This window comes from Ceratotherium simum, chromosome 34, assembly GCF_057802395.1.
Source record: "Ceratotherium simum simum isolate JZ-2026a chromosome 34, ASM5780239v1, whole genome shotgun sequence".
In the NCBI taxonomy this organism is placed as follows: Eukaryota; Metazoa; Chordata; class Mammalia; order Perissodactyla; family Rhinocerotidae; genus Ceratotherium; species Ceratotherium simum.
The window spans coordinates 10,427,454-10,550,252 of NC_141933.1; the positions used below are offsets into that span (position 1 = coordinate 10,427,454).

The following is a 122,799-nucleotide window of genomic DNA, read 5'->3' on the forward strand; positions in this document are numbered from 1 at the left end:
TTGTAACTTTACCAACATCCTCCCAGTTCTTGACAAACAGCTTCAGGTGGCTGGGTGCAGGAATATGGGTGGGATATGGGAATGCTCTTTCATTATTTAGCTTCAGTTTTAATTCATCTTTCTGCTCAGCATTGTGTCAGCGAAGAGCTTACTCAGCAGACACCACATACTGCAGCATTTCCTAGTGAGGGAAAACCCTGGGTTGTGCTACTACAAAATGCTTCACTTCCATTTCCTCACCTGGGCAGTTCTCTGTTTAAAATTTTGTGCTGAGATTGGATCTCTCTCCCTCTCCCCCCGTTACTGCCATACAGCCCTTCGCTAGGTGCAGACCCTCGTCCTGGCCCTGTAGTCGCCCCTGTCTGTGACATACCCTTCTGCTCCACAAGTACCTCTGACCCCAAGGCTTGAATGAGGGGGCTGGTGGGGAATACATTTGCTTGCCCGTAGTGATGTCCTTTCTCTGGGCTCCTGCTTTCCTGTGGTGCCGTCAAATGGATTTGTGCGTGGCAGTGGGTGAAGTGATTGCATGAACTTTTTTGTAACCCACTAACTTTTTATTATTAAGGGAGTTTGAGAAAGCTTTGCTCATAGTGTCAGGACAAGGAGGTAAAAACTGGAGTCCAAAGAAATTCCCTTAGGGCAAGATTATGTTATAATAGAACATTGACCTTGAGGCAGAAGCTGCCACCCCTTTGCAAATGTTTAGTCCTGCAGCGAATAGCATCTTTTTATTGTCTATGACTCGGTTTGGGGATGCTAGGCCCTCGGGGCCAGGGGGACAAAGCTTAAGCCGCTTTGGGTTTTTTTGTGGGGAGGGAGGGTTGGGGGAGGTATTTGCTGTTAATTTTTGACACTAGAAAGTCATCTTTTTTAAAAAGCTGTTTTGCTAGGTGGGTGGAGAGTGAAACTGCCAGTCCTTGTTGGTTTGGTCCAAGAGATCACTCACAGTGACAGTAGATGTCTGGGTTTTGTTTCTGTCTGTCTTTTTATTATGAAAAAAACAATGTTAAGGGGGAAAAGGTGGATTAACAGGAGGGATCCCTAGCCTTGTTTTCCTTAGAAGACTTGTTTAGTGTTTTATCAGACGTCTGTTGTAGTTGTTGTAGATGGAAAAGCTTGTGAGAAAAACAAACACCACATGGAGCCTGTAAATGTTTTTGCACAACCTGTAAAGCATTCTTGGAAGTGGCCAGTAAAAAAGGGTTTTACCATTTTAAAAAAAAATGTAACTGTGTCATTGTTTACATCTGTAACCTTTTCCTCCCCTGTTCTCATTACAACATTCTGGCAAAAATGTAGGCACAGTAGCTTCCAGTTTTAGAATAAATAACCATTTGGATTGAATTCACTCTATCTCCTGTGGCTGCACTGACTGGGGCCGAGTGTGTCATTGGGGGATTTATTTATTTTGGATGCTGCTTCCTCAAGTTGCGCTGGGTCCAACCAAGGATGGCTTTCCTCTTGCATGGCTGTTACTCCCTTCCTAATCTACTATGCCTTCACTTGGGAGCCAGCCATTCCTTCACTCGGGGGTCCTTGGCCGTGCTTGTTTATGCTAAGAGCTTGAGCCATTGGAGTAGATGGAAATAAATTATAACTCATGACCTCTGTGTATTTGGCCAATCCTAAAACCAGTTGGATGCTTGACTTTAAATGTAAGGTTCCATTTAGGAGCCAAATAAGTTTATTCCTAAGTAATTACTTCCTAAGTAATTACCACTTAGGAGAAAAAGCCTACTCATTCAACAGATGATGTTTGATGGGTCTTATTTTCTGGTGAATTTGGAGAATGAGAACGTAGCTTTAATTAACAAAATCACTACTGCATTGCTAGCACCAAACTGATCCTAATTGTATTTCTACCAAATGGTCAGGGACTTATTAAGGCTGGGGTGCCACAGGCTCATGGCATCCAGTGTTTTGACAGAGTAGTGATATAGATGGAGATACTGCTCTCACTCCTCCCTCTGTATGAAACACAAATTCAAACACTTACAGGGCCTTACAGCTTTGTACCCTAATGGCTACCCTAGATTTCAGTGTTTGCCTATGCTCTAGGATATTTACAGTTACTCAGTGTTAGAGCTAATCAATCATTTAAAATGGTTATTTATAGCTCATGCCTTGTCTCTAGTAACCTTTAAGCCCACTTTTTCCCCCAACTGGGGCTGCTGCCATTCACCCCACATCTGATGAGTATGAAAATTGAGCAGAGCCTTTTAAAAAAAACAAAGCTAATATCAAGATTACATTTATTGAACACTTCTGGCTTTTTACCAAATCTGAGCTATGGGAATTTTCACTTATCTGCCCTGGAATTTGCCCAACACTGATGCAGGAGGAAAAGAGAAAGGTTCTTCTTAAGAAGTGCCTGCTTGCCATTTAAGTGTGTATAGTACAATCCATTTCTTAGGTATTTGAATGCCTGCTATGTGCCAGACACTGTCAAGATGCAGGGATTAAAATAGACTTGATCTGGGGCCGGCCGGGTGGAGCAAGCGGTTAGGTGTGCGTGCTCTGCTGCGGCGGCCCGGGGTTCACCAGTTCGGATCCTGGGCGCACACTGACGCACCACTTGGCAAGCCATGCTGTGGCGGCGTCCCATATAAAGTGGAGGAAGATGGGCATGGATGTTAGCCCAGGGCCAGTCTTCCTCAGCAAAAAGAGAAGGATTGGCAGATGTTAGCTCAGGGCCGATCTTCCTCAAAAAAATAAAAAAATAAATAAAATAGACTTGATCCTTCCAGGAGTTTTCACAAACACTAAGAAGGACCTAAGCCAGCTCCTGAACAGAATAGGGGTGGGTCCCCATTTCAGGAGGGCAGCCAGATCACTTTCCCTGTTTCTTCATCTCTAGGATCAGGGAATTAATTAAGTGATCTCCAGGACCTGTTAGGGCTCAGAAGTTCATCAACAGCTGGAAAGCTGCTATTTCTGAAGGTGCCGCAAGTTCACTGGGTACCCCTGGAGCCTGGGGAGACATCCATAGGAGACTTAAGTGCAGTTCCTGGTAGAACACTCTATTCCCTTGGTTTCCTCTCCCCTCGCTGACTTCCTTTGTGAAGGTGTGGGGAAGCAGGAGGTGATGGGCTATCCCTAATACAGGTCACCCCCCTACTACTGCAGGGCAACCCCGCCCCACCAAGGGTATCCAGGCACAAAACATGACCAGGCCTAGGCTCCCCCCGAGAGGGATGTATCCTGAGTTTGGGGGGATCTTGACAATCCCTGAGGAGACATCCTGGGACTCGCATCTTTGCCTTATCCCTGGTTCCATCTTCGTATGTTCACCTTGGAAGGAAAAGGCATTTGGGAAGGCATTCTGGGGTTTATGAACCACCAAGTTTGAATCTGGGAGGCGTTCATGAGACGTTAAACCTAGGTTTGGCCTCTGGCCAGGCAGCATGCTGGACCACTATGAGGGGTGGCAGGCACACCAGGGGCGGGGACATTGCTTCTGGCGGATATGACAGAATGAGCCTGAAGGGGAAATGGGAGCACAGCAAGCCCCAGTTCTACCACGAAACCGAAATTGAACAATTTCGGGTTTATCCAATTCCTAGGGAAACCAGGAGGCGATTAAAGAACGGCGCCCCGAGGCGAACGGCGCCGGGCACTGACCGCACACTTGGGTTTCCGCTCCAAAGGGAGCCTCTACTTAGCAAGCTGTAGAAACCTACATACCCTTGCAAGATGCACGCGACCAGCTCCTGCTACGCGGTGCTTGCTGGGGTCCCCTTGTCCCGTGATCCTGGGCTCGAGCCGCCCGTGTGCCTTCACCTGGATCGGGGGACGTCGACTTTCCGATTCCGGGGTGGGTAGGAGTGGGTATCAAGTTGGCGAGGACAGGGGCAGCCATTTTGAGACCAGACGAGCACGGGAGAGACCATATTGAGAACTGTGGATGCCTGGGCCCGCCATTTTAAGGATGGGGCTGTCGGAGAAACCCTGTACGGGAAACGCAGTGACGTGGGGCCGCCATATTGGCGCGGTCCCATGGCGGCGGCCATCTTGGACGGGACCCGCCCTGGGCGCGGCCATCTTAGAAGTGAAACCGGCCCCTTCCCGGGAACTGGAGCCGAGCTCCTCCCCTCCGTTACTGGGTTCCTCCTGTCTGCGGCTCCCCTCCGGAATCCCTCCCTACGTCCAACTTGTTCGGTCTGTTTTCATTTTCACTTCATCGCCCTCTTGTGTGTGTGCGTGAATGCTCTCCGCAGCCTCTGAGGGTCTGTTGTAACTTAGTTCTTCCACTTCAGACGCTCTCTCGCGCCCGCCATCCCCCAGCCCCGCCGATCTCCGATCCTAGACAATGTCTAACCTGCTTTGACTGGCCCTGTTCCCTGGGTATGGCAGGCCTTTCACCTGCCGCACCCACCCCTAAATCCATTGACTATGATCCTCTCCCCAAAGAACGCTAACACAGGAGCTGTCCTCTGAGAGTCTGGATGACTTTATTCTTCAAATGGCTTTACCCTCCCAATAGCTCCAGGTGAGACTGAGAGCAAGCGCCCGGCCCATCCCTCTCTCCATTGTCTCAGCAGGTCACAGAGGGAAGGGGGCAGGACGCTGGCAGAGTCTGACGGCCCTTCTGTGGGTGGAGCAAAGGGTGCCCCGAGTCACGTCGGCCACAGTGGGTGAGGAAATGGGGTCAACAGACAGGTGAGGGAGGGCCTTGTGCTTCAGATAACCTCACAGGGTTGGACAAGGGCTAGGAATGTGATGCAGGAATCCTTAGGGGCTCACGACAGTTACTGACCTAAGAAAGGGCCCAGGAGAGGGAAAGATGATGCGTTGTGAGGAAGAACAGGGCAGCTCAGAGGAGGGCACAGAAGAACTTCTTCTCCCGGAAAGGGTTCTCCGAAGTGGGCACGGGGGTGATGAGAGGATCCTCACAGGCATGGGCATCACAGTAAGTCATCAGGTCTGCGGCTGCCTTGGACACCTGGGGCACAGCCAGGAGGGGAACTGTTAGCCAGAACCCCTGAAAGGGACTGCAGCCTCCCTCCTCAAATGGGTTATCTTTTGCCATCTCTAGGGCTCCTTAAGACAGTCTTCTTTTCCCTCATCCCCCATAGAAGACTGAGGACAGCTCTGCTTACAGGGCCTGATCTCAGGGAGTCAAGGAAAGAAAACATCTCTTATCCTGAGGTTTGAGAACCTACAGCACAACCTGGCCAACTAATGGGTTCCAGGGTTCCACCCACCTTTATCCGGCACAAGCTGGCTTCAATCTTAAGCTGTTCCACCATCTTGCGGGCTTGCCCAATACTCATAGTGCTGTTCACAGGGGTCTCCCCTTTCATCCTGGAGAAAAGAGAGGTACAGCTGAGAGCATGATAGGGGACCTGCACAATCTCAGCTGAAGGCTGCCCTCCATGCTCACTCCTTACCAACCTTTGCAAGTCTGGGGTCATGTGCCCCCATGTTTTGTTCCGCTCTTATCCTCATCCACCAGTGGCCTTGCCCATCCCTGTCTTCCTCAGCTGAGGAAATGGAGAGGGTGGGATGAGATGTTCCCCAAACTCCCACATGGCCTGGGCCACAGATCATTACATATATGAAAGACCTAAGGCTTTTCAGCCCTTCAAGCCATGTGTTCCCAGCTCTGAAAGCCTCAACCAGAAAAAGCCCCACCCTAATGAGGAGGGCACATAACCCCCTCCTGCCCCCTTGAGCCCCAATGGGAGAAAAGCAGGATGCTCCCTACTCACCTGAGGCCACAGGCAGCGGCAGCCCTGGGGAGTAGCGTCAGTGGGGTGCACCAAAACCTGCTTGAGATGGGTGCCCCACCTTGCAGGGAGTTACAGCTGAAACTATCTGATGCAGCAGCGGAAGCAGCTAATACAGAGAAGGGTACTGGAGAGGGTCAGGTCAGAGGTCTGTGGAGGGCTGGTCCCAGTTTCTGCAGCTCAAGCACTGCCCAGATGGCTGGTACCTGAAGGATGCAGGATGCTGGAAGGAGCTGCTAACATCCTGGAGCATACCAACTGCCTGGCCAGTGGGGGAGCCTGGCTGCTGCCTGCAGCCCCTGTGCTCACCCCCACTGTTGCTGTCTCACCACCTGCCCCTCCCCATTGCAGGCATCCTGAGTCTGGGCTAGAGCCCTCCCGAAAGGAGCTGGAAGGAGCTGAGGCCCAGGCAGACTCCCCCCTCAAATGACGTGGTCTGGACCCATGACAGCCCCTGCAGTGGAGTCTGTACTGGCTGCGGGGGACCCTGCTCATTTGAAAATCTGACATCAGCCGGGCAGTCACCCCACCCCCTCCTACTCTGACACAGCATTTACCACTTGAATCTTCATTTCTCTCCCAGGGACCCTCCATTCCCCATATCCAGGAAAATGTGATGAGCCACAGGTATCAGCTTCTAGATCACCACTTCATGTTCTAGCCACAAGTGACTTGTTGGAGGATCCAGGGGCAGCGAGGTACGTCAAGAAGATATCTAAAGAAATGGCAGACCAAGGAGAAAAAGGAGAAGCTGGGGGAAAAGAGGCGTGCAGAGACCAGATCAAACAATCGGACAAAGAAGAGGTAGGGGGCATTGTGGGGACAGTCAGTAGGTGTTCCTGGAAATAGGTGGGATTCCTGGGTGGAGGTGGGGGTATTGGTTTGAGAGTATCTCCCACGCTTGCAGTGTTGTACTTGGTGCTGCGAGGAATGCAAAATGTACACAACACTGACCTTACCCTCTGAGGGATCTTATTGGGGGTGAATAGACATTAAATATAGGAGGTGCCGTCTGCCACGATAATGCGCTGTGGGGACTCTGAGCGAGAGTCTAGTTAGGGTCAGAGGAGGTCGGTCACGCATCGTAAAAGATGGAGATAGAACACGAAGGTGAAATGCTACCACTCTTGTGAATAGGGGACAGCCAGCGCGCCGTGCAACGCGCAAGATGCACAGGGTCCCACAGACTGCAGCGTTCTCTGAGCGAACGCTCTCTGCGCTGCACGCCTGCAGGTCCAAGGAGCCATGGCCGATAAAAACCAGCGCTGGCTGATTGCCGCCTCTCTCCCCTTTTCCGGGGGTTAAATGGCCGGTGGTGACAGTGTGGGCGGAGGGCTGTGATTGCGGCCTCGAGTGGCGGGCTGAGGGGATGGTGCTGACTCATAGATGCTCTGGGACTTATCACGGGGCCTGGAGGGAGGCGCCTGTCCTCTTTGGTCACGGTAACCGGAAGGTAACGAACCGCAGAAATGGACAGCGCGAAGCGCGCGGACGTGGGAACCCCGCAACCCGGACAGGCCCCGCCCCCTGCACCGGGCCCCGCCCCTGGGAGAGGCCCCGCCCCCACGGCGGCCGGCGGGAGTGGGCGGGGCGCCCCGGGGAGTCGGAAGTTCCCTCTCGCAGCTGCTCCGGCAGCGCTCCAGGCTGGTGAGTCTGCCGAGCTCCGGCGGCGGCGGGCTGGTTTCCATGGTGGCGTGGTTAGCGGGGGGTCCGGTCGCCGCGCCCACCGCCGATCCGGAGGGGGCTGGCCAGGAGCGGCCATTGGCTGCGGGACGCCCTCCCCGTCGGGGAGCCAGCGCAGCACGAGGCGGAGGGGAGAAGCTGGGGAGGCAATTGTGACTGCGCTTAGGCTGCTGGCTTTGAGTCGGGCCGTGCGACCTTAGGCAAGCGGTGCATTCTCTCCGTGCAGCCACCTTGCAGTGTGGATTCACTGTCACCTTGTGTGTAAAAGCGCCTTGTAAGAATTTCAGCGTGCTCATCCTCTGTATGTTATATATTGCTATGAATGAGTGTCAAGGTGGCCTGTCCCAGAATCAGGTTGCTGGAGGACGAGTTCACCTGAGGAGCTCTGGCGCTGGGGGCGAAGAGAGCCCAGTGGAGGAAAGGAAGGGATAATTGGCTGAGAAACAGTCATTCGGAGAAAGGCCATATGAAACAAAGACTTTGCTACGTCCTGTTATCTCTGGTTCTTCAAAGCCAGTCCAGTAACTCCTTTTTGTCCCTACCTTCCCCCAGGAAAGGAGCCATTCTTTTCCCTTTTCTGTTTTTTTTTCCAGGAACCACCAGCTGCTTCATCCCATGGCCAGGGGTGGCGTCCAGGTGGCAGAGCAGCTAGGAACTCAAGGCCTGAACTGGGGGCCAGACCCTCTGCGCTCTCCACCATGGTCAATGACCCACCAGTACCTACCTTACTATGGGCCCAGGAGGTGGGCCACTGCTTGGCAGGCCGTGCCCGCAAGCTGCTGCTGCAGTTTGGGGTGCTGTTCTGTACCATCCTCCTCCTGCTCTGGGTGTCTGTCTTCCTCTACGGCTCCTTCTACTATTCGTACATGCCGACAGTCAGCCACCTCAGCCCCGTGCATTTCCATTACAGGTGAGAAAGGTCTTCTGTCAGAGTAGAGGAATCCTGTGAGAGAATCGCTGCAAGGACCCTTCGAGCTTATTCAGTTCATCCCTCCCATTTACAGAGGGGGAAACTTGAGCCCAGTGTGCTTGTATGACTTCTTACCTTTTACAGTCCAAGGCTGGAGCACGTCTGGGCTGGTAGGGCTCCAGGGTCCTAGTTCTACCTCTGGTTACTGAAATCTGGTTAAAAAGAGAGAAAAAAAAACCCTGTTCTAGACTGTCATTGTTAGGGTCAGTTCTATTTGGGTTGGATCAGTCCTTTCTCAGGGCCACTGTAGACTTCTGAGACAACCCAACCCCTTAGGTCATCTCGGAACTAACGTGGCCTTCAGCAGAGGAGACATTAGGAAAGCAGCAATTTGCCTTTTATATTACTTTCTCCCACGCCCAAGAGTCTGCCATGTAATAATGATTATGGAAACACAAGGTGACTGGGTACATAAATTCCCAGAATCCTGCTTTCTTACCTGGGGTCTCAGTTCCTTCCCATTTTACAGATCCTACCAAATTGTCTCCCTTTCTCTTAACAAAGGCTATAGGACCAGTCGAGAGATGCTGATAAGGACATTATTATCAATAGTCCAAAGTCCTTTTTTTTTTTTGTTTCCTGCCCTGAGTCCTTTGTCATGAGCTGTAATTTCTAAGGCAGAGGTGTTTAAATTTTTAGGAGGCATGGATCTTATGAAAGCTATGGCTCTCTCTGCCATAAAAATGTATATACACGCCCATGCATATGCTGCACACACGCTCCCATATGCAGTTTGCCTACAATTTGAGGGGGTTCATGAGCCTCTTGAAGACCATCTGTGGATCCCTTTGGAGGAGTTTTCTCAAGCTAGACCCCAGATCAGAACTACTGAATCAGAATCTGGGGGTGGGACCTGGGAATCTACATTTTTATCAAGCTCCCCGAGTGAGTTTTAGAAACACTTAAGTCTGAAACCATTCAACTAAGTGTCCATAGATTCCCGTTTAAGAATATCTGCTCTAGGGCCGGCCCGGTGGCGGTTAAGTGCGCGCGCTCCGCTGCTGGCGGCCCGGGTTCAGATCCCGGGCACGCACCGCTTGTCAAGCCGTGCTGTGGCGGCGTCCCATATAAAGTTGAGGAAGATGGGCTTGGATGTTAGCCCAGGGCCGGTCTTCCTCAGCAAAAAGAGGAGGATTGGCAGATGTTAGCTGAGGGCTGATCTTCCTCACACACACACAAAAAGAATGTCTGCTCTAATGAGAGGAAGTAAGCTGAGATAGCAGGAAGAGAATGAAAGAAATGTTCTGGTGTCTTGAATCTCCTGGCTGCATTTCTTCTCCGTCTCTCTCTGTAACAAAGAGAAAGGTACCTGTTCTGGGACAAGGGGTGGGGGACAGGAGGGAGCCTTAGGGGACCAACGAGGGTGCGGACAGGTAAGGCAGACTCTATAGCTTAGCAGAGTATCATCCCCATTCTCATTTAGGACCGACTGTGATTCCTCTGCCTCCTTACTCTGCTCCTTCCCTGTTGCCAATGTCTCGCTGGCTAAGGGTGGACGTGATCGGGTGAGTATGGGAGCTGAAGAGAGGTTTCGTTAGAGCTTTGATGACTTGAAATAAGAAGTCTTGGGAAAGACCTGTAGAGCAGGGATTGAGTCATAGAGACTAATAGCAAGGCTCTTAAGGAAAGAGAGGTTAAAGAAAATTAAATTCTAAATGAATTGTGTGGATTATTCTTTCCTACAGTAGATGTTAGTAATGTTCTCCTTTTCAAATTGTTTCAGCCAGGCCACATCTACTAGATAAGGCATATTTTAGATCTAAATGAACCTAAATTAACAAATCAGCTATTTCATTGGACTAAGATGGAATCGACCCAAGAGTTTTGAAAGCTTGTATGTAAAATTATGAAACTATTGATAAATATATGTAATATGTAACCTGTCATTATAAAGGGTACTGTGCCAGAGGACTGGCCAGATGCCAGTATGACTTCAACAAACCTGGAAACCCCGAGAAATGCAGAATGGGAATGCCTCCTTATAGATTAGGCAAGCTGGTGGAGGCTCTGAAAAAGGGTAGGATCCCTGAACACTTCAAAAGGACCTTGGAGGATCAACATCATTTCTGATCACCAGAGTTTTTTGAGTTGTCAGTGAGCAACATAATTACTAATCAGTGAGCAACATCATTAGTAATCAGTGGTCAGGCTTACTAAGAATTTAAAAATAATTTGAAAATTATTTTTCAAAAGTGGTACTTGGGAGGACACTGACTTAAAGATAGAAAACACAGGATAGGAATAAATGGTCACTCTGAAGGGAAGGTTGTAAGCTGTGGAGTCAGGTTCCCTGGGATTGGTGTGCAGACTGGCCTTATTTGACTGTGTACCCTGTGACATCTTCCAGTTTACCACCAGGTAGCCACACCCTATCAAGAAAACTTACCAGGTCAGATGAGTGGGCCCCAAATGGAAGATTTCAAAGTAATGAGGTGTGGAACGTTGGCTGTTGCAAGACAGATTTGTCATTGTAGTCCTGCTACTCAGCAAAGGAACTTGGAGATTATTATAGAGTGTTCTGTGAAGACATTGGTTCAGTGTGCTTCTGTCGCTACAAATAATAATGATAATAAATGGAATATACTGAGAGAGGATTAGAAACAAAGCCACAGTACATCTGCACCTGGGTTGGTACATAACAGTTGTGTGGCTGCCCATTATAGAGATCATAATGGTGATGCAGGGATCCTAAAACAATCGGGTTTGAGGCAGCTAGATGAGGAAGGAAGGGAAAGATGGAGGGTGAGGGGAGATCCAGCCCAAGTCCCTGATAATTAAAGCAGGTTGATCATTTCGTTCATTTACAGTGAGCATTTTGAATGAGTGGATGGATGGATGGATGGATGGATGAATGAAATAATGTGTCTACTCCATGTGCAACACCTTGCCGGAAGTAGAAGATATGGTCCTGCTTTCAAGGAGCTCACAGGATTGGTGGAAATCTATACATTGCATTAAGTAGCCAAGTATAAGATGCAGATTCTGCATTTCAGAAGAATTTGTGAAGAATTTAGAGAGATCAGTGTGAGACTGGAGATGGTGAGGCTCCAAGTGGACCTTTTAAGGAAGGGTGAATACTGTGGGAATGAGGGAGGGGGGAGAATCTGCCCATCAGGCAGACACAAGTGAACAAAGGCGTGGAGTCATTCACAAGATTCTGGTATTAGAGTCTGTGGATCCCCTTGGAGGAGATGACATTTATTTAGACAGAATTACTAGTTTTAAAAATATATATATGTGTGTGTGTGTGTATAAATACATATGTATATACATATATATAAAACAGCTTTAGTTCTTTTTTTTTTTTTTTATTGTGAGGAAGATCAGCCCTGAGCTAACATCCGTGCTAATCCTCCTCTTTTTGCTGAGGAAGACTGGCTCTGAGCTAACATCTATTGCCAATCCTCCTCCTTTTTTTCCCCAAAGCCCCAGTAGATAGTTGTATGTCATAGTTGCACATCCTTCTAGTTGCTGTATGTGGGACGCGGCCTCAACATGGCCAGAGAAGCAGTGCGTCGGTGCGCGCCCGGGTTCCGAACCCCGGACCGCCAGTAGCGGAGCGCGCACACTTAACCACTAAGCCACGGGGCCAGCCCTAAAACAGCTTTATTGAGATATAATTCACATACCACACAATGCACTCATTTAAAATGTACAGCTCAGTCATTTTTAGTATATTCACAGAGTCGGGCAACCATCACCACAATTTTAGAACATTTTCATTACCCCAAAAAGAAACCCATGCCCATTAGCCAGCAGTTACTCCCCATTTCCCTCCAACCCACCCAGAGAACGACCTATTTTAATGTTTCAAAGAATTCAGTGAAGCAACTGGCTTAGGTTCATCTGCCCTCTCCAGGGGGGTAGGAATCTCATGGAATCCATTTTTTTCAAGAGAGAATTCAGACTGAAAATAAGAATTGGTACAAAGAAAGTCTTCAATCAGTGGTTTTCCACCTTTTACCCTAGGGATAAAAAGCCCAAAGCACCCTCATAACTATATCCGGATTTTAGAGCTGGTTCACTATGGGTTAGGGCAATATTTTTCAACTTTTCTTTTTTTACTCCATTCCCTCCTTGGTTAAAAACAAAAGCTTTACCATCACCCCTGTGATTCTTATATAGCACCCTGAGGGGGTCATGCTGCAGGATAAGAATGCTGAATATAGGATTAGAGGAATATAGGAATGATCAAGAAAAACTAGGGTATGTCTGGTGGCAAATCTTTAACCTTTTGAGGTTAATCCCAGTGAAGAAGCCTTTCTGGGGCCGGCCCCATGGCCTAGTGGTTAAGTGCGCGTGCTCTGCTGCTGGAGGCCCGAGTTCAGGTCCCGGGCATGCACCGATGCACTGCTTGTCAAGCCATGCTGTGGAGGTGTCCCATATAAAGTGGAGGAAGATGGGCATGGATGTTAGCCCAGGGCCAGTCTTCCTCAGCAAAAAGAGGAGGATTGGCTCAGGGCTGATCTTCCTCACCAAAAAAAAAAAAGAAAAGAAGCTTTTCTATTATGAGTCTCAGGGTTCTACCAGCAGAAACAAGATAAGGAAGGGACCCAGAATGACATAAAGGTGATCTGGGGGCCGGCCCGGTGGCATAAGCAGTTAAGTGCACGTGCTCCGCTGCGGTGGCCCAGGGTTCGCCAGTTCGAATCCTGGGTGCGCACCGACACACTGTTTGGCAAACCATGCTGTGGCAGCGTCCCATATAAAGTGGAGGAAGATGGGCACGGATGTTAGCCCAGGGCCAGTCTTCCTCAGCACAAAAAGAGGAGGATTGGCAGATGTTGGCACAGGGCTGATCTTCCCCACAGGGGGAAAAAAAAAAAAAGGTGATCTGGAGCTACAGTGTGCGAGAGCCGCCTAGGGAGATGGTGAGCCCTTCTGGCACTTGGTTAATTAATAACATAAGTGAAGGCAGGCTGGGCCGGAGGGGATGGCCCCACGGGGCCAGGCCTGAGTCACAGATGGCCCAGTTGACAACATGACGGTTCACTGTTGGAAGAGAAATGGGACACAGCCCTTGTCAGAGCAGAGCCACTGGAGTCTGATTCAGAAGAGCCAACAGGATACCAGAGATCAAAAGTGGGAGGGACCCAGCTACCAGAAGGGGGCAGCACCTTCTCAGGATGAAATCGATTGAGAGGCCGGTTGTGCTGACCAAGGGGGTCAAGGCAGAGTATTTGGAGGGGGTTGGGGGAGGTGGAACAGGGACAGTACGATTAAGAAATATGATTTTTTGAAGAGATGGGGCTCCCTTGGGCAGGTGCTGATGTATGGACAGCCGTACCGCGTTACCTTAGAGCTTGAGCTGCCAGAGTCCCGTGTCAATCAAGAGCTGGGCATGTTCTTGGTCACCATTTCATGCTACACCAGAGGTGGCCGAGTCATTTCCACTTCCTCACGCTCCGTAAGTATTCATGGCCCATCTGGGAGGATGTGGACGATGATGACGGACGTCAGACTATCTGGGTGGGGCTTCAGAAAAAACGTCCTGGATCTGAAGTCACAGACCCGTCAGGATAGGGAAGAGGAGTCAGTTTACCAAACCAGACAAACACCCCCAGATATCTGATGGGCACGTCCACCTTTGGGGTAAAATCTAAAGCCTGGAGCCGCTCTGAAGAGAGGGGCTTCTTTAGAGCCAGACAGACCTGAGCTCAAATCCTCACCCAGAAACAGACTAGCTGAGGGGCAACTAACTTAACCCCTTGGTTGTAAGATATTATAAACAGTTATAATAGTAACTCCTCATAGCAAGACTAATTTGGGTTCGGTGAGGAAATGTGAAGTGCTTATTATAGCACGTAGTGGGTGTTCAATAAATGTTAGACTCCATTTTTTTTTTTTTAAAGATTTTATTTATTCATTTTTTTCCCCCCAAAGCCCCAGTAGATAGCTGTATGTCATAGGTTCACATCCTTCTAGTTGCTGCACGTGGGACTCGGCCTCGCGTTGGACGGAGAAGCGGTGCCCTGGGGCGCGCCCGGGATCCGAACCCGGGCCGCCAGCATCAGAGCGCGCGCACTTAACCGCTAAGCCACGGAGCCGGCCCTAGACTCCATTCTTAATTGTCAGCAGAACCAACAAAAAAATCATGAAGCAAATTCCTGAATGTCTACATGGGGAAAAAAGTTTCAGATGGTCACTGGGACTTAGTCTGTTCTGGATTCTAGAACTATTTGGGGGAAAGGTAGATCAGAGACAGAGTTGGGCTTAACCACAGGAACGTTTCTTAGAAGAGGGGCCTTTGTTGTCCTGAATAGAGACATGTGGTAGGGCAGGGCAGGGCAGGGATGTCACTCCAGCATTTGGAATGGGGGGGTGTGGCAGGAAGTGAAAGTGAGGGCAGGGAACCTGAGGAAGCAGCAGCCTTCGTAGACTGCACAGGGGTGATTGAGGGCTGAGTTGGGCCGTAGGAACCTAGGGCTCCCCAACCTCTCCCTCCTGGCCCTGACAGGTGATGCTGCATTACCGCTCAGACCTGCTTCAGATACTTGACACGCTGGTCTTCTCTAGCCTCCTGCTGTTTGGCTTTGCAGAGCAGAAGCAGGTCCTGGAGGTGGAGCTATACCCGGAATACAGAGAGAACTCGGTAAGGGGGGTGAAGGAGGACTAGGAGACCGCCCTCCCCATAAGCCCAGAATTCTACCTGAGGAGCCTCTGGGCTCGGTCAGGAGGTACAGCAACAGAAGCTGGAAGTGGGCCTCAGATTGCGCTGGTAAGAGTGACAGCAGCAGGATCCTGGCCTGACACTGCTACCACCCCACCCCACCCCCGCAGTATGTACCGACCACCGGAGCAATTATCGAGATCCACAGCAAGCGCATCCAGATGTACGGAGCCTATCTCCGCATTCATGCCCACTTCACTGGGCTCAGGTGAGGAACCCCTGAAGTGGGCCTCAGCAGCTCTCATGGGTCCTTAAGTGAAGAGGGTTCTAAGCAGAGGGAACAGGTTTTACATAGGCCACAGGTTCTCAACCCTGGCTGCACATTAGCATATAGTTCTCTGGGGAACTTTTAAAAAATACCAGAGCCTGGGCCCCACCCCCAGACCAGCTGAACCAGAATTTGTTAGGTTCATATCTGGTCATCAGACTTTTTAAAAGCACCCTAGGGAAGGCTGATGTGCAGCCAAAGTTGAGAACTATTGTCTTGAATCATTGGCTCAGCCAGCGGGAGGCAGAGGAGGTGGAGGCCGACTCTAGCCAAATTCATTTGAATTGCCCTAGAATTTATTTCTGGGAAATGAAAAGGCTAGTGCTCTCCAGAAACTGCTACTCCCTTCCTGTCCCTACTTCCTGCCTCAGGTACCTGTTGTACAACTTCCCGATGACCTGCGCCTTCATAGGTGTCGCCAGCAACTTCACCTTCCTCAGCGTCATCGTGCTCTTCAGCTACATGCAGTGGGTGTGGGGGGGCATCTGGCCCCGACACCGCTTCTCTTTGCAGGTTGAAAAGGACCCCCTCCCCTTCGTGATCCTTCTTTGACTGTGGAGAGGGCCGGGGCATGTTGGGGACAGGGTGTAAGGGCCCTGATCACTGGTGAGGGAAGTCAGTCCTTGCCGCTCAGTAGTTTCTCCTCCCCAGGTAAACATCCGAAAAAGAGATGGTTCCCGAAAGGAAGTCCAGCGAAGGATCTCTGCCCATCAGCCAGGTAAAGGTGATGGTTGAGGGCTGAGTGAGAAGGAGCTCCTGCATCTCCAGTATGAGGCTTAAGGCACTCATCACTGAGCTGAGGGTCAAAGGAAAAGCTAGAGGAGGTGGAGTTGGCACTACCATCCCGGCACAGCCACCCTAGCCCTGTCCTGTCCTCTACCCCCTTTGGAGGCACAGGGTCCCAAGACCAGGAGGAGTCAACCCAGCTGTCGGATATTACAGAGGACGGTGAGAGCCCTGAAGATCACGCAGGGGCAGGTATGGTACCTCAGCCCTCCCTCCCTTCAGACTCCTCCTAGCTCTCCCCGCCAGCCTCTTCCAGTCTGACCTCTGTATTCCCCCTGTGGCTGCAGAGGGCCAGCTGTCTGATGGGGAGAAACCAGATCAGCAGCCCCTGCGTGGAGAGGAGGAGCTAGAGCCGGAGGCCAGTGATGGTGAGGGACACCCTGCACCAGTACCCATGCAGGGTGGGGGTGGCATGTGGGTAGGGAGGAGGCCACATCGCGCGGTGGGGCTAGTTATCTAATTTCCCATTTGGGATTTTGTTTTTCCCTCCCCTGGCCCAGGTTCAGGCTCCTGGGAAGATGCAGCTCTGCTGACGGAGGCCAACCTGCCTGCTCCTGCTGCTGCCCTTGCCCCAGAGACTCTGGGCAGCTCCGAACACTCTGTGGGCACTCTCCGGCAGCGCCCCACCTGCTCTAGTTCCTAAAGAGAACAGGGCAGAGTCCCTACATCCAGCCCTTTCCCACCTGACCCCTTTCCTGTGACTCCCCCAATAAACTATTTTTGTGTCAGCTGCTTCCCTGACTCTTTGAAATGGATTCAGGGCCATTTGAAAACCTTGTGTAGGGGCCGGCCGGGTGGCATAGTGGTTAAGTTTGCGCTCTCCGCTTCTGCAGCCCAGGGCTGGGTTCGGATCCCAGGTGCAGACCTATGCACGGGTGGTCAAGCCACACTGTGGCAGTGTCCCATGTACAAAATAGAGGAAGACTGGCATGGATGTTAGCTCAGGGCCAATCTTCATCAAGCAAAAAGAGGAGGAAGATTGGTAACAGATGTTAGCTCAGGGCCAATCTTCCTCACCAAAAAAAAAAGATGAAAACCTTGTGTTCCCTGGGCATCCCCCACCACCGATTGGAGGAGGTTGTCTTACCAGGGGCTACCACTTGCTGGGGAAGGCCTCCAGCCCCTGGACTATTTTAGGCACAGCTGTTTCCATTCATAAGCCTAGGAAGTACAAGGAGAGAAAACCTATCCTGCCTACTCCATGTGACTCTCATCTCCCCCTGGGGAGGGGGATAGTGTAGGGCGGGTCTGGAGAGCTGGGATACATCATTCTGGCCTCTGCACCCCTCCCTTTCTCTGTTTGTTGGGAGGCACAAAACAGGAAATGACTGCCATGGATGTGGTATGATTTGTACCGACACAGCGTTTTGCGGCCCAGGCCCCATGCTGTCCACAGCTGTTTTCCTCTCTGATACCAGCCAGGTGCTCCCTCCCCTCTGCTCCCCTCCTCATCCCTTCACATGACTTCAGTCTTTGGATTCTCAGTTCCTGGCTGCTTTCCACATTCCACTCCCCTTTCAGAACCCAGGCATCCCGGCCTCCAGCCGAAACCGCTGCATGTGGCTTCCCCCATCCCTGGCCCCGTGACTCAGGCCCTCTGAAGGGAGCAGCCCTGTTCTTGGCATTCACGGGGGAAGGGGGGGCTAGGTGGTGACATCACGGTTGAAGGGTATAAAAGCTTCGAGCCAAAACAGAATTGAAATCGAAGACACCGACGAAACCTGACTGCGCAGCCTGTGCTCCTGGGGACCCCTCGGCCTGATACCCACCGACGTCTGGTCACAGATTCCCGCTGCATCGAGGCCTACCCACTGGTGAGGGGCTGCTGCGGGCCAGGGAGGAGTGGGGGGAGGTGGGACAGGCCGGGATGAGGCCTTCTTCGACAGGTGGGGAGTGAGGTTTCCAGGCTCCTTACTTCCCCCTTCTGTTCATCTCTTCTTCTTTCTCACTAAAGCCTCGTTTCTGGGTTTCTGCGTGTGTCGCTGGCTGATCCTTGTTTCACTCCCATCTTTTCTCTGGGTGGCAGCTGCCAATTATTCCACCTTTCTTCCCCAGGCTCAGTAAACCATTTCCTCCTCTTCTGCCTCCCACACCGTGTTTATTCATTAACTGTTACTAGTGCTTCTTACGTTGCTGGTTACATATCTGTCTCTCTCGCCTCAAACCATATTTGACTCTTTTTTGCCCCAAACCAAAAACATAGGCTGTTCAGAAGTCCATTGACAGGGCCGGCCCCATGGCATAGCGGTTAAGTGCTCGCGCTCCGCTGCTGGCGGCCTGGGCTCGGATCCGGGGCGCGCACCAACGCACTGCTTCTCAGAGCATGCTGTGGCAGCGTCCCGCATAAAGTGGAGGAAGATGGGCACGGATGTTAGCTCAGGGACGGTCTTCCTCAACAAAAAGAGGAGGATTGGCATGGATGTTAGCTCAGGGCTGATCTTCCTCACAAAAAAAAAAAAAAAAAGTTGGTTGACAAATGAGTGTGTCTGTCTCATTCCCTCCTCTCTCCTCTTCTCCTCCTGGTCCGCAGTTGTTTCCCTGGCCCCAAGGAGTTTTGTTAAGGGTGGGGGCCTGGAAGGCCTAGGGACAAAAAAGCCTTCACCTAGCCGCTTCCTCCTCTTCCAGACTCCATGCTGGGCTCTCCCGGCCTTCTGTGGCTCCTGGCTGTCAGCTTCTCCTTGGTTCCCAGAGCGCAGCCCTTCACCCCTCAAGTCTCTGAGGAAGAGGAGGAAGATGAGACAGTGTGGCCACCTTTGCCGGCTGTCCCCTGTGACTACGACCGCTGCCGCCACCTGCAGGTGCCGTGCCAGGAGCTGCAGAGGGCCAGCCCAACGGCCTGCCTGTGCCCCGGCCTCTCCAGCCCGGCCCAGCCGCCCGACCCGCCACGCCTGGGCGAAGTGCGCGTGGTGGCCGAGGCCGGCCTCGCGGTGGTGCACTGGTGTGCCCCCTCTTCCCCGGTCCACCAGTACTGGCTGCTGCTTCGGGAAGGCAGCGGGGCACCCCAGAAGGGTCCCCCCCTCAACTCAACCGTCCGCAGGGCAGAACTGAAGGGACTGAAGCCTGGGGGCGCTTATGTCGTTTGCGTGGTGGCCGCTAACGGGGCAGGAGAGAGCAGCGTGCCCAAGGCGGGCGGTGAGGGCCTCAAGGGCCCTGCCTTTGGGCCCTGCGGCCGCCTGGCCGTGCCCCCCAGCCCCCAGACACTGGTCCACGCAGCCGTGGGCGTGGGCACGGCGCTGGCCCTGCTCAGCTGCGCCGCCCTGGTCTGGCACTTCTGCCTGCGCCAGCGCTGGGGCTGTCCCCGCCGCACGGCCACCCGACCCGCCGCGGGGCTCTGAGCAGCCTCGGAGCATCTCCCGCCAAGCCCAGCCCCTGCCCGAGAGTTTAGCACAGGCTCCGGGGAGGAGGTGGCGGCCCATTGCTGCCCCGCGCAGCCCGGACGGGAGCGAAGGCAGGTGCTGGGCCCCGGCTGAGTCTCATGCTTGTTCAGGTCCAGACTTTCCGCTCTGCTCCTGGCTGAGGTTTAGGAAGGAGTAGAGAGGGTCAGCAGATTTTTTTCTTAAGAGACCAGATAGTAACTTAGGATACCAGGTGATAGTAACTTAAGAGACCAAATAGTAACTTAGATAGTAATTTGGGCTTTGTGTTCCAGAGGATGAAATCAAAGATATTATGAAGGTACTTATATAACCATGTAACCATTTAAAAATGCAAAAACCATTCTTAGCTCATGGGCCTTACAAATCAGGCCTGGAGGGGGTTGGCTGTAGTTAGCTGACCCCTGTCATACATACTCAAAAGGGCTCTGCCACTATGGGCAACTTCAGAGGGATTTGCAGAATATGCTGCTGTATGATAGGAGTTTGGAGCTGTAAACCGCTCCTTCTCCTTCTGCCTTTTGTTCAGATATTGAGGATGGGCACACGTGAGTCAGAGGCCACCTGTGTTTGAGGCACGTGGAAATAAATGTCTGAAGGGTGGAGAAAAGAGGGATTGCCCTAGCTGCTGTCTGGGAGAAGCTTGCATTGTTGCTAGTAAAACAAGAATAATAATACAGTAATACTGAGGGATTCTCCCCCAGTCTCCCCTAGTTTGTGTTTATTATATATCCACTGTCACACTAAAGGAAATACAAAAGGAAGGCATTTTCATTTTTCACGATCCTTTTCAATTTCCTGTCCACACACCTATTTTTTAAACAGTTTTACTGAGATATAATTCACATACAATGAATTTACCCATTTATGTATACAATTCAATGTTTTTTAGTAAGAATTGTGCAACCATCACCACAATCAATTTTAGAATGTTTTCATCAGCCGGAAAAGAAACCTCATACGCATTAGTAGTTACTCCCCATTTCCACCCAAGCTTCCCCACTTGGGGAAGTAGTCATCCATGAATCTACTTTCCGTCTTAATAAATTTGCCTATCCTGGACATTTAATGTAAATAGAACCACACAATATGTGGCCTTTTGTGTCTGGCTGTTTTCATTTAACAGAATGTTTTCAAGTTTTATCTATGTTGTAGTATGTATCCGTGTGTCATTTCTGTTTATGGCCAAATAGTCAATTATATGAATACACCACATTTTGTTTATCCATTCATCGGTTGGTGGACATTTCAGTTGTTTCCATTTTTTTAGCTATTAAAATAATACTGCTATGACATTTACATACAAATTTTTGTGTGGACATATGTTTTCATTTCTCTCCGATAGGTATGTGCCTAGGAGTGGAATTGCTAGGTCATTTGGTAACTCTATGTTTAACATTTCAAGGAAGTGTTTTCCAAAGTGGCTCCACTATTTTACAGCCCCACCAGCAATGTATGAGGGTTCCGATTTCTCCACAGCCTCACCAAAATTTGTTATTGTCTCTCTTTTTTATTTTAGCCATCCTAATGGGTGTGAATTGGTATCTCCTTGTAGTTTTGATTTGCATTTTCCTCATGACTGATGAGCATTTTTTCATCTGCTTATTGGCCCTTTGTATATCTTCTTTGGATAAATTTCTCTTCAAATCTTGTGCCCAGTTTTTTTTTTTAATTGATGCTTTAATAGTTTATAACATTGTGAAATTTTTGAGTTGTACATTTTTGTTTGTCCATCACCATATACATGTCTCCCTTCACCCCTTGTGCCCACCCCCTACCCCCATTGCCCCTGGTAACCACAGTACAGTTTTCTCTGTCCATGTGTTGGTTTATATTCCACATATGAGTGAGATCATACAGTGTTTGTCTTTCTCTTTCTGGCTTATTTCGCTTAACATAATACCCTCCAGGCCCATCCATGTTGTTGCAAATGGGACGATTTTGTCTTTTTTTATGGTTGAGTAGTATTCCATTGTATATATATATCACATCTTTTTTTTTTTTTTTTTAAAGATTTTATTTATTTATTTTTCCCCCCAAAGCCCCAGTAGATAGTTGTGTGTCATAGCTGCACATCCTTCTAGTTGCTGTATGTGGGACGCGGCCTCAGCATGGCCGGAGAAGCAGCGCGTCGGTGCGAGCCCGGGATCCGAACCCGGGTCGCCAGCAGTGGAGCGCGCTCACTTAACCACCAAGCCACCGGGCCGGCCCTATCACATCTTCTTGATCCAATCATCAGTCGAGGGACGTTTAGGTTGCTTCCACTTCTTGGCTATAGTGAATAATGCTGCAATGAACATAGGGGTGCATAAGCCTCTTTGGATTTTTTTTTTTTAATTTTTTAAATTTATTTATTTTTCCCCCCAAAGCCCCAGTAGATAGTTGTATGTCATAGTTGCACATCCTTCTAGTTGCTGTATGTGGGACTCTGCCTCAGCATGGCCGGAGAAGTGGTGCGTCAGTGCGCGCCCGGGGTCCGAACCCAGGCTGCCAGCAGCAGAGCGCGCACACTTAACTGCTAAGCCACAGGGCCGGCTCACCTCTTTGAAGATTTTATTTATTTATTTATTTTCCCCCCAATGCCCCAGTAGATAGTTGTATGTCATAGCTGCACATCCTTCTAGTTGCTGTGTGTGGGACGCAGCCTCAGCATGGCCGGAGAAGCGGTGCGTCGGTGCTTGCCCGGGATCCAAACCTGGGCCGCCAGCAGTGGAGCACGCGCACTTAACTCCTAAGCCACGGGGCCGGCCTGCCTCTTTGGATTGTTGATTTCAGGTTCGTTGGATAGATTCCCAGTAGTGAGATGGCTGGATCCTAGGGTATTTCTATTTTTAATTCTTTGAGGAGCCTCCATACCGTTTTCCATAGAGGTGCACCAGTTTGCATTCCCACCAGCTGTGTATGAGGGTTCCTGTTTCTCCAGATCCTCTCCAACATTTGTTGTTTTTTGTTTTGGTGATTATAGCCATTCTAACGGGCGTGAGGTGATATCTTAGTGTTGTTCTGATTTGCATTTCCCTGATGATTAGTGATGTTGAACATCTTTTCATGTGCCTATTGGCCATCTGTATACCTTCTTTGGAGAAGTGTCTGTTCATTTCCTCTTTGTGCCCACTTTTTAATTAGGTTATTTGTGGTTTTTCTTTGTTTGATTTATGGGTTTTTAAAAAATTTTATTGAGATCATAATAGTTTATAACATTGTGAAATTTCAGTTGTACATTATTATTTGTCAGTTACCATACAAATGTGCCCCTTCACCCCTTATGCCCACCCCCCAACTCCCTTTCCCTCTGGTAACCACTAATCTGTTCTCTTTGTCCATGTGTTAGTTTATCTTCCACATACGAATGAAATCATATGGTGTTTGTCTTTCTCTGTCTGGCTTATTTCGCTTAACATAATACCCTCAAGGTCCACCCATGTTGTTGTGAATGTGACGATTTTGTCTTTTTTTTTTTTTTTAATTTTTGTGAGGAAGATCAGCCCTGAGCTAACATCTATTGCCAATCCTCCTCCTTTTTTTTTTATTCCCCAAATCCCCAGTAGATAGTTGTATGTCATAGTTGCACATCCTTCTAGTTGCTGTATGTGGGACGCGGCCTCAGCATGGCCGGAGAAGCGGTAGCGTCGGTGCGCACCCGGATCCGAACCCGGGCTGCCAGTAGCAGAGCGCACGCACTTAACCGCTAAGCTATGAGGCCGGCCCCGATTTTGTCTTTTTTTATGGCTGAGTAGTACCCATTGTATATACATACCACATCTTCTTTATCTAATCATCAGTCAATGGGCACTTGGGTTGCTTCCACTTCTTGGCTATTGTGAATAATGCTGCAATGAACAGAGGGGTGCATAAATCTCTTTGAATTGTTAATTTCAAGTTCTTTGGATAAACACCCAATAGTGGGATAGCTGGGTTGTATGGTATTTCTATTTTTAATTTTTTGAGAAATCTCTATACCATTTTCCATAGTGGCTGCACCAGTTTGCATTCCCACCAGCAGTGTATAAGGGTTCCCTTTTCTCCACATCCTCTCCAACATTTGTTATTTTTTGTCTTGGTGATTATAGCCATTCTAACAGGTGTAAGGTGATATCTTAGTATAGTTTTGACTTGCATTTCCCTGATGATTAGTGATGTTGAACATCTTCATGTGCCTATTGGCCATCTGTATGTCTTTGGAAAAATGTCTGTTCATGTCCTCTGCCCATTTTTTGATCAGGTTTTTTGTTGTTGTTGTTGAGTTGTGTGAGTTCTTTATATATTTTGGAGATTAACCCCTTGTGGGATATATGATTTGCAAATATTTTCTCCCAGTTGGTGGGCTGTCTTTTCGTTTTGTTCCCAGTTTCCTTTGCCTTGCAGAAGTCTGATGAAGTCCCACTTGTTTATTTTTTCTTTTTTCCCTTTACTGAGTAGACATGGAATTTGAAAAGATCCTTCTAAGACCAATGTCAAAGACACACACCTATTTTTCAGAGTAGTATACACACTTTTGAATTCATTTTTAAATTAAATGGATGTAGAAAAGTCTAATTTACTACAGAGTATAATCCTCACTTTTACTGGTCTTATAACTTTTTTTTAAATTATAAAAGTAATATTTACACTAATGTCAAGTAACACTGAAGAGTATGAAGTGAAAGTTTCCCTCCTCCTCAGGAGGCAATTGCCTGTCGCAGAGCAGATCTTTCTCTATGCAATGCAAATATTTTCCTTTTGCACTCATTATGGACAGTATTCCATGTTGGTAAATCAGAGCCTCCTTAGTTATGTTAAAGGCTGCATAACTTTCCATAGGAAGATGCTCTGGAACTGACAGTAGCCATTGCTCTTTGTTGGAACATGTTTCGTTTCATGGAGCAAAAATTATGCTCAGAGACTGAGACTGTCTTTGCCAATATTTTATTTAACACAGGTTCACTGCAGGAATTACAATAGTTTCACAAGCCAATAGCAAACAGGACAATGTCTCTTAATAAGCCAATAAAGAAATAACATAACCTATTCGAAACCAATGAGAGATTAATCACACTATTGTTCCAGGCAAGGGGAGATGAAAGGAATAAAGTCCAAATTTAGTTTGAGGTGTACCTTTTTTATACTCCGGCACTTGGGAGAGATGGCGAGTCCCCTGTTGCTAGAGCAGGTTGATAGGGAACAACAGGGCTGGTGTTGGCAGGCAGGCTGATCTCCTTCACTGGGTTGCTGAGAGGTTCATCACCGCTACTGATAAGTGAGTCGCCCTTACCAGGGTAGGAGCTAATGCCCCAAGGTCTTCAGAGAGTTTATTTAGGTCAGCCCGGACTGAAACTCTCGGATATTCCTCACACTCTGGGTATGAATAGTCTAAATGTCCCCTTGCCATAGTTGCCTCTCCATATATTCTTATCATAAGCCCCTAGCAGGGCCCTTCAGCAGCTGGGCTACTGAGTTCTTATCAACGACAACAGATGAGATGATGACATCCTGACACAACTTACTTCATTCTTACATCAAAACAACTATTTTTGTCTTTGTCATACAGTGGATTTGAAATCATATCAAATCTACACACAACAGAACATTTAAGTTGTCTCTGGTGTTTGCTGTGGACACCCTTGTTTGTTTGTGTATCTTCATGTTTGTGTATTTCTATAGGGTACTTACCTGGAAGTAGATGAAAGAGGCAGCACTATACAATTCAAGCATTCTTTTATGATGGGACTTCTAGAATAAATTCAGAATACATTTGTTATCTATTATACACTTATCACACTGCAGTAAATACTTTGTGCCTTTTTTATTTGATCCCTGCATTTCCCCAGCATTTATTCATTTACAAATAATGAGGGCCTACTATCTCCTTTTTTTTTTTTTGGTGAGGAAGATTCGCCCTGAGCCGACATTGGTGCCAATCTTCCTCTATTTTTTAGTATGTAGGGCACCAGCACAGCATGGCCGCTAACAGAGCAGTGTAGGTCTGTGCCCAGGAACCGAAAGAGGGCAGCAGAAGTGGAGCGTGCTGAACTTAACCACTAGGCCACTGGGGCTGGCCCCCTACTACCTCCTTATTAAAGACATGCTTTACATGCATTTTCACTTAATCTACACCACAATCATTCCAAGAGATGGTATCACCTTTTCACAGACGAGAAATTTAAGGTTCTAAATGGCTTGAAGCTACAAGTAAGGAGCTGAGTCAGGATTTGTTCCCAAGCTGCCTAACTCCAAAGCTAATGCTTTTCACTCCACCGTGGAGAGGCAACACAGCAGAGTGGTTTTACACACACTGCATAGATTTCAATCCTAGCTCTGCTACTTACCAGCTTTGTGAACTTAGGTAAATTATTTCATTTTTCTGTGTCTGTTTTTTGTGACTAATAATAGGACCTACATCATATGGATTGTTGTGATGATTAAATAGGCATTAATCATATAAAAGTCTCTAGCACATATATTATCAATGTCAGTACCTTATTACTCCGCCTCCAAATAAACATTTAAAGTGAGCTTTACCTTTAGGGATCTAACAACCTAAGTAGTGGTGAGGGCTAAGTAATCAACAATGACTACACAGCAGGTGGATAAATGCTGAAGGGAGGGGTAAATACTAGAGCTGAGAAGTGGAGAGTGGGTGGTCAAAGCAGGCCTCTCTTATTTTGTGTGTGAGGAAGATCAGCCCTGAGCTAACATCTGTGGCCAATCCTCCTCTTTTTGCTGAGGAAGACTGGCTCTGAGCTAACATCGGTGCCCATCTGCCTCCACTTTTTATATGGGATGCCGCCACAGCATGGCTTGACAAGCAGTGCGTCGGGGCGTGCCTGGGATCCAAACCCCAGGCCGTTGCAGCTGAGTGCGGGCACTTAACCGCTACGCCACCAGGCCACCAGGCCGACCTCAAAGCATGCTTCTCTTAAAAAGCAAACTCCAGGAGCCAGCCCAATGGCGTAGTGGTTAAGTTCGCTGCTACCCCTGGCAACCTGGGGTTTGCAGGCAGGATCCCAGGCAGGGACCTTTGCACCGTTCATCGAGCCATGCTGCGGCAGGCATCCCACATATAAAGTAGAGGAGGATGGGCATGGATGTTAGCCCAGGGCCAATCTTCCCTAGCAAAAAGAGGAGGATTGGCAACAGAAATTAGCTCAGGGCTAATCTGCCTCACCAAAAAAAAAAAAAGCAAACCCCAAAGCCCAGTCTGAAAAATGACTCAGAGTTAACCAAGCCCACAGAAGAGAAAGGACATCCCAGGTAGAGGGACTGGTATGTGCAAAGGCCAGGAGGAGGGAGAGGGCCTGTTTTGCAATATGCACAAGTTACCATCAGGTAGTGGGAGATGAAACTGCAAACGACCAACATTTACACAGTACAGTCTTGCCGGGCACCTAAGGTAAGTGCTATTGTTATTCTCACTTTACACAAAGGGCTTTAACAAGAAAAAGGGAAGAAGGAAGCCAGACTACCAGCATTTAGTTTTCATCCTAGATGACTGGTGTCATGGAGAATTTTTAAGCAGGGAGGTGACAGGATCAGATATCGTGTTTTGAAAGACCACTTTGGCAGGCGGTGGAGGATGGCTCAATTCCCCGGAGAGGCTAAGCGGGTCAAAGAGTATGCACATTTCTATGGCTCCTGATACATTGCCAAATAACTTTTCAACTAGTTGCACTAAGGGACTATATCGGGAGCTGGCTTCATTTGCCCATGGTTTTCAGGGCCGCACTACCCGCCCCCACCGCTGCGGGGCGCCCCGGATTGGAAGGTCGCGGACCTATCCGAGGCGCTGCCTGTCCCCGCCCCCGCCGGGTCCCGGCAGCAGGTCCAGACCTGCGTTTTCTGGCCCTCTGCGGCACCCGTCCACGTCCGCCGCCACGTGACCCAAACAGATTCGAGCACTTCCGCTTTCCCTCGGCTTTCTTCTCGGCGGTGTCCGCGGCCGGTCCAGAGCCGGGTGAGTGAGCGAACGGCCGGCCGAGGCTGTCGGGGGCCGGGTTGTGCGCGGGCCAGGGGCGCCCCGCGCTGACCCCCTCTGCCCTCCCTCTCGCCCTCCCAGGTCCCCGCGGAAGCGGCGGTGGCGGCGCCATGGCGGAGCTGACGGCTCTGGAGAGTCTCATAGAGATGGGCTTCCCCACGGGACGCGCGTAAGGGAGCCCCCTAACCCCGGCCTGCGGGGGTCGCGGACCTGTCCGTGCCTTTACCCCGGCCTGGCCTCAGGCTCTCCGCCCCAGCCCGACCATCACCATGGCTCGTGGGCGCTATTCACGGTGTTTCTGCCCCCAGGGAGAAGGCTCTGGCCCTCACAGGGAACCAGGGCATCGAGGCTGCGATGGACTGGTGAGTGCTCAGACCTGGCGGTAGGGGACTGGGGACTGCTGGGAGGGTCAGCCTCAGTGTTAACCCCCTTCCCGACTTTCCCTGCCAGGTTGATGGAGCACGAAGACGACCCCGATGTGGACGAGCCGCTAGCGACTCCCCTTGGACATATCCTGGGACGGGAACCCACCCCCTCGGAGCAGGGTGGCTCTGAAGGTCCTGACTAAGGGACAGGGTGTGATTATTCAGGAGGGCCCGGGGAGGATCTGAACCGGTAATAATATTCACTGCTTGTTTGTAGGATCTGGGTCTGCTGCGGGAGAAGGCAAGCCCCCTTTGAGTGAAGAAGAAAGACAGGAACAGACCAAGAGGTATAGTAAGGAACATTTCTGAGTGTCACCTTGTCCACCTCTCCCCAGTACCCAAGTCTGGTCAGAGAACCTCGAACTTTCCACATTCTCTTTGTCGTCTCTTGGTCTTTTCCTTTCTGTTTTTTCATCTGTCTTGGGACACATGTTCCCTGATTTTGTTTTCTGAGTTCCTTGTTGTAAACTCACCTTCCCAATCCGTGTCCATTTCTGTTGAGCTCTTTCCCTTCTGCAACACAGGATGTTGGAGCTGGTGGCTCAGAAGCAGCGGGAGCGTGAAGAAAGAGAGGAGCGGGAGGCATTGGAACGGGAACGGCAGCGCAGGAAACAAGGGCAAGAATTGTCTGCTGCCCGGCAGCGGCTACAGGAAGATGAGATGCGCCGGGCTGCTGAGGAGCGGAGGAGGGAAAAGGCTGAAGAGTTAGCAGCCAGGTCTGCTGGGGTTATCAGATAAGAGATGAGAAAGTAATCAAGATTTGCTGTGTCAACATCTGACCTACTTTCTTCCTGTCTGCATTCCAGACAAAGAGTCCGAGAAAAGATCGAAAGGGACAAAGCAGAGAGAGCCAAGAAGGTAGGTTATTGGGAAGACAGAGGGTAATGAAGTAGGTGGGCTAGTAGTAAATCCTCTTTTTTAGCTTCAGAGGGAAGCGGTGGGCTTATACAATGTTTCTCCTGGGGGTGGGTGAGTGCCTGATCAAATGTTTTACTTTGTCCTTCAGTATGGTGGTGGTGTGGGTTCTCAGCCATCCCCACCAACAACAGAGCCAGGTCCTGTCCCCTCCTCTCCCAGCCAGGAGCCTCCCACCAAGCGGGAATATGACCAGTGTCGCATACAGGTACTGATTCTGATTTCCTGGGACCCCTTTGTTGGCCTATAAGGCACCCAGCCCAGAGGTTTTTTCAGTTGTGTTCCCTTTGCCAAATTTCTCCCTTCTTTGTAAATGACTTTTGAAATCCTACCTCCTCTACTCTTAGGAAGGATATCAAATTGCACTTGCCCAGTCATTTAAATCCATACCTTCCTCTTACTCAGCAGTTACTTTTTTACTTGTTCATAATGTTTTCATTTGGTTTATTACAGACCTGTTTGCATAATGTGATACTTATCCGGATATTTTTGTATAATCGTGTCCTTGTCTTTCTTAAATTGTGAGGGATCTGGGAGACTCTCTTCACTGCTTAGTAAAGCAGAATATAAGTGGTTGTTCACTAGGTACTTTAAATAGTAATTATGCTGGTTCAATCTAAGAGGAAGGAGCCAACTTTGCTCTTCTTTTCCTTACTTGGGCACCTCATTCAGTTTTGACGCTCACAATACTGTCTCTTTCCCTTGCCCTCTAGGTCAGGCTGCCAGATGGGACCTCACTGACCCAGACGTTCCGGGCACGGGAACAGCTGGCAGCCGTGAGGCTCTATGTGGAGCTCCACCGTGGGGAGGAACCTGGAGGGGGCCAAGATCCAGTGCAGTTGCTCAGTGGCTTCCCCCGGCGGGCCTTCTCAGAGGCTGACATGGAGAGACCCCTGCAGGACCTGGGTATGACGTGTGGGACCTGAAAAAGGACTTATGGGGGGATAGGAGGCATCCCTGAGGAAGGAAGGGATGCAAAGAGAAGCGACTTTGTGGAGATGGTGTGATGCCAGGAATTTTGGGGGCCAAAAGCAGGTATCTTGGTGGTTCAAACCTGTTTTCTTCCATCTTCAGGACTTGTGCCTTCTGCTGTCCTCATTGTGGCCAAGAAATGTCCCAGCTGAGAGGCCTTTATCCTGCTATTCGTCTCTGACCTCTTCATCTTTGATAAAGCACTGACATCTTCCTAATAAATAGACCTTCTGAGTTCTGTATGTTCCTGACTCCTTCCTGCATGGCTGGGAGGGACAAAACTGAGGCAGAGGAAGAAGCTAAAGGGAAAGCTTTTAGAGTAGACCCAATTCCTCATCTTAAGTTTCCAACAAGAGACTTGTTTCTGATCTCTGGGTCCTGATCAGTTGCTTGGGAGGTTGAGTGGGGAGAGGTGCTGGGGGTACTTATGCACCTTTTGCTCCTGTGGGTGTAAGGCAGTCGATAAGCCTGAAATCCTTACTAGCTACATGCCTGAACTTCTTTAAGCCTAATTTCTTCTCTAGTAAAATAGCTAATAGTACCTATTAATTGGGGTTGTGGGGATTACATAATGCTGATACACGGTGCTTTAGCACAAGGCCTGGCACCTAGTAAGTCCCCATTAAGTATTAGCTACTGAAAGGGTAATTTTTTATGTGGTCATTCACAAACATTGACAGCATTACAGTGACTTGCACCACTACATCTCTTCTGTGCTAAAATGTATTGAGTACTTAATATGTACCACACAGTTTTAAGTGCTTTATATGTATTAACTGAGATATGAAGGCATTATTATCTAGGTGTAGGTACAATTATCCCATTTTAAAGATTGAGACACCAAAACACATGACTTGCCAAAACTGATACAGGCAGAAGTAGTAGAACCTGGACACACACCTGGGGAGCCCAACTCTAGGGCTCAGGCTCTCAACTGCCCAGCTCCTTCGTGGTAGCCCTTGTCTCTACTGCTGATAACTCACCCTAGTGCTCCCTCAAATAGCTGCTGATCTCTTTCCTCTCATTCCCTGGCTAGGAAAGAGGCACAATGAAACTGTAAAGATCACACATGACAAATGTATTCAGCTTATGACTTCACCATCCAGCAGCTAAAAACAGCACCAATGCTCACATCCGAGTTTACACCTCAGCAGTACCAGCTTTATTTAGTGTTCTGGCTTTAATAAAAGCAGCCTTTTTTTCCATTGCAATCTTGCTTGGAACCACAGGATATAAAATAGTCAAAAGGGAAGTGAATTGGTTGACTTGGTTGTGGGGCTGCAACCCCACTAACAGCTTTTTCTCATCCCTTCAGTGGCATCTCCAATAGATCCTCTGACTGGATTCAGAGATTGAAAAGACTACAGTGTAAACCTTGAGGAGGAAAAACGCCACTACATTTACTGAGAGGCTGCTCTGTGCTAGGCACTGCACTTGACATTTCTAAGTTAATCTTTTTACAACAACCTTCAACATAATTATCACCTTTTATAGAACAGGACTGAGGCTCAGCGAGGTTTTGTAACATGCAGGAGTTGAATCAAGATCTGTCTGATTCAGGGGCCAGCCCTGTGGTGTAGCGGTTAAGTGAGCACGCTCCGCTGCTAGAGGCCCGGATTCAGATCCCTGGCGCACACTGATGCACCGCTTGTCAGGCCATGCTGGGGCAGGGTCCCATATAAAGTGGAGGAAGATGGGCACGGATGCTAGCCCAGGGCTGGTCTTCCTCACCAAAAAGAGGAGGAGTGGCGTGGGATGTTAGCCCAAGGCTGATTTTCCTCTCACACACACAAAAAATCTAATTTAAAGCTAGCTCCTAGCAATTCAGCCTCCAAAGGTTAAATAATGGCTAAGCATGTGTTAAGTTCTAGAAGCCCCTCTCCAAGCTTGAGGGACAGGAGCCCAAAGTGTCCTCTCTGGGCATCTATTGCTACGCGATTTTCCAAGATAGTTCTGATTTCAAGAATGTCACTTGGGGGCCAGCCCTGTGGCTTAGCGGTTAGGTGCACCTGCTCCACTACTGGCGGCCTGGATTCGGAACCCCAGGAGCACACTAACGCACCACTTCTCCAGCCATGCTGAGGCCGCATCCCACATACAGCAACTAGAAGGACACATTAGCTCAGGGCTGATCTTCCTCACACACACAAAAAATGTCACTTGGTTATCCCCAGAAGTACGCTCAAACAGACCACGTGACCTGTGTTTTGAAAACGTGGTGGCTATGCCTATGGGGCTTCAGCTTCACGTGGGGCGGGGCAGGCGGGAGCCACGGTCATCCCCGCCCGCAGCACCGACCCCCCAGAAAACTCTACGTATTTATAGGCGTCTGACCCCGGGGCTCACGGAAGAACGTGATTTATTGGTTCCTTCAGTTCGCTACATCCGATGCCCCCGCCCGCGATGTGAGCGTTAAAGCGCAGTCAGTGCTGGGTTCCGGGGGAACGTGCTCCCCCGGCCCCAGCTCCCCAGGCCGCGCGTGGCATCCTGGGTCCGGACTCCCCGCCCGGCCCACGGAGGTGAAAGGTTGCCTCGGACTCCTGCGGGAGTCCGAGCGCCCACGGGGGCAGGTCCCGGGTCACCCTGACCTCCCGCCGCCGCCGTCATTCCAGTTCTTCCTCCAGGCCACGTTCTCCTGCGTGGTCGCTGCCTCCTGCAGAGTGGCCAGCACTAACTGCTTGGTCTTGGCCGCCTCCTCCCGGCGCCGAGGGTCCTGCTCTGGCATCGCCTGCGGGCAGCAAGGAAGGTTCATAGTCCGGGCCCCCAGCCCGGGGCTCTCCGCCCGCCCACCCCACCTCGGACTCCCAGTTGCTCCCACCTTCAGCATCGCCTGCTTCTGCTCCTCTCCCGGGGTCACGAGGACAAAGAGCGCGGAGCCCACACCGGCCCCAGCGCCCAACACTGCGCCCACGAGCAGCGCTTTGCGCGCGGCCCCCATGGCCGACCGCGCGACCAGCGAGGCGCCCTCTGGAGTCCTCCGCAGCCTAGATAGGTAACCCAGACGTGTCGCTGCCCCGTGCGCGGGCTAGAGCGACCCACGGATAAAACCATAGAGAAGGGGCCGGGCTAGAGAGGGCCTCATCAGCGAAACGTTTAGAATCTAGAGCGCCGAGGTTTTCAGGTTACATTTGAGGTGAGAAGGTTGAGCGTGTCGAAAGTGTTGACGCCGAGGGCCGAGCGCGGGTCCCATTGTCGTGAAACCTGGAGTGGCATTGTTAAGGGGAGAGGGTGTGTCTTCATGGTTGCTGTGGGTTTTACAATTGTCCAGCTCTGAAATTTCCTGACCAATAGAGGGCTAGGACTGTGCTCTGTGATTTCTTAAAACAATTTGTGCTTTTTCAATACAGCACATAGTGGACATCCAAATACTTATACACATCAGCCTGTTGACCCCCTTCAGTCCCTTCAACTCCTGAACAAAAACTCAAAGCCAAGTGTACTGACTGAGTGGGGAAACTTTATCTTGCTTGTTAAATAAACTTGCTAAAAGTAAACTTGTTACTTTTCTTGTCATGGTATATACCCTTGGCTTTTTTTTTTTAACCATGGGAAGACTCTGGATTTTGTGTAACGTACCAAATTCTAGTTTAGAGAAGTGTGACTCTGGGCTAGTCATTTAAGTTCTTTGTGCCCTGGTTGCTGTATCAGAAAATGGGGCTAAATAATGGTATCTATCTCGTAGTTTTAGGAAAATTAACTGAGTTTATATGTAAAGCATTTAAAAATCGTTCCTGGCAAATAGTAAACATCATATAAATATTCATTAAATAAGATACAAAGAAATGTGTCGGGGCGGCCTGTGGCTTAAGTTAAGTGCGCGCGCTCCACTACTGGCAGCGCAGCTTCGGATCCCGTGTGCACACCAATGCACTGCTTCTCCAGCCATGCTGAGGCCGTGTCCCACATACAGCAACTAGAAGGATGTGCAACTATGACATACAACTATCTACTGGGGCTTTGGGGGAAAAAAAGGAGGAGGATTGGCAATAGATGTTAGCCTAGAGCTGGTCTTCCTCAGCAAAAGGAGGAGGATTAGCACGGATGTTAGCTCAGGGCTGATCTTCCTCACAAAAGAAAAAGAAAAAGAAATGTGTCAACTTGGGAGACCCAGGAAGCAAAGGAATCAGGAAATTCCAAGTTTGTTATCAAAGCTCTTCCCTCACAGGGCTTTACCCCAGATGCCCTTGTTGATGCCTACCCCACTCTTGCCTTTCCCATTGTCACCAGGGAGTCAGTACAAATAAAGCTCCTATCCCACCTCTTGGGATTTTCCCCTCCCCTGGAAGGCCCATAATCTCCTAGCACGTCATCCTCCTCTCTTCAAAGTGATTAAGGGGTCAGGCTCCAAAGAAGATTAAAGGAGCAGTCTGTGGGGTACACTGGGCAGAGGTACTCTACTCTGAGCTCAACCACCCTGCACTCTAAGAATCAGCATCCATGGCCCTTGTGCCAGGGAGCAGCGAGGATGGGCATTGGCCTAGAGATAGCCCAGGCTCCTCCCAGCATCCACAAAGTCCTAGGCTGACCAACCCTCTCTGGAAGGACAGAGGGGAAATTGGCAGGGTTGAAGGTCACCAGGATGTTCAGGTTAGTACTTCTCCACCCTGTGTCCTCCTGCGGGCTCATCCTCCAATTTGGCCCAAGCCCCATGCTGTCCAAATTCAGGTTGTCTCTCAAAAGCCCCGTCTGCCCTCCATTGTGGTGGAGGCCTCTGAAGTGAGTGAAGAGAGTGGGGAGCTCCGGTGGCCTCATGAGGAGCTGCTGCTGCTCACTGATGATGAGGAAGAGGAGACAGAGGTCTTCTTCCAGGACCAAAGTGAAGAGCCAGGTGAGGGAGGTGACTGGTTCAATGGGGCCGTTATGACCTGGATGTTCTGTGCAGGACCAAGATGGAAAACTCAGCTGTGTCCCCTGCATTAAGCAGTACCAGGCTCACAGTAGGTGCTCAGTAAATGTAGAGGTGGGAGAGAAATGTTATGGGGGTTGGCAAAGTTGATGATCTTTATTTATTTTTTTAACGTTTTATTTTTTATTTTATTTTTATTTACTTATTTTTTTTCCCCCAAAGTCCCAGTAGATAGTTGTATGTCATAGCTGCACATCCTTCTAGTTGCTGTATGTGGGACGCGGCCTCAGCATGGCCAGAGAAGCCGTGCGTCGGTGCGCGCCTGGGATCCGAACCCGGGCCCACCAGCAGCGGAGCGCGTGCACTTAACCGCTAAACCACGGGGCCGGCCCCAAGTTGATGAACTTTAGAGGGCAGTTCTGATGTCAGATGGGTGACACCTTCTAATATGTATTTTTAATATTTTAAAATATTCACATTGTTGGGGGGCGGGAAGAGATAATAAAATTACCCCAAATCCGACTACCCAGAGATAGATAGTTAACATTTTGGATGTCTTCTCTTCCAGACTTTTCCCCATGTCTGTATACTGTTAGGTTCTTCATTATAATTACTGTATTACTTTTTTATAAGGAAAAAAATTGCACAAATTCATTTTATCTCTAAAAAATTCCATAATATATCAGGAATATTTTTCATTGCTAATGGGCTCTTTAACTCGCCTCACCCTCAGGCTGGACTTGGAGCCCACTGGACCCCAGATCTCCCTTAAGAACCTTGAACCCTGAACTCAGCTGGGGGCAGGAACAGGTAGAGCAAGACGCCTCCTGGAGTCCTGAGGACACAGAGGGTCAGGAAGGCCCCAATCCCTGTCCTCTTTGGGACCCAGCAACAGGCTCCCGTGTCTGTAGAAGGCGCTTTGTGGAATATTCCCATCTCTTGCCTCCTGGGGGCTTTGAGGGTAAGTATTGCTCTCTCTCCCTCGAATTCACCCAGGCTTGTTTATGAAGCCCTTCCACCTATCCTTTCACAATCTTTCCCTTTTACAGGTGAGAGAAATAAGACGTAGAGGTCAGGCCACTGGGTCACACAAGTTAGTCAATGCTGGGATTTGGATTAAGAATTCTTATCTATGTTTTCAGGAGTTTCAGTTAGTTGGGGGCGGGGAATGATCCACTTGTACTTTCTCTGTTTAGCACTCGTCTAGTGCCTGGCACTGCTAAATGTTTCTCCTATTGTTGTATGTAATCCCCATAACTCCAGGTATTTTTCCCACCTTGCACATGAGTAAACTGGGGCACAGAACCATTCAATACTGTGTGCACCCAGCTAGTAAATGTGGAAGCCAGGACTCAAATTCTCGTTTTCCAGCCATCTTGCAAGACAAAGCTCTCTCCACCTCTCTCCTCACCCAACAGAAACACTAAGGTCAGGACTAAAAGGTCTTTAATCAGAGCCTTGAACCAAGTAAGCAAAGTAGGTGATGCCCCTGAAAGGACCTAGCTCCTGCACAGTCACAGTCCAGCCTTGGGACCCTTGCTCCAGACAGGGCAGCCGCACATCAGGGTCCTCATCTGAGAACTGAATCAGTGTCCCCTGGGGGCTTAGGACCCTCAGGCATTCTGACAGCAGCTGGTAAGCCCCAGGCAGACCACCCCTGGCAACAGCATCCCAGGTGCCCTTGTCTAGCACTAGCTGGAAGGACCCTGAGGAAGCCACTGGCTCCAGGTTCTGGGCATCAGCCTGCATGAAGTGGAGGTGGGAGGCAGGGTGTCCAGGGCACAGGGGTTTTTGGCCCTGGCCACCTTCCAGGAGGCTGTTCATGTGGGCCACAGCCACAGGAGAGAAGTCTACCCCCAGCACATCCACGGGGTGCGGGCATTTGGTGTAGAGGCCTGTACACAGGCTTGAGGTGCCACAGCCCACGTCCAACACCCGCAGTGGACAGGTAGCCTGTGCCTCCTGCAGCAGCGGCAGTAGGAGCCCCTGGGCTTCGTCGTATCCAAAGAACCAGTCGAAGGTGGGGACGCTGCCCACACGGGGCTGGGCATGGACCTTATCCCAGAGGCAGCGGTCCGCCAGGCAGCTACCAGCCAGGGAGCCTGTGGACACGAGCGAAGGACAAGTGTCACCCAGCGCCCGAGTTCTCTCAAACCGCTGCAAAAAATGGTGCAATGTACCCTGGGGTTTTAAGGGCCACATTTTCAGGGACTAGACTCCCGACTCACGAAGAACCCACCTTGCCCGCCCACTCTGTCCACCTTCCCTACCCGCCAAGGCGCGGCGCGCCCCCGCCGCTAGGGTCGCCACGTGGAAGGTTCGGCGCAGCGCCGCCATCTGGAGGTGCCGGCAACGTCGGCCAGAGAACGTTCTGCGAAATGTCGAAGATTTGCAAAATCGGCTTTGCGGAATCACGCATATAGCCTCCCTAACTCTGCCAGTCGGAGAAACGAACGGGGACACACACCCACTCCGGTACGAATGGCCTTTATTGGTTGCAACGGAAAGTGGAAGAGAGGAGGGGATACGCCAGCTCCGGCTCCTATGGCGGCTCCATAGACCTGAAATCAAAGGAGAAGGCGTGAGCACCCCGGGGAAGCGCCGCTGCGCCTCGATGCTGCCCTGCTCCTTGGAGCCCGGTGTCCCGGCGCTTGAGGATAGAACCGGCGGACTGGAAGCCGCCGGCACCGAAGACATGACGCCGAGGGGGCCGGAGCCCTTTCCCTCTGCCTCCGTACATTACGGGGACCGGGACCGCACGCCCGATCTCCGCCAAGAAAAGGAGGGTCCCCAGGCCCGGCCCGGAACCCCTTCCCCGCGTCGGTGGCCCGCAGAACCCCCACTTACTGGGTCGCCGCTGTCGGAAAGGAGTGCAACCCGGAGGAGCTCCTTTATATAGCCAAGGCCCCGCCCCCGAGCTGCGATTGGCTTGCGGAGGGCTGAGGGGCGGGGCCCACACGGACCCTGCTCCTAGCGGAAACTTGGACCCGGAACCGGCATCGCGGCGCAGCCATGGGCGCTCCCGGGGGAAGGATCAACCGGCCCCGAACGGTGACTGTGTGGGAGCCCCGACTCTGTTTCCCAAGCGCCCTAGAGCCCTCTCGTCTCGCCCGAGATGAGCTCGATGGGCCAGAGTCGCCTGTGCGGGAGTCCTGGGTCGCGGTGCGCGGCCTCCGTCTGATTAGCATCTTCCTCCCTCTCAGGAGCTGAAGAAGAAGCTGTTCAAGCGGCGGCGGGTGTTGAGCAGGGAGCGGCGACTGAAGCACCGGGTGGTCGGGGCTGTGATAGACGAAGGGCTGATCACGCGGCACCACCTCAAGAAGCGGGCGTGAGTGCTAGACCTTCTTCCCCTTGATCCTCCCCACCGAGTCTCCTTCCCTCCTCCCTGCCGAGCTCCCGAGCAGCTAACGTCTCTCTGCTTTCCATGTGCACTCACGCTTCTGCAAGCGACGTTTGTCGGCTGTTTGTGCCTAAACTCTGCTAGCCTCTCACGATACCGGTAGCTCACAACCTTTCTTTGGGTCTTCGACCCCATTGAGAATCTAAGGGGAGCTATCGACTCCCCCACCTCCCCAAGTAACGTCGTACATTCACATAGGTTATTATAACTAAATATAAATGCGCACACGTAAATGTGCGAACAACTCGATGAATTTTCACAAAGGCACATGTGGGATTTTGCATGTAAGTTTCAAGGCCCCCTGAGTCTTGGGGAAGAGTTCCCATCCTTTAATTAACTTCTTGATTATAAATATTTACAGAGTTTTATGGTACAATAAGAAATATACTCGGTCTTTGTCCCTGGTTCTTGGCACACAGCTTCTAAAACCGTTGGAATTTCTTCAGTGATTGGAGTGTCTTATTTCATAAGGAGCCCCTTTTGATCACACCTAAGTTTATGCTAATGAGTGACTTAGGGTGGGACTGATCCCCAGAAAGATCAAGTGATTAGAGGATTGGAGATTTAAGCCCCACCCACCGACCTCTGGGAAGGGTGGGGGTGCTGGAGATTCAGCTCTGTAAAAACTGTTGAACAAGGGAGATTTGGTGAGCTTCCTGGTTGGTGAACAGGTGGAGGTGTTGAAAGGTTGCCTCACCTGGGAAGGGCATGGAAACTCCTGGCCCCTTCCTGGTACCTTGCCCTAGGCATCTCTTCCATCTGGCTATTCCTAGGTTGTATCCTTTTATAATAAATCAGTAAATGCAAGTAAATGTTTCCCTGAGTTCTGTAGCTGTTCTAGCAAATTATCAAGTCTGAGAAGGGGATCATGAGGACCCTGAGTTATAGCTGGTCAATCAGAAGTACAGGTGACAACCTGGACATGTGATTGGTGTCTGAAGTGGGGGAAGCCTTGTGAGACTGAGCCCTTAAACTGTGGCATCTGATGCTATCTCCAGGTAGATGGGGTCAGACTTGAGTAAAATTTGTAGGACACTCAGTTCATGTCCACTGAGAATTGGAGAATTGCTTATTGTGGGAAATACCCACATTTGATGTCAGAATTATCGAGAATAGAAGAGAAAAAGAGTTTTCTCTTACAAGTTTCTACTGTATACTAAATTTTAACATTTAATGTTAAGTACTTTAGGTATGTGTTGAGATCAGTATTATGTAAATACTATGTTAATATATTAAATATTATTATGTAAATATTATGTATGTTAGTGTCTACGTATTGGAGAGATTTAACTCACTACCTTAGAGCCCAGGTTTTCAAACAGTTCTTTGACTTGGATCCAAAGGCCTTGTCAATAGCCAGAACTGCTTGTGTGGCCTATGTTGATTCAGGTTAACCTGGATATCTATGGTTCTACCAACCCTACAGGTCCAGTGCACGTGCCAACATTACTCTGTCTGGGAAGAAGCGCAGAAAACTCCTCCAGCAGATCCGGCTTGCCCAGAAAGAGAAAGCAGCCATGGAAGGTGAGGCTGGGGCACAGAGGTGGGGTGAGGGGACAGCCTGGATCATTTGGGGTCTTTAATGCTTCCTCTTTTCCTTTGCTCAGTGGAAGCCCTCCCAAAGCCAGCCAGGACTGGTGAACTACAGTCCAAATCGAAAAAGAAGACAAAAGCCCCCCAGGATGTAGACATGGAGGACCTTGAAGATAAGAGCTAAATCTCTCACTTCTTCCACCAGAAGATTCTCAGCTGGAGCCAGGAGGACTCAGTGGTTCTTTCAGAGGACTGCAGTGCTCCTTTTTGCTCTCTCAGATTCCTCTTCCATAATGGCCTAGTGACTTACCCTGGAGGGATGTGTTGAAAGGAAGAGGATGGAGAGGAGGCTCTTTAGCAATCAACCCAGCCTGTAATAAAGCCCTAGAGTTCTCACTGAGATGTGTGTGATTAAATGTAGGAACGGGGGTGGACCCCATGAAAAGGGGTCTGTGAGTATAGAAACAAGACAATTGGGAAACAGGACCCTCAGAGCTTACTTGAGCAAAGGCAACAAGAAGCCAGCCTGGGGCTGGCCCCGTGGCCTAGTAGTTAAGTTCTGTGCATATCACTTTGGCGGCCCAGGTTCGGTTCCTGGGCGTGGGCCTACACCACTCATTGGCAGCCATGCTGTGGCGGCAACCCACATACAAAATAGAGGAAGATGGGCAATAGATGTTAGCCTAGGGCGAATCTTCCTCAGCACAAAGAAAAAAAGAAGCCAGCCTATGTGATGACCCTGTCTCCCTAGTGAGTGACACTCCAACTTTCCATTTTTGACAAAAACATAGGTTATTGTAGAGATAGCAGAGGAGGTAAGGGTCCTGATACCAACCCTGCCACTGCCTCTGTGTGACCAGGGTGGGCAAGTCACTACATTATATTTGTCTCTATGTTCTTTGCTGGATTATATTTTTAATACAGTGAAGATCAAACATTATTTTTCCCTTTTAACATTCAGAAATTCTGTTTGTTGGAAGCCAGGTCTGGGTGTTTAATTAAAATGAAAAGCTGCCTGTGTGGAGGTGTGTTCGACAGGGGAAATCATATTCTGCCTGCCCTATTTAATCAGGACAGGCTTCCTGGAAGGGGAAGGCTTTGGGCCCAGTGTTGCAGCCCCTTCCCCAACTTTATGTTTTGAACAATTTCAAACCTTCAATAAAGTTAAGAGATTAGAACAATGAACCCTCCTATGTGCACTCTACCTAGATTTATCAATTTTAACATTTTGCTACACTTGTTTTATTTCTACACACTTGCAAATGTGCATGTGTGTGAGTATGTATCTTTGTTGTCTTTGCTGACTCATTTGAAAGTCAATTGCAGATGAGATTTTATCCCCAAGGACATCCTTCTATAGTCAAAATACTATTATCACACCTAAGACGTTTAACATTGGTGAAATAGCTAATATTCCGTTTTTCATGTTCAAATTTCCTCAGTTGTTCCACTATTATTCTTTTTTTTTTTTTTTTTTTTAAGATTTTATTTATTCATTTTTTTCCCCCCAAAGCCCCAGCAGATAGTTGTATGTCATAGGTTCACATCCTTCTAGTTGTTGTACATGGGACTCGGCCTCGCGCTGGACGGAGAAGTGGTGCCTTGGGGCGCGCCCGGGATCCGAACCCGGGCCGCCAGCATCAGAGCGCGTGCACTTAACCGCTAAGCCACGGAGCCGGCCCGACTATTATTCTTTATAGTTATTTTTTCCCCTCAATGTGGGGGCCAAACAAGGATCACATATTACATTTAATTGTCATATCTCTTTAGTCTCCTTCAGTCCAGAATAGGACCCTTACCTTGTCTTAGATAACTTGATGTTTTTGAAGAGTCCAGCCTAATCTTATTTATTTAAGATTATCCTACAACCTGGGTTTGTCTGACTGTTTCCATATGTTTCCTCATAATTAGATTTAGGTTAAGCATTTGTTGGGGAAAAATTCTATGCAGATGATACTGTGTACTTCCCATTGCTTACGTCAGGAAGTATGGAATATCACTTTGTCTCATTGTTGGTGATTCCAAGTGTAGAAACTTGGTTAAGTGGGTGTCATATTTCTCCACTGTTAAGGTATCCTTTCCTTTTGTAATTAATGAGTAATCTATGAAGTGATACTTTAAGACTGTATGAATACCCTATTCCTCAAAGATCTTACACCCAACGGTTTTAGCATCCATGATGGTCTTTTTGTGTGTGTGTGAGGAAGATCAGCCCTAAGCTAACATCTAATGCCCATCATCTTTTGGCCAAGGGAGATTGGCCCTGGGCTACCATCTGTGCCCATCTTCCTCTACTTTATATGAGGCGCTGCCACAGCATGGCTTGACAAATGGTGTGTCGGGTTCTGCACCTACGAACCCTTGGGCCGCCGCAGCGGAGCGCACTCTTAACCACTACGCCACCGGGCTGGCCCCCGTGATGATCTTTACCTGAATTAGTTATTACTGCAAAATGGTGATTTTTCTAATTCTATCATTGATTCATTTTATTCATTTGACATAGTCTGTAAAGAAAACCCCTCCCTCCTTTTTTTAGTATCACTAAGGATTTAGATTGTTTTTCAGTGTGTTATAATCCATTACTGTCGCTTTTTCATGCTCAAAATCATACCACGTTTGGCCAGCAGGAGCCTTTTCAAGGTGGTCCCTGTGACCTTTTGACATAAAACCATCAGTATTTGAACATTTCTTTGCTTCTGGCACAATGATATGTTCCAGGCTCACCTGTGACTTCCCCTGGCCTAAAACTTGGAATTGGCCATTTTTCCAGGGAAGCAACATATGTCCAGTTTTGAACACAGAAAGGGCATGTACTTGTTTGAAATGGAACTGTATGCATATGCAGTATGGAGAGAGAGGAGGAAACAGTAGGGAGAAGGAAAGACATTTTCGACATTTTGGTATACCCATCCTTCATAATTTTTTTCTTACCCCCCTGCCTGTCCCTCCCACCCCCCAGTGCCTAAGGCAGGAAGGAGTTGGATGTTTTCAAAAAAGAAGAGTTTCTGTATCTGGCATCATGCTAAGTCCTTAACATAAATGATCTCAAGTGATCTTTGCCAAAAATCTGTGAGATACAAGACATCATGACCATTTTACGGATGAGGAAATGGGCTCCAAACAGCTGGGTCACTTGCACAGGGTTACGTAGCTAGCAAATAGCAGACATGAATCCATGTCTGTTCAACTCCAAAACGAGCACCCTTAGATCGTGAATCCCTTAAGGGCAAGGACCACATAATAGTCTCATAGCTAGAAGAAATTATCTGGTTCAAAAGCCTCCTTTTACAGATCAAAAGTTGAAGCCCAGAGAAGGGAAGTGGTGGATCCAAGTTTGAGGCAGAGCTAGGAGCAGACATTGTCTCACATTTACTGTTCTAGAACAGTTTTTGCTAGTAGGTAATATACACACTTTGTAAGTGATTGAACTTGTAAAATTTTTTTTTTAAAGTACTTTCTTTTTTTTTTTATATTTTATATTTTATTTTTATTTATTTTTCCCCCAAAGCCTCAGTAGATAGTTGTATGTCATAGCTGAACATCCTTATAGTTGCTGTACGTGGGACGCGGCCTCAGCATGGCCAGAGAAGCGGTGCAACGGTGCGCGCCCGGTCCGAACCCCAGGCTGCCAGTAACAGAGCGCGAGCACTTAACCGCTAAGCCACGGGCCGGCCCTGAACTTGTAAAATTTAAAAACAAATAAAGAACTATAGCCGTCCAGCTTTTAAAACACAATCACTTCAAAAGTATCTCTAGGACCCACCATCTGGTGTTAAAATAACTCACACTTCCACGGAGAGCAGTAAGCCCTCTGGTTAATACAGGCCTCAGAACCTACTTCCCTTTCATTCATTCAACCAACATGTTTATTAAGAACCTACTACTCTTGTCCAAGAGTTTATTTTCTGGAGTTCATTTAACAAATATAATTAAAAATAGCTAATGTTTACGTAGTGCTCACTTACTGTTGCAGGCACTAAGTGTTATACAGTGAACAGATTATCTGGTTTCAATTTTCATAACAACCCTGTGAGGTAGTTGTTCCATGACCGACCATCCTCATTTCCATTTCAAACAAGCATAGAGAGGTTGGGTAATATACACAGCCAGTAAGTGGAATAGCTGGAACATGATCTACATAGACTGCCTAGAGTGGGGGCTCTGGAACAGGTGTAGTAGCTCCGCATATAGTTACCAAGGTCCTTCCCTGCAGGTGTGGGATGTGAGGTAGACTGAGGTCCCTGCGCTGGGAGGCTGGGGAGAGAGAAAAGTCTAAACAATGGAGACTCTAGAAGGATGCTAGTGCCCACCAACGACTGGGAGGCCACCTCCAGCCCAGCCAGCCCAATTTATGTCAGGCTTCCTCTCCCTCCCTCTCTTTCCTTTTCTTCTCTTCATCTTTTACGAATTTTCTCTTTTTTTCCCGTCTCTTTTTCGCTTTCCCCCTTCCTTTCTCTCCTTTAACTGCTTTTTACATTGTCACTGTTACTTGATTCAAATGTTTCCTAGTGCTTCATTTTTTAAAACCTCGTGAATTGAACATTTTGTAATGTTGGCTTTAGGAAAAATAGTTAAATCTGTCAATGGCCGCAGCTAGCTTTAGTCTGTATGTCAAGGGTCCTTTGGAGGAAAAAAAAAAGGTTGCGTTGAGCGCGGGTCGGGCTCCCGCTGTCATCGTCCCGCAGTCCTCGACACGAGGCGGAACCAACGTGTGAGGGTGGTAGACGTTGCCGGACTGGTTTTCCTGAGAGGCCTTGGCGCTGGTTCCTTTCGCGTTTGCCGTCAGCGCGCATGCGCTGCCTGCGCTCCGCCGCTCCCGCCTCGGGCTCGGGCTCGGGCTCCGGGATGTCCGCGTTGTGCGACCCTCCCGGGGCCCCAGGGCCTCCCGGGCCTGCCCCGGCCACCCACGGTCCCGCGCCGCTCAGGTAGTCAGAGCCCCTGGCATCTTCTCGCACCGCGCGGTCCCGCGCCGATCCCCAGCCTTCTCGGCAGAAACCCGGATCCTACCTCGAGAGCTCGCTTCAGGGTTCTCAGAGGTTCCTGGTTGGGTCTTCCCAGAACTCAGGGACCTCACGAAAACTCTGGGCTCCAGTGCCCGCACTCCCAAGATCTCGGGACTGCCTCCCTCTAAACCCCAAGGCCTAGTTACCCCAGGTCCCAGCCTTCTTGTCCCAAGAGTTGGGGATATCAGAACTCTTGGGAACCCAGCTGCCCTGCCCCTTTTAGACCCGAGGGCACCCGGGGTCCCCTAACTTCATGGAGACTCCCTGGGAACCCAGGCCCAGAAACCCAGAGATTGCTTCCTTCTAGCCTTTCCCTTGCCCTCCAACGGAGACACTCCCCTCACTTTAGGGTGGTTTGTTTTTTTTTTGGAAGAACCAGAGGAATGGCACAGTCAGAACCCTATCAGCCCCTAGAGGATGCCGTCTGTGGCAGAAAAGGCAGTAAGAGGAAGAGGATTTTGCCTCTTCCTGTAACACTGGCTTCTGAACCTCTAAGACTGAACCCATATGTTTCGGGGGGGAAGGGTTGAAAGGCTTGTCTTGTCTGTGCTCTGGGACACCCTGATTCCTAGGCACACTGAGTGTGCTGGAAAGGTGGTGGTTGTTGATGTGGTGGAGTCCAAGTGGTGGGTGGTGAGGATGCTTGCAGAATATGGGAAGAAACAGGTACTGGGAGGAAGAGTCCTTAATAAGGGCAAGCTTGCACTTAGGATCTTCTTTCCATTAAGAGCAAAATCCAGGGTGCTTGTGTTGGGTGTGTGTGTGTGAAGGGAATGCAGTAAAGCTGGAAAGGTGTTTTTAAAGCAGATGTTATAGGAACAAAAAATATACTTACTCAACAAACATTTATTGAGTGTTTCCCATATACCAGGCACCTCAATAGAAGGGGTTCAGTGTTGAAGAGCACAGAAATGTTTGCTACCCTCTTGGAGCTTATAGTCTGATTACTTAACCTTGCTTCGTTATCTGTACATTGGGATCATAATAGTACCTACCTTACTGAACTGTTGTTGGATTGAAATATTACATGTAAAGTACTTAAAAGAGTACCTGACATTCTGAGTTATCTAATATAGATATTATTGTTACTGTTGAAAGGAAAATAGCTAGCATTTATTGAGTGATTAGTGTGAAATAGATATGGTGCTTAAGTGTTTTATGAATATCATGTTATGAAGGAGGTACAGTCATTCCTATTTTCCTTAGAAAGAAACTGAAGCTCAAAGAGGGAATGTAACTTGCGCAACATCTCCCAACACTCTAAGTCTGTGCTTCTCTTGCTTCCTTACAGTGCTCAGGAGCTGTCCCAGGAAATCAAGGCTTTTCTGACTGGCGTAGACCCTATTCTGGGCCACCAACTCTCGGCCCGGGAACATGCTCGCTGTGGTCTTCTCCTGCTACGCTCTCTGCCACCTGCTCGGGCTGCCGTGCTTGACCACTTGCGAGGCGTCTTTGATGAGAGTGTCCGGGCCCACCTGGCTGCCTTGGATGAAAGCCCTGTGGCTGGCCCACCTCACCTCCGTCCACCCCCACCCTCCCATGTCCCTGCTGGGGGACCTGGTCTAGAAGATGTGGTGCAGGAAGTGCAGCAGGTTCTGTCTGAGTTCATCCGGGCCAACCCAAAGGCCTGGGCTCCTGTGATTAGTGCGTGGTCCATAGACCTCATGGGGCAACTGAGCAGCACATACTCGGGCCAGCACCAGCGTGTGCCCCACGCCACTGGCTCTCTCAACGAATTGCTGCAGCTGTGGATGGGCTGTCGAGCCACACGCACATTAATGGACATCTACGTTCAGTGCCTCTCAGCTCTCATTGGTAGTTGCCCAGATGCCTGTGTGGATGCCTTGCTGGATACCTCTGTCCAGCATTCCCCACACTTTGACTGGGTTGTGGCCCATATTGGCTCCTCTTTTCCTGGCACCATCATCTCCCGAGTTCTCTCCTGTGGCCTTAAGGACTTCTGTGTTCATGGTGGGGCTGGAGGTGGAGCTGGTGGCAGTGGTGGAAGCTCTTCTCAGACCTCCTCTACAGACCCCTTCCCTGTATCTCCTGCTATCCCTGGGGAGAAGCGGGTGCCCAAGATTGCCTCAGTTGTGGGCATCCTAGGACACCTGGCCTCCCGCCACGGAGACAGCATCCGACGGGAGCTCCTGCGAATGTTCCATGATAGCCTGGCAGGGGGCACTGGGGGCCGGAGTGGGGACCCCTCGCTCCAGGCCACAGTTCCCTTCCTGCTGCAGTTGGCGGTCATGTCACCAGCTCTGCTGGGCACAGTCTCTGGAGAGCTGGTGGATTGCCTTAAGCCCCCAGCTGTGCTGAGCCAGCTGCAGCAACACCTGCAGGGGTTCCCCCGAGAGGAGCTGGACAACATGCTGAACCTGGCTGTGCACCTGGTGAGCCAGGCCTCTGGGGCAGGTGCCTACCGCCTCTTGCAGTTCCTGGTGGACACAGCCATGCCTGCCTCAGTCATTACCACCCAGGGCCTGGCTGTGCCAGACACCGTGCGTGAAGCCTGTGACCGACTGATCCAGCTGCTGCTGCTGCACCTGCAAAAACTGGTTCATCACCGGGGTGGGTCTCCTGGGGAAGGGGTGCTGGGCCCACCCCCTCCCCCCCGCCCTGTGCCCTTTCTAGATGCGCTAAGAAACCATGTTGGAGAGCTGTGTGGAGAGACATTACGATTGGAACGGAAGCGCTTCCTCTGGCAACACCAGCTCCTGGGCCTGCTCTCTGTCTATACCCGGCCTAGCTGTGGACCTGAGGCCTTGGGCCATCTCCTGAGCCGGGCCCGAAGCCCTGAAGAGTTGAGTCTGGCCACCCAGTTATATGCAGGGCTAGCGGTCAGTCTCTCTGGCCTCCTGCCCCTGGCCTTCCGAAGCTGTCTGGCTCGGGTGCATGCAGGGACTTTGCAGCCTCCCTTCACAGCCCGGTTCCTACGGAACTTGACACTGCTAGTGGGTTGGGAACAGCAAGGCGGTGAGGGCCCTGCAGCCCTAGGGGCCCGGTTTGGGGAGTCTGCCTCAGCCCATCTGTCTGACTTGGCTCCTCTCCTGCTACATCCTGAGGAGGAAGTAGCTGAAGCTGCTGCCTCCCTTCTGGCCATTTGTCCCTTTCCTCCAGAAGCCCTGTCCCCCTCCCAACTCCTGGGACTGGTGAGAGCTGGAGTGCATCGCTTCTTTGCCTCTCTGAGGCTGCATGGCCCCCCAGGCGTGGCTTCGGCCTCCCAGCTTCTTACCCGCCTCTCTCAGACCTCCCCGGCTGGGCTCAAGGCTGTCCTGCAGCTGCTAGTAGAGGGAGCCTTACATCGGGGCAACACAGAACTGTTTGGAGGGGAAGTGGATGGGGACAACGAGACTCTTTCAGTTGTGTCTGCTCCTTTGGCTTCTGCTTCCTTGTTGGACACAAACCGGCGGCACACTGCAGCTGTCCCAGGTCCTGGAGGGATTTGGTCTGTTTTCCACGCTGGAGTCATCGGCCATGGCCTAAAGCCACCCAAGTTTGTCCAGTCACGCAATCAGCAGGAAGTAATCTATAACTCCCAGAGCCTCCTCAGCCTCCTGGTGCACTGCTGCAGTGCCCTTGGGGGCACTGAATGTGGGGGAAGCTGGGCGGCTCCCACCCTGAGCCCGGAGGCAGCCAAAGCAGTGGCAGTGACCTTGGTGGAGAGTGTGTGTCCTGATGCTGCTGGGGCTGAACTAGCCTGGCCCCCTGAGGAGCACGCCCGAGCCACCGTGGAGCGGGATCTCCGCATTGGCCGGCGCTTCCGGGAACAGCCCCTGCTCTTTGAGCTGTTAAAGCTGGTAGCAGCTGCTCCTCCAGCCCTGTGCTACTGCTCCGTGCTGCTGCGGGGGCTGCTGGCCGCCCTCTTGGGCCATTGGGAAGCCTCTCGCCACCCTGACACAACCCACTCCCCCTGGCACCTGGAGGCATCCTGCACTCTGGTGGCTGTCATGGCTGAGGGAAGCCTCCTGCCACCAGCCCTGGGTAATATGCACGAGGTATTTAGCCAATTGGCACCTTTTGAAGTGCGTCTGCTGCTGCTCAGTGTCTGGGGATTTCTCCGGGAGCATGGGCCCTTGCCCCAGAAGTTCATCTTCCAGTCAGAGCGCGGCCGCTTCATCCGGGACTTCTCCAGGGAGGGTGGGGGTGAGGGTGGACCCCATCTGGTTGTGCTTCACAGCGTCCTCCACCGCAACATTGACCGCCTGGGTCTTTTCTCTGGCCGTTTCCAGGCACCTTCACCGTCCGCTCTCCTCCGGCAGGGGACATAGCCTTTTCCATGCTCCGGAAGCCCAAGGAGGGTGAGCAATGAGAGAGGCCCAGCGGCCCCCAGTGAAAAGGGGGCTAAGGTGTTGCAGAAAGGTGGAGGTTTCTCTTCTAAGACCTTGGCCTAAAGAGCGCTGTCACTTTTTTCATCCCCCACCTTTTTTTCTAAATAAAATTCGCCGAGTTGAGAAAAACAGAGTCCAGTGCCTCTGTCTGATGCTTAGAGTGGGCACAGTCGGACAGCTCCTGGCTCTAGAGAAGCCCGCCCCGTCCTCGAGCCGCGCCCCTGGCTCCGCCCCGCTCCGAGTATTTATAGGGCGCGCTCCGCCAATGGGACCGCCGCCCGGCCGCTCCCGGGCCAGGCCAATCAGAAGGCCGGAAGGGGCGGGCGCTAAGATACGTGGCTCAACGCGCTCGGGGGGAGGGGGAGGCTCGGGGTCAAGGAGCAAACCCGGCACAAGATGGCGGCGGTAGCGGCAGTGGCGGCGCGTAGGAGGCGGTGAGGAGCCCGGAACCCGGGGGCGCTCCCGGGACGCCCCCAGGTCCCCCACGTCCCATATCGCTCATTCCTGTATGTCCTCTCGAGACTCTGCCACCCCCGGCCTCTGGAGGACCCTTTGCCTCTCTGGAGGCGGCCTCAGGCGCCCACAGCCTCCTCGCGATAGATCCGCGCGGCGTTGGGGGACTTTGCGTCTGGGGTTCCCCGTGCGGCCCGGCGCCTCAGGAAGGCCGCAGCGGTGCGATCTTGTTGGCCTTGGCCGGGCTCAGCCGCTGCTCTCCTCTGGCGGCTCGCGGCGGCTAACGCTGCTGCCTCCTTCTTGCAGTGCACGGGGCGGCGGGGCGGGGGACGAGACGCGGCCCGGCCTCCGCGAGCCTGCTGCCCTGTGGCCCCTCGGCCGGGCTGGGAGCTCCGCGGCCCGCACTCCCGCCTGCATTACCCCTCTTGTGCTCCCCGCAGAGCCCTGGACCCTGCCCTGCCCTGTCCTTGTCTTCACTTGGACACCAACCCTGGTTTGTTCGGTGTTCACGGTTGCTGGGCACGGCTGGGGCAGGATCCAGTAAGTTCACAGTTTGCTGTTGCTCAAACACCACATGTAGTCGAAAGATTTGGTCTGCGCTCTCGAGTTTATATTACCGAAAAAACGCTTCGAAACAATCACCAGCGCCACAATGCGTTTAGTACCGAGACCTAACGGATGTACCGGGGTGGGAGAGGCGTGTACTGTCGGCAGCAGTGAAAAAAGCGTGGATCGTAAACTCAACTCGGGAGGTCTGTGATCTGAAACAGTAAACGGGTGCAACTTGCCCTGCGGCTCTTTCTTGACTTTGGCTTGTGATCACCCGTTACCCCTTGCTCAGGAGCGTTCAAGGCATCCCTGGGTTCCTAGGGTCTTCCAACAGATCACATCTGAAAGATCTTTTAGAAATCCTATCCCCATTGGCATTTCTCCAAACCCATTTTATAGATTGTGCAGATAGGACTCCAGAGGGTAGTTAACTCACTGTGCTTCTGATTACTGCTGCTTTGGGCAGACGGATATGGGGTCAGTGTCTCAGGGTGCTTGTGGCAGTCACTCCTCAGGACCTAGGCCACAGGACTTGCTGTTGAGTTTTCTGATAGCATCTCTTCTGCTTGTTTTGCTGCTGCTATTTATTCCTGCTTGGCCTATTAAACCACAGTGCATGATGTTTTCATCGCCTTTGGCCAGCCTGGCTTGCTTTGCACATTCTTCTGGAACTGGAGGGCTTACTGTGTTCTCTGATCTTTCTGGTGATTTTCTTTACCTTTAGCTTTCATGCAGATGCTGAGGCTAATGCTGGATACAATGTGGAGTAGGCCCTACCCTTTAGACCCCCTTTTGGCAGGTTGCAAAGTTTTGTTGCTTGGAAGAATCTTGTGTTTTTGTTTTTTTTCTCCGCTATTTGGAACTCTTTCTCAGTGTGGTCCTGGACTCCTTATATCAGTCACTGGGAGAGCATGTTTAAAATGCAGATTCCTGGAGCTCGGGAATCTTTGTTTAATAGGCACTGCAGGTGATTCTTAACAGACCCTAAAGATTGAGAACCCCTGTTTAGGATTTACTCAGAATGGATGAATATATCCTTTAAACTAATTTGTTTAAAGATTTTATTTATTTATTTATTTTCCCCCCCAAAGCCCCAGTAGATAGTTGTATGTTATAGCTGCACATCCTTCTAGTTGCTGTATGTGGGACTCGGCCTCAGCATGGCCGGAGAAGCGGTGCGTTGGTGCGCGCCCGGGGTCCGAACCCCGGGCCGCCAGCAGCGGAGCGTGCACACTTAACCACTAAGCCACGGGGCGGCCCTAAACTAATTTGTTTAAATAAGCCTGTTAGTCCCTTCTCTATCATTTGAAAGCATGTTGAGGGGGTGACAGTTTGTGGTAACTTTGAGGTGATGGTCCTCAATGAGGCAGGCCCTGCTGGTGGTAGGGTGCTGTATTGTGCATCAGGAAGTACATGGGCCCCAGAGTCAGGCAGAGCTGAGTTCAATCCCGGTTTCACACACCCTTACTAGCTGTTCAATCCTGGATGAATTATTGAACCTTTTGTGCATCAATTTTCCCATTTGGGGAAAACACCAACCCTACATTCACCCAGAAAATGAAAGAAAGGGAAAAGAGGTAGAGCGTGTAAAGAAGTGGTTCTCAATCGTGGTTGCCCATTAGAGTTGTTTAGGGAGCTTTGGAAAAAAGTCTGTTGCCCAGGCCACACTTCAAGCCAATTAGATCAGAATCTGAGAGTGAGACCTGGGCATTGACACTTTTAAAAACTGCAGGCAGAGTTGAAAACTGGGGATATAAAACAGTTAGCCAGGCCCCGGGGGTACATTAGGACTCAATAAATGTAAGCTGTTGTTATTCTTTTCAGGCTTAGGTAGCGTTAGTGATGACTTCTTTTAAAGATACAGGAGTGGAGATCAGAGGAGCAGGATGCCTAGGGTGCTAGGGATGCTAGGACCTGAGGAACTGGCCAGTAGACTAGCTGAGGGTACATCTTTAACTTTTTCACTGTAGCTCCACCCAGTGCTTTGCCCATGGAAAGGCATGGCTTACTTTGTTTCTCTGTTCCACATACGGTACCAACACTTCTCCTGGGACTGGCTGTTACTGCTCCTTTCCTCTGAGAGGCTGATGTAACCAAAGTCAATACTAGGGCCTCTGAAGGCCAAAGATCCTTTGACCACTTCTTCTGCCTTTTGAAGGGAAAGTGTGAGTGAGCCAGCTCCTCAGACCTGACGTTTCACCCCATGTCCACTCTGCCTTCTTTTCCATTTAATGGGATTCCATCTTTCTCCCCTCTTTCCTGAGGTGTCATTTAGGGTTGTAGCAGGAAGAGGCCCTTACCTCAGAAGGTGGGGCTCTTTCTGACCCCTGTGCTGATTGTTCCCTCTTTGTCCTTTTTCTCCTTAGGTCTTGGACAGGTTTGGTACTGGCTTGTTTAGGGGTCCTCCTGGGAATTACCCTTGCTGTGGATAGAAGCAACTTTAAGACCTGTGAAGAGAGTTCCTTCTGCAAGTATGATATTTCTGGGAGAGTGGGATGGAAAGTTGGGTAATGTGCGAGGTCTCTGTGGCAGATGGGGTAGCCTGGGGACACTGCAGGTGATAGAGGGACCTAGGGACATCAGGGCCCTCCCACATTCTTAACCATTTCACTTGGCAGGCGACAGCGAAGCATACGGCCAGGCCTTTCTCCATATCGAGCCTTGTTGGACTCTCTGCAGCTTGGTCCTGATGGCCTTACAGTCCATCTGATGAACGAGGTCACCAAGGTCAGGGGAGAAGAGGAAGAGTCTGGTGGGGGTGGGGAAGTGGCTAAGGGATAATTGGGAAGGGGGAACCTGCAGCCACCATCAAGTCCTAGCCTAATCTTGGGACTTTTACTTTGGGAGGAATTCAGATCTCAGGCCCCTTAAGCAAAGAGCTAGAAGGAGACCCCTCAGGAGGGAATGGGTTCAGAGGGCATTCCATGGTGTAGCCCTCTGCTTTCTCCAGATCCAAACCTCTGCCTTCATAGGTGTTGCTGGTGCTGGAGCTCCAGGGGCTTCAAAAGAACATGACTCGGATCAGGATTGATGAACTGGAGCCCCGGCGTCCCCGATACCGTGTGCCAGATGTGTTGGTGGCTGATCCCCCGACAGCTCGGTAAAGTTTTCCTGAGAAACATATCCATCTCTATGGCCCCTTTTTCCTTCCCGGAGAACCTTTATTTGGCAGCTGACTTTCTCTCCCGCATTAGGATAATGGCTAACTAGCACCTCGCCACTCGCAACCTCTCCCATCTCTTCCTCTGTTTCACTTATTTTCTCTTTCACTCTTTAGTTTCGTTCATTCAGCAGATGCTGCTTCCTCTTGTGTGCCAGGGCTGGGTGCTAGCAATACAATAGGAAATAAACAAGGCACAGACCTTGTCCTTCAGGAATACGGTGTCTCTGTGGTTGGTTCCTTCCTTCCTGCCTTCCCCCAAATTTGTTTTTTTCTTCCTTCTTTCCTTCCTTTTTTTCTTTTCTTTTTCCTCAGATATTCAGGATAGGATTACTCAAATTCTTAGGTCATGACACACTGTCGTCATTGTTCCATGCATGGCTCTCTATTAAGTACTTAATTTAGAAAATGAAATAAACCCTCTACTCAGCCCAGCCATACACTTCTCACTATCCTGTACCCCTGATTTCCCCAGAGATGATTGTTATTCTAAAGTTTATCATTCCCTTGGGTTTTTGTTTTTACAGTTGTATCATGTGTGTATGTATATAAACACATATACGTACATGTGAATATGTGCCTAAGCAATAAATTAATGTGGTTTTGTTTGTTTTTGAGCTTTATAGGGAAAGTATCTCAGTGAATGTCTTCTGGGCTTTCCTTTTTTCATATAACTTGAACTGTCGCATGTAGCTGTAGTAATTCATTTTTACTGCTGTATAATGTTGTATGAATATATCCCAGCTTATTCATTTCCATGTTGATGAGCACTTGGGTTGTTTCCAGTATTTTTCTGTTCAAAGTGTTGGCATAGGGGCCGGCCCAGTGGCGCAAGCGGTCAAGTGCTTGCGCTCTGCTGCGGCGGCCCCGGGTTCGCCGGTTCAGATCCCGGGCACCCACTGACGCACCGCTTGGCAAGCGACGCTGTGGCGGCATCCCATATAAAGTAGAGGAAGATGGGCACGGATGTTAGCCCAGGGCCAGTCTTCCTCAGCAAAACAAAAAGGAGTATTGGCAGATGTTAGCACGGGGCTGATCTCCTCACAAAAAACAAAACAAAACAAACAAACAAACAAAAAAAAGTGTTGGCATAAACATTCTTCTCCATGTCTCCTGTGTCCCTGTGCGAGAGTTCCTCTTTGGGATATAGCTAGGAGAGGAACTGCACAGTTGTAGCATATGGGAATTATCAACTTTCCAAGATAAAGCCAAAGTGGCTTACCAGTTTACACTCCACCAGCAGTATATATGAGTCCTCATTGATCCACATCCTCCCCAACCCTCAGTACTGTTGGACTTAATTTTTGTCAGTAGGATGGGTGTAGAATGATGCCATGTGGTGGTCTTGGCTTGGCTATCTTTCTCAGTTTATTAATGAGATTGAACATCTCTTCATATGGTTATTGTCATTCTGGCTTACTGTTCTGTGAAATGGTAGTTCACAGCTATGCTCATTTTCCTTTTATGTTTTTTGTCCTTAATGATTTGTAGAAATTCATTAGTCTTGATACTAATTCTTTATCATGTATGGGTATTGCAGCTATCTTTTCCCAGGTTGTGGCTTATTTCTTTATTTTCCTAAAGGTGCCTTGAAAAAAAGACTTTATTTTATAATAGTTTTAGATTTATAGGAAAGTTGAAAGAATATTATGAGAGTTCCTGTATACCCTGCACTTCTATTTTCCCCTGTTGTTAACATGACTGTGGGACATTTGTCATACCTAATGAATTTATATCATTATTATTAGCTAGAGTCCATATTGTATTCAGATTTCCTTAGTTTTTACCTAAAGTCCTTTTTCTGTCCAGGATACCATTCAGGACACCATATTATATTTAGTTGTCTTGTCTCCTTAGGCTCCTCTAGACTGAGACAGTTTCTCAGACTTTTCTTGTTTTTGATGACCCTAAAGATGTCTTTCAATAAATAGAAATTCTGAATTTTCATGTTTTCAAATGTATCAGTCTTTTATTTTCTGGTGTTAGCGTTTTCTAAGTTGTGTTTAAATAATCCCTCTCTACCTCAAGATCAGAAAAATACTTGTTTGTATTTTCTTCTAAAGATTTTACTTTTAAATTTTGAGTCATAATCTGTCTGGGTTTGATATTTGTATCTGGTATGAGGTAGGAATATGATACCATTTTTTCCCTAAAATCTGTTTTTCTTCTCCATGAGTGAATAGTCTTCCTGACCTCACTGAACTGCTATGCCACCTCTGTTACATTGCAGCATTCGGAGTGAGTTTGGCTCTGTCTCCAGGCTCTTTATTTGGTTCCTTTGGTCAATTTCTCTATCCCTGCACTATTACCACACTGCTTATGGTTATAAGCAGGTCACCTCTTCTTCTGAAATGTTGTGACTACTCTTGGCCGTTTGCTCTTCCTTATATCCCTTTCGATCTCTTTCCCAGGCTTTCTGTCTCTGGCCGTGACGACAACAGTGTAGAGCTAACTGTGGCTGAGGGACCCTATAAAATCATCTTGACGGCACGGCCATTCCGCCTTGACCTGCTAGAGGACCGCAGCCTTCTGCTCAGTGTCAATGCCCGAGGACTCTTAGATTTTGAGCACCAGAGGGCCCCCAGGGTCTCGTGAGTACAGGGGTCACGACTGAAGGGGACCTTCCGTGTGAAAGAGCCTATGGGTGTTGGGTCTGGCACTGGTTCCTGGGAGGAGACAGGGTGGCAGGACAGCCAGGTAGGGGCTAGGGACTGGGAGAAGCTGTTTATCAGAGAGGGTAGGAAGCAGACCTGGGTCTCAGTGTTCTCCATTTCCTATACAGACCAGGAGACAATTACTTTTGTCCATGAACTGTACCCTGGGCACCTCCTCAGGGAGGCCTGCCTGGGTCTGCCTTTCCCTCTTCCCGTTCTCACACCATCACATTTCCCAGATTTATTTTCTTCCTTTTTTTTTTTTTTTTAATTTCTTTTCTCCCCCATCTCTGGAAGTTTGTCAACTGAAACTCACTTTTATGTTTCTGTTTTTGTGTTGGTTTTGTGCCTCCTTTTCCCCTTCCCTACCCATCTCCTCCTGCCCCAGTTTCTCGGATAAAGTTAGTCTCACGCTCGGTAGCATATGGGATAAGATCAAGAACCTTTTCTCTAGGTAAATCCATGGCCACTGGTACTGTATCTGTTCCTCTGCCCCTACCCGCCCTTTACTCTGGCCCCCAGGGGAAGGTGCCCAAGACCCTTCCAGGCCCTGCCCTTCACTCACCCCTCTTTCCCCAGCTGTGTGGTATTTCCCCATTCCCTTGGCTGGGAGCCCCCTGGGAGAAGGAAGATGAAATATTGGAAGTCCTTAAGGAATGTAGGGAGCTTCTTGCTTTGCCAAGGGGTGGAGAGAGGCTGCCTGTTGCTGGGGTTCTTGGCTCTCTGCTGGGGTGCACTAAGGCTCTGGGCAGAGCTGCTTGCCAGCTGCCCTTGAAAGCATTTTTTGGCAGAACCTCTTGTTTGAGTCCCTGCATATATCTGTAGAGGCTTGACTGTGATATGACCCACTTGCTTTTGCAAAACCGTTCTGTCAGGCCAAGAGGCTGAGACCCAGTGAGGGCAGTTGGGGCCAGTCTCTTGGTGGAGGCAGCAGAGCCAGGACTGGCATTCTGAACCTAGGCCCTTGAACTTGCCTTTCTCTTCTGGAATGCTGGCAGAGGCTAGTGATTTGGGCCTGTGTGTGGAAGGCAGCTCCTGGTGGCATTTACTGCTCATTTCCCTTTCTCATTTCTCTCTCCATCCTTTGCACACTTACCTGCTCACTGGGGGTCACTCTCCAAGCTTTAACATTCAGTCCCTTCCTCCAATGCCTTCGTTCCTTTGGACCCTTGGCTCTCTATTCCCTCACCCCTCCTTCCACTAGCCCCTCTTCCCTGCCCCCTCTGGATTGGAGCAGACAGCTCTCCTACCTTCCAGGCAAGGATCAAAAGACCCAGCTGAGGGCGATGGGGCCCAGCCCGAGGAAACACCTGGGGATGGTGATAAGGCAAGTCGGTGGGGGTGGGTGGTGGAGCACAGAGCTGGCTGGGAGGTTGTGGGGGAAAGGCCCACACGAAACTTGAGCTTAGTCTTGCCATGAGGGATGGGATTTAGAAAAGGAGTGAGAGGGGGCGGCCCAGTGGCGCAGCGGTTAAGTGTGTGCGCTCCGCTGTGGCAGCCCGCGGTTTGCAGTTTCGGATCCCAGGTGCACACAGACGCACCGCTTGTTAAGCCATGCTGTGGCGGCGTCCCATATAAAGTAGAGGAAGATGGGCACGGATGTTAGCCCAGGGCCAGTCTTCCTCAAGAAAAAAGGGGAGGATTGGCATCGGATGTTAACTCAGGGCTAGTCCTCCTCACAAAAAAAAAAAGAAAAGGGGTGAGGGAAGAGGGAGAACTGATATGTGATCGGGTAGTGGTCTGTGTTCTTCCTTACAGCCAGAGGAGACCCAGGGGAAGGCAGAGAAAGATGAGCCAGGAGCCTGGGAGGAGACATTCAAAACTCACTCTGACAGCAAGCCGTATGGTGAGGGATGGGGAGAGCCTTGCGGGGGCGGGGCGCGCGCGCCCTTGCCAAGCAGAAGCTCTGGGACTCATCTTCTGCTTCCCTTCCAGGCCCCACGTCTGTGGGTTTGGACTTCTCTCTGCCAGGCATGGAGCATGTGTATGGGATCCCTGAGCACGCAGACAACCTGAGGCTGAAGGTCACTGAGTGAGTCATATGGTGACATGAGGATATCGGGGGAGAGGGGTAGGAAGTCAGGGCTGTGGGGAGATTTGCATGCAGACTGGGTACTGTAGCTGAGCATGGATCACTTCCTGTGCCCAGATCACCTTTGGTGATTGGAAAATTCTTTGAGAAGGGGCAGAGGAGCCAGTTCTTATCCCTCACCTGTGTCTATGGCATGGAGGTTGTGTGTGCCACAGCCTGGGGCCAGTCTGTCTGTCTGCCTGCAGGGGTGGGGAGCCATATCGCCTCTACAATTTGGATGTGTTCCAGTATGAGCTGTACAACCCCATGGCCCTGTATGGGTCTGTGCCTGTGCTCCTGGCACACAGCCCTCATCGGGACCTGGGCATCTTCTGGCTCAATGTCGCAGAGACCTGGGTTGACATATCCTCCAACACTGCAGGGAAGGTGAGAGCATAGGCACAGAGCAATAAGGGAATGAGTCTTCAGGCTTGGAGACATGTGGGTATGCTAGGGGCCTTAGCTTTGAACAGGCTGCTGGGATAGCCTTTTTGGGTACCTGTTTAGGGATTGTGTGAGAGAAGGGGCCCTGAGCCTTGTGAGTAGCGTTTGACTTCCACAGTCACTCGCAGAAGACATGCTCGTGGGGCAGGTATCACCCTTTTTGCATTTATTATCAGTATATTTGTTACTGAGTACACATTATGTGCTAGACGCCTTTCTAGGCGCTGGGGATATATTGCTCATTGAGGTAGGAAAGGTCTTCACTCTCAGGGAAGAAGACAGACGTTAAACAGGTAACCAAGAAGGCAAGATGAGTTCCGTGGTGGTAAGGGCTAAGAAAGAAATGCCATCTATGGTCACACAGTGGGGATGGGGGCAGTGCTGCTTATGATGTGGGGGCCAGGAAAGCCTTACTGAGGAGGTGACATTTAATCTCAGCCAGGAGTGACTCATTAGGAGCCAGCTGTGTGAGCACTTTGAGGAGAACATTGCTGCTTTGTATTTGGGTTGGGGAATGAGAGGGCGGGTGTCAGACATCTCTCTGGTCCTCTCTCCAGACCCTGTTTGGGAAGATGCTGGACTACCTGCAGGGCTCTGGGGAGACCCCACAGACGGATGTTCGCTGGATGTCAGAGAGTGGCATCATCGATGTCTTCCTGATGCTTGGGCCCTCTGTCTTTGATGTCTTCCGGCAGTACGCTAGTCTCACAGGTACATGGCCTCCCCACTGTGTCGGCCGGCAGCTTCCTTTTCCGGCCCTTGTCTTGAGAGAAGTGACTGCATTTTCAGAAGTCTGGGCCTAAGCGTGTTCTTTAGCCCTGTACCCTTCACCCTCCCTCTAGTTTATAAGCCTCCCTCAATTTCTGGGTGTCCCCATTGGCCCCAGGTTGGGCCTGACCCCATTGTGACCCCTCTCCCTCACTGCACCTACAGGGACCCAGGCATTGCCCCCGCTCTTCTCCCTTGGCTATCACCAGAGCCGCTGGAACTACCGAGATGAGGCTGATGTGCTGGAAGTCGATCAGGGCTTTGATGATCACAACATGCCCTGCGATTTCATCTGGCTAGACATTGAGCACGCTGATGGCAAGCGCTACTTCACCTGGGACCCCAGCCGTTTCCCCCAGCCCCTCACCATGCTTGAGCACTTGGCTTCTAAGAGGCGGAAGGTAAGAGGACTGTACCCGTCATCAGTCTTCTCAGGCATCATAGCCTTGGAGAGCTCTGACCACCCATGTTCTTTGCCCCCAGCTGGTGGCCATTGTGGACCCCCACATCAAGGTGGCCTCTGGCTACCGCGTACATGAGGAGTTGCAGAAGCGGGGTCTGTATGTTAAAACCCGGGATGGCTCTGACTACGAGGGCTGGTGCTGGCCAGGTAGGTTGGACCAGAATTGAGGGAGAGGCTATTCGGAGACCAAGGAGGTAGAATGGTGGCCCTTTTGCCCCTTAGGGGTTGAAAGCCACCCTTAACTTCTCCTAGGCGCAGCTAGTTACCCTGACTTCACCAATCCCACTATGAGGGCCTGGTGGGCTAACATGTTCAGCTTTGAGAATTATGAGGTATGGCAGCCCCTCCCCTGACCCATACCTGTCTTTCCCACCCTGTTCCTTGAATCAGTCATTCTCTGCTTGCCAACCTTGCTATGGTTGGTTGCCTATAATGTATGAGGGGGACTTGATGCCTTGGTAATCCTGAGAAATACATTTTTCTGTATTCCTGTGAGCTCTCTGCTCTGACACCGTTTGTTGTCTTCCTCCCTTCTGTCCTCTGTTTGCGTTTTCTGACTTGTGTTCTCAGGGCTCAGCTCCCAACCTTTATGTCTGGAATGACATGAACGAACCATCTGTGTTCAATGGTCCTGAGGTCACCATGCTCAAAGATGCCCAGCATTATGGGGGCTGGGAACACCGGGACGTGCATAACATCTATGGCTTCTATGTGGTAAGGCACTAAGAGAGGAGAGACTGAGGGCCGGGGAACTTGCACCAGATGACAGGTGGCTTTTGCTCCTCACTACCCCTCCTCTCTCCTTTCCCCACCCAGCATATGGCGACTGCTGATGGGCTGGTGCAGCGCTCCGGGGGCGTAGAACGCCCCTTTGTCCTGAGCAGGGCTTTCTTTGCTGGCTCCCAGCGCTTTGGTAAGATTTGGAGAATAGTGCCATGGCAGAAGGTGTGAAGGCAAGATGGGAGGAGCCATGGACCTGGGCCTGGTTCTTGGAAAAATCGCTTCGTGCAGCTGTCCTCTGAGAGTCGCACACTGCATCCTCTGAGCTATGCATTCCAAGGGGATCCAGGGAGTGGGAAGTCTGTTCATGTGCTCTTGTGAACCCTGCCATCTTCAGCAGGACCTGGGGGCCCCAGAGCAGATGTGGCAGGTCAGAGAGGTCAGCTATATAAAAAAGGCTGAGCCCCTTCACTGTTTACAAGTTCCTTTCCTCTTGTCTTCCTCAGGAGCTGTGTGGACTGGGGACAACACTGCTGAATGGGACCATTTGAAGATCTCTATCCCTATGTGTCTCAGCTTCGGGCTGGTGGGACTTTCCTTCTGTGGAGGTGAGAGGGGGAGGAATTTGGGGTCTTGGTTTGGTGAGAGGGGGCAAGGTAGAGGGCACAGGACCTGGACATGAACAAACAGAGCTGTGAATCCAGGGTGGGGCCTTGGGAAGCTCCTTAGGCAGCAGCCCTCCTTCACTCTCTTTTCCAACCTGTTTCCTCCTTCTCCTCTCCCAGCGGATGTGGGCGGCTTCTTCAAAAATCCAGAGCCAGAGCTGCTTCTGCGTTGGTACCAGATGGGTGCCTACCAGCCATTCTACCGGGCACATGCCCACTTGGACACTGGACGGCGAGAGCCATGGCTTTTACCATCTCAGTACCATGACATGGTCCGAGATGCCTTGAACCAGCGGTATTCCTTGCTGCCTTTCTGGTACACCCTCTTCTATCAGGCCCATCGTGAAGGGATTCCTGTCATGAGGTGAGGCATTCAGCTGCGTCTGTGTAGAGTAGGCTGAGGTAGCTGGGGGACAGTGGGGAATGGGCTCCATCTCTGGGCCTCTGTTTCACTCTCCAGGGCCTCGTAAAGGAGGGAAATCTGATTTCATGGTCAAGAGTAAGAAGAGACTAATGGAGGTGGATAACAGTAAACAGGATTGAGGGCTTATGACATGCTAGGCATTTTTCATCACTATCCCCAGAGCCTGAAACAAGGCAGACAAGTGTCCTACCCTTGTGGAACTTACATTCTTGGGAGGAAGTCAGACATGTAAACAAGTACATAAATAAGAAAATTGCCAACATTGACAAGTTCCTTGACAAAAATAGAACAGGGTCATAGAATTAGTTTCCACAAATGACCTTTTTGAGAAGAAGGCCGTGTGAGATGAGGCCTGACTGAGGAGTAAGACTTTTGTGACCTAGAGGAAGAATGTTCCAAGCAGACTGCAAGTGCAAAAATTCTAAAGTGGAGGCGGCTGGCCCGGTGGCGTAGCGGTTAAGTGCGTGCATTCCACTGCAGCGGCCCGGGTTCAGATCCTGGGCGCGCACAACACACTGCTTGTCAAACCATGCTGTGGCGGTGTCCCATATAAAGTGGAGGAAGATGGGCATGGATGTTAGCCCAGGGCCAGTCTTCCTCAGCAAAAAGAGGAGGATTGGCAGATGTTAGCTCAGGGCTGATCTTCCTCACCAAAAAAAAAAAAAAAAAAAATTCTAAAGTGGCAATGAGTTTCTTGTGTTGCAGGAGTAGAAAAAACCAGTGTCTCTCTGGGGTAAGGAACCAGAGGGAGAGCTAGGAGATGAGGTGAGAGAGGAAAATGCCACCTGATCCTGGAGGGCCTTTCAGCTCAGAGTAACGAAGTGGCCACTAGAAGGGGGCTGTGCAGGACAGTTTCAAGAGGGGCCAGGGAGGAGGAGGCAGGGATATGGGTTAGGAAGTTAAATGACTAGACCAAGGTTAGGTTGCTTAGCTGAGGCCTGAAGTCCGCCCGGTTGGGCTGTCTGGCTACAAGCTCCTGGGTCCTACCCCTGTGCTATTCTTATTACCGGTTCCTGGGGTAGCATCTTTGACTTCTGCCAAAACAGCAAGTGTCTTCCTTTCTTGTCTTGCTTCCTTCTTAGGCCCCTGTGGGTGAATTTTCCTCAGGATGTGACCACCTTCAGTATAGATGATCAGTTCCTACTTGGTGAGAAATGGGGAGGACAGTTGGTGGCGGGTTGGGATAGGGCTGAGAAGAAGTAAGCACTTGTGGGCAATACGTCTGTGGGTGCACAGGGAGGAAGGAGCGAGTGAGGCTGGCAGTGCAAGGGGAGCAGGTGCTTGGGTGCTTCTTGGCTAGGAACTAATCTCCTCAGTTCAGAGCTGATTCTGGTATGTTCTAGGGGATGCATTGCTGGTTCACCCTGTATCAGACTCTGGGGCTCGTGGTGTGCAGGTCTATCTGCCTGGCCAAGGGGAGGTGAGTTAAGGAAGGGCATGGTGGGGAAAGATGGTGGAGGCCAAAGAGGATAAATAGGATGGGGGCCCTGTACAGTGAGTGACCGAGTATATCGCCTACCGCCCACAGGTGTGGTATGACATTCACAGCTACCAGAAGCATCATGGTCCCCAGACCTTGTACCTACCTGTAACTCTAAGCAGTGTGAGTATGCCTGGCCCAGCTGCCAGCTCCATCTGGCTGTAGGTTCCCAGAACGGGAGGGAGAGTGTCCTTTGGGGTCCAGTACCTAAATGGGCACAGATGGACAAGAGTGAAAGATGCCACAGGACACAAGGTTGGACAGCCGGGCAACTTCATCCAAGCACTGCTCTTGCCCCAGATCCCCGTGTTCCAGCGTGGTGGGACGATCGTGCCTCGATGGATGCGAGTGCGGCGTTCTTCAGAATGTATGAAGGACGACCCCATCACTCTTTTTGTTGCACTCAGCCTCCAGGTAAGTGCATAGGCAGGAAGTCGCCTCAACTATCTGCCTATCTTCCTAGGATTCTGTCCTCTGGGGATGTGCTCCTCACTCCCTCTTGGGCTCAGACTCTCACCTGTCCCACTTCCTGCTCAGGGTACGGCCCAAGGAGAGCTCTTTCTGGATGATGGGCACACGTTCAGCTATCAGACTCGAAATGAGTTCCTGCTGCGTCGATTCTCATTCTCTGGCAACACCCTTGTCTCCAGGTAATGAGGTACCCATTTTTCCTTGGGAGCCTCTGGAGGAGGCTTGGCCTCCGGGATGCTCACAGCTCACTGTGCTCTTTTCTTGTATCGTGACCTTGCTCTGGGTCTCATCCTTTCCTCTGCTCTGACACCTTTCTCCCTGACGGGCATCCATTTTTGCTTCCTCCAGCTCAGCAGACCCCAAAGGCCACTTTGAGACACCAATCTGGATTGAGCGGGTGGTGATAATAGGGGCTGGAAAGCCAGCAGCCGTGGTACTTCAGACAAAAGGTGAATGAATGATCTGGCCCCCAGGGTGGGGAAAGAGGGGAACCAGGGGCAGAGCTGAGGACGCCTTGCCGGTAGGAAAGTAGTTGTCATGCTATATAGCCTGTTGCTATGACTGGCACTCTTTCTTCTTCCTCCATCAGGATCTCCTGAAACCCGCCTGTCCTTCCAGCATGACCCTGAGACCTCTGTGTTGATCCTGCGCAAGCCTGGTGTCAATGTAGCATCTGACTGGAGTATTCATCTACAATAACCCAAAGGATGTTGTGGGGGTGGGGGTGGGGGTGATGAGAGTTACTCTTCCTTCTGCCTTGGAGTTTGACCCTCCCAAGACTTCACCTTTCCTATCCCAAGACTCAGATTCTGTCAACATCTGGGCAGGATGAGAGGGCTGTCCCTGGGCTCTGAATTCCTCTGTCATCTCCTGACCTCTCCCACCCCTTTGACACCAAGTCTCCTTTCCTCCCCCAACACTCTGTCACTCTAACTGGAGCACATTCACCTGTGAAGACCTGAGGACCATAGGGCCCTTGCTTTCCCTTCTTTCCCTTCTTTTGGGGGCTCTGAGTCTCCTCCAGATCTTCTCCATTCATGCCTCTTGTGTGTTGATGCCATTTCTTGGAAGAAGATGAAGGCGGTGAGCTTTAGGGCTCCTTTTCTCCTTCCCCTTCCCTCCCCACCAAACTGCTTTCCCTCCTTTCATTTCTTCCTCCTGGCTCTTCTCTGCCAGCACTCCCCTTTTGTGCCCCACTTATACACTGGGACCACCCCTTACCTGATAAGGGGTGAATGGATCAAAGGAGTGAGGTTGCTGGAGAACATCCTCTTCCCTCTTGTCCCAACCTTTCTTCTCCCCAATTCCTTCTAGAGCTGCTGCAGTTCTAACAGGGGCAGTTCTACCTACCCTGTCCCTTGGGGGAAAGAAGTTTCCATTCCTCCTTAAGAGGGGATAGCCATTAAACTTCTTTTGCCCCCTTTTTGTCCCCTTGAGGGGCATTCAAGATGGAGAAATCACTTGTGGTTTCACTGAATCACGGTCACCTGTATTTATTGCTGGGAGAAGGCTGAGGGTGGGGGGAGATCATCATATGTGCCCAGGGTTGGCTTGAAGCCCTGGGTGGGGGGTTGGGGGAGGATTAACTGGGAACCAGGGGGAATATTCATGGGAATTTTTTTAACTTCCTCTTGGCCCCCAGCTGTGACAGGTTTTGATAAGAGGAGAAACAATAAAGATAAATAAATAACTGTCGGTGTCTGGATGCTAGTTCTGGCCTGAGGCTTAGACCCTAGAAGCCTGTGGGCCTGACATTTTCATTTAGCTTCAGTGTAAGCCTCCTCAGTTGGGCAATATGAGTGCAAGCTTTCCTCAGCTTGCTAGATGCCAGTATTTTCATAGAGGAGCCCAGCAAGGTTATCAGATTTTAGTAGGCCTAGTCGATAGTGGTGACCAGAGCTGATGGGGTCTCACTTAAATAGAAATAGCTATGTGGTCAGATGTTCTCACGCTGAAAGGCGCTTCCCGTTAGCTAACAGCGCTTTAAAAAATTTCCCATTGTTTTAGTGACAGGAAATAGTTTTCTCCATTTTGGAGACTGACCACAAGTCTTAATGATTGTAAGAAACAAGTTTTTTTGTTTTTCTTTTTTTAGGGAAAGTGACTGCTCGGGATGGCTTGTGCCTTTGAGGAGGTAGGGGATGTGTTCATGGAATTCCTCAGCCCGAGAAATACTTCTAGTCACTTTCCTGGGAGATAGTGCACTGCTTTGGCATCCCACCCATGCCCCTGCCCCTGCCCCTGCCCCATTGTCATCTGTTAAAAAAAATGTGGGCCAGAGGAAACAGTACAGATGCTGGAGGAGTCAGGTATCTAGAAGGGACAAAGGAGAAAATTGCACAATAGCAATTACATAATTTTTGTCAACCTTCCACTTTAAAATTGGGGCAGTACCGTCTATCTCAAAGGTTTGTGGTGAGGATTGTATGACACCCAGAGCACAGGCCTGGCACATGATAGGCCCTAGATTTCATTCATTTGTGTAACAAGTATTTGTTGAGCTTTTACTGAATGCTGTGACTGATGGGTGAATGAATGAATGACTGTAAGGAGAAAATTGACAGGCACTGGAGTTAAAGGCAAAGGTCTCCAAGTTGCTCCCACGTGCTCTCACCGGGCTTTGACTGCCGGCCACGCGCGCTTGACATGCCGGATATGACGTCACCCACTCCCGTGGTTCCGAGAACTAAGCGGTGGGACCGGAAATTAACCTGGGGGGGGGTGTACAGGCTGACCGGAAGTGGGTGCCGCGGCGCCGCCAGCCCCAGCTCCTGGGAGGGAGCCGGTGGAGAAGAGCGCGAGGAAGGCGGGACACGGGGCGGGGCCGCTGCAGGGGCGGGGCCTGCGGGCTGGCGGGCGGGGGGCGGGGACCCCTCGTCCCTGCCGGACCCCGCCTGCCCCGGCGCCGGCGGCGGCACGGCCATGAAGCTGAAGCTGAAGAACGTGTTTCTCGCCTACTTCCTGGTGTCGATCGCCGGCCTCCTCTACGCGCTGGTGCAGCTCGGTGAGCGGGGCGGGGCGGGGGTGCGGCGGGCCGGCCCGAGGGCGCCCGCCGCCGTGCATCCCGCCCTGGGGATGAACCCCCGCGCAGACACCATTCATCCGCTCGGCCCTCCGGACAGCCCTCTGCGGCCGCCGCGCGCGCGCCCCTCTTTAGAACGCGCCGCGGCTCCCGCCGCACCTCGGATGAAATCCAGACTCCTTCCCAGAGCCTGCAAGGCCCCGCATGATCCTGCCGCCGTCTGCCTCTCCAACCCCATTTCCTTCCCCATTCCCTCTCTCTCTCTCTCTCTGCTCCGGCCACACTTGCTTCATGACAGTTTCTCGAAAATCCTACGCTCATTGCTCTCTCAAGCTCTTAACCCGTTCCTTCTGCTTGCGGTGCTTTTCTCCCAGCTGCCTCTTTCTCATCCTTCAGGTCTCAGCTCAAATGTCACCGCCTCAGAGAGGCCTTCCTTGACCACCTTAGCAAAAGTAACTCTTCATTTTCTGGATTCTCTTCTCTGTCCTCTTTGTTTCCTTCATGGCCCTTATCACAATTTGTAATGGTTTTATTAATTTGTTTCTTTGCTCGGTGTCTGCCTCCTTCACTCAACTGAACGCTCCATGAGGCCAGGGACCATGTCTGTTTTGTTCCCCGCAGCATCCCAGCACCTAAGGCAGTGCCTCCCAGGAGGAGCATTCAATAAATATTTATCCATTGATGGAATCAATGAATTTAATGAGTCTTTGGTCACACAGCCAAGGGAACAGATTGAACCCTACCTCTTATGCAGGGATTTAGAGACAGCCACTGCGTGATCCTCAGGTATTTGAAAGACTAATGTTTTAGGAGATCAACTTGTTCTCTATGGCTCCAGAAGGCGAAATCAGGACCAGCAGCTAGAAAGGATGGAGGCAGATAATCAGCTCAGTGTGCAAATGAAAATTGTAACAGATGGAATTTATTAAAGTTGGAGACTTTAATTGAGGCAGTGAGTACCCCACCGCCAGAGGTATAGAAAAGGCTGTTATCAAAGTTGTAAGGAGATTCCTGCATTGGTTAGGAGTTGAACGAGAAGGTATGGCCCTTTGGGATGCTGAACATGCTGTGGTTCTCTGCCTCCATCCCTGCTTCCTGGGACCAGGCCAGCCATGTGACTGCCTCCCTCCCCTGCGGGCCGCAGCAGAGCAGCTTCGGCAGAAGGATCTGAGGATTTCCCAGCTGCAAGCCGATCTCCGTCGCCCACCCCCTGCCCCTGCCCAGCCCCCTGAACCTGAAGCCCTGCCTACTATCTATGTTGTTACCCCCACCTATGCCAGGTATGGGCTTTGGTGTACTCAGGAGGCCTGCATGGACCAAGAAGTTGGGGTGGATGATAAGGAGTTTGGGGAGGTACTAGGCCAGGAGATGTTCCTCAAACTAGGGCATGCCAAACAACAGGATAAAAGCAATACATCTTTACTCAAAGACTTGGGGGGAAATGGTGGTGGTTCTATTAAAATGGACGGGGGTGTACCATGAAGTAGAATACAAAATTCCTGCAAAATTTTAAGATAGAACAATAAAGTTGCAAAGAAATTCTGAGCTTGCCAATGAGTTCACTCTCTCTCCTTAGGAATCCTGTGGTGAGAAAGTTTCAGAACCCCTGACTAAATTGAAGTAGAAAAGGGCTTGACCCTACAGTCATACCAGGGTCTAGAAATAGTTAAACCAGCTATTGTTTACAGTGTGTTTACTCTCTGCTACGCACTGTGCTAAGTGCTTTCCTTTTTTTTTTTGATTAAAATGTAGCTTTATTACTGATACAGACCAACTGGGGAATATAGTTTTGGATCTGTAGCCAAAGGGCCTGCTAACATCTCCCTGGAATCAAATGCTGACCCATCTAGGCACAGGCAGCTCTAGACCCTCTTCCCCTGCGCACACACACCATCAACCCTGGGGCAGGCAGGCCCATCTGAAGGATGTAGAAGCTTTAAAGATACTGGGCTACACCTTCCCAGTTTCTTGTCTAAACTCAGATAAATCTTCCCCTAGAGAGGAATGAGCCAAGGGGCTCCTATAATTCTTCTACCTGGAAACCCAAAAACAGGAGGAACACCTACTGGTGTTCTAGAAAGGTCTAGGTCTAAAACACCTACTGGTGTTTTAGAAAGTCATTATCTTATTTAATCTTTAAAACAAAATTGTTGTAAAGTACTGTTATTCCCATTTTATAGTCAAGGAAACTGAGACTTGGGGCGATTGAGCCATTTTCCCCAGATGTCTCACCTAATAAGTTACAAAGCTGGCATTCAAACCCAGATCTGACTCCAAAGCCCGTGCCCTTAACGTATAGTCTCCCACAGTCAGAGCCCTGGGGTTGAGGTGAGTGACAGACATGGACTGGAAGAATGGCAGGTGAGTGTCAGGGTTGACAGGCAAGAAAGGGAATTTGGGGATTGGTTGGGGAAAGGTCATGGGGGATGCTAGAAGCGGCCCAGGAGAAGCTACGTATACTGGCTGGAGTGGGCAAATGGTGCCTGCCCCTCTCCCTCCTGCTGCCTCTCTCCCCCTGCAGGCTGGTGCAGAAGGCAGAGCTGGTGCGGCTGTCCCAGACACTGAGCTTGGTACCGCGACTGCATTGGCTACTGGTAGAGGACGCTGAGGGCCCCACCCCATTGGTCTCAGGGCTGCTGGCTGCCTCTGGCCTCCTCTTCACACACCTGGCTGTCCTCACCCCCAAGGCCCAGCGGCTCCGGGAGGGCGAGCCAGGCTGGGTTCGGCCCCGTGGTGTCGAGCAGCGGAACAGGGCCCTGGATTGGCTCCGAGGTGGAGGGAGAGCCGTGGGGGGAGAAAAGGATCCACCCCCACCAGGGACCCGGGGAGTCGTGTACTTTGCTGACGATGACAACACCTACAGCCGGGAACTCTTTGAGGAGGTGAGCACCAGGATGAGGATGGGGAAAGAGGCCAAGTGGGGCCAGCTTCATCTGTTGCCTTGGTTACCAGTGTTGCTCCAGGCTACTGGGTGAGGAGGGGGGGAACAGTGGGGCAGAGCGACCCAAGTGGTCCTTCCTGCTGCTCCCTATCCCCTGGGTCACCCTCTGTTTGTTTCTCCTCTCCTGACCTCTGTTAGATGCGCTGGACCCGTGGTGTCTCAGTGTGGCCAGTTGGGCTAGTGGGCGGCCTGCGATTTGAGGGCCCTCGGGTACAGGATGGCCGGGTCGTGGGCTTCCATACGGCATGGGAACCCAACAGGCCCTTCCCATTGGATATGGCGGGATTTGCTGTTGCCCTGCCCTTGCTGTTGGCTAAGCCCCATGCCCAGTTTGATGCTTCTGCTCCCCGGGGCCACCTGGAGAGCAGTCTCCTGAGCCACCTGGTGGATCCCAAGGACCTAGAGCCACGGGCTGCCAACTGCACTCGGGTAAGGGGCTGGAGGTGGGCATAGAAACCTGGCTCTGGGATGGATGGGTGATGGGGGGAGTGGGAGTGAGGCCCTGGGGAGGATCAAAGGATGGGCGTTTGAACCCAGGAGAGACCCTCCAGAGCCCAGCTTGACCCTTGCTTACTCTACTGAAGGGGAAGCTGGGAGCCAGGAAGGAAAGTGGTCTCCTGCCACTCTGTCTCCCAGAGTCCTGGGCACCCAGGAGGGGAAAGGGGTAAGGCCCCATTTTAGGGGTACTAAAGCCTCCACCCACCCTGCCCTTCATACTTTGCCACCAACACTCAGTGTGTAGAGTGGCGGGGAGAATCTGTTCTACACTGAGGGCCCCAGAGGCCTGGCTCTAACTGAAACCCTCCCGGGACAGGTTCTGGTGTGGCATACGCGGACAGAGAAGCCCAAGATGAAGCAGGAGGAGCAGCTACAGCGGCAGGGCCGAGGCTCAGACCCAGCCGTTGAGGTGTGATGGCGGCCCCACCCCGCCCCCCACCTCATCAGGCACAGACCTGGGGGACTGGGCCTCTGGCCTGCCCAGGATGTGGTTTTCCAAGTCCTGACCCCTCAGAGCCAGGGGCGGCCCCTCTGCCCCTTCAGCCCCAGGGCGTGGCCCAGCTGCTTCTCCCCTCCCCCAGCCTGCCATGTGGCACTGCCCACAGGCTGGGGACAAGCAGCCCTTGTATTGAGCCAGATTGGCCCTGTCTGGGGCGGAGCAGGACAGACAGACTCAGGAGGGAGGGCAGCTGAGTAACTGGGTAACTTATTGAGGCTGGGCATGCACTGGGGGGCTGGAGGAGCTGGGCTGGACCCTCCCCACCTGAGCATGCTGACCCCCCTCCTACCTCCAGAATAAAAAATCTCAACCTGGAGGGGGTCTCTGTTTTCCTTCACTTCCCACGTCTGGTTCTTTTTTTTTTTTTTTTTTTTAATTTTATTTATTTATTTTTCCCCCAAAGCCCCAGTAGATAGTTGTATGTCATAGCTGCACATCCTTCTAGTTGCTGTATGTGGGACACGGCCTCAGCATGGCCGGAGAAGCGGTGCGTCGGTGCGCGCCCGGGATCCGAACCCGGGCCGCCAGCAGCTGAGCGCGCGCACTTAACCTCTAAGCCACGGGGCCGGCCCACCACGTCTGGTTCTTGCATTCTGATCCTTACCAGGGTCCAAACCTTGGAGTCCTGGCTTCTCTATCAGTCAGAAATCAGTTCTCTCAGGGCCCTCCACCCCCCTGAAGAGAAAGATCGTGGCTTCAGTCCAAAAGCTTTATTGAGTCTGCGCACCAGAAGCAATCGCCAGTCCTTCCCATGTCACTTTGCCATCGCCCTGTTTTTCTCTGTTCCCTGGTGCTTTGGCCACAGGGTCTGGGCTCTAGGATGCCAGGTTTTCTCTCCTACCCCAGTCCAGCCCACTGACCAGCTTTAACCCCTCTAATCCCAGGGAACCCCCCTCCCCCGGAGCCTTGGTAAGGAGTTGTGTGGTTCTGTCCATCCCACCCCTTCCCCCCCTCCCAATCCCCACCCCGAGCTCCAGGCCACTAGGCCTCAGGTAGACCCTCCTTAGGAGGTGCCTCTACTGGTGGGGCCTCCTCAGGTGCTGGCCTGTGGGCAACCCCTCCCTGTAGCCATGCTGTTTTCAGCATGTCTTTCAGCCCACCAGGAAAGAGATAGCCCTGTGTCTCTCCCTCCCTGTCGATGACTCCTCCAAGCCCCTCCAGTGCTGTTTGCAGGTACCGCAGGCCCAGGAGCACCAGAGTCTGTGGGGAAAGCAAGGGAAAGAGGTCAATGAGGGTCAGCTGTTCCAGGGGTCCCAGGATTGGAGGCAATGAGGAGGCCCAGATGGAGGGAGGCCTGACTCACCTGCAGCAGGAAGGTGACAGCCAGCAGGCTGCCCAGTGTGCTCGCCAACCCCTGCAGGTGCCCCAGCAGTACCCCATGGCATCCTTGGGCCCAGAGGTTTAGGTTGGGCTGTCGAGGATCAAAGAGGGGGTGGGCATGTGGGTCTGAGAGCTGGCTTTGCAGGCAAGGCCTGGGTGAGTGGGGGTTGCAGCAAGAGAAGGGGACCCCGTCAATCAGATATAGGCCTTCCACATTGCTCTGGATCCGGCTGCAAAGGGAGGGGCAGGGGTGTTAGGATATCTGGAGGTACAGGCCTGTGGGAGAAGCTGCAGGCCACAGGAGTTGAGAAGGGAAAAAAGAGTAAGATGTTTACCAACTGCTTTACTGGGTGCCAGGCATGCATAATTCATTTATCTTCACAACAACTCTCTAGATAAAGTACTGTTATCATCTCCATTTTACAGATGAGGAAATGGACCCAGAGCAGTTTGGTAACATGCCCTGGGTCATACAACTAATAAATGACAGAGCTGTAACACATTCTCTCAACCACTATGCTCTATTTATGGCCTGTCTGGGTGAAGCAGGGTTTCAAGGGAGGAGGAGGAGGAGGAGGAGGGGAGAAGCAAATCACTCACTCAACCACGTCCTGGTCATTGGGATCCAGGTAACGGCTGCTGACCCACTGGACCCCAAACCAATCCTTGTACCCATGGCGTCCGCAGCAGTGGTGCCTCAGCTGCAGCTCATCCAACAGCCGTTTGGCATGACAGTGTCCAGGCACCTCTGTGTCCTTGTAGTGAGCCAAGGCAGTCCCCAGGCCCTCCTCCAGTCCCACATCCAGACTCCCAGGTAAAGCCAGGGCTAGCCCCAGGGCAAGGACCAGGAGCCCCCCGCCCCCAGCAGTGCTAGCCACCAGTAGGGGGCCCAGGACCCCTCGCCAGGGAGGGTACTGAGCTGCATCCAGACTGGCCCTGCTGGCTCCCGCGCCCACCAGTCCTGTGCACAGAGCCACTGCACTGGCTGCCAGAGCAACCTGGGGCAGGGCAGCGAATGGGCAAGAGGGAGCCAAGAAGGTGCCAACGTGCCACAGCTGGACCAGGAGGTGCCCGCTACAGAGGAGGGTGAGGCCACTGCCCAGCGCCAGCAGCCAAGAGAGGAGCCACAGCCCCTGTGCCAGACGAATGCGCGGCTGGAGGGGCAGCACCAGGGGCAGCACCGGCGCCATCTCCCATCTCTGCCCAAGGGAGAGCAGAGCTGTCAGGGCTGGGGATTGGCCGGGGCAGGGTGCTGAGTCAGCCCAGCTCGCCTTGAGCTGGGCTAATGCCACCATGACCCCAATACCCTGGGCAGCCTCCCACCCCCAGCCTTAATAACTCGCCGCCTTGTCCCCTGCCAGCCCCAATTCGGGATGCCTTGGCCTTGCCCCTTAGGAAAAGCCCCTCCCCCGGGCAGAAGGCCTATATCATGACCCCGCCCCTGCCCCTCGCGGAAGTGGGGAGGGGTTGGTCGGCTCTGTCCGAGGGGCTAGGGGCTGGGGGGCGGAGACCTAAGGACCCGCGCTCCCTCCCAGGTCCCTAGGGAGTCCGGGGGTGGGGATCTCGGAAGGGCCTGGAGGGCGGAGGCCTGGAGGGGGCCAAGGGGTCAGCGGGTTGGCCCCGCCCCCGTGCTGTGCCGCGAGGCCCGGACAGGGAGGGGTTACCAGGCGGCCCGGCCCCCCCCTTGGCCCGCCCCCCCTCCCGCGCTTCCTGGCGGCTCCGCGTCCGGCGCCTGTTTGTGCTGCGGCGCTGGGGCCCGGGACGGCCCCGCCACCCCATCCCCGGGAGCCGAAAGCGGCCCCGGGAGAGTCTGAGGCCCCGGCGGGCCCCGGAGCCGGCGGCCCCCGCCCCACAGCGCCCCCTCCAGGCCCTTTCCCAGCGCCCGACAGCGCCCCCGGGGGGTGGCACGGCGCCCTTGCGCGCGCGCCCCGGGGTGCTTCCCCTTCCCCTCTCCCTGGCCATGGCCCCCGCGGCTTAGACGCCTCCTCCGCCGCCGCCGCTCGGAGCAAGCCGGGGGGCCGGATGGACGGGGCCGGGGGGCCCGGTGAGTACGGGGCGGGGCGGGCGGCGTGCCCCTACCCGGAGCGCCTGGCCAGTCGGGCGCCGCCAGTGCCCGACGGCTGTCTGCTGGCGTCCCCGCGTGCTCCTCGGCCCCAGGGGCTCTGAGCATCCTCCACGGTTCCTCAGGTCGCTTTCCCTACTTACTTGGATCCTCCTGTCACTTCGGACTTCCCCAACGTCATCCTACCCCCCCATGTTACTCTGGGCTCCTCGATGTTCCTCTGCCCCCTATGTTCTTCTGGGCCTCTTCTCCTGTTATTTCGGGTCTTTTCACTTCTTACCCCCACTGTCACCCTGGGCCCTTCACTATGACTCTGTCTCCACTGATACCTGTCATTCTAGTTCTCTCCTGGTCCTCTGAGTCCTCAGGATGACTGTACTCTTGCGTCCCCCGTTCGCTCCCGTGCCCCCTTCTCAGTTTCTCTGCCTTCCCTGGAGACCAGAGCTTGTCCTGGGTTGGGCCTGTCATCCCTCACCAGGACTGCGCCTCCTTCTGTGGTTCCCACGTTCCTCGGCAGTACTCCATATTTCCCCCAGTACACCATGGTACTCCCTGTCTTTGCGGAGGCTGGCACAGCAGCAGGAAGGGAGCTCTGCCAGGTCCCTTGCCTGCCTTGCCAGAAGGAGGCCCTTGATCCTCCACCACCCGTCTCCTCCCCTCTGGGCGAGCCCCAAGCCTGGGGCTGCTTGAAAGGGGCAGTCCTATTGGACAGATGCAAAGTTGAGGGGAGACAGAATCCCTCAACCCTTTCCCTAGGTGGTGGGTACATTCTGAGTGCTTCTTGCCCCTCTCCCAGGTGAGGGCCCTGCGCAGGAGGCCCTGCAGTCTTTGAGCCAGCGGCTTCAGGTGCAGGAGAAGGAGATGGAGCTGGTAAAGGCAGCCCTGGCGGAAGCCCTTCGCCTGCTGCGGCTGCAGGCACCCCCTACCTCCCTGCGGGACTCTGGCATACCAGCTCCTACAAGGAACAGGTATGCATATTGCCACACCTTGTTCCTCCTCCTTCCTGGGGCCTCTATGGGCATCAGGTTGATTCATTGTCTCCCCAGCAGCCCTGCAGCCCCCCCAGGACTGCCTCCCACATGCAGCCCCTCCTTGGTGAGCCGAGGCACCCAGACGGAGGCAGAGGTGGAGATGGAGCCATCCCCTGGACCCCCTGGCCTGAGCAATGGGCCCCCAGCCCCTCAGGGGGGCAGTGAAGAGCCTAGTGGGACGCAGTCTGAAGGAGGGGGCAGCAGCAGCAGCGGCACTGGCTCCCCTGGCCCCCCGGGGATCCTCAGGCTTATGCAGCCCCCACAGCGTGCTGACACGTAAGTGTCCTGTGGCAGAGGCTGGGAAGGGTGGGAGGATTGGGGAGCATGATTAGAGGGACTGACCTTCACCTGCTCATGTGCTCCTACCAGGCCACGGAGAAATTCTTCCTCCTCCTCATCCCCCTCAGAGAGGCCTCGACAGAAACTGTCCCGGAAGGCAGCTTCCTCGGCCAACCTGTTATTGCGGTCAGGGAGCACAGAGAGGTGGGCGAGGCTCCCCCCAACCCGCCTGCCCCAGGCTCAGGCTCTTGACTTTCCACATCCCTCACCTCACTTCCCTGGGTGGGGTGGGGGGACCTCATTGCCTAACAGGAAGAAAGGAACAAGCACTCCTGGGGCGCCTGCTGTGTACCCGGCACTGTGCCAAACCCTCGACCTCCTCCATCTCATTCAGTCCCCACGACATCCTTGGGGGGTAGGTGGTCTCATGCTGTTCATTGTCCAGGTGAGGAAGCAGGCTCAGAGAGGGTAAGTCATTTGCCTGGGGTCACACAGCTAGAGTCAGGATTCGAACCCAACTCTTCCAGACTCCAGTTCCCCTGCCCTTTCCACTGTATCACAGCATACCTTCCAAGATTCCAAGAGGCTTTTCCAAAAACTCCCATGATTTGCATGGAATACTGTTCTCAGAGTTTCAGCCCACCTTCGCCACTCCAATCTACCAGGCTTTAATTCTAGAGAGCAAGGAGAAATCCTGGTGGCTGAGCACAGTTGTCTCCGAGTCTGTACAGGCCCTAGGACACTCATTCTAGCCCTATCCTTGGTCTCTCTTTTATTCTCTGAAGAGATGTCACCTTGTTATCATCTATGACAGTGATCTCTGGAATTCACCTGTCACTTTCCTCTTGAGAGATGAGGACTTTCTGGCTTACCTCCCAGATCCCTGAAAGGCAGGACTGGTGTACATTCTGGATTCCCTTTGGTCCCACTTGACAGATGGGGAAATGAAAAGGTCAATAGCCAGAGGCCTGATGGTCTGGAGGATGGGGCTCCTCCCTGTCACCCTGCACTGCCTCTTATGAACTTTATGGCCTTGTGCCGTGTGCTCAGCCCCTTTAGCCTCAATCTTCTCATCTCATAAATGGGGCTAAAAGTCCCCATCTATTCTATGGCTCTGAACACTCAGAACGCAAACTAAAGCCTGCAGAGGTGACTGTAGTCTCTGGAGTAATCTCCTTTCTTGTGTCCTGTCCCTCCCCACTTAGGTCTTGGGACCTGACTCCAATCTCTGTGCTTTTCTCTCTTCCCAACAGCCGTGGGGGGAAAGACCCCCTCTGCAGCCCCGGGGGTCCAGGATCTCGGAGGAGCAATTACAATTTGGGTATGTACAGAGGGATCTGGAAGAACTTGGATGACGGAGTTAGGGTTTGGTTTATAGCCCTAGGAGCTATTTTGGGAGACCTGTGAGGTGTGGTGGGTGGAGTTCTGCTCTGGCTTTCCTGGAAGGGAGGTTGCAGGGTGCTGGTTGACACCCCCCACCTCCCTTTTTCTCTGTAGAAGGTATCTCAGTGAAGATGTTCCTTCGCGGCCGCCCCATTACCATGTACATCCCGTCTGGCATCCGCAGCCTCGAGGAGCTGCCCAGTGGCCCACCCCCGGAGACCCTCAGCCTTGACTGGGTGTATCCTGCCCCCTCCAGTACCATGGCAACCACTTTCCCCATCTTGGGACCACCCCCCAACTTCATTATGATTTCTTCCTGGGTCTTTGGGGACAGGGAGCCCTCTGAATCCTCCTGTACCATCCTCTGCCTGTGGCGCTGCCAGCCAGAAGCTCTGTCCTTCTCCCCTCTTCCTCGTCCTACCCTTGATCTGACTGTTTCCTTGACCGTGACCTCCGCTCCAGTTATGGGTACCGGGGTCGTGACTCCCGCTCTAATCTGTTTGTGCTGCGTTCTGGGGAAGTGGTTTACTTTATTGCCTGTGTAGTGGTGCTGTACCGGCCTGGGGGAGGCCCAGGGGGTCCTGGAGGTGGCGGCCAGAGACATTACCGGGGGCACACGGACTGCGTTCGATGGTGAGGGTCCCGGGGCCTGGAAGTGGGCATGGGGGTGGTGGGCTTGGCAGGAAGAGAGGCTGAGTGGGTGTGGAGGAGCAGGAGAGAAGCGTTGCTTTGCTGCTCTGCGAGCACAGAGAAGGTGTCCTGGGTGGTCTTGAGAGACCGACCCCCTTCCCTAGAATGTCTCCTCCCCCACTTAGCCTGGCTGTTCACCCTGATGGTGTCCGTGTAGCCTCAGGACAGACAGCTGGAGTGGATAAGGATGGAAAGGTAAGGTCAAAGAGACACCAGGCAGACAGGATGAGATTCCAGCCAGCTTTCCTTCACACCCCTGACCCCTTCTCCTCCACCAGCCTCTGCAGCCTGTGGTTCACGTCTGGGACTCAGAGACACTGCTGAAGCTGCAAGAGATTGGACTGGGGGCCTTCGAGCGGGGTGTGGGGGCCCTGGCCTTTTCAGTTGCGGTGAGCTGGCCCCAAAGCCTCTAGACCCCCATCTTCCTTGCCCAGGAACCCCCTTCTTGCACGTCACCAGGAAGCCTCAGAAGTTCTGGCCTTCCTGAACCCCGCCCAGCTGGTTCTCCTGAGAAAGGGACATCTGTCCACTTCTCCTGCCCTCTCAACCTGTGATGGCACCCTCTGCCTAATGACCATGAACCCCAGACCTCTGGGCCTCACTCAGCCCTTTTGATGTGTGTCCTCTATTCTCAGGATCAGGGTGCTTTTCTGTGTGTGGTGGATGATTCCAATGAGCACATGCTGTCAGTGTGGGACTGCAGCCGGGGCACAAAGCTGGCTGAGATCAAGGTGAGGAGGCCAGGTGGCCTGGAGGGACACTGAGGTTGGGGAGGTGGGGGTGGTGGAGTGCAGAGAGCTCCACACTTACCCATACATTTACCTCCTTTTGGCTGGGTCACCCAGGGCAAGCCGGCTAGCTCTCTGAGGCTGTGAAATGGGGACTGCAGAAGTTCTGACCTCATGAGGGATGACGTGTTAGACATTAACATAGGGTGGTTAATCACCATGACCTGGAGTAGTGCTCTTAGGGGAACAGGGTCTGGAAGGACGGGTCCTCCTGGGGTTTCTGGACTTCTGCAGACCAGCTGTTAGAATGCAAATTGAAGAGAGTCAAGTAGAATGAGGGTGCTCAGGGCTTGCGGTGGCTGAATCTAGTATCTTCCCTTCAGAGTACAAATGACTCAGTCCTGGCCGTTGGCTTCAGCCCTCGTGACAGCAGCTGCATTGTCACCAGCGGGAAATCCCACGTCCACTTCTGGAACTGGAGTGGTGGAGCAGGGGTTCCTGGGAATGGGACCCTCACTCGGAAACAGGGTGTCTTTGGGGTGAGGCGTGGATGGGTGCAGGGTGGTGGGGGAGGCAGAGTGGAGATGGAAGTATTGGTCTGAGGACTGTAGACCCTAATGCTACCCTACTCCCAGCTGTCCCATAACTTTTAGTCTTGGCCCTTCCCTTTGACCTCTGCTCGCCTCTCCCCTAGAAATACAAGAAACCCAAGTTTATCCCTTGCTTTGTGTTCCTCCCGGATGGAGACATTCTCACTGGGGACTCAGAGGGGAACATTCTCACCTGGGGGCGGAGCCTCTCAGATTCCAGGACCCCAGGCAGGGGCGGGGCCAAAGGTATGTGGTGAAGGGTGGCATCTGGGAAGTCTAGTACCCCAGAGGGTCTGTGGGAACAGAGGAGAGGACTTCCCATTTTTGTACCGTGAGAGTCGACAGTTGTTGGTAGGTCCTGGTGGGGCCCTCTGGGGGCGCCATTCCCGAAAGGTAGGGGGCAGCATGGCAAAGGGGGTGGGGCTGGGGCTTTGGAATCTGCCAGATCCTGGGTTCATATCCTAGTTTTGCCGCTGGTTGTCTGGCCTTTAGGAAGTTACCTCACTTCTTTGAGCCTCAGTTGTCTAGTCTGTAAATGGGAGAATAAAGGCTGAGGATCAGAGACAGTATTCAGTAGGCACTCAAGAGCTGGGAGTTATTACTCTATTGTGACAGCCTAGGCTGCTCCTGTTCCCCACTGCCCTGCACCCCAAGAGCATAACCCACCCAGGACTTTGCCAACAGAGACCTACGGGATTGTGGCTCAGGCCCATGCTCACGAAGGTTCCATCTTCGCCCTGTGTCTCCGGCGGGACGGGACGGTGCTGAGTGGTGGTGGGCGGGACCGCCGGCTGGTACAGTGGGGGCCCGGGTTGGTGGCCCTCCAGGAGGCTGAGGTGAGGGCTAGGCTGGGTTCAAGGGAGGGAAGGGGAAGAGGAATGGCCAGCGGGCCTGAATTTCTGCCACCACTCTGCAGATTCCTGAACACTTTGGGGCCGTGCGGGCCATTGCTGAGGGGCTGGGCTCTGAGCTGCTGGTGGGAACCACGAAGAATGCGTTGCTGAGGGGAGATCTGGCCCAGGGCTTCTCCCCTGTGATCCAGGTCGGGGGGCCAAGGGCTCGGGGAAGGAGGGAGGGTAGAGCTGTTGAGGAGGGGCAGAGGTGACAGCCCACGCTTTGCTACAGGGCCACACGGATGAGCTCTGGGGGCTCTGCACACATCCCTTCCAGAACCGTTTCCTTACCTGCGGCCATGACCGGCAGCTCTGCCTGTGGGATGGGGAGGGCCATGCGCTGGCCTGGAGCATTGACCTCAAGGTAGAGCCCTGTGTCCCTGGATCCCCAATGCCACACCCACCATGACTCCTGTGGCCACCAGTCCTTCCCCAACATCCCCTTACCTTCTGCTCCCCAGAGGCAGCCAGTTTATAGTGGTATGGCTGTACTGGCTAAAACATTCATTCTTTGCTGATGCCTCCAGTGCCCTCTGGGCACTGCCCCCACCTCAACCCTCCAGACCACCCGTTGATCCAGCAACAAATGGGTAATCTCCAGCACAGCTACGGGCCTCAGTTCTGGTTGTTAAATATTTTGAGTATTACCCCCTGTTTAGGCTCCACTGACACCCTGCTTCCACCCCAGGTCTACTGGCCCTCTCCTCCCATTTCCTCTTTGGGAGGAGGAGGCTTCGACGTTACCAAGATGACAAGGTGTCCGTCTTGGTTCCCTCACTAGAAAGGCATCTTATTGAATTCACCTTCTCCCCTCTCCCAGGAGACTGGTCTCTGTGCTGACTTCCATCCCAGTGGGGCAGTTGTGGCTGTAGGACTGAACACGGGGAGGTGAGAGGGAGCCAGGACCCCTGGGAGGGGAAAGCAGGAGGTATGGGAAGGGTTCCTGGTAATGGTGGGGTGGAGGAGCGTGATTGCTGCCCGCTCGGGAGGCCCAACTGCACCTTCCTGCTCCTCAGTGCTTCTCGGTGCCGCCCAGGCCTCGCCTGCTCTCCTGTGGCAACTGTCATCACACCCTCCCCCAGCCACTCTCCTCTCCAAGCCTGGGAGTGGAGGAGGTGGCAGCTCAGGATAGAGAAGCAGTGGGGATGGGAGGGGCATAGGGGAGACTAACAGGCTTACAGGGAAGTGACAGGCATATAGACTCCATAAGGCCTTTGTCATTGGGCCCCTGTACTCCTTTCCCAGAGGACATCAGAAGCCCCTCAGCTTTTATCTGCCCTTAGCCCCCTCCCATTTCTCAGCATAAGAATGCAGTGGTGACCTCTCTGTCTACATCACAGCGTTTCTGTGGGTGTCCCTGAGGCTCTCCAACTTGCCAAACCCCACCCTGCCCAGGACCGGTATCCTCACATCTGCTCTCCGCCCCCCCCCCCCAGGTGGCTGGTTTTGGACACGGAAACCAGAGAGATCGTGTCCGATGTCACCGATGGCAATGAGCAGCTCTCAGTGGTCCGGTACAGCCCAGGTGGGAGCCACCCCTACCCTGGATCCAGACCCATCCCTGGCCCTTCCCTCTCTGAGTGACTGTCTTTGTAGATGGGTTGTACCTGGCCATCGGTTCCCATGACAACATGATCTACATCTATAGTGTTTCCAGCGATGGTGCCAAGTCCAGCCGCTTTGGCCGCTGTGTGGTGAGGAGGCTGGGGTGGAGGGTGGGGCATTGCCATAGCAGGTAAACTCCTCAAAGGGGTCAAATGCATTAAGTGGGGCCGAGGGATGGGAAATGGTGGCTACACTTTTAGTCTCTTGACCCTTGCTCCCAGGGTCACTCCAGCTTCATCACTCACCTTGACTGGTCCAAGGATGGGAATTTCATCATGTCCAATTCTGGGGACTATGAGATCCTTTACTGTGAGTGGCAGTAGGGGAGGGCATGGGGAGAGGGTAATTAGGGTGGGTTTTATTTGTGTGTGTGTGGGGCTCCTGGTTGGGAGGGGATGAAGGAGAATATGTGGGGAGCCCCAGGTGGAGGGGCTGTTACATAGGGAGGTGGAGATGGCATTGAAGGGGGGTTGGAGGTATACACATAGGAGAAATTTTGTGATTTGGAGAAAAAACCACACATAGAGTTTACATCATGTCTTGTTCCCACAAAGACTTGAGGGAGTTGAAAAATGCACTAAAAAGATTGTTTTGGAAAAGTTTCTCAGGGCAGGTGTGGAGGGATTGACTTATCTAGGGACGAGGAACTGACAGAAGCTGTTAGGAAAACATCAGCGAGAACTCAGGAAGCACGTGGGGGGGCTGGGTTTTGCCCTGGGCTGGGGGCTACCGTGGCGACCAGATCACATGCCACCGCCTCAAGCCAGTGTTTCCTTCTGGGCATCTTCCCAACTGGGGGCAGGATGACAGCTCAGCTGGGTGGGCTCCCTCTCCCCAGGGGACGTGGCTGGAGGCTGCAAGCTGCTGAGGAATCGCTATGAGAGCCGAGACCGGGAGTGGGCTACCTACACCTGCGTGCTGGGCTTCCACGTATACGGTGAGCAGGGGTGCAGGGGCGCGGAACACTGCGGGACGGCGGGGGAACAATGTGCAGCGCGCCCCAGGCTCGGAATGCTGGGTGTGTGTGGAGGGGTGGGTGGGGGTTGAGAAACTGGCAGAGCCAGCCCAGGAGGCCCCTCCGGCCCCGAGGGACCGGGAAGGATTGCCTGGAACGTGGCCGGTGGGTGGCCCCGCGGCTGCCTGAGCGCCGGAAACGGTGCAGCTCTGGGCCGTGGGTGGCGGCGGAGAGGAGGCCGGGCTGAGGCAAGCCGCTGTGCTAGGCGTGTGGCCGGACGGCTCGGATGGCACCGACATCAACTCCCTGTGCCGCTCCCACAACGAGCGCGTGGTGGCCGTGGCCGACGACTTCTGCAAAGTGCACCTCTTCCAATACCCGTGCGCGCGCGCCAAGGTGAGGCCTCCCGGGGCCTCCGGGGCCGGGCGGGCGGGCCCGGGGCTCCGTGGCCGTCGCAACTCGACCTTCCCTCCTGCCCAGGCGCCAAGCCTCGTGTACGGCGGCCACGGCAGCCACGTGACCAGCGTCCGGTTCACGCACGACGACTCGCACCTCGTCTCCCTGGGCGGCAAGGACGCCAGCATCTTCCAGTGGCGGGTGCTGGGCGCCGGGGGCGCGGGGCCGGCGCCCGCCACCCCTTCTCGAACCCCGTCCCTGTCCCCCGCCTCCTCTCTCGACGTGTGACCGCCGCCCGACGGGACCCACCGGCCCTGCGACGTGGCCCCGCCCCACCCCAGTACCCCAGGACCAGGGGCCGACCCTTTCCTCGACTTCGAGACATTCCCGATCGCGCATTTCCCTGGAGGGGGCGAACGGCACTCCTGCACACACTGTATAGACCCGCTGGCTGAGCCGGGCAGCCCCAGCCTGGGCCCTGGCTCCCGCCGCCTGCTGAGGGGCAATAAACCAAAAGCAAAGTCACCTCCCAGTCCTTTTGTGGGGCGCGGCTGAGCGCCTCTGGGGCCCTACGGGGGTGGAGGTGAAGGAAAAGGGTAGTGCGGAAAGGGTAAGACAGCGTAGACTATTCATGCAAATAACAGGCAAAGCTGCTTGCAAATAGCTTGGCGAACCGCAAAGGCGCGCGAGTCTTTCGGGCCGCAGGCGGAGCTGCAGGGCTCCGGCGAGGAGAGAGTTAAGCCCAACTCCTCTCTCGCTCTCGGAGGAGGGGCCGAGTTGCAACGGAAATAACCGAGCGCCGGGCCGCCGTTGGCCGGACGGAGCCGAACCTCTTCCGGAAGTAGCCGATCTGTGGGGTCTCGCTCTCCGACCTGAGCCGAGCGCCCGGCCTTGTTCTCCGGCTCGGCCGAAAGTGTTCCGGAAGGAGGCGAACCCCGAGGCGGGCAGGGCAAGCGTTCCCCGCGGCTGGCAGAGCCCAGCGTCTGGTGGGGCTTGGCGAGGGCGGGGGGAGCCGGAGCCTGGCTCCGGTCCGGCGGGAGCCGAGCTCGTTCCGGAAGAAGCCGAGCGGACCGGCGCCGGCCTCGGCGTCTGGGGCGTGAGGCGGTAGCGGCGGCGGCGACAGCGCGGGCCGGGATGAACCGCGACGGCTGAGGCGGCGGAGGTGCCGGCTGCGCGGACCCGACCGAGACTTCCGCGAAGTGCCAGCCCCGCGGTCGGGACTTCGCCTCCAGCCGAGCCCCGTCCCCGCGAGCCGCTCAGACCCCTTTGTGCGGCCGGAGGCGGCGGCGGGAACGGCCATGGCGGCCAACATGTACCGGGTGGGGGGTGAGTACCGGGCGCAGGGGCTGCGGGGCCCGGACGGGAGAGGTCGGGGTCGGGACCGGGGAGGCTCGGCACCCGGCGGCGCGGGAGCCGCGTCTGGGGCGGCGTGGTCCCGAGCGCGGACCGGAACCGGAACCGGGAGCGCGGGGAGCGAGGGTGCGGGGACGGCGCCGCGGCCGGGCGCCGAGACTCGCGGAGAGGCTGGGGCCGCCCCGACGGTACTCGCGGGGCCGCGCCTGGGGCCACGGGGTCGGGGAGTGGGGCTGGGAAGGTGTTTCCGAGGGAGCTGACAGCGCGGGCAGGGGGCGCGAAGGGCCGGCGACCGCTCTGCCACCTGCGGGGGAGCCGCCGGGCGGTTTCCTCTCCCCAGGCGTTATTGTGCGCCTCGGTCGCAAAGGTGGGGGCGCTGAGCGAGAGGGAACAATTGCTCGCTTCGCCGAGACTGGGGTGCAACTCGATCTCCGAGTTGTGGGGATTGCAGGGGGAACCCTCTGCTTCTGGTCTGTTCATTAAGGCTCATTTTTGAGTGAAGGATCTGATTTTAGAACTAGGTGGCCAGGGGTGGGGGGCTGGCGTCGCTTATTAGACTCTCCACTTCCACATTTCAGCGCCCTCTCTACCTGGACTCTCATCGCCTTTTGGTCCACTCAGGCCTACTTTCTCTTCTCCTCCCCTGGTGCTCTGGCTCTCCCATCTCCTCCTCTGATCTTCCCGGTTCTTCCCCACCCCCTCCTACAGATTACGTCTATTTTGAGAACTCCTCCAGCAATCCTTACCTGGTTAGACGGATTGAGGAGCTCAACAAGGTGAGTGGAGCAGTCTCATCCCCCCCGCAAGTGGTCTCTTTCTTCTGAGGTCTCTAACTGTGGGTGGAAGAGAGACAGAGAGAAAGAAAGAGGACCCTATTCTAAGTACCCATTCATATTCATTCATTCATTCATTCATTCGATGTATTCAGGAAAGGCTATTGAGAGCTTAGTGGGAACTTTACTTTTCTATTTCTTGGGGCCTAAGGAAAGGGATATGGAAGTCTGTCCTTAAATGTAAGTCTCCTTATTCATAATTTCTTGTGTTTTCCTACTTACATCCCTTAGAAACTTATTCACTGTTGTTAGTCTCTTTGTGCCTTTTCACTTTCAAATGACCAGTTTTCACTGCCATTTTTCCCCCTTAGACTGCAAATGGAAATGTGGAGGCAAAGGTTGTGTGCCTTTTCCGGCGAAGAGACATTTCTAGTAGCCTCAACAGCCTGGCTGATAGTAATGCCAGTGAGTGTCTTGGTACCCCCACCCCATCCCCGCCCTCCTTTCTCCCCCTCCCCGTGATCTGAGGCCAGGGCATGTCCCCGCAGGTGTTTCCCCTGGTAGAATGCCCAAGGCAGGGGTGTGAGTTTGGGGGTGGGAAATGCCTGGGCTGTGGAGGGAGGCCTGGAAGGAGGCTTGTTTTTACACGTTGGGGTTGGAAGCAGAGTGGAGAGACCATGATAAGAAAAACCAGAATATGGCTTGTATGTGAGTGTGTATATATGAATGGTGTGTGTAAAAGAGATGATAGTATTTAAATGGGGGATGAGGAAGAGCTTTAGAGAAGAAGGACCCTTGGGGGACAGTTTTGGGTGTGTTGGAACAATGGGTGGTGACTGAAGGTCAAGGTGAAGAGGAAGAGATTGTACCTAGAAGCCTGCTTTACAGGAAAGCAGGCTTATTTTGTGATCACGAGATAGTGAGAATGCATTGAAGGCAGAGAAGAGGAAGCTAGGAAAGTTTTCTTGCACTTTTTCCTGTTTCTCATCTCTCCTGTTTTCCCTTCTACTCCACTTTACATCTTTATGTTTTCCCTTTGCCCTATCTTTCTTCTCATTATGCTTTCATGTTCTTTTAAAAAATTTATTTCCTTCAGTTTTCCTTAGTTTCTTTTTTCTTTCCCCTTCCTCTTGTTCCTTCTTCCTAAATTATTTTCCTTATTTCAGGCTGCTTTGGGCATGAAGGGGTTAATGAGGAGCTGGGCCTACCAAGTTCTCTGGCCCTCTGGGGTTTCCAGCCTCATCTGGCAGGGGCTGACCTTGGCCTTGTCCAATCAGAAGGGGTGTGGGGGGTGTGGTCCCCCTTGCCTTCGTACAGGGTTTCCGGAGCATACAGTGAGGGGTGGAGCCTGCTGCACACCCCCCTTCTCCCTGAGGTTGGGAACAATGCACCAATGAGCCTTGGCCTGTGGCTCTTCTGCCCCCTCCCACTTTGGTTGGCGCCCAGCCAGGTTAACCCTTTGCACTGAGGTTTCAGGGCAAGCTGCAGCTCCTTGGGGAGGAAGGTGTTGGCACTGGCTTGAGAGGTACTGTCCTTGAAAGCCCCACACACAAACTATTATTAGCCAAATAAAAAGTGAGAGATAGTTAGGATTGCATGTGGTGTTTAAGAGCAAAGAGTCTCCTGAAATCTGAAAAAAGGAACTGGTAAACACAACCTTGTGTGATATTTTGTCATCTTATTGACTTTCTGGACCTCAGGCTGGTTTGGCAAGAAAGAGACAAGTGTGATATTCTTACTGGGCATGGTGTGGGCAGATTTGTGCTTTATGAGTGGTGTCTGAGGCTTGGCATTTCGGTTTGGGATGTATTTCTGTGGCCGCCTTTGTACTCTCAGCAGCTCTTCCCTAAGAGCATTGGTGATGGAGAGTTGGGAGCATCTATAATGGAGGAGAGGGCTAAGAGGGAAAGCTGGTGGGGTAAGGGTGTGGAAGATAGGTACCTGGGGAATGTGAGAAAAACAGCTGAGACAGGAAATGTCTTCCCTGGGCTAGAGTTTCCAAGGTGGCTTCTTTGTGGATTAGGTTCTGACTTGGTTTCTTCTTCCTTAATCTCCCAGGGGAGTTTGAGGAGGAATCAAAGCAGCCAGGGGTGTCGGAGCAGCAGCGACATCAGCTGAAGCACCGGGAGCTTTTTCTTTCTCGACAATTTGAATCGTTACCAGCTACCCACATACGGTATAGGACACTCAGGGCCACTGTGGCCTCATGCACTTGTTTAGAAGGTGGAGAGGAGGGGGTGGTGGATTGGAGATGCTGTGGAGAGGGAATGAGGAGCTCACCTGGGGTTTGCTGACCTCTTTCCTGTAGGGGGAAATGCAGCGTGACCCTCTTGAATGAGACAGATATCTTGAGCCAGTACCTGGAAAAGGAGGTGAGAAAGAGGTGTTGGGAGAAGAGGGAGGGGAGTGGGTATTGCCTCAAAAGGCAAGAGGAAAGCAGGACTATGATGAGGTAGAGGTTGACAGACTGCCTGTCTTGGGAACTCTGGAAACACCCCCCTGCCCTCTGCCTGTGAGGACTGCTGCCCTGCTGACCTTCTCTCTTCCCATCTCCAGGACTGCTTTTTTTACTCACTGGTGTTTGACCCTGTGCAGAAGACACTTCTTGCTGATCAGGGGGAGATCCGAGTTGGTTGCAAATACCAAGCTGAGATCCCAGATCGCCTGGCAGAGGGTATGCAGCAGGACAGACCATCTGGCCGCTGGGTTATCTAACATCATAGTCTCTGTGAATGGTGTGCCCTGGAGTTGTACAGTGCATAGTCTGCAGGGCTCTGTGCTGTGACCCTGACAGACTGGGACCTTAGGAACCTGAAAGGGGCAAGTGGGCACAGTTGGGTGGAGAAGTCTGAGGGTTGAGATGGCTAATAGAATCCAAGCAGAAGATGAAGAGGAACAAGGTGCTGTTGTGAGTGTCAAGACACTGATTATTCCCCCTTCCTTTCCCTGATGATGTCATTTCCCTGTATCCCAGGAGAGTCTGATAATCGGAACCAACAGAAGATGGAGATGAAGGTCTGGGACCCAGACAACCCTCTCACAGACCGGCAGATTGATCAGTTTCTCGTGGTGGCCCGGTGAGGGGTGGGTGGATGGGGAAGATTGGCTGGTGGAGGGGTGGACATAGTTCTGAGTCTCATTCTTAGAGATGGACTTTATTTGGCACGGATGTATTCCTTTTTTCTCATCTGGCTTCGTTCCTTAGCCCACTCGCACTTTCTTTTTTCTCTCTTGACTTCTCAATTTCTCCCTTAGAGCTGTGGGGACCTTTGCGAGAGCCCTAGATTGCAGCAGCTCCATTCGGCAGCCAAGCCTGCACATGAGTGCAGCTGCGGCCTCCCGAGATATCACTCTGGTGAGCAGAATTTGGTGGGTAGTTGGGCAGGCTGGGCTTTGTGGGGACCTGAAGAGCCTAAGGACAGGAAAGGAGGGTGTCTCAGAGGGAGTGGGAGGGTTTACAGGGCAGCAGAGAAGTGGTGCTGAGGGTTTCAGGTCATCAGCATTGTTACCCCACCTTCCCTGTAGTTTCATGCAATGGATACGTTGCAAAGGAACGGCTACGACCTGGCCAAGGCTATGTCGACTCTGGTGCCCCAGGGGGGCCCGGTGCTGTGTCGGGATGAGATGGAGGAGTGGTCTGCTTCGGAGGCCATGCTATTTGAGGAGGCCCTGGAGAAGTACGGGAAGGATTTCAACGATATTCGCCAGGACTTTGTAAGTGGATGGGGCTAGGAGGAGAGGTGGAAGAGATGACAGGGGAGGGAACCAGGACCTGGGCCAGATGCCAGCTCATCCTTCTTCCCTCTGCCCTTAGCTACCCTGGAAGTCACTCGCCAGCATAGTCCAGTTTTATTACATGTGGAAAACCACAGACCGCTATATTCAGCAGGTATAGTCTGGGCTAGGGAGGCTGGATCAGAGGCCTCCTGCTCACCTGTGCCTTTGAATTATGACATCCTCCTGCTGAGATGTTCTAATCCTTCTCTTTATTTCTTTTTTTTCCTTCCTGCAGAAAAGATTGAAAGCTGCTGAAGCAGACAGCAAACTGAAACAGGTCTACATCCCCACCTAGTAAGTATGATAGGTGGGAAGATGGGTATGTTTTCCTTCTCTGCCCCCAAGCTGTGCTTTCCTCAGTGATTGGAGGTGGGCAGGGGGCAGGGTCAAATATTATAGAGACAAAATGGAAATGGATTCTTTTCCTTGACCAGTTCCTGGTTTCTCCCCTCGCTGCCCCCATTAGTACGAAGCCAAATCCTAACCAGATCATCTCTGTGGGCTCAAAACCTGGCATGAATGGGGCCGGATTCCAGAAGGGTCTGACCTGCGAGAGCTGCCACAGTGAGTTCCAGAGAGGGGCAGGGATGCTGGAGGTGGGCAGGAGGTCTGCTAAGGCCCAAGAACCTGAAGGGCTCATTGGCATGTCTCCCCTCTGACCTCGCTCTCCTCTCCCTGCTCCTACAGCCACACAGTCTGCCCAGTGGTACGCCTGGGGCCCACCCAACATGCAGTGCCGCCTCTGTGCTTCTTGTTGGATCTACTGGAAGAAGTATGGGGGACTGAAGACCCCAACCCAGCTTGAGGGGGCTGCTCGGGGCACCACAGTAAGGACTCATGGGGGACAGGCAGGGGAGAGCAGTAAGCATATTGACCAGCGCTTTAGGCGAAGGCCAGAACGCCCAACTCCTTATATGGTGATGGTTTGATGTGTGTGTGGGGGTGCTTGGTAGTGGTTGGGGAGCCTGGTGGGTCGTTATGGCAGTAAAGAGATCAGGCAGGACTAAAATGCCCTCTGCAGAGAATGGAAGAAAGAAGGGAGCCTCTGTCCATCTGTGTTCTCCTTTTTTCCTATGTCCTTCTTCCAGGAGCCACACTCGAGGGGTCATTTGTCCAGACCTGAAGCCCAAAGTCTCTCCCCCTATACAACCAGCGCCAACCGGGCCAAGCTGCTGGCTAAGAACAGGCAAACATTCCTGCTCCAAACCACAAAGCTGACCCGTCTTGCCAGACGCATGTGCAGGGACCTGTTACAGCCGAGGAGGGCTGCCCGACGACCCTATGCCCCTATCAATGCCAATGCCATCAAGGCAGAGTGTAAGGGCAGGAGTGGTGGGGCTAGCAGTGGGTTTGGGGTTGCCCTGGCCAGAGACCAGTGTTTCTCTGGATGTTTAGTGAGAGTAGGGATAGTAGGCCATAATGGTTTTGTGAGATTAGACATGGCTCAAGGCCCCAGCAGGGGCCTGAGTAGTGAAGTCTCTTCAGAAGCTTTCATCTTTTTTCTCCAGGCTCCATTCGACTTCCTAAGGCTGCCAAGACTCCACTGAAGATTCACCCTCTGGTGCGGCTGCCCCTGGCAACTATCGTCAAAGATCTGGGTATGGGATGGGGAGCTGGACTGTGGGTACAGGGCAAGTATAGGACGGGGAGCCAGTTAGGGTGGTATCAGGCTCTCAGTCCTTTTACTATCAAGAACCTTCTCTCCTCCTGCTTTGTTCTTTCCCATTGAGTACTAAGAGATTTAGTCTAGCAAACTGACCTTTTGTAGGTTAGTAATTTTTTTTCATGAGCTATCCAGTATTACCATACTGATTTGACAAGGTCACGTTCAGGTGTGATTTTTGAAATAACTGGTAATTGCTTACCAGATGCCTCCCCCATCACTACTTTTGGGGATGCCCAGGAAAACTTCATAGAGAAGAGAAAGTATGAAAGTTCTCTAAGTTTTCTTTTGTTTTTGTCCTGGCAGTGGCCCAGGCGCCTCTGAAACCAAAAACACCTCGAGGTACTAAGACACCGATCAACAGGAACCAGCTGACCCAGAACCGGGGACTGGGGGGCGTTATGGTGAAACGGGCCTATGAGACTGTGAGTTGACAGGATGGAGTGGGCCAAACTGAGTTTGGTGGGCTTTTATTTCTGATAGGAGTCTGAGAGAGTCCCCTCTCATTGTGCTGCCCCACCCTTTTTCAGATGGCAGGGGCAGGGGTCCCCTTCTCTGCCAATGGAAGGCCTCTGGCCTCAGGGATTCGCTCAAGCTCACAGCCAGCAGCCAAGCGTCAGAAACTAAACCCAGCTGATGCCCCCAATCCTGTGGTATTTGTGGCCACAAAAGATACCAGGTAGGGAGCGCACCATGGGAGGGGCTGAGAGGTTGACTACCTAGGTTGGTGGGTATGGGAAATAGGAGTATCTGAGAAAGACCAGCTCCAGGAAGACTGGGTGCAGGGTAGGGATGCCAGAAGAATGAGCCGGAAGAACTGCAGTGTGGAATGTGGGGTTTTACCTCGAGGGTCTTAGCCTTCCTGACTCTTCCTGGTCTCTTTCTGGCCAGGGCCCTGCGGAAGGCTCTGACCCACCTGGAAATGCGGCGAGCTGCCCGTCGGCCCAACTTGCCCCTGAAGGTGAAGCCACCACTGATAGCAGTGCGGCCCCCAGTCCCGCTACCTGCACCCTCACATCCTGCCAGCACCAATGAGCCCATTGTCCTGGAGGACTGAGCATCTGTGGGGAAGGGAGGTGGGCTGAAAGCTAAAGGGTGGGTGCCCAGGGCACTCAGCCTCCCTTCCCTCTAGTATCAAAGGGAGTGAGGAGTGAGGGAGGGAGGGAGCAAGTGAGTGTGTGTCCTTGGAGGGGTTAGGCGCCCTCTGGTGTTACTACTTCGAGGCTTGTCCCCTCCAATGCTTCTCCATGCCTGGTGATGGAGGGCAGACTGCAGGAACTTGGCCTATTGTGGGAACCTAGCCTGTTTTGGGGGGTAGGACCCACAGTTGTCTTGGACAGTTTTGGGGGGAGGGTTTTTTAATTTTTTAAAAATTTTGCCTCCCTTTGTGAAAGGGGATGGAGGAGGGGAAGAGTATACAGATATCAGGTGGTGGTACCTGGTTGGGGGAGGGGGCGTGCACTGCCATGACTGCCATGTCTATCTTTTTTTTTTCTAATTGGGGGTTTCTCTTCCTGTCCGGTGTCCGGACTTTCCTAATTGGAGTTCGAGGCCCCTAAGCTGGCATCAACCCCAGCCCATGCTCACTCTTTCCTTCCCTCCCCTTGTCCCCTCCGCCTTTTGTACGCCAATTCTCAGAAATAAAGATCTTTTGTCCGTTTTTTTAACCTCGGATTCTGTAATTGGTTCTTATAGTAACAAATAAAAAGCTGTTTTCTTCAGCTCCTCCTGGCTCAGCTGTTCTCTGCCATGGGTGCGTGTGCATGCGTGTGTGTGTGTGTGTGTGTGTTGGGGGCGTGTGTCTTTGGGAAAATAAAGGACAAAGGACCCTAAGGAAGGTACCCATGGGGCTTGCCCTGGGAACAGCGTTATGAGCTATGCAGCCTCGACGGGCAGTCTGCTGCAGCTCTCTTTCTCCTGGGACCCAAACTGCTCCCCAGCTCCCTGTGGTGCTGGAGCCCAAGCAGCACCTTGGCCCAGACTGATTCAAAGCAGTTGGGATGAGCTGGTTTTCTGGATGGCTGGTGGCCTCCGTGGGGGTGGGGGTGGGGGTGGGAGGCGTGAAGGTGCTTTTTCCTGTATTTCCCAACTCTTACTTCCCTCTCCCTTTTACTTAGGGAATTCTGGGAACTGCTAGAGGCCAAGGCAGGATGTAGTCCACCTTGAGCAGTACTACAGGCTCTTACCACCTAGCTCTGTGGTGTATTTGCACAGAAGGCTCCCTCAGCAACTGCCTTGATATCGGGGTCCACTCTAGTGCTGTTCCCTGCCTTTTTAGGTTTGGGAGACAGAGATTAGACAGCTGAGCTGGGCCCAAGAGAAGGAGCACCTTAGGAGACAACAAGAAGTTAAGCCTACTGTGCTCCTTGGGTACTTCCTCTGGAGATGGGGAACAGCTTCAGTAGTTGTGACTTGCTCAAGGTTACAGACCTTGAGATGACTGCCTCAGGTCCACTGCTCTTTCCACAGTCCAAAGCTGTGGGCTGATCAACAGCAAGCGCTGCTCAGCCCATCCGATAGTCTCCTCCATCTCATGGTCCCTTGTCCCTAGGGCCTCCCCAGCTCCCTTACTCTCTCCCCATCCTGAGCCTACACTTCGGTAGTATTGGGAGGAACTGGCCACTAGCCCAGTCTGGGGGAAAGCGGCATCCTCCAATGTCTTCACTCAGTTGCCACCATAGTAGGTTCTGTCGCACGCCTCGAAGTGGGCCAGTGGCTCTGGCGCCTCGTGAGTACCCTCCACGCAACCCACTATCTCGGAAGGAAAGCCCAGCTCACGAGGACAGCAGCGATCTGGCTGTGGCCCCGTGGAGTCCGCAAGGTGCCCAGTGGGGGCGTAGCTCCCCAAGCAGGGCTAGGAAGGGGTCGCAGACCACCCATTTTGGGGGAGGACCCAGGGCAGAGGGAGAGAGTAACAGCCCTGAGGAGTTGGAGAATCCAGGGACAGCCCTGGGCTTCGTAGAGGCTGCTCATCCTCCGCCTTTATTCGCGAGGTAAATATGGGGTTGAGGATACAACAGCGCGGGGCTCTTCTGCCCCTTGAAGGAGGGCACAGCCCGCCCACGACCACCCAGCATAGAAACAGCCGGCTGTCAAGGAGGGGGGCCCGCACGCAACCCGGCGCCGGCCTTTGTGGCCACTGTTATGAATATTCACGATTCTTTGGGCCAATCAACGCCTGAACAGTTCAGAGTACACCAATCAGCTTACCGCATGCAGATAAGCATCTTAGATGGGCGGCTTTTTCCACAGCCGGTTGAGTTAACACAGTCTGGAAACGGTACCCTGAGTCGAAGAAGCTTGGTTTCCGGAGGAGTGCGCGCGCGCGATTGGCCGATGTACGTCACTTCCTGTGGACTGGCGGAAGTTGCTTCCGGGCGCGTTGCGATTTGTGGAAGTGAGTTCCGGTGCTGGCAGAGGTGGTAGTATTTTGTCGGTACCGGAGAGTCGTGATGGCGGCGGTGGATTCGGATGTCGAATCGCTGCCGCGTGGGGGTTTCCGCTGCTGCCTCTGCCACGTCACTACAGCCAACCGTAAGCGGTGGCTAGACAGGGGGGTGGTTGTGGGCTTTCGTCTCTGGGTCTTAGCGAAAGTTATGGTTATAGGTCATGGTTCTTGTCAAGTCGGTTGTAGGGTCACTCACCTCCGTTTTCACTCCGCCCGTCCGAAGGGATTAGAGAGTGAGCAAAGTCCCACCACCTTGCCCCTCTCCTTCCCAGTATCCGAAATCTCCACGACGAAAGCCTCGCTATTTTATTGACCCTTTAACCGTCATCTGTTGGACATTCTCTTTGTGCCTGGTACTCTCCTGGGCTCTAGGGTGGGGAGAGGGGATTCAGAGATGAAGGAGCTGCCCATCTAGAGATGGAGACAATTTCGGTGCTCTATAGATATATTTGGAGAGCTCTGGAACCACAGAGAAGGTAGTAGTTAAGTCACGGACGCCCTACAGAGGAGCTACCCAAAGGCAGAGATGGGTGAAGTAGCATGCCTTGCATGCCTGGAAGGTGGGTTTGGAAAAGTAAACAAGGTCCTTGTGCGACAGTACAAGGGGCTCTATGAAACCTCAAATTCCACTTTTGAAGTTTGGAATCATGATCTTCCCGAAACAGAATCTTCTGTTCTTCTTTTTCTTTGTGAATGGCACTATCTGTCCAGTAGGGCAAGCCAGAAATCCAAGATGGTCTTCTTTGGCTCCACGTCTACATTGGTTACATGGAGCAGTGACTCAGAATATAATAAAAATAAAAATAGCAGCTAACTTATCCTACATTCACCATGTACCAGACTCTGCCAAGTGTTATATATGTAATACGTTTGTAGTAGGTACTGTTATTATCTCCATTTTATATCTGAGGAAACTGATGCACAGAGAGGTTAAGAAACTTGCCCAAGGGCCAACCCCCTGGCGTAGTAGTTAAGTGCACGTGCTCCGATGCTGGTGACCCGGTTTTGGATCCCGGGTGTGCACCAAAGCACCAGCTTGTCAGGCCGTGCTGTGGCTGGGTCCCATATAAAGTACAGGAACATAGGCACAGATGTTAGCCCAGGCCCAGTCTTCCTCAGCAAAAAGAGGAGGATTGGCATGGATGTTAGCTTAGAGCTGATCTTCCTCACAAAAAAAAAAAAAAAAAAGAAGCTTGCCCAAGATCTCACACAGCTTGACAAAGCTGGGATTTGAACTTGGGCAGGGTGATGTCAGACCCTGCACTTGCAGTGTCTACACCATACTCAGAGGGAATAGTCTAGGGTCCTGATTTATTTAGTTCTTCTGTTTATGACCTGGATAAGTTACCTGTTAATTTCTTTACAACTTGCAGATATTGCTCTACCTAGCACTTACAGAGGTTTAAGAAATACTTGTAGTGTAGCCTGTTCTCCTGGGGACCACTTAGAGAGAATGCCCTATATCGACAAATGGACAAGAGAGGAAAGTGAGAGGAGCCAGAACTTTGTAAATTCAAAGGTCACACTTTCTCTGGCTTGGAAGGATCAGTAGGATTTAGGCATGCAGAGAACCAAGTCAGGGGGTAGGTACACTGAAGAGTGATTCAGATGTTTTTGTCTCACACTTATGTCTTTGCAGGACCCAGCCTAGATGCCCACCTGGGAGGCCGGAAGCACCGGCACCTGGTAGAGCTACGAGCTGCCCGAAAGGCCCAGGGACTTCGAAGCGTGTTTGTCAGTGGCTTTCCCCGGGATGTGGATTCTACTCAGCTCTCTGAGTACTTCCAGGCATTTGGACCTGTGGCCAGTGTTGTCATGGACAAGGACAAGGTAGAGCGAATGGCTCTCGGGGTAAAGAATGAGTCAAGTGTGCTGCATACCAAAAGAAACAAGAGAGAAGCCAGCACCCTGTTTGGGCTGGTTCCCCGTGTGGCTTGTCTTTGGTGGACACCTCTGCAGTACTTGGGCTAGTCCAGCTTTGTGAGCCCCACTTCACCCTCCAGCCCCTGCTGGGATTTTATCAGTTCATCAGATTCTGTCACTGGGGGCTTGTTGGTCATTTATTTTTTCAGTCAGTCTTTTATTTGCCAAATATTAACTGCTAACTTTGTACTAGGCACAGTGCTTAGAGCTGCATTCTGAGTAGTGAATAGGGTATATGTGGTCCCTGCTTGCACAGAGCTTACAGTTTAGTGGATAAAGTAGATAGTTGAATGAATAATTACAGTGACCATACCATTGGGAGATGTATCCTAACCCCACAAGAGACTGGTTGATAGACCAGCTAGCAGTTTAGTAACTTATACTGAGAGGTACTGAGGTTGTCTGGTCAGAACACCCTGTTCTCTGGACAGTGCTAGACAAACAAGCTTGTTCTTTGTGGTCCTTTTTGTCTTGCTTCCATGCAGACCTTTTGTCAGTGTCTCTTTAGTCCCTTGAAGAAAGTTCACTGTTGTGGTGTTGTGTTCTGTGGTCATAACTGTAGTTCTGAGGCTGCACTCTAGTTCTGTAGGGGTGGCTTAGGTGATCCCACATCTCCTTAGCAGCCCAGGTCTTCTCTTAGGATAGGGTGGGGTGTGTTTTTCTTAGAGATTGCATTCAGCAGCTGACCCACAATGGCTTAAACAAAAGGGGTTTAATTGTTCTCTTTTAACGAGAAGTCCAGACTTAGGCAGTCCAGCGTTTTACTGTTTTCCTGCTCTGTCATTATTGGCACATGGCTCTCACTTCAGGGTTGTGATAATGCTACTTCCACATCCTAAGGCAAGAAGAAGGGCAGGTTGAAGGGCAGAGTATAAAAGCCATTGTCTGCTGAGTCTGAACCCTCCCCCCCTTTTCTTTATTTCCCAGGAAAATACCTTTTCCAGAGGCTTCTTCAGTAGACTTCTACTTATATCTCATTGGTCAGAACTCTACTGCATGGTTATCCCTAGCTACAGGCAAGCCTGGGAAATGAAGTTTTTTTTTAGCTGGGCACTTTGCCCTTCTGAACAAAAATTGGGGTTCTGTTAGTAAGGAAGAAAGGGAGAATGTATACTGGGTGGGCAATTGGCAGTGTCTGCCCCAGGTTACTTCTTCAGAAAGCTCAGGGCTGGCCCTGTGGCTTAGTGGTTGGGTGCACGCACTCTGCTACTGGCGGCCCGGGTTCGGATCCCAGGCGCGCACTGATGCACCGCTGGTCCCGTGATGCTGAGGCGGCATCCCATATGCAGCAACTGGAAGGATGTGCAACTATGACATGCAACTGTCTACTGGGGCCTTGGGGAGAAAAAGGGGGAAAAAAAAAAGAAAGCTCAGTGTCCCCATTTTTGGTCATATTTATTTCAGTTATAAAGAATGATCTTTTCCTGAACTTAAACCTCGAGTTTCTGAGGCTTCTAATTATTATAACAATAATGAATAAAATTTTTATTGAGCAATTACTGTGTACAAATTAGTGCTAAGTACTTTACATACAATACCTCATTTGATCTCCACATTTCCTTTTTTTTTTTTTTTTTTTTTTGCTGAGGAAGATTAGACCTGAGCTGACATCTGTCGCCAATCCTCCTCTTTTTGCTGAGGAAGACTGGCCCTGGGCTAACATCTGTGCCCATCTTCCTCTACTTTATATGGGACGCCGCCACAGAACGGCTTGACAAGCAGTGTGTCGGTGCACGCCCGGGATCCGAACCCTGGGCCACCGCAGCGGAGCATGCGCACTTAACTGCTATGCCACCAGGCCAGCCCTTCCACGACATTTCCTTGAGGGAGATCGTCACTGGGAAGTGGAGATTTGGGGGTTTAAGCCCCTACTTGGGAGGCAGTCACAAGTTACTTATTGTAAAATGGGAATAATAATACATACCTTGTAGGAGTCTTATGAGACTTAGAAATAGCTTATGTGACCTGTTTGGTTTATAATAAGCCCTCATTAAATGGTGACTCTAGCTGGGGATGCTGGTATTGAGAGGAGATAAATGTCCAGGACACAGCTTCTGAATCTGCTAATCCTGCCATTCTTGATGCCTTCTGTGGGATTCTTGAGAGAAATATGTGCACAGAGACAAGGCCAGGCATAGAGCCACCTAATTTCTAGCTGGGCCTTTGGTTGTATACTTGGTGTTGAACCACAGGCTGGTGAGCTGTGTGATTCCTCAGAGTCAGAAGATCGGCCTGGGCAGGTCCAAGTGGCTGCCTTTCTCCTTGGTTTCACTTTGGTTCTTTGCTCTGTTTGGCACAAGGGTAGAAGTGAGAGTAGGAAGGGTACCCCCTTTTATTTTCAATTGAGATATGACTTACATAGCATAAAATTCATCTTTTTAAAGTATACAATTCAGTGGTTGTAAGTATATTTACAAAGTTCTGCAACCATCACTACTATATAATTGCAGAATGTTTTCATCACCCCAAAAAGAAATTGCATACCCGTTATCACTCATTCCCCATCTGTGATTCAGGCCTGTGTAGTGGCGAAGCCATCCCCCTAGTTAATTTTTTATATGGTGTGAGGTAGGGGTCTAACATCATTCTTTTGCATGTGGCTGTCCAGTTGTCCCAGCACCATGTGTTGAGAAAACTGTTCTTTCCCCATCGAATGTTCTTAGTACCTTTGTTGAAAATGGTTTACCATAGATGTACATGTTTATTTCTGGAGTCTCAATAACATTCCCTTCATATGAATGTCTGTCTTTATGCCACTACTACACTGTCTTGATTACTGTGGAGGGTACCTTTTTATAGGCAGGATGAGGCTCTAGCTTTACCACTGAAGAGAATATAAAAGAATATGGACTTTTGCCCCAAAGCAGTCATGTCTTTTCCTGCTCCTGCTAACATTTTACCTTTTGAAAAAAACGTGGCCCAAAAATTTCATTGAACTCAGCCAAATCATAGCAGCATGCTGTCTTATTGCTGTTATTCCTGGATGGTAAGTTTGTCAAAGATAGGGTTTATGTGTTTGTATTTATGCCTAGCACAGTGCTCATTACATGGATTCTTAATCAATATTAAGAGTCTAATTAAAGCAGGAAAAGTTAGGGGATTGATGGGTCATGGTATAACAGTGAAATCACATTACTGGCAAGAGGAGGGGAGGATGAAACAAGTCAAATGAGATTTTCAGAGGCAAGCTGGGCTGAGAGTAAAATGTGTGGGATAGAAGTGAGGGAGAGAATTGCTTTTCTAAATATGTTCCCTGTTGTTACAGAAACATTAAGCAAATATTCTCAATTTATAGGGTGGTCCCCACTTCAAAGATTCCCACCCACTATCAGACTGTGTGTCTGGATTCTTGGTTCCAAAACCATCATCCCTGCCCCTGTTGTGGTTTGCCAGGGAGTGTTTGCCATCGTGGAGATGGGGGATGTGGGTGCCCGGGAAGCTGTCCTGTCACAGCCCCAGCACAGCCTGGGAGGACATCGCCTGCGGGTCCGACCACGGGAGCAGAAAGAGTTCCAGAGCCCCGCCTCCAAATCCCCCAAGGGAGCGGCCCCCGACAGTCACCAGCTGGCCAAAGCACTCGCTGAGGCCCCTGACGTGGGGGCACAAATGGTAAAGCTCGTGGGGCTGAGGGAGTTGTCCCAGGCTGAGCGGCAGCTTCGGAGCCTCGTGGTGGCCCTGATGCAGGAGGTCTTCACAGAGTTCTTCCCTGGTGAGTCACCTCCCTCACTGTGTCTGTGCCCTCCTTGTCCTTCCCTCTCCTGCGTCTGCACCCAGTCTCCCCTCAGCTAGTGGTGTGTTTGTTTGCTCTTCCTCCTTCATGCCCCAGTATGTCCTTTCACCCTCTACTCTTCCCAATGTCTCTTGACCTTTATTCTCCACTCGGCACCCAGGCTGTGTGGTCCATCCCTTTGGCTCTTCCATAAATAGCTTCGACGTCCACGGCTGTGATCTTGACCTCTTCCTGGATCTGGGTGACTTGGAAGAGCCCCAGGTGAGTGACCAGGGAGGCAGTTGGGAAGCGTCATGTGACTCTGGGCAAGCAGTTACCTCTCATGCCTCAGTTCCTCATCTGTAAAATGGAGACAGTGGGACCCACCTGACAGGGTTATTGTAATTGGAGAAATGTGAATGTGGCTGGGTACTCGATAGGATGAAAATGAATTGCCATGGGATAGATAGCATTTATAACAGGAAAACACTAGATTTCAAAATGGTGTGTATCTTATCTTATTTTGGAAAAAGTATATATAAAAGGACATACAATAAGGTAATTTCTGGGTTAAGTTTTTGCTTATCTGTATTTTCTGACATCTATCTGCTTGTGGAATAGGAAAGGGTTATGTTTCTTTTCTTTTTTTTGTGAGGAGATCAGCCCTGTGCTAACATCTGCCAATCCTCCTCTTTTTTTGCTGAGGAAGACTGGCCCTGGGCTAACATCCATGCCCATCTTCCTCCACTTTATATGGGACGCTGCCACAGCGTGGCTCGCCAAGCAGTGCGTTGGTGTGCACCCGGGATCTGAACCGGTGAACCCTGGGCCGCTGCGGCAGAGTGCACGCACTTAACCGCCTGTCCTACTGGGCCGGCCCCAAGGGTTATGTTTTTTTTTTTTTTTTAAGATTTTATTTATTTATTTTTCCCCCCCAAAGCCCCAGTAGATAGTTGTATGTCATAGTTGCACATCCTTCTAGTTGCTGTATGTGGGACACAGCCTCAGCATGGCCGGACAAGCGGTGCGTCGGTGCGCACCTGGGATCCGAACCTGGGCCTCCAGCAGCGGAGTGCACGCACTCAACCGCTAAGCCACGGGCCGGCCCAGTTATGTTTTTAAAAGCCTTTATTTTTTAGAACTGTTTTAGTTTCACAGTAAAATTGAGCAGAAAGTACGAAGTTCCCAGATACCTTCTGCCCTGCAAAAGGGGTTATTTTTAAAATAAAATTTCTTTTATCATTCTCTGTCTACACACAAACACATTATTTTTGTTTTCTGAATCATTTGAGAGTAGGTGGCATCCATCATTATCCTATACCTCTTACTATTCCAGTGTGTGGCACCTAAGAACCAAGATATTCTAGTGTCAACCACAGCACAATTATCAAGTTGAGGAAGTATTACACTGGTACAAGTGTACAACTTTACCAGACTTTAATCTACATTCCATTCTCCAATTGGGTCAGCTACTTTGACAATGGACTGTTGTGTTGTCTTTTTTAATCTGGAACAGTTCCTCTGCCTTTTTTTTTTTTTTTTTTTTTCGTGAGGAAGATCAGCCCTGAGCTAACATCCATGCTAATCCTCCTCTTTTCGCTGAGGAAGACTGGCTCTGAGCTAACATCTATTGCCAATCCTCCTCCTTTTTTTTTTCCCCCAAAGCCCCAGTAGATAGGTGTATGTCATAGTTGCACATCCTTCTAGTTGCTGTATGTGGGACTTGGACTCAGCATGGCCGGAGAAGCGGTGCGTCGGTGCGCGTCCGGGATCTGAACCCGGGCCGCCAGTAGCGGAGCGCGCGCACTTAACTGCTAAGCCACAGGGCCGGCCCTCCTCTGCCGTTTTTTATCTTTCATTACAATGATATTTTTGCAGAATACAGACCATTTATTGTATGGCATTAAAAGGTTATTTTTAATTAAAAAAATATTGTACGGATTAAATGACTTAATATATATAAAGCCCTTAGAATAGGGCCTGGCAGGTAAGCAGTAAGTAACAGATATATCTTGGGGACGGGAATGTTCCTGGTTTGGGGTACAGCAGGAGAAGCATTCACTCAGCTCATTTCCATCCCCAGCCAGCCCCAAAGGCTCCTGACTCTCCATCCTTGGACTCAGCCCTTGCGTCCCCAGTGGATCCTCAAGCCCTGGCCTGCACCCCAGCCTCCCCTCCAGACTCGCAGCCTCCAGCCTCTCCCCAAGATTCAGAAGCCCTGGACTTTGAAATCCCATCTTCCTCCCTGGCACCACGGACTCCGGACTCTGCTTTGGCCTCTGAGACCCTCGCCTCTCCCCAGTCCCTGCCTCCAGCCTCACCACTGCAGGAGGACCGGGGCGAGGCGGACCCGAGGAAGGCTCTGGAACGAACGGAGGCCCTGAACGGGGAGAAAACGGAGGGCATAGCCATGCTGGAGCTGGTGGGATCCATTCTTCGGGGCTGTGTCCCTGGAGTGTACCGAGTCCAAACAGTGCCCTCTGCCCGACGTCCTGTGGTCAAGTTCTGCCATCGGCCTTCAGGTCTCCACGGTGACGTCTCCCTCAGTAACCGGTACCTTTGTTTAAGAGGGTGGTTGGGGAAGGCCAGCTGAGCATTCCGGGGTGGCTGAGGAGGGAGCCCTGGTGTGGGACTGTCCTGCATCTCCTGAGCCTCGAGGGTATCCTTGTTTGGTCCCATCCCCCTTTCTGCCACTCATCTCCTTTCTGGCTTCCACGTCAATGTTCGTAAAGTGTGTTTCTTAGAATACTATTTTTAAGAGATTTAGAAAAGAGTTCCATGGTTGAATATGTTTGGGAAATGCTAAGTTAAATGCACAGGTTTCTTCCTTCCCCCTCCTCCCCTACTGCCTCTTTCCTTCTCTTTCTCCTGTCCTCCCATTCTCCCTCCCTTCCTGTCTTTGTTGCTTTGCATACTAAAGGCTCCGAGCAGCCTTATAATAACATGCTCTGTGAATGTCCAAGACATTCTTAGGATGTAGTGTTTCCCAAACACATTTGGTGTTTTGTACATCCTCTCACAAGACCAGTGTGTCAGCAAACACTTTGGAAACCCTCTTTTGGCCTTATTTCAGCTGGCCCCCGGTGCGCAAGTCTGGAGTGAGAGCTGGGGGTGATAGGTCAGAGGGTTCCCAAGTCCTCACACCCTTGTCTCCCTTTGTCCCAGGCTGGCCCTGCATAACTCCCGCTTTCTGAGTCTCTGCTCTGAGCTGGATGGACGAGTACGGCCCCTCGTGTACACCTTCCGCTGCTGGGCTCAGGGTCGAGGGCTGGCAGGTGAGAATGAATCAAGACAGACTTGGGGCTGGGTTGGTGTCGGGGCAAAGGCAGGGATTCAGGGAGAGAAAGACAGGCAGGTACAGGAACCGGGGTTGAGAAAACCGCCAAGGAGGGGATCGGAGGCACCTCTAATCTAACTGGAATTATTGATTATTTACCCAGGGAGTGGCCCCCTTCTCAATAACTACGCCCTGACCTTGCTCGTGATCTATTTCCTTCAGACCAGGGACCCTCCTGTGTTGCCCACTGTGGCCCAGCTCACCCAGAAAGCAGGTACAGCAGCCCAGCCTCCACTTTCGATCTTGTTAGCTTTCTCTCTCTTCTTCTTCATCTCGCTTAGACACACTAAGCTACCCTGGGAATCAGATGTCTCTGCTATCACCCCCGTTTCCATCCCCATTTTCCTGCTTCTGGACTGACTCTCACCTTTTTTACTTTCACAGGTGAGGGTGAACAGGTAGAGGTTGATGGCTGGGACTGTAGCTTCCCCAGGGATGCCTCGAGACTGGAGCCCAGCACCAATAAGGAGCCCCTGAGTGAGTCTGGGGAGCCTGGTAGAGGACTAATAAATGATGTTAATCACAATAGTAGGAAACATACCTCCCACAGTTACTGTGTGCCAGGCATGGCTCTCACAGCAACCTCGTGTGAGAGCTAATATTATTGCCATTTGACGGATGAAGAAACTATGCCTTGGAGTAATTAAGTGGCTTGCCCAAGGTTACACTGTTAGCAAGGGGAAGGAGCAGCATCTGGGGCAGGACGTGGCTGGGGGCACAGGGAGAGAGGCTTGACCTCTTGTGTATAGGGATCAGAGGAGCCTGGCTTCTGGGCACTCTTCTGAGCCCCTTGGAAGGGAAAAAGAAAGTCCTGCTGAGGGAATGGCTCTGCTGCAGGGCTTATCTCAGCTGTGGCCCTTTTCCCTGGTTTTCCTCTTGCTCCAGGTTCCCTGCTAGCCCAGTTCTTCTCCTGCATCTCTTGCTGGGATCTTCGTGGCTCACTGCTGTCCCTGCGGGAGGGTCAGGCACTGCCTGTGGCAGGGGGCCTGCCCTCTAATCTCTGGGAGGGTCTGCGCCTTGGCCCCATGAATCTCCAGGACCCCTTTGACCTGAGCCACAATGTGGCAGCCAATGTGACCAGCCGGGTGGCTGGGCGGCTACAGAACTGCTGCCGAGCAGCAGCCAATTATTGCCGAAGCCTCCAGTACCAGCGCCGTTCCTCCCGGGGTCGGGACTGGGGGCTGCTCCCCCTCCTGCAGCCCAGTTCCCCTAGTGCCCTGCTGTCTGCAACACCCATCCCCTTACCTGCTGCTCCCTTCACCCAGCTCACTGCTGCCCTGGTCCAGGTGTTAAGAGAAGCATTGGGGTGCCATATAGAACAGGGAACCAAGAGACTGCGGTCAGAGGGAGGTGGAACTGGGGAGTCTCCCCAGGGAGGGACAAGCAAAAGATTGAAACTAGATGGAGAGGAAAAAAGCTGTGAGGAGGGGAAGGAGGAGCAGCAGGAATGTGCAGGGGACCACGGCGAAGATGGGGTGGAAGAAATGGTTATAGAGGTTGGAGAGACGGTGCAGGACTGGGCCATGCGGAGCCCTGGGCAGCCAGGGGAGCTGTTCCTGACAAGCAAGCATCTAGCCACGGGAGAAGAGGGGCAGTCAAGCCATGTAGCGCTGGCAGAGCAGGGGCCCCAAGGACCTGAGGTGGCCCGAGAAGGGTCCCAAGGTGAGACAGGGAAGGGGGTGTTGCTCTCCTCAGTGAGCTGGCGCTGTGCCTTGTGGCACCGAGTGTGGCAGGGGCGGCGGCGTGCCCGGAGACGCTTGCAGCAGCAAACCAAGGAAGGAGGTGGAGGTGGCGCTGGCACAGGAGCAGAGTGGCTGGCGACTGAGGCTCGGGTGACCCAGGAGCTGAGAGGACTGAGCAGTGCTGAACAGAGGCCAGAGGCTGAGCCACTTCTGACGTTTGTGGCGGCTGCCTCCCAGGCTGACCACACTCTCACCGTGACTCCACTCCGGGATGCCCAAGGCCTGTTCCCTGATCTCCATCATTTCTTACAGGTTTTCCTCCCTCAAGCACTTCGAAATCTCCTAAAGTGAAGACAGGGCCCTAAAGGGCAATAAAGCTGCTAGTTTAATAAACACTACAGTTGCCTCTAATTTCTACCCGGTAATAATCCTCTTCCTACCCAGTACTTCCCCTCCCCAGAAGTAATGCAACCTTCTCAGAGGTGCCTTCTCTGGCCAGTACAGCAGGTCTCGCCCTGCTCCTCCACCTCAGCAGCCCATTTCTGTCCTGCGTACCATTTATCACAACTGCAGGGAGTGCCTAGGACGGTGTGGGTCAGGCTCCTGGAGCCCACTCAGTTCTGGAACCGTGGTGTGCTGGGTGGGTGGGTTGAGTAGCACCTGTGAGAGGAACCAAGTCTGCCTCCACACTGACCTTACTTCCCAGATTTATGAATGGTGACAGGGCCTGAAATTTGGGTTCAGGGGCTTCATTCTCTCACTTAACAGGAGAATTCATCCTGTTCTTAAATTGGAGAAAAGATTTTCAAACCTGAACATGGGTAAAGGGCAACCCATCAGAATCTGTCTTAAATTGTCAGCCTCCCCCCAGGGTGACAGGTGGAAGGGATGCGGCTGGCCTCTCCCTTGGGCCCCTCCCTCCTCTGCCGCAGGCTCAAGGACTAGCGCCGCTTCTTCTCGAAGTAGTAACAGCGAGGCGCTGCAAGGTGGCTTATGGGAGAAAACCCCACTTTTACAGAGGGTTTCAGACTTGGGCTCCGGTTAGATACACGTCCTCTGCGCTAGAAAACCACAGCGGGAACAAAAGGAATTTGGCGAGCCGCCACCTCCGCAGGAGTTGTTTCTGCTCCTGCGAGTGTCACACAATCATGGTGTTAGGGGCTTGGCGGGACGTGCCATCAAGTCACTCGTCTCTAGGCATCACACTGCGGGCCCGGCAGGCCGCAAGAGAACGCCTCCTCGGGGACCCGGCGCCGCACAGGGCTGGCAGCTGTGCCACGTAGCCGCCAAAGGGTGCCTTGCCAGCTACTTCTCACAGTTTCCCCTCCCTCCGCGCCCTCTATCTCCACCTCGGGACTCCGATTGGCCGTATCTGAGGGGCGGGCCAGTCAGGAGCCCCACTGCGCAGGCGCGAGCCGTTTCCGCGCAGGCCAGCAGGCCCCGCCCCTTCTTTTTCTAAGCCTGTCGCCGCGGAATACCGAACTGTCGTGCGTGTGCCTTCTATGCCGTCCTCGCTTTCCGGCTGCTGTCTCTCCGCGCCTCTCCCTTCCCCCCTCCCTTCCCTCCCTGACGGCTTACTTTGCGGCAGCGCCGAGATCCCCACCCCCTTTCTCTGCGGAATCACCATGGCGGCTGGGGTAAGTTTGCCGGCTCTAGCGATCCAGTCACCCTATCCGACGCCATCCTCTGCCCGAGTGGGGCCAGCCGGCGTCAGAGGAGTTCTGGAGCCGAATGGGGGGCTGACCCAGGATCTAGAGACCGTACTGTTGGAGAGCAGGGCTTCCAAGGCTCCGGAGGGGAACTGAGGCTGGGGCTCTCGGAGACCAAAGAGGTGGAAGGGTCTGGGGCAGAGGAGAAAAAACATGCCGGATCCTGACCGTCTGGGGCCAGAGAAAGGGGTGCGGGTTCATTGCCGCCTCGAGACGTGGGATCCGGGCAGGTTGACAGAACTTTTGCGACCGTTTTGTGGGACAACAGCAGGGACGAGGTGAAGAGGAGGGTCTTTGTGGGCTGGCCTCACTTAAGGGTCATCCATCAGGGGGGTTTGGGAGCGAGAGGAACCTCCGGACGGTGGAGTCAGACCAGTCGCACCCCGCTGGTCAGGTTAATAGAAGGGGAAAAGGCAACACCAGGGAACTCACTGCGGGACGGGACCGGAGTGATGGTGCGCGTGACAGGAAAGAAAGGCTTTTTAGGGAGATCGAGTTGATTTAGGAAGAGGAGATGCCGTTGGAGATCTCCGTGGCTATTTTGGGGGGAATTTGGGAATGTCGTGGTCGGAGTGTGTGTGCCTTGGAGACGAGAGTGATGCTCAGGAAGGAGTGAGCGGCTCAGCAGTAGAGTAGCAGGCACCGGGAAACCATCAATGAATGAAACCAGGGCTCCGGGAAGGGAGGGGCGGATGCTTGGCGGCAGATGGAGTCCTTGGGACCTAGGACTTCTGGATTTCTTGGAGATAGATTTGAGGGGAAGAGAATCCTTCTAGAGATGTCCTTATGGAAGGTCAGATCTGTCAACAAGCTTTATTTAGCAGTTGATGTGTCGTTCTGTCCTCTGGTATTTCGGAGGGCTCTGATTACACATGACAGGTACTAAGGAATTCGCTTCACCAGAGGAGTAAAGGAGTGGGTTGAACAGATTGGGATCACTCAGGGAAGTCATTCTGGGAGGTGACGCTTAGGACTGGAACCCTTCTACTCACACTAATATTTCTTTGCCTCCTCTTTCTGGCACAGACCCTGTACACATATCCTGAAAACTGGAGGGCCTTCAAGGCCCTCATTGCCGCTCAGTACAGCGGGGCTCAGATCCGCGTGCTCTCCGCACCACCCCACTTCCACTTTGGCCAAACCAACCGCACCCCTGAGTTTCTCCGTAAATTTCCTGCCGGCAAGGTGAGTAGGGTAGTGGAGAAGGGCCTTGGGTCCTGAGAACCCGAGGAGCCATAAGGTTCTGTCACCTTGAAGATGGCCTCCATCTTTTAAAAGGGAGCTTTCCATGTTATCTTTTTTTTTTTTTCACATTTTGGTGATTTAAAAAAACTTTTGTTTGGAGATAATTGTAGATTCACATGTAGTTAGAAATAATACAGTGCTATTCAGTGACTTTATAAAATTCACAGGCTTACTTTGTGTTTCTATGAGAGAGAATGAGTTTTGACTGTTTTCAGTGCAAATATACTGAGCAGGATTCTTCCCCCAAGGGGCTTACAGAGATAGATCACTGTGCTAAGAGTAGAAGAGACCAAGTACAGTGTGTAGAGTGCTATAATACTTTGAATAATATAGACAGCAATAGAAGACTTGGTTTCTGGCCTTTTGCTTTCTTTGATTGAGGAGTTTTATACAAATATTTGATGATAGCTAAATCTTTTGGGTTTCTTGTGTGAGTTCAGATTGTAAGGGGTACCAAGTTATTCAAGTATTTTTGGTTCCTGAGTTTCAGATAGTATGATGAGTTTGGTTAGCAAGAGTTGTCAGCCTTGTATAAATACTTGTATCCACAACAGTGCAGTTCCTGGGATTGGCTAGTGAGAGATGACTGTGTTTTTTACTTATCTTTTGTCTGCTTTGTCCCCAGGTTCCAGCATTTGAGGGTGATGATGGATTCTGTGTGTTTGAGAGCAATGCCATTGCTTACTATGGTAATTTGCAGTGGATGTGGAAATGGGAGGGTCTGGAGGTGAGGGGTGTAGGAGAGGGTGCGGGTGAGCCGCAGTGGACACGGAGAGGAATTTTCAGGAACCTGGATTGGTGTTGGCATGACTCCAAAGTTTTGACCTTTCTGTTCTGCCTCTGCAGTGAGCAATGAGGAGCTGCGGGGAAGTACTCCAGAGGCAGCAGCCCAGGTGGTCCAGTGGGTGAGCTTTGCTGATAGTGACATAGTGCCCCCAGCCAGTACCTGGGTGTTCCCCACCTTGGGCATCATGCACCACAACAAGCAGGTGAGCCTTGAAACTTGGGGAGAAGCCATGGGCAGGGACTACATCAGCTCCTGAGTGATGGGGACTAAGAAATAGGTTGAGAAAGATACCAATAGTATGTGGGTAATGAGAAGACCTAATCTTCGGGGTGAAAGTTTGGAGCGCTGGGCTGTTGATGGTATCTGGGTTCTTTGTCAGACCCAGTGGATGTGGTGTCTGTCATGCATGGTCAGAGGAGAGAGCGATTTCTGCTGTAGGAAGGATATACCAAATGGTGGGGGAGTGGTTAGATCAGATGACCTCTAAGATTCCTTCAAGAATCAAAAGATATAGGGCTATGGTTATTACATTGGGAATGAAGCCAGACTGCACCATGAAGAAATTTAACACTGAGAGAGCTCCGTTCGTGATACATTTGGAATGATCCTAGAATCTGACTCCATTGAAGGGGTGGGGAGGGATGGGCTGGGAGTCAGTAACTGAAAAGCTACCTTAGTTCCTTTATTGGGGGGAAAAGGGGAGGGAAAGGGATTATTTTCTCTCTGATCTTGGCAAACTAAAAAATGGTAAATGAGTTTTTCATGAAGCTGAGTTTAATTTAAAGGACTGTCTATTCTGAAATTGTTAGGCTTTTTTGCTGTTGAATGTTCTTTACTTTCTGAATGATAAGTTTGATCCTTTTAAATCAATAGGCCACAGAGAATGCAAAGGAGGAAGTGAGGCGAATTCTGGGGCTGCTGGATGCTCACTTGAAGACGAGGACTTTTCTGGTGGGCGAACGAGTGACACTGGCTGACATCACAGTTGTTTGCACCCTGTTGTGGCTCTATAAACAGGTGAAGTTTATAAAGAATCAGGTTGGCAGAGGGTATGTGGGGATTGGAAATGAAGTGACAAGTCTTCCAGGTTGCCCCGTATTCTGCTAAGGACTTGCTTGTGAGGGAGTCCGAGGTAATAGCTAGTGTCTGGGAATCCCAGGACTGAGTGATACGGCTGCTTTGTCTCCTGAGAAGTTGGGGAATCTTCTGTTGGCCTTAGTTTTTGTTTGGCAGCTAAGATGTTTAGTTTGCTCCCATATTTCTTGGGAAGCCCAGTTGTGTTTAGTTGTGAAGACAGAGGTAGGGGTGGTAGTTTCAGCATCAAGAGCTTTGGGAGGCAGAACTAGGTTCACTTATTGGCTTCGTTACTTACTAGTTGCAGGTATAGGGCTGTGTGTGTGTGAATCCCTTTAGTCCTGTTTTTATTCTCTGTAAGCTATAAAATCAAGGTAGTAATAATCAACTGTTGAGGTTATTGGGTTAAAAAGGATGACTTGGTGCTGGTTTCTAAACAGCAGCTCTTGGACTGATGCAGGTCCAGAATAGTAACGTGACATCAAAGAAAAAAGCACCTACTTCGTGCCAGACCTTGTGCCAAGGGCCTCACGGGGATAATCTTAGTGAGTCTTTGCCTGTTGTCTGGGTAAAGAACAATGGAGCCTGCCCAAGGGCCTGTAGCTAGTAAGTGGTGGAGTGGAGTTTGAACCCAAGCACTGCAGAACCAGCAGAGCTGACTGCTATGTTCTGTCTCCATGACAAGATTATTTTCCCTCTGATCTTGGCAAACTAGAAAAAGGAAAATGAGTTTTTCATGAAGCTAAGTTTAATTTAAAGGACTGTCCGTTCTGAAATAGTTATGCTTCTTGCTGTTGAGTGTTCTTGACTTTCTGAAGATTGATGGTAATACACATATGTATATCATGTAGTTAATGTAGATAGTTTTTATTATTTGTTTGGCAAAATGAGTAATTGCTAGCCCTCTATTGGTCCCAACCTTTTTTTTTTTTTTTTTTTAATTTTATTGACATGTGAAATTTAAAAGATTGGAAACTCTAGGTGTGAAATGGCTCTGTAAAAGGAGCAAGCCACCATATAAATATTATTAATCCAAGTAGATTCATAGGAAATGGAAGGTGGGACCAAGCATCCATTAAATGGGACTGGACTGCAAAAAAAAGATTAGGAAGGTAAATGGGAAGTAGCCCTCCAGGGTAAGATGGTGTTCTGGGGAGCTGCTGTCTGAGGGGTTTAGAGGAAGGTGGAGCTTTGGTATAGAAAGAAACAAGTGTCTTTTGGTCTCTGGCTTGAAACTTCAGGACCTTTCCCTCCACTGACTTTGTTTCCACCCTTCATCCTGGCAGGTCCTGGAGCCCTCTTTCCGCCAGGCCTTCCCCAATACCAATCGCTGGTTCCTCACCTGCATTAACCAGCCCCAGTTCCGGGCTGTCTTGGGGGAGGTGAAACTCTGTGAGAAGATGGCCCAGTTTGATGGTAAGTCTGAGGAGGTTGAAGAGTATGTGGCCAGGGTTGGGATGGTTTGCCCAGTCTCAACCCCTGGATTTCCTGTCCAGCTTTCTGGTTATGTGGACCCACAGAATGTAGGGTATCATGTGCGGTAACTAACATTTTGTGAAACTTGTTTTATACGCATACGTGCTCTCACTCATTTGTGTTAATATATAATTACGATGCATACATATCTGTTACTGAGAGTTGTGTTCTTGCTCAAGGATGTCCAGTGAGCTGGTGGCAGGGCAGTGTAGAGCCTAGATCCCTTAGTTGGCCCGTCCAACAATTTTCCTCCGTTGTCCTGTGTGCTGCCTGGTTTTGGGGGATACGGAAGGAGGCAGGACACTGACACTTCTGCCTTCCTCTGCACCAGCTAAAAAGTTTGCAGAGAGCCAGCCTAAAAAGGACACCCCACGGAAAGAGAAAGGTTCAAGGGAGGAGAAGCAGAAGCCCCAGGCTGAGCGGAAAGAGGAGAAAAAGGCAGCTGCTCCTGCTCCTGAGGAGGAGATGGATGAATGTGAGCAGGCACTGGCTGCTGAGCCGAAGGCCAAGGACCCCTTTGCTCACCTGCCCAAGAGGTAAGGATATTGGAGGGGGCAGGGGACCCGAGAAGGCCTGTTTTCGCCTCTGTGTGTCCTCCTCACACACAAGCTAGGGCCCAGAATTTTAGGTTGTCCATACAAAATTGAAAGGTATATTTTAGTTGCAAAAAAAGTAACTTTCTGAATTTATCATCAAGAATTGGATGAATTTTAAGGGGCCGGCCCAGTGGTGCAAGCGGTTAAGTGCGCATGCTCCCCTGCGGCGGCCCGAGGCTCACTGGTTCCGATCCCAGGCGCACACCAACGCACTGCTTGGCAGGCCATGCTGTGGCGGCGTCCGATATAAAGTGGAGGAAGATGGGCACGGAGGTTAGCTCAGGGCCGATCTTCCTCACACACACAAAAAAACAACCCAAAAGAATTGGGTGAATTTTGAAAGTAGAAAGCAAGTTCTAAATACATCTTGTATTTGGCAAGATTGGAACTCCCTTTCTAGCGAAGAAAGTAGACAGGCACAGAAATCGGTGTGGAGGTAAATTGGTCTTTTCATGCTTGTTAAGATTTGAGATCCCTCAAAACTGACAGAGTGAGAGGTGCAGGCTGGAAAAAGGTGCAGGGGGCCTTGTGTCAGCTCTGTTGGGCTTGCTTTGCTGAAGCAGCAGTGGACACCACGTCAGAATTGTTTGATTATCTTCTTGCTATTTTAATGAATCAGACTGTAAAACATTGCTCACTAAGAGAAAAGATGGTGACCGTGTCTACATAGTTCTTGTCTGGTTTGTTATTTCCGAAACTGGGAGCGTTAAACCCCTCAAAAAGGAAACGGATGGTGTGGTCGTCTGTATCCTCTTTTCAGTAAATATGGGGGTTCTTGGAAGAAAGAATCCAGTAAAAGGGAGATTTTCGGTCTGACAAAAGTGGGACAGCCAGTACTTGCCCGGTTCTGTACCATCAAATCTTTCTTCAGTCACCACCCCAAGTCATGAAAATTTCAAGCAATATGAGGAATGTCTTTTTTGTGGTCACTTTGTTCTCCTTTCCCTCTACTTTGCTCACCCACTCTGCCTTTCCCAGAGCCATCCAGCCTTTCACTAGTCAGTCTGTTAGGGTTCAACAGGGTTTGACCTCCCTGTTTTGTAATGGTGTTTTTTTTTTTTGTGAGGAGGACTAGCCCTGGGCTAACATCCGATGCCAATCCTCCCCTTTTTTCTTAAGGAAGACTGGCCCTGGGCTAACATCTGTGCCCATCTTCCTCTACTTTATATGGGATGCCGCCACAGCATGGCTTAACAAGCGGCACATCGGTGCGCGCCCGGGATCCGAACCCGCGAACCCTGGGCTGCAGCGGAGAGTGTGTACTTAACTGCTGTGCCACCGTTTTTGGTTTTATTTTTATTTTTTTTGAGGAAGATTGGCCCTGAGCTAACATCTGTTGCCAATCTTCCTCCTTTTTTCCTCCCCAAAGCCCTAGTAGATAGTTGTATGTCATAGTTTTACATCCTTCTAGTAGCTCTGTGTGGGACGCTGCCTCAACATGGCTTGATGAGTGGTGCGTAGGTCTGTGCCCAGGGTCCGAACCAGAGAACCCTGGGCCGCAGAAGTGGAGTGCACCAACTTAACCACTACACCACCGGGCTGGGTTATATGGGATAAACCAGTGTGAAAGAGCTCGTGCTGGTGGTGGGCATGATAGTGGTGCTTAGGGTTGTAACTTAAAAACATCATAGTACTGGACGGTTACCGTTAGGAACCACTGCTTCCCCATCTGGGGAGCAACTTGGAGTGTAGCTCAGAGCTCCTACTCCCAGGCACTTAATACAAGACCAAGAAGGTTCTGGATGCAGCTGTTTAGATATATTTTGTTTTGAACTAAAATGATTTACCTTGAACCTGGCGCAGGGGCAGGTCAAAAGTGAGCACGATTTTTGGTGTGTGTAAATAAGCTGTGATAACTAACCCAAATTCATATGCTGTTGTAACACAGACGTTGTTAATTATTAGCTAGAGATTTTCACGTATATTAGGTCTATATACTCCGGGCAGAAAATAAATCAGGCAGTAAACTTAAAAATCTTTAATAAACTTTGCATTTCTTATATCCTTTGGAGAATGTTTTATTAATACCTATTGGTGGTACAACACCATGGTGCTCTGCTGGGCTGCAAGATGATTTTCCCCAGGATTTTTAATGTCACAAGGGTCATGCCTTCAAAGACCAAGACTGTCTATCAGTTGTCCAGAGTTAATTCCAGTCCTTTTAAGGCCTTCGAGCTAAACTTGTTTCAGGAGCTATTCAGAGCTTGGGGCTACTTAGAAAAAGTGGACACATGATCATGAATAATAAAGTTGGAACAGTTTAGGAGGGTGTGGATAAAAAATCCTCAGTCCCACCTTTTGGGCGGTTGACGTGTTGAAGCTCCTCAGATAAAGGCTCTGGTGTGCATTAGGAAAGGAACCCAGGACCTAGGATTGAAGGACAGATTCTCTGTTACATTGTAACTGTTGGCAAGTCACACCACTTAACCTATCTGTAAAGGGAGGGAAGGTAACTGTCTCTAACTCTAGAGTTTGTTGGAATTATTTATACTAATGAATAATTGAGCCAGTTAAACTTTCGGTAAGGGGATTTAATAGATTTATGGCACATTTATGCAGTGGAAGGTTATTTAGCCATTAAAACATTTGCAGAAATGTATTAAATGAACAAATTGTGTAAGGTGCAAAACTATATACGTTATCTTTGGAAAATCACCAGTGGGAAATACTTAAAAATATTAATTAGTATCTTGTTTGCTGGCACTGCAGATGATTTTCTTCAGTTAGCATGTATTTTTGTAATTGGAAAGGAACAAATAGAACCCCTGCCATGGGGGGAGGGACTTCTCCTATATTGATGCTGGCATTCCCGGCTCATTGTGCCAGATTGCTTCAAAGATACCGCAACCTAAGCGTTATTCAGCATCTGAACTTGTTTCTGGGCAGAGTGACTAAAGGACATGGGTGTAAGATTTGGGGTGGAGGCCCGTTGAAAACGTTCCGTGCTTACACTGCTTTCATATTATAGTGTGTGTAACCCGAAGAGGCCTGTGGTGGGGGGAAGAGACTTGGGTGAGTCAGTAACTGAGTGTGACTCATGGAAAAGAGCCCCCGGGAGGGGCTGCATAGGAGGAAAACGGAGTCCTCCTCACCCTGCATCTCCACTAGGGGGCAGCAGTTCGCCATGCCTTTCCTGGAGCAGGTCTCCCTTGGGCCCCACCCTCCAAGTGCCTAGCATACTCATGCTGGGGGTGGGAAGCAAGGGGGTACCCTAGGCCCCTGTTCCTTCCCTTCAGCTCGCAGGCATCATAAGGTTATAGCCTTCTGCCAGTCCGGTGACTCTTCCTTTAAACCAGTACTTTTTTTTTTTCTTTTGTGAGGAAGATTAACCCTGAGCTAACATCTATCGCCAACCCTCCTCTTTTTGCTGAGGAAGAGTGGTCCTGGGCTAAGATCCGTGCCCATCTTCCTCCACTTTATATGGGATACCGCCGCAGCATGGCTTGACAAGCGGTGCGTCGGTGCGCGCCCGGGATCCGAACCGGGCGGCCACAGCGGAGTGCGCGCTCTTAACTGCTACGCCACCGGGCCGGCCCCTAAACCAGTACATTTTAAGTGAAAAGGTCCTTAGCTTCTTTTGGCCTGGCCACCCTTTGTTGCCTCGGTGGGAGCTTCTCCACACTGACCTCCTTGCTTCTTTCCTTCATTCAGTACCTTTGTGTTGGATGAATTCAAGCGCAAGTACTCCAACGAGGACACACTCTCTGTGGCGCTGCCGTACTTTTGGGAGCACTTTGATAAGGATGGCTGGTCCTTGTGGTACTCTGAGTACCGTTTCCCTGAAGAGCTCACCCAGACCTTCATGAGTTGCAACCTCATCACCGGTGAGAAGAGGGTGGGTCTGGGAAGGGGGAGGGAGGACAAGGTAGTAGGTGATGTGATTCCAAAGGCTGAGTGTTCTCCCTCGTCCCTTCAGGAATGTTCCAGCGATTGGACAAGCTGAGGAAGAATGCCTTTGCCAGCGTCATCCTCTTTGGAACCAACAACAGCAGCTCCATTTCTGGAGTCTGGGTCTTCCGAGGCCAGGAGCTTGCCTTTCCGGTGAGGAAGGTGTAGGGGAAGAGTCTCTCTCTTTAGGGTGGGACAAGGATACGGGAAGCACATTCTTTTATTCCTGGGCTGATGAGCATTCAGGAGAGTTCAATGAATGTGTACGGGAAGGAGTTGTTCATGTTTGCAGGAATCCTGGGATCTTATGACATGTGTCTGAGCTGGAAGTAACAGGTGTGAGACAGTGTCGGATAACCTGACCACATCCTTCTTACCTGACTTTTTCTCCCTAGCTGAGTCCAGATTGGCAGGTGGACTATGAGTCATATACATGGCGGAAACTGGATCCTGGCAGCGAGGAGGCCCAGACGCTGGTTCGAGAGTACTTTTCCTGGGAGGGCGCCTTCCAGCATGTGGGCAAAGCCTTCAATCAGGGCAAGATCTTCAAGTGAACATCCCTTGCCATCGCCCAGCTGCCTGCACCTGCCCTTCAGGGAGATGGGGGTCATTAAAGGAAACTGAACATTGACCCCTTTCCTGTCCTGCCTCCTTTGTGAGTGACGGCTTCTTCAGAGGGGAGTAGCTATGTGGAAGCAGGGTTTTTTCTATGCCTGCTGTACCTCCCTTGGCAGGAGAGATGTCTTTAGAAAAGCAGAAAGAGAGGACTTGCCTCAGTTTTAATTTTTTTTTTTAACTTTTTTTTTTTTTTAACTTTATTTTAATTTATTTATCCCCCCAAAGCCCCAGTAGATAGTTGTATGTCATAGTTGCACGTCCTTCTAGTTGCTGTATGTGGGACTCGGTCTCAGCATGGCCAGAGAAGCAGTGTGTCAGTGTGCGCCCGGGATGCGAACCCGGGCCGCCAGCAGCAGAGCGCACGCACTTAACCGCTAAGCCACGGGGCTGGCCCCCTCAGTTTTAATTTTATTGTCATACCTCCTACTGCGATGACTGTCTTCTAGCTAGGAAAGATTGGATGCAGTTAGGGTGGGTGATGATAGATGGGGCTTTGTGACAACCTAATTCCTAAGGATCAGATTCCAGACCTTCCCTAGTGAAGGGAGAGAATACCTGTTAGTGATGGTCAGAGCTAGCATACAATAGCACACAGCGTGTAGAGGAACTTGACAGTTTCCCACAAATGCCCTGTGAGGGAGGGACGTGGTGGTATCCAAGGGTGGTAGTTTAAATACTTAAAACAAGCGGGAAGACCAGGCATAGATGACTCGGAACAGTGATGGCCCTAACCTGGCTGCGGATCATCTCTGTGGTACCCCTGCTTATTAACAAGGAAGTAGGGTTCAGAGATTTAAGTAACTTGCCTGTGAGCATGCATTGTAAGTGGTAGAGGCAGGACTTTGAACCCTGTGGGTGTCACTGAAGCCCTACTGCTTCCTGAATTGTAGCGCAGTCATAATTGTCATCTAATAACCCTGCTCAGACCAGTGATTACTGTTTTCCCTTTTGAGTTTAATTTTTGTAATGTGCTTTTCAGAGATTCTTGCCCCCATTCTCACTGTCTTTTCTGAAGAGCATTAAAGGTCTCTGTAAATTTAACAGCTCAGGTGAAATTGGAAACCTCTAGATTGATTCACATTTTGAGGCACATGCAGAAACAGTCCTGACGCTGCCTTTGGTCTCCAGGTTACGGTTTTCCATGTGGTTACTTTCTCCCACCTAGTCCAAACACGGAGGCTCTTGGCTTGGGAGGGGAAGAAGATGCTCTTCCCAGAAGCAGACGGGGCTGGTAGCTTCTGAGGGATGGGCTGTAATCTAGCTGGGTACCTGCAGCTGCAGTTGGGGTGCTGTGAACGAATGGGCAGAGGAGAGTTGTGGTTTGGAATCCAACTGAGTGATGATGGGTTGGTTCTTGCTCAGAGTTTGCTGCCTGGCAGCTCATCCTGAGTTGGATCCAAACTTGCTACCTGTCTTACTTCTGAGCAGCCTGGTTTCTTGGATGGGATCTAAAAGTGCTCCGTGCTGGCTGGGGTGCGCCCTGAGCTAGTTGCTGGGTCCTCACCAAACCTGTCAGACTCCCCTCCCAAATTCCATTTCCCAGCACACCATCTGCTCCTTTGCTTGTGTAATCTTCACCACCTTCCTGGTATCCTTAACCTTCCCAGTTGTTGAAGATGTAGGCAGGAGAGACCAAATTGTGCAAGTAGGTTTGAGGGGGCAGGACTCAGAGGCCCAGGAGTGGGGCCCAACTGTGAAATAGGTGGAAGTTCTGCTGGGTGGGCAGAGCTTGGGCAGCAGCAGGCCTGGCAGCCCATGTGGACTGGGCGGGTCTGGCCTGGGGAGGGGCTGGGACCCCGCCTCCGCGCCTCCCTCTGAGACTGCAGGAAGAGTGACTCATCCACACGTCCTGCCTCCTGTGCCTCTAGCTCTGGCGGTTTGATGCAGAGGAGGGTGGCCAGGTCGTTGGATGAGGCCAGGCCTGCACTTGGGGGAGGGCCAGTACCCACAAGCCGGAGGTGGGGTGGGAGGCCCGAGGGGAGGGATTGTGGCCTCAAGAAGGCTCCTGTTGGCCGCCTGAGCGGGGTGGGATGGGAGGGCCTCTTCCCTGCTGGGGAACCCAAGAAAGAGGTTCACAGGGAGTTTTCTAGTGGCAGATGTGGGGCGGGAAAGAGGAGAAGTACATCTGGAGTTGGTTGGGTCCCCGCCCTGCCCGGGGGAGGCCTGAGTCACCCCACTGCCGCAGGCTGGGGACTTGTGCCCTCCCTGATCCCGAGCGGCTTGCAGAGCTCGGCCTTTCCCTGCTTCTCCCGGTGCTGGGCGGGCCTGCTCCTGGCTCACCAGGGGCAGCCAGCGAGAGAGCCAGTGAGAGCTGAGACAGGGGCTGAGACGGGTGTGTGTGTGTGTAGTATGTGTAGAGACTCGTGCCACCCGTGCACCACCTAGAGCTGGCATCCCCCGACCCACGATGCAGGGGCGGGGGTCTCAGGGTGGAAAGGAAGGGGGGATGCTGTGAGTGTGTTGGGGGCTCAGAACAGGGCATGGGCTTGGAGAACTGCAGGAGGATGGGGGAAGGAGGAGGCTCTTTTATCCACTTACAGGGCAAAATCGCAGAGCATCCAGAAAGGGAGGTTGAGAAACTGGAGAGGGGGTTGTGGCTCAGAGGTGCATTTGACTGCAGATAAAATCCTTACAGAGCCTGCAATGTGAATGGGAACAGCCGAGACTTGGTTTAGCTTGTAGATAAACCGGTAGATACTGGTTATAAGGAACTATTTACTTTAGCTTTGTTGGCACTTCTGCTTAAGTCACTTATTAAAAAGTGAAAAGCTTTAAAGTTCTTCCAAGAAGGACCTGGATTGTCTTCTGTATTTTCATGTCCTGCTTCGAGCTGGAGCTGGACAGCTGCTGCTCACACCGGCTCAGACCTATCCCACCAGCTGCCCACATGCCCCAAATGTGCCACTTCCCCTTTTGAAAGGTGGGGGAAGGGTCTAGAATGTTGAAGGGAGGGGAATGAAGTGCTTTGGAGGCTCCGCCCAGTCATTTCTGAAATTAATACTGTGGTTTCCATGGCGACCGGCACTCTTTGTCCTTAGAACCCAGAACTTTCCCTCCACACATCAGATGGGTTTTCCTGGGTGGCTGTGGCATCCCTGGCCCACCCCACCAGCGGTACCTACAGGGCAGTGTAACTTCTCCCACTTGCTTTGGTCCTCCGTAGGTCTGAATGTAATTCTGGGGTACCCACCCTCATCTCTCTTCTTCCCCTAATGCTGTGGAGCTAAAATACTGGCGCTTCTGAAAGGTTAGAGAAACTATGCCACCTGCTCCTGTCTGTTTGCCCTGATCAGCCTGGCATGGCTCCCGAGGGAGGCTGTCGTTTTACTCCAGTGGAATTCCTGGGGTGTTCCGGTGCCTTAGCACCCAAGGGATGGGTGGAGTGGAGGATCATGGTGCCTGCTGGAGAGTAGCTCTTCAGTCACTTGAGTCTTTCCTAAGGAGGAGAATTCCTTGGGCAGGTGGGACTGGTTCAATGGCAAAGATGTCCTTGGTGACCCTGGACCTCTAGATGTGCCTGGGCTCTTTTCATTCTTGTAGCCCCTGCCCCTCTTTGTTTTCCTGATTTCCTCAGGATTCCAAAGGGAGCCTGTTGACCTTATCTTGTTTACAAAATGGGCAGAGCAGGGACTGAATGGTCAGTCAGGGTTTGGGGCTATTTCTGATCGGATCTCCCATGGAATGTGCCTCCCTCTACTTCCAGCTGCCCCCTCCCCTCCGCAGCAGGAACAGCTGTCATGTGAGGGCCTCTCCCGCTGGCTCAGCCCTTTTGCAATCATCTGGCTGGCTCTGCCAGGATAAGGGTGGATAGTGAGGATGGGCAGAGCCAAGGGGTAAACGAGGGGACACGCAGGGCAGAGGGCGTGGTTGGAGGGTGGGGAGGGCTATGGAGTTGAAGGCTGAGGGAAGAGCAGTTGCCAAGGGCAGGTAGGAGGGATGGAAGCAGCTGAGCAGGCCGGGGAGGCAGTATGATGAGGTTAGGGTGGCCATCAAAGGAAGTGGGGGCTGCACTGGGACGGGAAGTTTTCTAGGCGCGAGGGAGAGTTGGTCATAGCGGGACCCTGGTCAGTCATTCTCAGGGAGATCCTCATTTCCCCTGACTCACAGGGAAGCCACGGGGTGCTTTCCTGCCAGTCTGCCTTTCTGTGGGACCTGAGTCACCAAGTTGCCTAGGGTGTTGGCTGCCCTATGGTGGCAGTGCCAGTGCCCTACCCATCCACTCCTATTAGGACAGGGGTCAGCAAACACACTGCTTTTATCTCACCCTCCTCAACAGCAACTCTCCATCTCTTTGACTCAGACTCGCAGAATGTGCTTCTTGCAGGGATCGCCAGGGAGACCACATCAAGCAGTCCCTTTATTTTACCCATAAGGAAATGGGAGCCCAGAGAGGGGAAGTGACTTATCAAGGGTGCCTGCTAGTCTTTCCACAGTTCTTGCAGCCACTCACTGAATCACTTTTGCTCCTAAGAGGAGCAGGAGGGCTCTTCTCTCAAAAGCTGAGGGGTAAGTGTGGTGGACAAAGCACACTAGGTTTTGGAGGCGGGAGAGAGGGTGTTGAAGGCTGTGGCAGCCAGAGTATGGCGGCCCTGACTGGGGTAAGAAGCAGAGAAGTGGAGCAAGCCCTGGGGCAGGGTCAGCCCTAGTGATCCAAGTCCTGGGGCTGGCAGAGGGCACAGGGTGTAGCAGAGGCGGGACTTCGAGTGACAGGAACCTCAACTATGTGGTGACTCAGGCTCTGGGCAGCCTAGGCCTTTCCTTCCCTGCTCAGCTTGATCTCCTTAAACTGGACTTGGGAAGTGTAAGCTGAGGAGGGAGGGAAACCCGGGCTCCTCTCTCTTTTCCCAAGAACTGGGGGAAAGGCAGAGGAAGTTGGAAAAGACAGGAGAAAGGCAGATTCCAAACAAGGGGAGAGGAGGCCATCGCTCCTCTCTCCCCAGCCCTTCCCTCTGTGCTCCCCGCTCCCTGCTGGGGAGGGGAGCTGGCTGGGGCGTTGGCTGCTCCGTTCATTCCAGCTCCCTCCCTCGGCTCCTGTTTACAACTCAGCCCGCCCAGTCCACAGCTCAGTTCTGAGCTCTTCTTTTCTCTCTCTCTCCCTCCCTCCTTCCTTCACAGCCTCATTCAGTCGTGTTTGGGCCACATTTCCTATTAGCTTCCTGCTCCTGTAGCATCCCATGCCCACTACTCACCGGCCTCTAAGCCATCTCTCACTGCTGCTTGGAATCCACCCGTGCCCGGTGTGTCCACCTGCCCCGCTCTCCCTGCTCACTTCCGTTCTCTTCCTCTTGCCTGGCCAGTCTTTTTTTGCCTTCCTTCCTCCCAGGGTCTGTACTCAGAGCCCTGCATCTCATCTCTTGTTCTCCAATCAGCTTTACCTTGGGTTCTGGTCGGGCCTGAAGATTTCAGTTAGGACTGAGCGTAATGGGAGGGTTTCCGGTACCACGGCTGTCTGATCTGAGTAATTCAGGAACTCCTTATTTGAAGCCTGAGGTTTAAATACAGGCTGGGATTTGGAGTGAGGTGGAGGAGGATGATTTTACTCAGCTTCATATTTTGAGTTTGGGTGAAGAGTTTGAGGTTTGAGAATGCTAAGGAAATAACGTTTGGATCCCAGAATCACCCATTAGGTTTGCTTTTCCACTGGGGAAGAGGGCAGATTAGGAAGCAATGAAAGTGAACAGACAAGGGCCTGCCATTTGGCGGGGATGCTAATACCTGGGCTGGTGTGTGTACGGTGTGGAGGTGGGGTCTGGGAGATCCCAGACGGCCCAAAGAAGGGCTAACAGTCATCAGTGATTTCAATGCTTCTAAGGCTGACATGCCAAAGGGCCCTCGTGGGGGGAAAAGTCTGCTTTCGAAGAGACTGCCAATACTTCACTGCACGCTTCACTTCCGTTCTGGGATGGGGGTTTAAAAGCCATGATTACTCTTTGAGCTGTCGGCGTGTCTTTTCTTCCCTGTAGTACGCTGATTTCAGAGAAGGGAGGGGAAGGGGAATCCCCTGGCAAGGGGCCTGCCCACAGAGCGCCCCTTTGTGGTTGCTATGGAAACAGGCATAATAGAAACAAAACAGAGGCACGTTGCCTGGCGACAGAAGAGCCCAAGGTTCCTCACACACACGCTACAACAGGGTACAGATCAGGGAACCCCCAGGGAGGGAGCAGCACTTCTGGGGAAGCTGGGGTATCCTAGTGATGACGAGTCCTAGAGCTCATCTCACTCTGCCTGGAGCACCGTGGTGTGGGACGCCTCGGAAGGGTGTGCAGTGCCAGCGGGAGGGCTGACGTCCTCCACCCTGATCCCTGGTAGCCCTTATTTTGACAGAGGAGTCTGAAATCTTGGAGAAAATGGAGGTTTTCTTTGCAACGTTGGCATGGAGGGGACTCCTTATAACTAAGAAATACTGTGTGTCTATCTGTGTGTGTGGGGTGAAGTAGCCGTGTAAAAGACCTGGTAGAAAAGATAATGTCCAATTTTCCCAAAGCATAGGACCTGCAAGGAACTCAGAGTACAAGGTAAGGGGGATCAAAGTACCTTTCCCTCTGGAGCGAGCTCCTCGAGGGCAGGGATTCCATCTTGTCAGGTTCTCTGTTACCTGCGCCACCACCACCACCGCCGCAAGCCCCCAGCCTAATGTCAGACACACTGAATGTTTGTGCAGCTGTATGAGAGACCTCCACCTGGGGGCATGGCTCCTTGGGGGCTGAGAGCCAGGGGAAGCTCTGACTTCCCCCCATGGGAAGTGTAGGGTGCAGGATGCTGTCATGAAAAGAACAAGGGCTTTGGGGCCAGTTATACCTGTAGTTCATTCATTCACTCATTCCACAAAATGTTCTTGAGTGATGCTATGTGCCAGCCCCTGCTCTAGGCACGAGGCATACTGCAGAGAACAAAAAATCCCCGCCCTTGTGGAGCTTCGATGCTAGTGGGAGCTTTGACTTCTGCTTCCGAGGGTTGTGTGACTTTAGGTAAATCACTAACCCTCTCTGAGAGCATTTCCTCCCAGAGCGCGTGAAGATTAAAGGAGCTAACCCACGCAAGTCCCTGCTGCAAGTGTCAGACACGATCACCATTAAGAGAGCTTTGGAGAGTGAAGGGTGGGGGGCCACAGCAGCAGGCAGAAGGAGAAGGGTTGACAGGAATTTCTAGAAGTGTGTGTCTCCAATTACACCATGAAAACATTCCCTTCCCCTGGGCTGAGGAGGCTGACCTAGGAACCCACAGCTCTGGTTCCAGCAGCACGATCATGGTTTTTTAGGTGGCAGGGTCAGCTTACCCCTTCTCTACCCTCCTAGCCTGGAATGGATCAGAAGCCAGTCCCCAGGACCACCCCACCAGGTATCTTGACACTCCTACCCCTGAATGAAGTACCCGGACGGTAATCCCTGCTCTGCGGCCGCTGCAAAAACCAGCCAGCCTCTCCCCGCCTCCTTCCCTGTTGACCAAGAGGGTGGCCAGAACAAACAAAGAAGCAGATAAGTTGGCTCCAAGCCCAGGACACTAGCCTCTGCTCTTTCTGGGGGGCTGACGGACACACTGAGATGAGGACACAACACCCACACCCTCCATGCTCTTTTTTTCCTGCTCCAGCCCCTCTCTCCAAAGTCCCATAGCCCCTTTTGCAGATACCTATGTCTTGCCGCTTGTGTCACATCATAGCTCTTTCTG

The 122,799-nt window shown here is 51.8% G+C and overlaps 17 protein-coding genes and 1 non-coding gene across 28 annotated transcripts; 12 read left to right on the plus strand and 6 right to left on the minus strand.

Annotated features, from left to right (window-relative positions):
* The first annotated feature begins 4,081 nt into the window (after positions 1-4,081).
* BSCL2 (BSCL2 lipid droplet biogenesis associated, seipin) lies at positions 4,082-16,837 on the plus strand. 4 transcript variants are annotated; one of them, XM_014792919.2, is made up of 12 exons: positions 4,082-4,161; positions 6,316-6,536; positions 8,009-8,325; positions 9,809-9,890; positions 13,649-13,792; positions 14,843-14,977; positions 15,166-15,263; positions 15,695-15,836; positions 15,975-16,041; positions 16,215-16,301; positions 16,397-16,477; positions 16,610-16,837. In XM_014792919.2, the coding sequence occupies exons 2-12, from the start codon at positions 6,456-6,458 to the stop codon at positions 16,750-16,752; spliced, it is 1,377 nt and encodes a 458-aa protein (XP_014648405.1). In that variant the 5' UTR covers positions 4,082-4,161; positions 6,316-6,455; the 3' UTR covers positions 16,753-16,837. The 4 variants fall into 4 exon arrangements, with proteins under 4 accessions (XP_014648405.1, XP_004437548.1, XP_087278895.1 ...); XM_004437491.3 differs by having other exon boundaries at positions 16,221-16,301; XM_087422769.1 differs by lacking the exon at positions 4,082-4,161 and having other exon boundaries at positions 6,125-6,536.
* GNG3 (G protein subunit gamma 3) lies at positions 4,438-6,038 on the minus strand. Of its 2 annotated transcripts, none has more exons than XM_004437492.3 (3): positions 5,715-6,038; positions 5,208-5,307; positions 4,438-4,945 (listed from the first exon to the last, which is right to left on the minus strand). In XM_004437492.3, the coding sequence occupies exons 2-3, from the start codon at positions 5,304-5,306 to the stop codon at positions 4,817-4,819; spliced, it is 228 nt and encodes a 75-aa protein (XP_004437549.1). In that variant the 5' UTR covers position 5,307; positions 5,715-6,038; the 3' UTR covers positions 4,438-4,816. The 2 variants fall into 2 exon arrangements, with proteins under 2 accessions (XP_004437549.1, XP_087278898.1); XM_087422772.1 differs by lacking the exon at positions 5,715-6,038 and adding an exon at positions 5,398-5,620.
* A 327-nt stretch (positions 16,838-17,164) lies between the features above and the next one.
* On the plus strand, positions 17,165-21,129 carry LRRN4CL (LRRN4 C-terminal like). Its single transcript, XM_087422771.1, has 2 exons — positions 17,165-17,923; positions 18,735-21,129. The coding sequence occupies exon 2, from the start codon at positions 18,740-18,742 to the stop codon at positions 19,442-19,444; it is 705 nt and encodes a 234-aa protein (XP_087278897.1). The 5' UTR covers positions 17,165-17,923; positions 18,735-18,739; the 3' UTR covers positions 19,445-21,129.
* Positions 21,130-27,353: 6,224 nt separating this feature from the next.
* UBXN1 (UBX domain protein 1) lies at positions 27,354-29,988 on the plus strand. The gene is made up of 10 exons (XM_014792923.2): positions 27,354-27,413; positions 27,516-27,603; positions 27,743-27,796; positions 27,885-27,991; positions 28,077-28,146; positions 28,384-28,575; positions 28,666-28,717; positions 28,866-28,982; positions 29,488-29,680; positions 29,849-29,988. The coding sequence occupies exons 2-10, from the start codon at positions 27,545-27,547 to the stop codon at positions 29,896-29,898; spliced, it is 894 nt and encodes a 297-aa protein (XP_014648409.1). The 5' UTR covers positions 27,354-27,413; positions 27,516-27,544; the 3' UTR covers positions 29,899-29,988.
* Positions 29,989-32,088: 2,100 nt separating this feature from the next.
* Positions 32,089-32,733, minus strand: UQCC3 (ubiquinol-cytochrome c reductase complex assembly factor 3). The gene is made up of 2 exons (XM_004437487.3): positions 32,565-32,733; positions 32,089-32,474 (listed from the first exon to the last, which is right to left on the minus strand). The coding sequence occupies exons 1-2, from the start codon at positions 32,682-32,684 to the stop codon at positions 32,325-32,327; spliced, it is 270 nt and encodes an 89-aa protein (XP_004437544.1). The 5' UTR covers positions 32,685-32,733; the 3' UTR covers positions 32,089-32,324.
* A 1,378-nt stretch (positions 32,734-34,111) lies between these two features.
* LBHD1 (LBH domain containing 1) lies at positions 34,112-35,939 on the plus strand. The gene is made up of 2 exons (XM_087422779.1): positions 34,112-34,574; positions 35,326-35,939. The coding sequence occupies exons 1-2, from the start codon at positions 34,184-34,186 to the stop codon at positions 35,598-35,600; spliced, it is 666 nt and encodes a 221-aa protein (XP_087278905.1). The 5' UTR covers positions 34,112-34,183; the 3' UTR covers positions 35,601-35,939.
* Positions 35,940-36,021: 82 nt separating this feature from the next.
* CSKMT (citrate synthase lysine methyltransferase) lies at positions 36,022-37,457 on the minus strand. Of its 3 annotated transcripts, none has more exons than XM_087422778.1 (3): positions 37,440-37,457; positions 36,863-37,153; positions 36,022-36,694 (listed from the first exon to the last, which is right to left on the minus strand). In XM_087422778.1, the coding sequence occupies exons 2-3, from the start codon at positions 36,927-36,929 to the stop codon at positions 36,039-36,041; spliced, it is 723 nt and encodes a 240-aa protein (XP_087278904.1). In that variant the 5' UTR covers positions 36,930-37,153; positions 37,440-37,457; the 3' UTR covers positions 36,022-36,038. The 3 variants fall into 3 exon arrangements, with proteins under 3 accessions (XP_087278904.1, XP_087278903.1, XP_004437543.2); XM_087422777.1 differs by lacking the exon at positions 37,440-37,457 and having other exon boundaries at positions 36,863-36,963; positions 37,060-37,429; XM_004437486.3 differs by lacking the exon at positions 37,440-37,457 and having other exon boundaries at positions 36,863-37,429.
* LOC147912554 (small nucleolar RNA SNORA57) lies at positions 37,230-37,378 on the minus strand. The gene has a single exon (XR_015549811.1). It is a non-coding gene; the product is annotated as a small nucleolar RNA SNORA57 (small nucleolar RNA).
* Positions 37,458-37,571: 114 nt separating the features above from the next.
* Positions 37,572-39,925, plus strand: C34H11orf98 (chromosome 34 C11orf98 homolog). The gene is made up of 4 exons (XM_014792925.2): positions 37,572-37,643; positions 37,796-37,920; positions 39,419-39,516; positions 39,600-39,925. The coding sequence occupies exons 1-4, from the start codon at positions 37,605-37,607 to the stop codon at positions 39,707-39,709; spliced, it is 372 nt and encodes a 123-aa protein (XP_014648411.1). The 5' UTR covers positions 37,572-37,604; the 3' UTR covers positions 39,710-39,925.
* Positions 39,926-41,147: 1,222 nt separating this feature from the next.
* Positions 41,148-49,172, plus strand: INTS5 (integrator complex subunit 5). Its single transcript, XM_004437485.3, has 2 exons — positions 41,148-44,450; positions 45,820-49,172. Exons 1-2 carry the CDS (start codon positions 44,317-44,319, stop codon positions 48,797-48,799), a joined length of 3,114 nt encoding a protein of 1,037 aa, XP_004437542.2. The 5' UTR covers positions 41,148-44,316; the 3' UTR covers positions 48,800-49,172.
* Positions 49,173-49,220: 48 nt separating this feature from the next.
* GANAB (glucosidase II alpha subunit) lies at positions 49,221-64,873 on the plus strand. Of its 2 annotated transcripts, XM_087422774.1 has the most exons (25): positions 49,221-49,293; positions 52,228-52,332; positions 52,480-52,588; positions 52,834-52,961; positions 55,433-55,612; positions 56,064-56,129; positions 56,933-57,006; positions 57,438-57,521; positions 57,611-57,707; positions 57,953-58,133; positions 58,748-58,901; positions 59,124-59,359; positions 59,442-59,568; positions 59,674-59,753; positions 59,992-60,135; positions 60,238-60,334; positions 60,648-60,749; positions 60,927-61,170; positions 62,313-62,377; positions 62,574-62,650; positions 62,759-62,833; positions 63,011-63,124; positions 63,248-63,360; positions 63,530-63,630; positions 63,771-64,873. In XM_087422774.1, the coding sequence occupies exons 1-25, from the start codon at positions 49,256-49,258 to the stop codon at positions 63,878-63,880; spliced, it is 2,901 nt and encodes a 966-aa protein (XP_087278900.1). In that variant the 5' UTR covers positions 49,221-49,255; the 3' UTR covers positions 63,881-64,873. The 2 variants fall into 2 exon arrangements, with proteins under 2 accessions (XP_087278900.1, XP_087278901.1); XM_087422775.1 differs by lacking the exon at positions 56,064-56,129.
* Positions 64,874-66,033: 1,160 nt separating this feature from the next.
* B3GAT3 (beta-1,3-glucuronyltransferase 3) lies at positions 66,034-70,478 on the plus strand. 2 transcript variants are annotated; one of them, XM_087422776.1, is made up of 5 exons: positions 66,034-66,185; positions 67,228-67,483; positions 68,725-69,085; positions 69,283-69,573; positions 69,959-70,478. In XM_087422776.1, exons 1-5 carry the CDS (start codon positions 66,104-66,106, stop codon positions 70,055-70,057), a joined length of 1,089 nt encoding a protein of 362 aa, XP_087278902.1. In that variant the 5' UTR covers positions 66,034-66,103; the 3' UTR covers positions 70,058-70,478. The 2 variants fall into 2 exon arrangements, with proteins under 2 accessions (XP_087278902.1, XP_004437539.1); XM_004437482.3 differs by having other exon boundaries at positions 67,309-67,483.
* A 633-nt stretch (positions 70,479-71,111) lies between these two features.
* Positions 71,112-73,043, minus strand: ROM1 (retinal outer segment membrane protein 1). Its single transcript, XM_004437481.2, has 3 exons — positions 72,062-73,043; positions 71,445-71,691; positions 71,112-71,341 (listed from the first exon to the last, which is right to left on the minus strand). The coding sequence occupies exons 1-3, from the start codon at positions 72,754-72,756 to the stop codon at positions 71,123-71,125; spliced, it is 1,161 nt and encodes a 386-aa protein (XP_004437538.1). The 5' UTR covers positions 72,757-73,043; the 3' UTR covers positions 71,112-71,122.
* Positions 73,044-73,121: 78 nt separating this feature from the next.
* On the plus strand, positions 73,122-82,598 carry EML3 (EMAP like 3). 3 transcript variants are annotated; one of them, XM_014792910.2, is made up of 22 exons: positions 73,122-73,505; positions 74,320-74,491; positions 74,570-74,830; positions 74,924-75,037; positions 76,087-76,154; positions 76,331-76,454; positions 76,679-76,849; positions 77,032-77,101; positions 77,185-77,295; positions 77,542-77,637; positions 78,018-78,173; positions 78,329-78,470; positions 78,909-79,060; positions 79,141-79,266; positions 79,350-79,481; positions 79,938-80,005; positions 80,554-80,642; positions 80,714-80,811; positions 80,944-81,031; positions 81,561-81,659; positions 81,943-82,073; positions 82,158-82,598. In XM_014792910.2, the coding sequence occupies exons 1-22, from the start codon at positions 73,484-73,486 to the stop codon at positions 82,359-82,361; spliced, it is 2,694 nt and encodes an 897-aa protein (XP_014648396.1). In that variant the 5' UTR covers positions 73,122-73,483; the 3' UTR covers positions 82,362-82,598. The 3 variants fall into 3 exon arrangements, with proteins under 3 accessions (XP_014648396.1, XP_087278907.1, XP_004437536.1); XM_087422781.1 differs by having other exon boundaries at positions 79,941-80,005; XM_004437479.3 differs by having other exon boundaries at positions 74,573-74,830.
* A 68-nt stretch (positions 82,599-82,666) lies between these two features.
* LOC147912555 (uncharacterized) lies at positions 82,667-86,994 on the minus strand. The gene is made up of 2 exons (XM_087422783.1): positions 86,480-86,994; positions 82,667-84,259 (listed from the first exon to the last, which is right to left on the minus strand). The coding sequence occupies exon 2, from the start codon at positions 83,383-83,385 to the stop codon at positions 82,810-82,812; it is 576 nt and encodes a 191-aa protein (XP_087278909.1). The 5' UTR covers positions 83,386-84,259; positions 86,480-86,994; the 3' UTR covers positions 82,667-82,809.
* On the plus strand, positions 83,260-91,360 carry MTA2 (metastasis associated 1 family member 2). The gene is made up of 18 exons (XM_004437478.3): positions 83,260-83,399; positions 84,135-84,202; positions 84,571-84,664; positions 86,258-86,375; positions 86,508-86,571; positions 86,756-86,873; positions 87,174-87,276; positions 87,455-87,554; positions 87,725-87,913; positions 88,014-88,088; positions 88,212-88,270; positions 88,443-88,540; positions 88,664-88,803; positions 89,065-89,293; positions 89,485-89,574; positions 89,946-90,064; positions 90,170-90,318; positions 90,531-91,360. The coding sequence occupies exons 1-18, from the start codon at positions 83,372-83,374 to the stop codon at positions 90,694-90,696; spliced, it is 2,007 nt and encodes a 668-aa protein (XP_004437535.1). The 5' UTR covers positions 83,260-83,371; the 3' UTR covers positions 90,697-91,360.
* Positions 91,361-93,028: 1,668 nt separating this feature from the next.
* TUT1 (terminal uridylyl transferase 1, U6 snRNA-specific) lies at positions 93,029-104,134 on the plus strand. The gene is made up of 9 exons (XM_004437477.3): positions 93,029-93,173; positions 94,727-94,917; positions 98,404-98,719; positions 98,901-99,001; positions 100,803-101,272; positions 101,885-101,994; positions 102,160-102,270; positions 102,441-102,533; positions 102,942-104,134. Exons 1-9 carry the CDS (start codon positions 93,092-93,094, stop codon positions 104,087-104,089), a joined length of 2,622 nt encoding a protein of 873 aa, XP_004437534.2. The 5' UTR covers positions 93,029-93,091; the 3' UTR covers positions 104,090-104,134.
* A 1,121-nt stretch (positions 104,135-105,255) lies between these two features.
* On the plus strand, positions 105,256-115,144 carry EEF1G (eukaryotic translation elongation factor 1 gamma). Its single transcript, XM_004437476.3, has 10 exons — positions 105,256-105,375; positions 106,474-106,632; positions 107,318-107,381; positions 107,539-107,681; positions 108,353-108,496; positions 109,840-109,969; positions 110,361-110,565; positions 114,277-114,449; positions 114,542-114,666; positions 114,909-115,144. The coding sequence occupies exons 1-10, from the start codon at positions 105,364-105,366 to the stop codon at positions 115,065-115,067; spliced, it is 1,314 nt and encodes a 437-aa protein (XP_004437533.2). The 5' UTR covers positions 105,256-105,363; the 3' UTR covers positions 115,068-115,144.
* The last annotated feature ends 7,655 nt before the right edge of the window (positions 115,145-122,799 follow it).

Bases quoted from the DNA above. Each gene is read 5' to 3' on its own strand.
- GNG3 (XM_087422772.1), bottom strand. From the start codon at position 5,417: ATGACCCCAGACTTGCAAAG. The intron at 5,308-5,397 runs GTTGGTAAGGAG...TCTTTTCTCCAG, and splicing joins ATGACCCCAGACTTGCAAAG to GATGAAAGGGGAGACCCCTG. The intron at 4,946-5,207 runs GTGGGTGGAACC...GCTGTGCCCCAG, and splicing joins CCAGCTTGTGCCGGATAAAG to GTGTCCAAGGCAGCCGCAGA.
- BSCL2 (XM_014792919.2), top strand. From the start codon at position 6,456: ATGGCAGACCAAGGAGAAAAAGGAGAAGCTGGGGGAAAAGAGGCGTGC. The intron at 15,264-15,694 runs GTGAGGAACCCC...TTCCTGCCTCAG, and splicing joins GCCCACTTCACTGGGCTCAG to GTACCTGTTGTACAACTTCC. The intron at 16,302-16,396 runs GTATGGTACCTC...CTGTGGCTGCAG, and splicing joins TGAAGATCACGCAGGGGCAG to AGGGCCAGCTGTCTGATGGG.
- LRRN4CL (XM_087422771.1), top strand. From the start codon at position 18,740: ATGCTGGGCTCTCCCGGCCTTCTGTGGCTCCTGGCTGTCAGCTTCTCC.
- UBXN1 (XM_014792923.2), top strand. From the start codon at position 27,545: ATGGCGGAGCTGACGGCTCTGGAGAGTCTCATAGAGATGGGCTTCCCC. The intron at 27,797-27,884 runs GTGAGTGCTCAG...TTTCCCTGCCAG, and splicing joins ATCGAGGCTGCGATGGACTG to GTTGATGGAGCACGAAGACG. The intron at 28,147-28,383 runs GTATAGTAAGGA...TCTGCAACACAG, and splicing joins AGACAGGAACAGACCAAGAG to GATGTTGGAGCTGGTGGCTC.
- UQCC3 (XM_004437487.3), bottom strand. From the start codon at position 32,684: ATGGGGGCCGCGCGCAAAGCGCTGCTCGTGGGCGCAGTGTTGGGCGCT. The intron at 32,475-32,564 runs GTGGGAGCAACT...TGCTGCCCGCAG, and splicing joins AGAAGCAGGCGATGCTGAAG to GCGATGCCAGAGCAGGACCC.
- LBHD1 (XM_087422779.1), top strand. From the start codon at position 34,184: ATGGCCCTTGTGCCAGGGAGCAGCGAGGATGGGCATTGGCCTAGAGAT. The intron at 34,575-35,325 runs GTGAGGGAGGTG...CCTCACCCTCAG, and splicing joins GGACCAAAGTGAAGAGCCAG to GCTGGACTTGGAGCCCACTG.
- CSKMT (XM_004437486.3), bottom strand. From the start codon at position 37,289: ATGTCTTCGGTGCCGGCGGCTTCCAGTCCGCCGGTTCTATCCTCAAGC. The intron at 36,695-36,862 runs GTAGGGAAGGTG...TCGTGTCCACAG, and splicing joins GGCGCGCCGCGCCTTGGCGG to GCTCCCTGGCTGGTAGCTGC.
- C34H11orf98 (XM_014792925.2), top strand. From the start codon at position 37,605: ATGGGCGCTCCCGGGGGAAGGATCAACCGGCCCCGAACG. The intron at 37,644-37,795 runs GTGACTGTGTGG...CCTCCCTCTCAG, and splicing joins GGATCAACCGGCCCCGAACG to GAGCTGAAGAAGAAGCTGTT. The intron at 39,517-39,599 runs GTGAGGCTGGGG...TCCTTTGCTCAG, and splicing joins AGAGAAAGCAGCCATGGAAG to TGGAAGCCCTCCCAAAGCCA.
- INTS5 (XM_004437485.3), top strand. From the start codon at position 44,317: ATGCGCTGCCTGCGCTCCGCCGCTCCCGCCTCGGGCTCGGGCTCGGGC. The intron at 44,451-45,819 runs GTAGTCAGAGCC...GCTTCCTTACAG, and splicing joins CACGGTCCCGCGCCGCTCAG to TGCTCAGGAGCTGTCCCAGG.
- GANAB (XM_087422774.1), top strand. From the start codon at position 49,256: ATGGCGGCGGTAGCGGCAGTGGCGGCGCGTAGGAGGCG. The intron at 57,522-57,610 runs GTGAGGGATGGG...CTTCCCTTCCAG, and splicing joins CTCTGACAGCAAGCCGTATG to GCCCCACGTCTGTGGGTTTG. The intron at 57,708-57,952 runs GTGAGTCATATG...GTCTGCCTGCAG, and splicing joins CTGAGGCTGAAGGTCACTGA to GGGTGGGGAGCCATATCGCC.
- B3GAT3 (XM_087422776.1), top strand. From the start codon at position 66,104: ATGAAGCTGAAGCTGAAGAACGTGTTTCTCGCCTACTTCCTGGTGTCG. The intron at 69,086-69,282 runs GTGAGCACCAGG...GACCTCTGTTAG, and splicing joins GCCGGGAACTCTTTGAGGAG to ATGCGCTGGACCCGTGGTGT. The intron at 69,574-69,958 runs GTAAGGGGCTGG...CTCCCGGGACAG, and splicing joins GGGCTGCCAACTGCACTCGG to GTTCTGGTGTGGCATACGCG.
- ROM1 (XM_004437481.2), bottom strand. From the start codon at position 72,756: ATGGTGGCATTAGCCCAGCTCAAGGCGAGCTGGGCTGACTCAGCACCC. The intron at 71,692-72,061 runs GTGAGTGATTTG...CTCCCTTTGCAG, and splicing joins AATGACCAGGACGTGGTTGA to CCGGATCCAGAGCAATGTGG. The intron at 71,342-71,444 runs GTGAGTCAGGCC...CTTTCCCCACAG, and splicing joins CTGTCACCTTCCTGCTGCAG to ACTCTGGTGCTCCTGGGCCT.
- EML3 (XM_014792910.2), top strand. From the start codon at position 73,484: ATGGACGGGGCCGGGGGGCCCG. The intron at 76,455-76,678 runs GTATCCTGCCCC...CCTCCGCTCCAG, and splicing joins ACCCTCAGCCTTGACTGGGT to TTATGGGTACCGGGGTCGTG. The intron at 78,174-78,328 runs GTGAGGCGTGGA...CCTCTCCCCTAG, and splicing joins GGAAACAGGGTGTCTTTGGG to AAATACAAGAAACCCAAGTT.
- MTA2 (XM_004437478.3), top strand. From the start codon at position 83,372: ATGGCGGCCAACATGTACCGGGTGGGGG. The intron at 88,541-88,663 runs GTGAGTTCCAGA...CTGCTCCTACAG, and splicing joins GACCTGCGAGAGCTGCCACA to CCACACAGTCTGCCCAGTGG. The intron at 88,804-89,064 runs GTAAGGACTCAT...TCCTTCTTCCAG, and splicing joins GGGCTGCTCGGGGCACCACA to GAGCCACACTCGAGGGGTCA.
- LOC147912555 (XM_087422783.1), bottom strand. From the start codon at position 83,385: ATGTTGGCCGCCATGGCCGTTCCCGCCGCCGCCTCCGGCCGCACAAAG.
- TUT1 (XM_004437477.3), top strand. From the start codon at position 93,092: ATGGCGGCGGTGGATTCGGATGTCGAATCGCTGCCGCGTGGGGGTTTC. The intron at 99,002-100,802 runs GTGAGTGACCAG...TTCCATCCCCAG, and splicing joins GTGACTTGGAAGAGCCCCAG to CCAGCCCCAAAGGCTCCTGA. The intron at 102,534-102,941 runs GTGAGTCTGGGG...CTCTTGCTCCAG, and splicing joins CACCAATAAGGAGCCCCTGA to GTTCCCTGCTAGCCCAGTTC.
- EEF1G (XM_004437476.3), top strand. The intron at 107,682-108,352 runs GTGAGCCTTGAA...TTAAATCAATAG, and splicing joins TCATGCACCACAACAAGCAG to GCCACAGAGAATGCAAAGGA. The intron at 114,667-114,908 runs GTGAGGAAGGTG...TTTTCTCCCTAG, and splicing joins GCCAGGAGCTTGCCTTTCCG to CTGAGTCCAGATTGGCAGGT.